At 33.5% G+C, this 144,179-nt stretch overlaps 8 protein-coding genes and 1 non-coding gene across 13 annotated transcripts; 4 read left to right on the top strand and 5 right to left on the bottom strand.

Annotated features, from left to right (window-relative positions):
- The first annotated feature begins 24,505 nt into the window (after positions 1-24,505).
- Positions 24,506-26,991, top strand: LOC145802884 (zinc finger BED domain-containing protein RICESLEEPER 2-like). The gene is made up of 4 exons (XM_082895689.1): positions 24,506-25,106; positions 25,320-26,603; positions 26,699-26,757; positions 26,911-26,991. The coding sequence occupies exons 1-4, from the start codon at positions 24,506-24,508 to the stop codon at positions 26,989-26,991; spliced, it is 2,025 nt and encodes a 674-aa protein (XP_082751815.1).
- Positions 26,992-37,774: 10,783 nt separating this feature from the next.
- LOC114313263 (uncharacterized) lies at positions 37,775-38,146 on the bottom strand. The gene has a single exon (XM_028259638.2). It carries the CDS (start codon positions 38,144-38,146, stop codon positions 37,775-37,777), a length of 372 nt encoding a protein of 123 aa, XP_028115439.2.
- A 22,646-nt stretch (positions 38,147-60,792) lies between these two features.
- LOC114313283 (mitochondrial adenine nucleotide transporter ADNT1) lies at positions 60,793-70,522 on the top strand. The gene is made up of 8 exons (XM_082896176.1): positions 60,793-61,588; positions 62,782-62,830; positions 64,429-64,592; positions 67,296-67,333; positions 68,386-68,498; positions 68,606-68,719; positions 69,154-69,498; positions 70,083-70,522. Exons 1-8 carry the CDS (start codon positions 61,425-61,427, stop codon positions 70,164-70,166), a joined length of 1,071 nt encoding a protein of 356 aa, XP_082752302.1. The 5' UTR covers positions 60,793-61,424; the 3' UTR covers positions 70,167-70,522.
- A 1,074-nt stretch (positions 70,523-71,596) lies between these two features.
- On the bottom strand, positions 71,597-77,695 carry LOC114313320 (uncharacterized). 2 transcript variants are annotated; one of them, XM_082896170.1, is made up of 4 exons: positions 77,507-77,695; positions 77,245-77,358; positions 75,464-75,630; positions 71,597-75,048 (listed from the first exon to the last, which is right to left on the bottom strand). In XM_082896170.1, the coding sequence occupies exons 3-4, from the start codon at positions 75,555-75,557 to the stop codon at positions 71,867-71,869; spliced, it is 3,276 nt and encodes a 1,091-aa protein (XP_082752296.1). In that variant the 5' UTR covers positions 75,558-75,630; positions 77,245-77,358; positions 77,507-77,695; the 3' UTR covers positions 71,597-71,866. The 2 variants fall into 2 exon arrangements, with proteins under 2 accessions (XP_082752296.1, XP_082752297.1); XM_082896171.1 differs by having other exon boundaries at positions 77,466-77,560.
- Positions 77,696-83,854: 6,159 nt separating this feature from the next.
- On the top strand, positions 83,855-88,285 carry LOC114269791 (soluble inorganic pyrophosphatase). 3 transcript variants are annotated; one of them, XM_082896173.1, is made up of 5 exons: positions 83,855-84,040; positions 84,104-84,263; positions 86,207-86,272; positions 86,352-86,459; positions 88,095-88,285. In XM_082896173.1, the coding sequence occupies exons 2-5, from the start codon at positions 84,234-84,236 to the stop codon at positions 88,206-88,208; spliced, it is 318 nt and encodes a 105-aa protein (XP_082752299.1). In that variant the 5' UTR covers positions 83,855-84,040; positions 84,104-84,233; the 3' UTR covers positions 88,209-88,285. The 3 variants fall into 3 exon arrangements, with proteins under 3 accessions (XP_082752299.1, XP_082752300.1, XP_082752301.1); XM_082896174.1 differs by having other exon boundaries at positions 83,859-84,040; positions 84,122-84,263; XM_082896175.1 differs by lacking the exon at positions 88,095-88,285 and adding an exon at positions 86,957-87,161 and having other exon boundaries at positions 83,891-84,040.
- A 1,416-nt stretch (positions 88,286-89,701) lies between these two features.
- LOC114269792 (uncharacterized) lies at positions 89,702-94,470 on the bottom strand. Of its 2 annotated transcripts, none has more exons than XR_014345003.1 (4): positions 94,173-94,470; positions 93,695-93,882; positions 91,307-91,770; positions 89,702-90,403 (listed from the first exon to the last, which is right to left on the bottom strand). It is a non-coding gene; the product is annotated as an uncharacterized LOC114269792 (transcript). The 2 variants fall into 2 exon arrangements; XR_014345002.1 differs by having other exon boundaries at positions 93,742-93,882.
- A 467-nt stretch (positions 94,471-94,937) lies between these two features.
- LOC145803016 (uncharacterized) lies at positions 94,938-98,832 on the bottom strand. Its single transcript, XM_082896172.1, has one exon. It carries the CDS (start codon positions 97,411-97,413, stop codon positions 95,131-95,133), a length of 2,283 nt encoding a protein of 760 aa, XP_082752298.1. The 5' UTR covers positions 97,414-98,832; the 3' UTR covers positions 94,938-95,130.
- A 2,232-nt stretch (positions 98,833-101,064) lies between these two features.
- LOC114313282 (crooked neck protein, putative / cell cycle protein) lies at positions 101,065-107,860 on the bottom strand. The gene is made up of 7 exons (XM_028259657.2): positions 106,358-107,860; positions 106,173-106,238; positions 104,766-104,910; positions 104,421-104,639; positions 101,879-102,098; positions 101,580-101,775; positions 101,065-101,329 (listed from the first exon to the last, which is right to left on the bottom strand). Exons 1-7 carry the CDS (start codon positions 107,512-107,514, stop codon positions 101,215-101,217), a joined length of 2,118 nt encoding a protein of 705 aa, XP_028115458.2. The 5' UTR covers positions 107,515-107,860; the 3' UTR covers positions 101,065-101,214.
- Positions 107,861-126,598: 18,738 nt separating this feature from the next.
- Positions 126,599-139,497, top strand: LOC114309067 (uncharacterized). The gene is made up of 5 exons (XM_082896169.1): positions 126,599-126,641; positions 126,831-126,929; positions 129,222-130,092; positions 136,937-137,639; positions 139,038-139,497. Exons 2-5 carry the CDS (start codon positions 126,888-126,890, stop codon positions 139,222-139,224), a joined length of 1,803 nt encoding a protein of 600 aa, XP_082752295.1. The 5' UTR covers positions 126,599-126,641; positions 126,831-126,887; the 3' UTR covers positions 139,225-139,497.
- The last annotated feature ends 4,682 nt before the right edge of the window (positions 139,498-144,179 follow it).

Genomic DNA, 144,179 nt, shown 5'->3' with positions numbered 1-144,179 from the left:
ATAATAAATAAAATTAATTAAAAATTTAATATTAATGAACAAAAGAAAAACAATATCCTTAAGATTTTCAATAGAATTTTTTTTTTGAACATATTTAAAAAATACACCTTTTAGAAAGGGATTATCGAATAAAGGGTTGTTTGGAAAATGTCATATTAGCTCACTTTTTTATTTTGTTTGAATCACATCACATCTTTACTTTTCTACACAGTTTTTCGTAAAAAGTAAAAGAGTATACTTAGCCTCCGTTTGGGAAGTGGGTTGGCTTTTTGGCTTTTTTGGCTATTTTAGCCTGGGCTAAAAAGCTTGGTTTGGGAAGGGCTTTTTGACTTTTTGGTTTTTTTGACTTTTTTTGTGAAAGAAGAATGTAATGATTATAGATTTGATGTGATGTTTTGTTTGTTATGGCTAAAATAGCCTATTTTGTTTTTTGTGACTAAAATAGCCAAAAAAAAGCCTGAAAAAGCCCTTGCCAAACACAGGCTTAATTATCTTTTTTATGTCACATCACATCTTTACTTTCCTATACATATTTTTGTAAAAAGTAAAAAATATATACTTATTTAGCACTTCCCAAACTACCACTATGTTGATATTAAAAAAATTTACATTTTATAATGTCATAAATAATTTAAATATGATTTTTTAGAAATTCTTTTTAATTTGAAAATTACAATAAAATATTAAATAGAAAAAAAAATTCTTACAAAATAAAAGGGTAAAAAAATTTAATATGGTATTTTCATTTAATCTGAAAATAATTTGAGATGAACAATAAATTATCACCTATAACTTTATTTTTTTTAAATAAAAAAAGTTTAACGAACTATCACTTTTAATTAAAAAAAATTAACGTTACTTTCTAATTTATTTAGAAAAAATAACTTTTTAACAATTTGAGCCAAAAATATCTTATTCGTTATTTTAATTTCTTTAATTGACAATTGAGATTAAAATATATATATATATATATATATATATATATATCCTAACAAAATCCTCCATGTTTGGTAAATACTAAAAAAGTTATGTTTTGTTCTTTTGTCCGAAAAAAATTATATTAAAAAATATTATTGTTCAAGTCCTTATAGTTTAGAAGGATATAATTTTATTTTATTTTATAAAATTTAAAACAAAAAAAAGAAAAAAAAATTAATAGCGATTAATAATTTGAACACATGTATTTAAAACAAATTATATTTAGACCAATAATATTATGAAACATGCGAATATTCATCTCATTCTAATTGTAGTAATATAATTTGAAATTTTATTTTATAATTTAATAAAGGATGCGAAATTTAAGGAATGAATATTGATCTCATTCCAATTATAGTAACATAATTTAAGTAAGAATCAAAATTTGAAATTTTATTTTAAGAATATAAAATTAATTTATAGACCAATCATATTGTGACATGCATCAACAAAAAATTAAACAAAATACAAAAAATGAAAAAAAAAATTACAACTTTCAACCTTAATGAAATGACAATATTTTGCAATTATAATAGTATATAGATAAATCATAGAATAAATCATTATTTAAAACTTATATATTGTGGGATAAATTATTATAATTTTAAATTTAAATTAATGGAATGCTTTCTATATTTAGTGCCCCTCAAATTTGAATTTTGAAATGGACTAGTATACTTTTATTTTTTATTTTCTATATTTGATATACTTTCATTTGAAAGTTATAAATCTAGAGATATTAAATATTTTTAAACAAAATAAAAAAAATGAGAAAAAAAATTACAACTTTCAACCTTAATGAAATGACAATATTTTTGCAATTATAATAGTATATAGATATATAGATAGATCATAGAATAGATCATTATTTAAAACTTATATATTATGGGATAAATCATTATAATTTTAAATTTAAATTAATGGAATGATTTCCATATTTAGTGCCCCTCAAATTTGAATTTTGAAGTGGATTAGTATACTTTCTATTTTTTATTTTATATATTTGATATACTTTCCATTTGAAAGTTATAAATCTAGAGATATTAAATATATATATATATATATATATATATATTTTGCTTGAATGAGAGTTGTAGAGAATTTTTTTAATTATTTAAAATCACAAAAATCAAAAATTTTAATTTGAGATATTGGAGCTCTCACAAGACTTGTGGTTAAAAACCCCTTTTACTTTTATAATATACTAGCATATCACCCGTGCTATGCACGGATTGTGTTTACAATTATCTATATATGTGAATTGTGATTTTTAATTATTTTCATTTCTTTTTTTTTTAAATGTCTTCTTTTTTTCTTTTTTTATATTATATTAAAGTTTAATATTTTAATAATAATCATATGTGTTGAAAAGTCCCAACACATATGATTATTATCCCTCATAATAACACTTTAATGCATTAAGAACAAGCATATGCACGGATTGTGTTTACAATTATCTATATATGTGAATTGTGATTTTTAAATGTTTTCATTTCTTTTTTTTTTAAATGTCTTCTTTTTTTTCCTTTTTTTATATTATATTAAAGTTTAATATTTTGATAATAATCATATGTGTTGGACTTTACAGGAATTAAATGTTTTTTTTTATTATTATATTATATTAAAGTTTAATATTTTGATAATAATCATATGTGTTGAATTTTTCAAGAAATTTTTTTTATGCTTGTTCTTAATGCATTAAAGTGTTATTATGAGGGATAATAATTATATGTGTTGGGACTTTTCAAAGAATTCATACGTGTTGGATTTCAAAGAATTTTTTTTATATTTGTTCTTAATGCATTAAAGTGTTATTATGAGAGTAAGACTTAGGAGTTGGGAGAAAGATTTTTTTTTTTTAAATCAAAAAATCAAGAAATTTAGATTGGGAGAATGGAGCTCCCACAAGGCTTGGGATTAAAAACCCCCTTTTGCTTAATATATAGTATAGATAGATAGACAAATAGATAGATTTAATAAGAATTTATATTTGTTTTAGATATTTTTTTAATATACAAATTATTATTATTATTATTATTTTATAAAAATAATTTAACAATCCCGTTACTAACTATAGTGTATGAAAAAAGTTGAAAGGTGTAACAGTAGGTATGAGAGAAGTTAAAAAGGCTCGTGGGTTGAGAGAAATCAATAAATGCTGAGATATTTTTTTTTAAATCAAAAAATTTTAATATTAGGATATTGGAGATCTCACAAGACTTGTGAGTTAGAAATCTCATTTTTCTTATATAATATATAGATTTATAATTAATTTTAATCTATCTATTATCTATTCTTATTTATATTATTATATAAATAAAAATGTAGTAGGATAATTGAAATTCAAAGTCTTAATCTTTTCTTTTTTTTTCAAAATTTAAAATTATTAAATTGCATTTGTTGCAATATCATTAATTTCTTCCTATTATAAATTTTATTTTAAATCTTATAAGATTTGTTCAATGACTAATATTCAATTTTTGTAAAAATATCCCAATATATTCCTTCCAAAAGTTAATATAGCAAGTCTACAAAATCATATTTTAAAACTCAAAATTATTAATATTTTTATTTTTGTTTTAAATAAGTATGTTAAAGTATAAATAGAATTCCAAATAAAATTGTACTTATTAATAAATATGACTTTAGTTTTAATTGTAATCATATCTTTTTAAAGTTTTTATTCATTTTTTAAATTTTTTTTGATATTTTAAATTACATGTTACGATAATTTTTTTTTACTCATTAATTTTTTAAAATTTCTTTAATTATTTCTCTTTCAAAAACCAATATAATAATTTTTTAAAATTAATATAGTTTTATTCTAAAATAGCGAAGTATTAGAACTATGTCATTTCTTTTTTTATAACAATGTATAATTTTAATTGTTAATTGTCAATACAACAATTTTAATTTATCTATACTATCTATTATAATAAAGGAATATTTAAAACAAAATTCTTAAACTTATATATAAAATTTTATTTACGAGAGATAAAATACAAAAAAATAAAATAATTATCTAAATAAAATATTATTTTTTTCCGTACATAGCACGGGTGACATGCTAGTGTATAATAAAGACAAAGAATAAAGTATATTTGAAATAAAATGGAGTGTGAATATCGATTTATTTATTTTTTAAAGTTTTTTTAATAAATTACAAATACATTCATTAGATTTATTTAAAATAAAGATTGTGTCTTGTCTTATAAAAGTTATATCTCGCCATTTTTAATCACGTAACAAATAACTTCTTTTATTAATAAATTATCAAATTAATTAACAGTTTTTAATGATGTCAGAAATGTATTTTATTTAGCGATTTAAATAATTTTGTTATTATATAAAAATGTAATTAGAAATTTTATTATTTTATTAGTTTTGTTAAATAAAATATTATGATAATAGTTTATTTATAATTTGTAAAATTATAAGAGATAATATTTATATTTTATCTGAGAACCAGAACGAACAATGGCAACATATTTAACACATGCAAATCAAACGGAAAGTAATTTTTCTAGTGACAAATGGACGAAAAACGCGCAAGAATTACTCTTGAAGAAAAACAACAATTCGAAACGACAGAAAAACAACAATTCGAAACGACAGCTATACACAGGACCAATCGGTCCAAACAAATAAACTTGAAATTCACAATTCACAAGTCATCGTAAAAGTAGACAAACAGTAGGAGACTCAAAAATGTAAAGAGGATACCCGCTTAGTAACCTTAATTTTTAAAAATAATTCTATATGTTAGTGTTAGCAAAAATTCAATCCAAATTTAATTGATATAGATTTAAATAAATTTTAAATAAAGATAAAAAGATCAGGTCTTATGATTAAGTTCTATGCCTTAAAAAGATTAAGAACTCTCTTGCAAGTAATTAAATAAAGAAGAAATGAAACTGTTGGTAAAAATCTAATTTAAACCCAATCGACAATGAGTTGATCATCAGACTCAAATAAACTTCAAGTAAACACAAATAAAAATTAGGCTTTGTGGTTGAGTTCTTTGTCTTAAACAGATTAAGGACTTTCCTAGAAGTAATTAAATGAAGAGGAAATGGAAGAACAGAATATATATTAATTTGACTTAATTGGCACTTGTCACTAATTACAAGAACTTAAATAAGAAAAAAAAAATTGAAGAAATACAGCAATCGACAGAAAGAAAAGAAGGGTCGTTGGAAAAAGCTACTGGTTAAATCTACTCCTAAAATGCTAAGTTAAACTACTCCTAAATAAACTCTTTGCGAGTGTGATTGGTGATTGTTGATGTTGTTCTTTGTATTTCTCTTGGCCTATTTATAAGCTCAGCCACATAAGAGAAAGAGATAATCTAAGCTCACAATTTCCTCAACAAGCTCATAATTTCCTCAACATGACACATATCCCATCATTGATATGAACCATTTTGCAGATTTGATACTTAATTTGATCTTGACTCCTTGATCTTAGTAACTAACTTTCAAATTACTCAATTGCTAACTTTCTGGCGCTCCATTTAACATGTCATCTACTCAATGCTACTGGTTTAATCTACTCCTAAAATGCTAAGTTAAACTACTCCTAAATAAACTCTTTGTGAGTGTGATTAGTGGTTGTTGATGTTATTCTTTGTATTTCTCTTGACTTATTTATAGGCTCAGCCTCATAAGAGAAACAGATAATCTAAGGCCACAATTTCCTCATCAAGCTCATGATTTTCTTAATGTACGAGCAAGAAATAATGTTCTCGTATAATCCTGTTGATCAAGTTTGCGCTCTTCCAAACGTTGTCGCTTTACTTCCTGAAAACACAAACGTAAGCTAGCCGGCCGGTGTGTGCCGGATACCTCTCCGATGCCTAACTCAGCAAAATAGACAAATAGACAAAAGCTCTGTGTATTCGAGAATCAAAGTTGTGTTACCTCTACATAGGTGATGTTGTGAGCTTTTACAGGCTCCGCGTAACACAATTCTAGTAGGACTCTTATTCCTCCATGTAGAATCCTTCTAGGAATCACACTCCTGAAGGATAATGCTTATCCTTCAACACCCCCCTCACTGCTTACACCAAGTGAGATGGTTTTACCTCGGTAGTATAACAAAACGACCGAGCTAACATGGCTATGTTAAAGCGGCAGAAACGACCGAGCTCCAACTAGCTCGATTCTTCCCTTCATTGTTTGTACCTCGGTTTGATCCATTGAGACCGAGCTAACGAGAGTAAGGTCCACCACAAGAAGCTCAAATACCTTAGTTCTGAATACCATGACCGGGCTAAATATCACCATACCAACCGTGGTAACCATAACCACAATTGAACCAGGCTAACTGCAAGGTCCTTTCACTGGGCCTTTTTCACCGCGGCCCACAGAACGGCCCATTACCGCGCCTTGGCCTAGCTCGGCCATAGTGCATATAAAAACTTCCCTCTCAATTGCCCCTTAATTCCATCTGCGTAGCATGATTGGGATTACCTATTACCAGCCGAGCTAAAAAAATTTTAGCCTTTCAACCGAGCTAAATTGACACCGGGCTACTCATCTGTCCGGTCAAAACGGCTTTTCAATCTGTGTAACTGAATCGTTTCCTATCCACATGAACACGTGGCTAGCTCCCATTGGTCAGGTACAACTGGCTGCGCCGCCCTCGTACTCTGAAAATTTTGAATAGTCTCGCTTTTACTCATGTCTTTACACAAAACAAGACCCTACTTTTTGAATCAATCCATTTTTACTATTCATCTTCTCTCTCTCCTTGCCTCTGAACCTTCATTCTTGTAAACACAATGCCTGCGAATCTCATGCTTTTGCTGATATTGTTTCCATCTTCAGTCCCTTCATTCTCGACTGGTATGTGGCTCAAATCCGTTTCCTTTCCGTTTATTTCGTACTGTTTTGTGATACATAGCATATTATTCATATGTTTCTCAAAACATACTTTTTTAGCTTCCATTTTTCTGGGAAAAAACTGTGTAATAGAACCACTAGATTCACGAACAATCTGAGAAACGACGCTTTTGATCCAAAATAATACTCCAACCGAACTAGGATCTAGTTTGTATTAGATGCAAGCCTAGCCAGATTGGATAACCCTTTTAACAACCGGACTAAAACTTCAAGCTATACCAGTAGTTTTCAATAGGTCTAAGTACCTTCTGTTTCACTTAGCCGAGCTAGCGAACTGTATTAGGTTTGCGCAATACCGCGCTAGAAAACCTCAACCAATGATCGAGCCATAACTTGGGGCCAAACCAACTCTCTGACTTAGTCAAAACCTGAACTAAGAATGTTGTACCATAAGCTTTAACCGGGCTATGAACTTCTCATTTACCTAGCCGGGCTAAAGTCCTTCGCTCAAACCGAGCTAAGAATGAAAAGTATCCTACGTAGCCGAGCTAGGACAACATTTATTTTAGCTTTGTTACTTTTAGCACGACCCATCGATCTATGCTTAACACTTCTCCTTTTCACTTTGCAGACTGACTTAGGTTGGCCAGGCACACCTTTGCACTCTCAACCGAGATACTGACAGTCATCTCAACACCGGGCTAAATTATACATAATTTAAGTCCACACGGGGAAGTATAGATTTTTAGTAAACTCTCCAAGGGCTATCGCCGAATTCCGCAAGGACTACAGCATCCCCGATGATGTCCACCTTAGTTTAGCCGAACTAGACACCATTCCCTGGGGAAAACCGGGCTTCATCCCTTTTAATGTTATATCCATAGTAGAAGCCGGACTTCGATTCCCCGTCAAACCACTCCTTTGTGAATTCCTTAGGCAAACAAATCTTTGCCCTACTCAGCTTTTCACCAATTCTTACCGAATAATAAATGGCATTGCCGAGCTAAATCGCCAACTTGGCCTCAACCTCGGTTTAGCCGAGCTATTTCACCAGTACTCTCTAGGCCAGAACGAAGATGGCTAGGTATACTATTTAAGAATAAGACGCCGCCGAGAAAAAATAATAAAAAATACCCCAGATAAAGATGTAAATGATGACGACTTTTTCTGGGTCTCTGGTAACTTCGAAGATCATGAAGCCCAAATACCAGGTGACCGGATTAACTAGAACAAAGGAGTAGCCGGTATAATTACCTCGGCTTAACTTTGTGCTTTCTTTACTGTTTATAAGTTTGGCACCGTGCTAACCGTTGCCTTCTTTTTATGCAGATTTGAACCATCTTAATTCGCAGTATATTTATCCCAACCTAGACACACTCCGCGTTGCGCTACGATATCACGAACGAGGTTGGGCCCATCTACTTAATTTTGAACCGACCTACAGATACAACAATAGGAGGAAGACTAGGGTCACAGACTTCCTTTTAGAGCCATTACCGGAACCTGATCCTTCCCTTCCACAAATCAACCTCATTCCATTAACAGCGGAACAAGAGATGGCCAAGAAGAGAGCTGTCAGGGCGCTCATCACCGAAACAAACCAAGCCGAGGTACCACCAACCGGCCAAACACAAAAGGCCGCGGTAGCGCTTCCAACCGCTCAGCTGTCCTCATCTCGGCCAAGCAAGCGTGCTCGGACTTCCACAACCGAGCCACGCCTTGTCGACGAGGATGAAACCGTGCTTCCTTAATCAACCCAGCTGAGCCCAGAACCAGTACGTTCAAATCGGGCTAACCTTTCAGAATGGATGCCCAAAGTCACATACAAGAACCGTGTTATCACTGACTCCGACTCAGTGGTTGTAGAAAAAGACCATTCACTGGCCTTCAATCTTGCCAAGAGCGTCTGTCTTCTAGCCGATATAGAGCACCACGACCACCTTACCGAGCTGAAGGCCATTCGCTCGGCAACAAAATCAATGATGTTGGTAAGTTTCTCCTTTCTCTTGCCCTAATTTCTATGTCTGTTTGCTCGGTTCAGCTCAAAATTGTTTCTCTTTTTGTAGGCCCTACAGAAGAACCACGTCGCTCACAAGCGCGTGTTGGAGCTTCAAAAAACCACAAGGCAGGTCGTGGCAGGGGCCGATGCTAAATCGGCTGAGCTAGAAGAGGCCAAGAAGAAAATGGCCGAGCTACATACCGAGGTGGCCCACCTAACCGGTCTTGTCAGCTCGGCTGAAGCAGACAAGCAAAAGGCTGCAGCCGTGTTGAAAGACAAATATCTGCACGAGCTGGCCAAGCTCGAGGGAAGAAGAATGCTGAGATCGCCTGGTTAGAGAAGAGCGTAGAAGACGCTGAAGACCGGGGTTACAAGGAGGGAAAGGCCACTTACATCCAACAATGCGAAGCTGCGAAAGATATATTCTTCAAATGTGGATGGAAGGCGGCTGTGGCACAGCTCGGTTATAGCCAAGAGACCGAGGTCTTCCTGAACCCTCCTCCACATTTTATACCGAACTACATGGTGGAATACGCGAATGCAGTGCAACAAAAATTTCTTCAAGCTGAGGAAGAAGATGAGTCCCCAGAACCCAATAATGCTCCGGTCATCGACAATGATCCCGTTGTCCAGACAGCTCGGGTGGAGCCGCCGGTGGAAGACTTGGTTGAAACTATGACCGAGCTACCTGCTGAAACCGGGGTTTGGGTTGATCTGGATGCGGATCGCGACGACCTTTTTGCTTGAGCCAGTATTTTCTTCTTTTTACTTCTTTAGAAAGAATGTGTAACCGGGCTGAGGCTCCATTTTTTATACATTTCAATTGAAATTTCAATGAAATCTTTTGTTGTTTGAATTGTTAGTTCGGTTAACTCTATGCTTGCACTTATTTTCTTACCAGAAAATGCATGAAGCATATCATTTTTCTGGCCAAAATAACTATCTCGGTTTGAACTTTGTAAGCTATTTGGTTATACCTGCCAACCTCTTCAGCCTAGGTTTTTACCTCGACTGAAGAGTAGTAGAAGTTGATTATTCCAGCCAACCACTCTTTAGTCTAGTTTCTTATCTCGGCTGAAGAGTACTAAAAGTTGGTTTTTTCAGCCAACCACTCTTTGGCCTAGATCTTTATCTCGGCTGAAGAGTGCTAAAGGTTGGTTTTTTCAGCCAACCACTCTTTGGCCTAGTTCCTTATCTCGGCTGAAGAGTACTAAAAGTTGATTTTTCCAGCCAACCACTCTTTGGCCTAGATCTTTATCTCGACTGAAGAGTGCTAAAGGTTGGTTTTTCCAGCCAACCACTCTTTAGCCTGGATCCCTATTTCGGCTGAAGAGTACTAAGTGTTGGTTTTTCTAGCCAACCACTTCAGCCTTGATCCTTATCTCGGCTCAGGAGAAGTAAGTGTTGGTTTTTCCAGCCAACCTCTTCAGCCTAGAGCCTGATCTTGGCTGAAGAGAGTTTAAAGTTGGTTATTCCTGCCAACCTAGAGCGAAGTGTTTGGTTATTCCTGCCAAACGTCCTGCAGCCTAGATCCTTATCTTGGCTTAGGAGAAGTGTTGGTTTTTCCAGCCAACCTCTTCAGCCTAGATCCTTATCTTGGCTGAAGAGCAATAAGTGTTGGTTTTTCCAACCAACTTCCTGCAACCTAGATCCTTATCTTCGGCTTAGGAAAAATGTTAGTTTTTCCAGCCAACCTCTTCAGCCTAGATCCTGATCTTGGCTGAAGAGAGCTCAAAGTTGGTTATTCCTGCCAACCTAGAGCGAAGTGTTTGGTTGTTCCTACCAAATGTCCTGCAGCCTAGATCCTTATCTTGACTTAGGAGGAGTGTTGGTTTTTCCAGCCAACCTCTTCAGCGTAGATCCTGATCTCGGCTGAAGAGAGCGCAAAGTTGGTTATTCCGACCAACTCTACTTTCAATGCCCCTAGCTTACTAAAACAACTTTTACAGCAGAAAACAATTATACTGAAAAGAAACTACTTGTTTTATTGACAAAGGAAAAATTACAAGTACTTTAAAAAAAAAGCTAAAAATAAAATAGTTTGAGATTGGCGGTATTCCACAGCCTGGGAATGGTCTTGCTATCTCCATCCTCCAAGTGATATGCCCCTTTGCCTGCTAATCTAACCACTTTGTATGGACCTTCCCAATTAGGCCCTAACTTGCCACCTCCGAGTACTTGAGTATTTCCCATTAAGTGCAGTACCCAATCTCCAATCTTGAATTGCCTCGGATGTACCGTCTTGTTATATTTTATGGATAACTCTTGTTGGTAGAAGGCGATGTGAACCAGTGCTCTTTCTCTTCTTTCTTCTGCAAGGTCAAGCTCCAATGCTATGGTTTCTCCATTTAAGTCTGGGTCAAAATTTTCACTTCTAATTGTGGGGGGACAACTTCCAGTGGGATTACTGCTTCCATGCCATAGGCCAAGGAAAAAAGTGTTTCTCCAGTAGACCGCCGAAGTGTGGTACGGTAAGCCCATAAAACATGAGGGAGCTCCTCCGCCCACTTGCCTTTTGCTTTTTCCAGCCTTTTCTTCAATCCATCTAAGACGACTTTGTTTGATGCTTCCGCTTGGCCATTTGCTTGGGGGTATGCCGGTGCAGAGTTGTAGAATTCTATCTTGTATTCTTCACAAAAGCCTCTAAAAATTTTACCATCGAACTGAGTGCCGTTGTCAGATATTAGAGCTTTTGGTATGCCGAACCGGGTGATGATATTCTGTCAGACGAACCTCTTCATATCCTTCTCCTTTATTAATGCGAATGCTTCTGCCTTCACCCACTTTGTGAAGTAGTCTGTTGCTGCTAGAAAGAACTTTCTGTTGTCGGATGCCGTTGGAAGTGGTCCTACTATGTCCAAGCCCCACATTGCGAAGGGCCATGGGCTAGTTAAAGGTAGAAGCTCTCTGGCTGGCTGATGTATTTGGTGTGCGAACTTCTGACATTTCTCGCACTTCTTGACATACTTCTCTGAATCTGCTTGCATGTATAGCCATCAATATCCTTGTGAAATTGCTCTGTAGGCCAATGATCTTCCTCCTTGGTGGCTTCTGCATACGCCTTCGTGTATTCGAACAAGAATGCCTCAACCTTAGGATGGACACATTTCAAGTAGGGTCCTGTGAAGGATTTCTTGTACAAGGCCATTGATGGAGAGAGTCAAAATCACTGTGACTTTGCTCTTATTTTGTTGGCCTTTTTCTTCTCTTTGCGTAAAATGTCGTCCTTTAATAACCCTATAATGGGATCCATCCATGAAGGGCCTAGTTCGGCACAACATACCTCAGCTACTTCGGGTTCTTCAATGCTTGGTCTTGGTAGGAAGTCGATCAGTAATGGATGTGGGATGGATGTATCTGCCATTGAAGTGAAGCCTGCTAGTTTGTCTGCTCTGCTGTTTGCTTCTCGGCCAATCTGCTCTATCCGCACTACTTCAAACTTCATGATCTATTTTCTGACTAACTCTTGGTACTTAGTCATCCTTTCATCCTTTGCCTCGTAGTCGCCTAAAATTTGGTTTACAACTAACTGAGAGTCATTGTAAACCATTAGCTCGGTTGCCTTCATGTAGAGTGCTGATTTCAGGCCTGCTAAATGTGCTTCATATTCCGCCTCGTTGTTTGATGTTGGGAAGCCAAGGTTGACTGCTTGTTCCACTATTAGGCCATTTGGTGAGATGAGGACTATGCCAAGTCCTACACCGTGCCTGTTGGATGCTCCATCCACGAAGAGCTTCCACATCTCTCCTACGAATAGCTTCCAGCAAGTGGAGGGGTCGGATGATGTCTTGGAGTCGTGCGTATTGATGATGTCTTCATCAAATTCCACATCTACTGTTTGCCCCTTACTATCTGATTGTACCAAGTTTTTACTTGTTGATGAGTCTTTGCTTGGTGTAGCATGGTTTGCCTTTTCTTTCATTTCTTCAATCCGGTATGCCTTGGGATGTGGCTGGGTATCTTGTCTTGGGGGTTGCGCAGTTCCTGCGGCACTCTCCATCCCCTTTTCTGTTGTGCCAGTCAAGTCCACTAGGCAAACGTGATGACTTCCTAGTGTGAACTCTGCCACAAAGTCTGCCAAAGCTTGGGCTTTTATTGCGGTTTTGGGTTGAAACTTGATATCGTACTACCCCAATTCCACTGCCTATTTCAAGATTCGCCCAGAAAAGTTCGCTCTCTCAAACAAGGTTTTTAAGGGAAATGCAGTTAGGACGATTATGGTGTGGGCGTGGAAGTAATGCGACAGCTTCTTTGAGGCCATCATCAATGCTGATGCCAGTTTTTCCAATGGTAAGTATCTTGTTTCTGCGCCCAGCAAGGTCTTGCTAACATAAAAGATGGGCAGGTGTTGGATTCCTTCCGCTCTGACCAACACCGCACTGACTGCGTGTTGTGAAACTGCCAGGTACAAAAAGAGCTCTTCTCCAGGTATTAGGGTGACTAGCAGAGGTGGAGAAGACATGTACTCTTTCAGGCTTTCAAGGGCTCAGTCGCATTCTTCGTCCCACTCAAACTTGGCCTTTAATGCTTGGAAGAATGGTCGACATCTGTCTGACGACCGGCTTATAAACCAGTTGAGTGCGAATGCTAGGCCAGTGAGATATTGCACTTCCTTGACTGTGTTGGGCCTCACAAGAACCTGGATTGCTTTCATCTGAGAGGGGTCTGCTTCTATACCTCGGTTGGTCACCAGAAAGCCTAGGAATTTGCCCGATCCTACGCCGAATGCACACTTAGATGCATTTAGGCGCAACTTGTTCTTCTTCAGAATCTGGAACATCTCATCTAGGTCCCTGAGATGGTCCTTCTCATCCTTGCTCTTGACCACCATGTCGTCTATGTAAGCCTCCATTGTTCTGCCTAACAATGGTTCAAACATCTTGGTGACCATCCGTTGAAATGTTGCCCCTACGTTTTTTAGGCCAAAGGGCATGACCTTGTAATAGTATAATCCTCTAGGCATTGTAAAGGATGTGACCTCATGATTTGGTTCATACATAAAGATCTGATGATAACCTCTGTACGCATCAAGAAAGCTAAGTCGATTGTGACCTGCTGTTAGGTCTACCAGTTGGTCTATCCGTGGAAGGGGAAAGTTGTCCTTTGGACATGCCTTGTTGACTGTTTTGTAGTCCACGCAAACACGCCATTTTTCATTCTTCTTTGGCACTACTACCGTATTGGAGATCCACCTAGGATAGTGCACTTATCTGATGGCTTCTGCCTCTAGCAGGTTTCCCACTTCTTCCATCACTATCTCGGTATGGTGGAATGCTGATCTGCGAGTGCGCTGTATAATTGGTCTGGCAGTTGGGTGGACGTTCAGTTGGTGACAGATGAAGTTTGGGTTTATGCCAGGCATGCCATACGGTGTCTAGGCAAACACTTCGATGTTATAGGTTAAGAATTCCATAACCTCTATCTTCTCAGTGCTGGACAAAGACGAGCCAAGCAAAAAGAACTTTTCTGGGTCTTTTTTATCTATCCTTACCTGTACCAAGTCTTCCATCGCCTTCTGTTTAGCTGTCTTGCCAACATCCACAAATAGTTCATTGCTCTCAGGCTCCTCCACCATCTGTACATACCTTTTTGTAGCACGGCTGCCGTTTACTGTGACGAAGCACTGTTTGGACATAATTTGGTCTCCAAAGACCTCTTCAATTACTCCGACTTTGTTAGGGAACCGCAATACTTGATGGTATATTGATGCTACCGATCACATGGCATGCAACCATGTCCTCCCCAAAATTATATTGTAAGTGGAAGGAACTTTCAATACCCAAAATTCCACTTGTTTCGTCATGCTTCCTGCTCTGACTGGGAGGATTATCTTGCCCACTGGCCACTCTGGCATTAAGTTGAATCCGATTAGGGGAGATGTTGCAGGCGCCAAGTCTTTGTCCTTCAATTTCAATTGTTTGAAGGTTTCGTAATACATTATCTCACACGAGCTTCCTTGGTCGATCAAAATCCGTTTAATGTCAAAATTCTTGACGCGGAGAGTGACAACCAGTGCATCATTGTGAGAACAATATACCCTTGCCAAGTCTCTATCTGAAAAAGATATGACGTTCGTGGCCTCTGTTCTCCCATTTTTGATGGTAGGTTGTGCACTTAATACCTCCCTTAAGTGCTCGGCCTTCTTGATCATTTCCCTGAGCTCCCATACCCGCTCAGGTTCAAATACCCCATGTATTACGTTAATCACGCCTTGAGGTGGGGCGTCGATCGGTATTCCGTTTGGGTTGTCGTGGTTCTGGGGGGCTGGTTGTGTCCCTCCTTCTATGTACTGATCCAGGTGCGCAGCTGCCACTAACTCCTCTAAATGATGTCTCAACGGCGTACAATTCTTTGTGTGGTGTCCCTTTTCATTATAAAAGGTGCACCGGGATCCTTCGTCATAGTCTTTTTGTGCTTCTCCCAACTTAGCTGGCCATCGGACGAAAGGTTCATCGCGTATCTCACTGAGAATTTGGTAGATTGGTTTTTTGAACATCGTGGTAATGGTAGTGCGAACTCTTAGCCACCTTTTGTTTGGATCCTCCTTGTTGGTCCGTCTGCCTCGCCCATTCGTGCTTGGTCGTTCTACCGTATAGACTTTTGCTGAAGTCTTTTTATCTGGTACTGTTGTCGTGCCAGATTTCGCTTTAGCACGAGCGCCATCCTCTTCCACACGAATATGTTGGTGCACTCTCTCCATTAAGGCTTCCATCGTGAGGGGTGGCGTCATAGTAATTGAGTCCCTCAACTTGTTGCCGACTGGCAGGCCCCGTTTGTATTGTGCAATGGCGAGGTTTGTAAGGCAATCCCCAATCTGGTTGAATGTTTCCCAATAACGACTATTGTAGGATCTTAACGTCTCCTTGTCGCCCATGTCAATGGAGAGTAGCTGATCGATCTCCACTGGTGTTTTGGTGTTCGTTCTAAACCTTGTCACGAACGCCTCTGCCAATTGTGCCCAGGAGGTTGTCACGACCCCAAACCGCCCTTAGTAGGATGGTGCCGTGATGGCCAGTAATCCGAGATTACCGAAGGCCAACCTTCAGAAATTCACACACAATCAGAGTATTACATATGGGGCTAACATGTGCGGAGGCGATATATATACAAATCCAATTAGTCCATAAGAGCTGTGCGTAAGTCAAATGAAATGGCATACATCTTTACATGGGTTACAACTTGGTTACAAATAAAGTAAAGTACATGTTACATCTTGATCAAAAGGCTTCTCAAGCCGACGTATGCAAAATACAAGTATTACAGGTCGAGAAGCATAATCTTCAAGATTGCCGACATGAATACAAGTCAAGCCGACATAACAAGAATCCAAAACAAGCTTGCGAAACAGATCTAGGCGTCACCGCCTTCTTGTTCATCACCTACATATATATAGAGAGGGTGAGCTTGGGTACTCAGTGAATGATATGAATAATAAAGGGTTTACATGAATAAAAACCAAAGTCTTTTCAAAACGATACATATTAAACTTTACATAACAAGGGATGAACCACGTTCATCTAACAAATCTTCAAGCTTCTAGGGATGCTTACTAGCATCAACGTGAATGATGACATTCCGGACAAACAAACCCACGCGGTAAACCGTCAGTGGCAAAACAAGACAAAACAACAGAGATATCTCAAACGATGGTGCAGTTGCATTATAGTCCCCTGGCACTAAGGACTTTTCCAAGAATGTCATCAAAACAAACGCATTTATTCGATACACAACAAAATAGGGATATTCATTCATGCTTGAACAAATACTTTTATCAAAACAAGGCAAAGCAAAGCTTTATCAAAACTTTATAACATAGCTTTATTAAAAATACCACTCACATAGTTCTTCAAACGTCAGGGTCAAGGCAAAAGTCCAAGTCCTACAAACACATGGCAAAGTCTATTGAACGCATTTTCAAACAAGCTTCACATGCAAATGGATGAACCTCGGCATTCTTCAAAACTAAGTTAAATCAAAGCAAAACACTATTTTTTATCTCGGGAAAACATGCTGGGCACCAACCAGGTCTTGGCCGAGGTCCCACACCTTCTCGCCGAGGTGTGGTCCCGACGGCCACATTCAAAAGCAAAGTCGGGAAAATCTGGGTTTCCCTTTGAGGAACATGAAGAACATGAAGATGGAGAAGATGAAGAATATGCATGCTTAAATCGTAACTTGTTATTACAAAGTCTGAGATTTCGTGCTATGAGTTTGAAAACATGGACCTGGGTACCCATACTTGAAGATCTTGTAAAAACAAACACAAAAACATGGTTCTTGATGCAAATTTTCGGATCAAAACAAGACTTTTCTTCAAGAACACATGAACACTATCTTCTCTTACTAAAACCAACTTTAAATCAATGCAGGGCATGCGGAATAGGTTCGATCATGCAATGCAGCTGGACGATCAATAAGAACAACAAGAGTAGATTATGAATCTAACGTTAAAACGCGGATCTAACGGTTCGATCTCTATGGATCAAGCTTGGAAACCCACTCTCTCACTCAAAAGCTTCTCATTCTTCTTCCTAGAGTCTCTCTCTCTCTAAAAGACAAGATTTGATACAAAATGATATGTTTCTCAACAGCTCACTGACTTAACCCTCTGCTGGGACACATGGCATCGGCTGATTGGTTCTTCTCAAAAAGTGATTGACTGACAAGACAAGACTATGACAAAGTGTGTTCAACAAGCTAGACGGCAAGAGCACTCCGGCGAGTGATGATCTCGGCTAAGGGCAAAGCCTCGGCAAGCAAGGTGACAACGACATCGGCTTGGAAGGAGAATACTTGACTAAGCTGTGCCACACCTTGGCCTAGATGTGCCACACCTCGGTCTAGGTTATACCATCCCAGGAACAAAATCACTAAGTGCAAGGATCAAGGATCTAGAACGCCTAGATGATAACATCTCTGCCTAGATGATGCACATCTCGGCCTAGGTGACGCACACCTCGGCCTAGATGATGACATCTCGGCTAATATGCCTAAGTGATGGTGGAGGTCAACCCAAGTGGTTCCAAGATAGTTCTAAGTGTAAAAAGGTTCAAAGGTGACTAGGCTTAAGGTGACCCGGCAACACACCAGGCAGGAACAAAGCATGCAAGCAACACTCAAGCAAAACAAGACAGGATTCGCAAATGCAACATAACAAAACAAGATCATAAATAAATGTATGCAAGTATGACTAAGTTGAAGTGAGGGTTGTTACAGAGGCGATTCTGCCTTCTAGTAGCCTTTCTAACCAAGTTAGACCTAGGTCGCCTAGGTTGGATGGAAACATGATGCACATTAAAGCCTCGTTTCGCCCGTGTACTGCCATAACCTGGCGAAAGTGGCTCAAGTGCATGCAGGAGTCCGTCTTCCCCTCATAAGTGATGAATTTGGGCTGGTGAAAGCCTGTAGGTAGTGGTGCATTCTCAATTGCCGGAACGAACGGCGAGCTCTGCAACCTTGCTAATGCTTTATCTGTTGGTTCATAAGCAAGGCGAAGCATTGGCATTCCTACCTCAATGCTGCCGTGCGTTCGAGGGGCCAATCGCTGAAGGGCTGAAACTCTGCGGGGGTCGCGTGCCCTGATATCCTCCTTCCATCGTGCCCTTTCTTCAAGCACAGTTCGCAAGTCAGATGATCTGGGCAACTCTGTGTGCCTAGATGACATCTGGTGCGTGTGCGAGGGCCGATAGGTGCTTCCCTCAGTATACGACCTCAGAGTCCTCGTTCTCTCAGACCTGGAGTGACGAGTCCTGGAAGTCCTTGATTGAGTGTCGCCTGTTCTCAGGCTCCTACTTTCTGCTTGCGATGGTGTGGTATGTCTACCACGATCTTCTGAGTGGCAAGAGGGTGTGTTGCTTTTGCGCCTCTCTCCTGTCGCCACCCATTTTCCTTTTATTTGGCGCTTCATTAACTCTATGTCCGCTGCCATCTTTCGTATCAACTTATCATGCTCCTTCACGTAATCTTCCAGAACTTGAGGGTCGATCCTCCGCCTCTGTCTTTCAGGACTTTGGGAGCGACGGGGGCTGTTAGCCCGTCTTCCCCTTGCATCCCTCCGGGGGTTCTGTCGCTGAGGTTCTAAATCCGCCATGGGAGGGATAGAAGGCAAACCTTCGCGCCTCCCACCCCCCTTCGGGGTTTTGTCCGTTGATAGCGGATTGCGGCAAATCTTCATTGTGTGTCATTGCTTTCAATTAGAGAGGAAAAACTCGATCAAGAGGTTTGTTCTTTCTGGAATTCCCACAGACGGCGCCAATTGTACGAGCAAGAAATAATGTTCTCGTATAATCCTGTTGATTAAGTTTGCGCTCCTCCAAACGTTGTCGCTTTACTCCCTGAAAACACAAACGTGAGCTAGCCAGCCGGTGTGTGTCGGATACCTCTCCGATGCCTAAGTCAGCAAAATAGACAAATAGACAAAAGCTCTGTGTATTCGAGAATCAAAGTTGTGTTACCTCTACATAGGTGATGTTGTGAGCTTTTATAGGTTCCGCATAGCACAATCCTAGTAGGACTCTTATTCCTCCATGTAGAATCCTCCTAGGAATCACACTCCTGAAGGATAATGCTTATCCTTCAACACCCCTCTCACTGCTTAAATCAAGTGAGATGGTTTTACCTCGGTAGTATGACAAAACGACCGAGCTAACATGGCCATGCTGAAGCGGCAAAAACGACCGAGCTCCAACTAGCTCGGTTTTTCCCTTCATTGTTTGTACCTCGGTTTGATCCGTTGAGACCGAGCTAACAACAGTAAGCTTTGACCGAGCTAACGAGAGTAAGGTCCACCACAAGAAGCTCAAATACCTCAGTTTTGAATACCATGACCAGGCTAAATATCACCATACCAACCGTGGTAACCATAACCACAATTGGACCGGGCTAACTGCAAAGTCCTTTCACTGGGCCCTTTTCACCGCAGCCCACAGAACGGCCCATTACCGCGCCTTAGCCTAGCTCGGCCCTAGTGCATATAAAAACTTCCCTCTCACTTAACATGATACATATCCCATCTTTGATAGGAACCATTTTACAGATTTGATGCTTAATTTGATCTTGGTTCCTTGATCTCAACAACTAACTTTCAAATTGCTAACTTTCTGGCCCTCCATTTAACATGTCATCATGACACGTCCTTAACACATCTATCATGCCACGTTAGTATGTCTTTTGACAGAAATAAAAATAATAAAAACAAATGTAGCTAAGGCTATTCTTAAAAATAATCTATGGTCTTAATCGGCAGACCATAATCAAATTTGGTCATAATCAACAGACCATAATCGACAAAAAAAAAATGTGGTGCAAACATAAACAAAACAAAATATGTATTTATTCAATTAAATTATCACTTGCTATTAGTTATAAGAACTTGAACAAGAATAAAGAAATGAAAAATAAAGCAATCAACAGAAAAAAGAGAAGTGGGGGTTGGAAAAAAAATTATCACTAATCTACTTCTAGCAAATGCTAAATTAAACAACTCTTAGATAAATATCACGTTTTGTGAATACTACATGAGAGAGAGAGATAACCCAAACCCACAATTTCTTCAACAAGCTCATGATTTTCTCAGCATTATCCATATCCCATGTTTGATAGAAACCATTTTGTAGATTTGGTACTTGATTTGATCTTGGCTCCTTGATCTCAATAACTAACTTTTAAATAACTACAATTGCTAACTTTTTGGCCTTCCATTTAACATACCATTATGTCACGTCTTTAACACATCTGTCATGCCACGTTAGAATGCCTGTCGACATAAATAATAATAATAAAAACAAATGTGGTCAAGATTATTATTTGAAAATATTTTATAATTTCAATTTATGGACCATAATCAAATTTGGTTATAATTAATAGGTTACAATTGACAGAAAAATAAAATACGGTACAAACAGTTAGAAATATTAAAATTAATAATTTATATTTTATACCAATCTTTGAATCCTTTGTTATTGTTGAAACTTGAAAGCATGTGCAACAAATGGTTATGCTTCAACCATTTTGGAAATGAAAATAATAGCATAGCCGTATTTTTGCCATTTTATGTACTTTTTATAAAATAAAAAAAAATAAAAAATTGGCTAGAAGACACCAAATCAAAACAAAAGAGAAGGCTTAAAAGAAGCAGCTGTCATATTCACAATTGGCAATATTCGTATCCAAAAACATTGTCCAAAACTTTATCAAAATTTACAAAATCAGACCCTTGTTTTTTTTCATATTTTATTTTAAATTGTCGACACATACCTAAAAAACAACAATGTTAATAACATAAAATTTTCAGTACATAAAGTGAAGTGTGTATTTTTATTCTTTACAAAATTTAGAAGGACTATTTTTTTTAATCCTAAGATTAGCTTCGAGAAACATTAGTAAACTCCTATAATGGATATTATTGTAAAATTATAGTAAATTCACTCAAATAAACTTTTCTCAAACGTACAAATCTTTGTCAAAAATTAATATTAATTTGACAATATTATTTGTGCACTCTAACTCATAGAAGACACAATTTTGATCCAATGATTTGGATAAGAGACATCCAACAGATAAGGGAAAAAAAATATTTAATGTGTTAAAATGATATTCACATTAATAAAATAACATTATTAAAAAAATTAGTTTTACAATATAACATGGTAAATTATAATTTTGACATGGCCTTGCCAATTGGCAAGGTCCAGTATCCAAACACCTGCATGTTAATATGGGAAGGTTGGCCCATGGGAATTAAATGTGAGGCTTTTTTGACCAACTACAAATTGAGTGTGGCCATTTTAAGAAGTTGGTAAAAAATTAGGCTCCGTTTAGTAAGTCTTTTAAATTATAGTTTTATTTATTGATTTGAGTGTGTTGTTTGTTTTAAACTTTTAAATCATAATTCTACACCTATTTTTTAAAACTCAATTCAAAACATAATCATTACTTTTCAAAACTCATAACCAAACATATAATTTAAAACTCAATTCAAATCAATATTTTAATTTTTTAAATATGTTAAATATTTAAATATTTTAAAAATATTTTAATTTTGTTAAGATTTTAAATATTTTAATATTTAAATATGTTACGATTTTTTTAATTTTTTAATTTTTTGAATAATTTTAAATATTTTAATTTCAAAATATTACGATTTTAATTTTTTAAATTTTAAAATATTTTATAAAAATAAATTCAAACTCTATTTTATAAAAATATTTTTAAATACTTTAATTTTTTGTTATGTATTTGGTTACGATTTGAGTGTAGAGTTGTGAAAGTAGTATGAAGTTTCGGGTTATGTGTTGGTTATGAGTTTTAAAAATAATTTCTTAATTGAGTTTTGTTTTATGTGTTTGGTTACGATTTGAGTGTAGAGTTGTTTTTAAATTTAAAATATTAACATTTTAAATTATTTAAATTTTTTGAATATTTAAATTATTTAAATTTTTTGAATATTTATTTTAATTTTTTACTTATTAAAATTTTTAGATTATTTAAATATTTATGATTTAAATTTTTTGAATATTTATTTTGAAAAAAAATTATTTCCTTTGTAGTATTTTCAATTGAAAAATTGATTAATGTTATTTTCTGTTAATAATAAATTTTTTTAATTGAATTTTAAAAAGAGTTTGGTTATGAGTGTTGATTAGAATTTTCAATAGTGTAAAAGTAGTGTGTTTGGTTATGAGTTATAACAATTTGAATTAAGTTTTGAAAACTCTTTCTAAAACTCTTTCTAAAACTCATAACCAAACAAATTTTTTTACTTCACATGTTAAATCAAACTTTCAAAACTCAATTTCATACTCAATTCAAAACTCAATTCAACACTCTATTCAAAAACCATAACCAAACAAATTTTCTACGCTCAAATCATAATTCCATAACTTACATACTCAAAATACAATTCATACTCTCAAATCATATTTACAAAACTCTACCAAACGCAACCTTAATTTTTTAGTTTTTTGATTTTTTTTATCACATCATCTCTTTACTTTTTAACACAAAAAGAGTCAAAAAAATCACAAAAAAATTAAAAAATCAACTATTTACTAACTTTTCAAACCACCACTATAATTAGGGCTGGGCATAGGGTCATCCGAACCGCCCTACCCGATCCGAACCGCGCATGTATGTGCGGTTTCGCAAACACATTAGGGTAGGGTGCGGTTTGGATTTTATGTAAATTTCGGGTTGTGGGCGGGTTGCGGGTTTGACCCGCACCCGCCCAATCTGCCCGCATAAAACTCTTTTTAAATCTGATCTGACCGTTCAAAATAATCTCTTTTTTGCCCCTTTAAATCTAATCGTCCAAAACAAAGAAAACCCTAACCTAATCAAACTCACTCACTCATCAGAACTGTATCTCCTCTCTTCCTCTCGGTCTCTCTCTCACTCTCACTCGCGATTTTCATCTGTGCACTCAGCGATCGAATCTCTTTCTCACAAGATCGACCGATCGATCGACCTCATCGCACACAGGTAAAGCCCCTCTCTCTGATCTCTGTTTATGTTTCTCTCTCCCCGATCTTTGGTTTTTTTTCGAACATATGAGATCTGTCTCTCTCTGACTCTGATCTGTCTCCCTCACTATCTCATCTCCCTCACTCTCTTATCTCACAGTCTCTTACTCTCTGGTTTTGCATCCACACCGATCGGCTCTCTCTCTCTCTCTCTCTCTCTCGCCCCGATCTCTGACTGTGTTTGTTTGTTTGGAATGTATAATCTTTGATTTAATTTTTGATTTAAGCAACAGATTTTTTGATTTAAATCTGTCTGTGTAATTTTTTATTTAATTTTTTTTTGGAATCTGTATTGAAATTGGATTTGTATTGAATTTGTATAGATCTGTCTGTGTTGGATCTGTATTGAATTTGTATAGAAGCATGGCTTACACTTTTGGAATTCATAGATCTGTTTGCAACTTCATAGATCTGTTTGGAATTCAATCTGTTATTAAAAATAATTCTGTTTTTTGGAATTAATTTTTGATTGAATCTGTTGAATTAATCTGTGATTGTTTTTGTATACTATCACTGATTTTTTGGGTTTATTCTATTTATGAGTTTTATTTGTAACACGAATTTGTGATTTACATGTAGATTGAGTTTTAGGGAATTTTAATCAAAAACTGAATTTTAATAAAAAAACGACTAAAAGTGCATTTTAGCCTATAAATGTCTACCAAGTTGTATTTTAAAGTGCATTTTAGTATTCATAATGTTGATATTGTGGACAAGTTTTCATCCTTAAAGTGCATGTAAATACATGGCCATTTTAAGTTTCTGTGATCACTTTTTTTTTATATGTAATACATAAATTATGATGATGATTCCAACTCCTGTAATGTCTTTCTTCCAGAAGGTGAACTTTTTCCTTTTAATGCATTGCAGAACTGCACAGCCTGTTTGAATTTAATATGATATCCAGATTGCCTAATTATATACCTTCAACTTTTCAAAAGTCTTCTTGATAGTTTGTGTTATGTGCAAGGAAGAAGAGTTAATCCAGTCTTCTTGATAGTCTTCTTGATAGTTTGTGTTTGTGTTTGTGTTAGCCTATAAAAACTGATTTACATGTGATTTACATGTAAAACTGAGTTTTAGGGAATTTTTGATTAAATCTGTTGAATTAATCTGTTTGATTGAATTAAAATTGAATCCTTGACTGTTTTTGTAATCCAGTTTAAATGGAGGATAGTATTCAATCTCCCGCAATCAATCTTGTACCTCCGGAATCCTCTAATTCTCAAATGAATCCCCTCTTAGTCGAACCCGAACATGAACCTGAACCTAAGCCTCCTAGACCCCCAAAGAGAAAGAGTGAGGGTGGAGGGGGGAGAGCACCATCCACAGTTTGGGATCATTTTGACAAGGTTGTAGGGACCGATGGAAAGCGTAGAGCCGTATGCAAATATTGTAAGAAAGAGTATATGGCTGACTCTAGACTTCATGGGACTAGCAATTTGAGGAGTCATACACCCAATTGTAAAGAATATCCAAATAGGGATACAGATGGTCAACAAACATTAAATCTTAAACCGAAACAAAATGAAGAGGGAGTTGAGGTTGTAGCAACAATTTTTAATTTTGATACTTGTAAAAGGGCTCTTGCGGAGATGGTTGTTATTGATCAGTTACCATTTAAATTTGTGGAGGATGTTGGGTTTAGAAGATTTTGTAATGTCATGCAACCCAAATTCACTCCAATTCCCTCTCGTCAAACTATATCTAGAGAAGTGCTCAACATATTCAAGAATGAAAGGGATAAGTTAAAGAAGGCCATGAAGGGTTGTAGAATTTGCTTTACTACGGACACTTGGACATCTATTTAGAATTTGTGTTACATGTGTTTGACTGCTCATTTCATTGATGATAACTGGAAACTTCAAAAATGAATCATAAATTTTCAACAAGTTGAGGATCACAAAGGAGAAACATTGGGTCGAAAAATTGAGTCATGTTTAATTGAGTGGAACATTGATAGCATATTCACCTTAACAGTTGATAATGCTAGTTCAAATAATCTTACCATTCAATATTTGAAAACGATAACCAAAGATTGGAAGGGGACTATTTTGCAACATGAGTTTATTCATATGCGTTGTTGTGCACATATTCTTAATCTCGTTGTGAGTGATGGGTTGAAAGAAATGGATGATTCTATTACCAACATTAGACTTGCGGTGAGATATGTGAGGTCTTCTCCTCATAGGCATGATGTTTTTAAGAAGTGTGCGGCCACACTCAAACTTGATTCAAAAGCTCTTGTATGCCTAAATGTACCAACTAGGTGGAACTCTACCTATTTGATGTTAGAGGCCGCCGAAAAGTATGAGAAGGCTTTTAACCGATTGAAGTTAGTGGATTCCAACTTTGAACCTTATTTTAAGGATGTTGATGGTGGCATAAGAAGAAGTCCGAATGAGTTGGATTGGAAAAAGTGTAGAATTTTTTTGAGGTTTCTAAAATTATTTTATGTTGCAACCAAGAAATTTTCGGGGCCTCTCTTTGTTACTTCCAATGCTTTTTACAAAGAGATGTTTGTTATTGAAAGCAAAATTAACCAATTAATTTTGGGGGAGGATGATACTTTGAGCACAATGGCAAAGACTATGAAGCTAAAGTTTAGCAAGTATTGGGGGGATGGAAGCAAAATCAATTTGTTGTTGTATGTTGCGGTGGTTCTTGATCCTACCAAAAAAATGACATACTTGGAGTTTTGTTTTTCCAATTTATTTCTTGGAGATAATAGGAAGGTGGAAGAGATGGTAGACAAGGTTAAGAGTTGCTTGAGTCGTTTGTATAGCCATTATGTCACACTTTATCCTTCAAATGAGAAATTTTCAAGTGTGAGTGAAGTTGTGAATATGGTGGAAGATGATGATGATGATGATCCCTATTCTTTAGTTGACTCCCAATTTAATTCATATTTGGAGGGGCGATGCACTAGTGGATCTAAGTTGGAATTGGAACAATATTTATCCGAGGTTGAACATTTTGCAAAGAATCAAACATTTGAGATTTTGGATTATTGGAAGTTGAATGCAACCAAATATAGGGTGTTATCACAACTTTCTAGGGATGTGTTGGCCATGCCTATTTCTACCGTTGCATCGGAGTCGGCTTTTAGTACGGGAGGACGTATTCTTGACCCATTTCGTAGTTCACTCTCGCCTTCTATGGTTGAAGCTCTTGTATGTACTCAAAATTGGCTTCGAAGCAACCTTCCAATTTCTCTTCGAAAGGCGATGGATGATGTGGAAGAATTTGAGCAATATGACTCGGGTAAACGAGAATTTATTTATCTTTATTTTAATTTGTATTATTATTCATTTTCTAATGTAAGTTTTATTAATCTTCTCTTCTTGACTTCTAATTAGGTACTTTCGAGTCAAGCTCATCTTCAACTTCAACCTATAATGTTGATGCTATAATTGATGTCTAATATCCATTTACTCATTGGTAATTTTTTCATATCAACACATTTTCTTACTATATTGAGATGCAATATATAGACATTTGTTTATTTTTTCATTTCTTACTATCTATAATTGAAGATTAAAGTTTATATTTTTTCAATTTGTTTGTGTAGTGTTCATCAACCAAATGCATGGAATTAGAATTGGAATTTGCGAAAGTTGAATTGGATGTGATTCATGAAGATGAAGTTTGATATCTTGGAAGTGTTTTAATTTTATTTCAGGGGTTTGTATTGAATGAAGTTTAAGTTTGACAACAATTTTTTTTTTTTTTTAATTGCGTTTTGGTTTTAGATGAATGTAACTTAATGAATTTTTATTTTTTTTTTTGCATTTTGGATGAATGTAAGTTAATGAAGAATTACTCTTTTTTTTTTTTTTTTGAGGTTAGGAATAATGAATGTTGAATTTTTAATGTAAGATTGGAATGATGAATGTTGAATTTTTAATGTAAGATTTTCTTATTTGGATTATGAATGATGAATGTAGGATAGGATGAATGTAAGTTAATGATAGAATATAGATTTTGAATGATTTGTTTAGGTTACGAATTGAATTTGTTGTGTTTTTTTATTTTATAAGTTTTAGTTTATTAATTATTAATGTTGGAGCATTTTAGAAAATATGAGGAAAAAGGTTTAAAATAAAGATTGACAAAATGGGGGGGGAAAAAAGGTTTAAAAATAATTATTTAAAAAAAAAGTTCAATCCGCAAACCGCCCGCAACCGCCCGCACAACCGTGAACCCTATCCGCACAAACCGCAAACCGCATTGCGGGCGGTTACGGATTGATTTTTCCCAAACCGCATAGATGCGGGCGGGTCCAAACCGAACCGCAAACCGTCCTAAACCGAACCGCAGACACCCCTAACTATAATATACCAAAAAATTAATAAAGCAAAAATTCAATAAAAAGTCTTTCATGTTTTGACTCATTCTCCAGCTATATTAATCACCTTAAATACCCTGGCCAAGTATGTCCGAGAACAGTAGCCGTATGATCAACTTGTAATTGAATTGATAATGGACAAAAAATTTGACCAATTGTCATTACAACAAATGGCACCTTGGTGATCATTTTTGCCGGCTAAACAAATTTTGATCGTCGAAAGTATATTTTTTGGTAATTAAAATTTATATTTGTCGGCGTTGGTTCAAGATATCGCTACTAAAATATTTTAGTCAATAAATATTATTTATTGGCAACTAAATTTAAATTTAATCGGTAAAAACTCAAGTTTCAGTGACTAAAAATTTGATTGGTCGCTGTTAGTCCAAATTTTAGGCCCAAAAAAAATAAATTAATCAGTAATATTGATTTTTCCCGACTAAAATTAAAATTAGTCGCCAAATAGTACTTTTGGCGACTAATATTTTCGTTGCTGTTCAGTAACCTTTTGGCTACAAAAAAATTTAGTCGGCAGACCTATCCCTTTGCCGACAAATACAAAAATTAGTCACTAAACGTTCAATTTTCAACCCGCCAATCCTTTATTTCCGCGCACCCCCCTCTCTCTGTTATACAACATCACACTTTGTAACACACACACACACCGTCTTTCACCAAACCTCACAAAAACCATCCCCCTCACTGTAGCCTACCGCTTGTTTGACATTACGACGACTACTGCCCCCTGCACAAATCATCACCGTCACAACTCACCACCGCCGCACATCGCAGGTTCTCTCTCTCTCTCTCTCTCTCTCTCTCTCTCTCGCTTTTGGTCACGGTCTGTCCGTGCGTCTCTCTCTCTATCACTTGAGCTCTCTCACACAATCTCTCTCTGTCACTCTCTCCCTCTGTCTCTCTCTCTCTTCTCTCTCTCTCTTCTTTACTCTAATTCTCCCTCTTCTGACATTGTTGGTTTAGGGTTTATTCAAGTTTGAATATATGTGCCTCTAATTTATTAAAAATTTGAAAGATGATGTTTAATATATGTGTGTATATATAATGCTTTGTACACGTATAGGCGTCTCTCTCTCTCGCTCGAGCTCTCTCACGCACAATCTCTCTCTGTCTGTCTGTCTATCTGTCTGTCTGTCTCTCTCTCTCTCTCTCTCTCTATTCCCTTGCTCTATTTCCCCCTTTTTCTCACATTTTTGCTTTAGGGTTTATTCAAAATTTAGTGTTTAGGGCTGTAATTTATGATAAATGTCAAACACGATGTATAATATATGTAGGTGAATGTGTTTATATATATATATATAATGCTGTGTGGATATGTATGATAATGTTGTGTGTATACATAATGTTGTGTGTGTATATGCAGATGTTTAATATATAATGTATGTGGCCCTAAATTAATGAGCAACATACACAAGGTCTCTGGTAAGAAATGATCCAATCATTTTGTCTGACGGAACAATTTAAGAAAAATATTAAAAAGAACAAGAAAATAAAAGAAAAGAGAGAAAGCATTGTACTTGAGTTCTTATATTAAAATAATGGAACTATTAATAATCTCGGGCTTAAGAAAAACGCGGGTTATATAATGCAGGTGGGTAATATTAATAACAAGAAAAAGGGTGTTTCGGGGGCAAAAATTCGAAACAGCCTCCGAACCACCATGTGACTCTCATGGAAAGCTTCCCCATCACAAATAGGACTTGTGACAACTGACGGAATGTAATTTGAACCTGTAAATAGAGAGTTATAGCCGAATACGCTTTAAACTTACTCAAAAAAGGGCGTTTCGAGGGTGAAAATTCAAAACAGCCCTCAAACCACCGTGTGGCTCTCATGAATAGTTTTTCCATGACAAATAGGACTTGTGACAACTGACAAAATGTAATTCGAATCTGTAGGTAGAGAGTTAGAGTCGAATACGCCCTAAACTTAGTCGAAAAAGACCATTTCAGGGGTGAAAATCAATAAAAGCCCCCGAACCACCGTGTGACTCTCATGGACAGCTTCCCCATGACAAATAGGACTTGTGACAACTGACAGAATGTAATTCGGACCCGTAGGTAGAGAGTTAGAGCTGAATACGCCCTAAACTTAGTTGAAAAAGAGCTTTCCGGGAGCGAAAATTCATAACAGTCCCTGAACCACCATGTGGATCATACGAACAGTTTCCTTATGACATATAGGACTTGTAACAACTGACAGAATGTAATTCGGATCGGCAAGTAGAGAGTTAGAGCCGAATACGTCTTAAACTTACTCGAAAAAAGGCGTTTTGGAGGCAAAAATTCAAAATAGCCCCCGAACCACCGTGTGGCTCACACGAATAGTTTTTCCATGACAAACAGGACTTGTGACAACTGACGGAATGTAACTCGGACCCGTAGGTAGGTAGTTAAAGCTGCATACATCCTAAACTTAGTCGAAAAAGCGCGTTTCGGGAGCAAAAATTCAAAACAACCCTCGAACCATCGTGTGACTCTCATGGACAGCTTCCCCATGAAAAATAAGACTTATGACAACTAGCGGAATGTAATACGGACCCGTAAGTAAGGAGTTAGAGCTGAATACGCCCTAAACTTAGTCGAAAAAGGGCGTTCCGGGGGCAAAAATTTAAAATAGTCCCCCGAACCACTGTATGACTCTTGCGGACAGCTTCTCCATCACAAATAGGACTTGTGACAACTGATGGAATGTAATTCGGACTCGTAAGTAGAGAGTTAGAGCCAAATACGCCCTAAACTTAGTCAAAAATGAGCTTTTCGGAAGCGAAAATTTATAACAGCCCCCAAACCACCGTGTGGCTCACACAAATAGTTTTCCCATGACAAATAGGTCTTGTGGCAACTGACGGAATGCAATTCGGACCTGTAGGTAGAGAGTTAGAGCCGAATACACCTTAAACTTACTCAAAAAAGCTTTTTCTGAGGACGACAATAAATAATAGCCCCAAACCACCATGTGGCTCTCACAAATAGTTTTCCCATGACAAATAGGACTTGTGACAATTGACGGAATATAATTCGGACCCGTAGGTAGAGAGTTAGAGCCGAATACGCTTTAAATTTACTCGAAAAAAGGCGTTCCAAGGGCGAAAATTCAAAACAGCCCCTGAATCACCGTGTGACTCTCACGGACAGCTTCTCCATGACAAATAGGACTTGTGACAATTGACGGAATGTAATTTGGACCCGTAGGTTAGGAGTTAGAGTCGAATATGCAACTTACTCGAAAAATGACGTTCCGGGGGTGAAATTCAAAACAACCCCCCGAACCACCATGTGGCTCGCACAGAAAGATTCCCCATGAAAAATAGAACTTGTGATAACTAGTGGAATGTAATTCGGACTCGTAGGTTGGGAGTTAGAGCCGAATATGCCCTAAACTTAGTCGAAAAAGGGCATTCCGGGGGCGAAAATTCAAAACAGCCCCCGAACTATCATGTGGCTTACATTGACAGTTTCTCCATGACAAATAGGACTTGTGACAATTGACGGAATGTAATTCGGACCCGTAGGTAAGGAGTTGGAGCCGAATACGCCATAAACTTAGTCGAAAAATGGAGTTTCAAGGGCGAAAATTCAAAATAGCCCCCGAACTACCGTGCAACTCTCATGAATAGCTTCCCCATGAAAAATAAGACTTGTGACAACTGATGGAATGTAATTCGGACCCATAGGCAGAGAGTTAGAGCCGAATATGCCTTAAACTTACTCAAAAAATAGCTTTCTGGGGGCGAAAATTCATAACAGCCCCTGAACCACCATGTGGCTCTCACGGACAATTTCCCTATGACAAATAAGACTTGTGACAACTGATGAAATGTAATTCAGACCTGTAGATATGGAGTTAGAGCCGAATACGCCCTACACTTAATTGGAAAAGGGCGTTCCGGGGGCAAAAATTCAGAACAGCCCCCAAACCACCTTGTGACTCTCACGGACAGTTTCCCCATGACAAATAGGACTTATGACAACTGATCAAGTGTAATTTGAACCTGTAGGTTGAGAGTCAGAGCCAAATACGCCCTAAACTTACTCGAAAAATGAGGTTCCGGGGGTGAAAATTCAAAATAGCCCCCCTAACAACTGTGTGGCTCTCATGGGCAGCTTCCCCTTGACAAGACAACTGACGGAACGTAATTCGGACCCATAGGTTGAGAGTTAGTGTAACACCCTCAAAATAAACCCATAATATCATACAGTCAAGTTACAGGAAAGAGATATTATATTACAATCATCAGAGTATCCTTACAAATTGTTTTGCACGTTGACAACAAGAGTAACTGCCCTATAGACTTACAACTTTCTAAGTCAACACTTGGTTACAAAAAGATAATACTAACTCAAATACATATTAAGCCCTTGGCTTGAATTTACATGAAATATATCCAAAGAAAACACAACAACAAAATAGTCTGTCTGCCTCTAACCTCCCAAGCTATGTTCTTAGAGGTGACATACCATCGGTACCTGAAAATGAAGTCCCGTATAGGGTGAGCCACAGTCCAGTAGAAATACACTAAACCAACTATAAATAATGACTAAAACAATAGCATTAGATAGATGGTCCACACTTATGTTCCAACGTATACCATGTTACAGTTTCATGACAATCATGCCTATATTACAATTCATTTTCCATTTCTTATCCAACTTTAAGTTTAAAAACAAGGCTCAGAGTCTGGCCACATAATTTAATGAGATAATAACTCATCACTAAAATACTTTCGAAATTTATAATGGATACACTTTTTGGTGTTGTATCAAAGTCAACAAAAAGATTTCCATACTTCACAAATGATACAGATATACATTTTAGCGCTATATCAAATCAAACAAACACTTCCATGCTTCACAAATGATAATGATATACATTTTAGTGCTATATCAAATCAAACACACACTTCCATGCTTCACAAATGATACACATTTTAGTGCTGTATCAATCTCAAACAAAATCCGGTTTAGAGGTCCATCCCCCATCTTCCAATAAACTGTGGAGTACATCCCCCATCTCCTCCCACACAATACAATGTATATAAGCGATTATCATATACAAATTTAATCAATCAAGACAAATGATACACATTTTAGTGCTATATCAATGTCAATCAAAACAGTTCTATAATTCACAAATGATACACATGGTAGTACTGTATCAATGTCAAACAATATTCGGTTTAGAGGTCCATCCCCCATCTTCCAATAAACCGTGGAGTACATCCCCCATCTCCTCCCACACAATACAATGTATATAAACAATTATCATATACATATTCAATCAATCAATACAAAGTTTTGATGTATTATACCAACCACCATACTTGATAGCATACTCAATTGATTAGTTTTAATTTGCCTAATTATCATGCATTGTCTACAACAATCAAGACTATCCTCCACCGATAGCCCAAAGCAGTTATTTCTAAACAGAAAATAAATGCACCAACTGGATAAAATATCAACATTTTGTCTAGGTGAGCGATAAATTAATCCAACTACACCCTCTAATCTCATACCTTTCCAATTTGAATATTTCCTATTCAATTTCTCATTTCCCTAAATTAATTATACAAATTAATTTATCATAACAATTAGGGCTTTCTCCCATATTTACAATGCCAACCCTAAGGTTCCATTCTTCATCAATAATCCAACACCAAGTCCATTTTCCAATGTAATACATACATAACGGTTTACATGTTTGAAACCCCAACTTTTGAAAATTACATAAAGACCCCAAAACCTTCTCAAAATTTTCCAACAACCCCCAACATATCAAAATGCCAAAATTTAAAGACAAAGCTCATAAGATGGAGTAGGATATCCCTACCTCGAAGTTAGAGCTCAAACGGAGAAGGAGACCAAACTCAAAGTGCTCCAAACTCCAAACTTTTCGGATCAAAACGTAACCCTCGACGATCAACACACTTTTTGTAAAGGCCAAAGGGTAGAAGAACACTCTAACTAGATCAATCCTAAGAGAGAAGGGAGATTCTAGAGAGAGGAGCTCTCAAAAGATATTTTTAGAAAGTAAGAGAGAGAGAGAGAGAGAGTGTAAAAAGTGATTCAAAATATCACAGCTGCCAACTGATAAACGACTCTCCCGCTCGAACGGATGATAGGACGCTCGAGCGTCAAACACAAAAACTGGACCCGTTCAAGCGCAAGAAGGCCAGCTCGAGCGCCAAGACACAAGAATAAAATACATCCGCTCGAGCGCGAAAACCAGTCGCTCGAGCGTGGATTCTCCCCCCTAGTATTTTCTCAGACAGTGAACACCCGCTCGAGCGCCAAAATGGCCCGCTCGAGCGCGACCCGCTCGAGCGTGAAAAACAAGCCTGCAGTACTTTTGCAGAGGCACGAAATGCTGGAAGTATGGAATCTCCGCTCGAGCGCACAAGGACCCGCTCGAGCGAACCACCCAAAAACTAGGCAACAAGAATTTGAACTAAGGCTCAACCCACCTGTTCGAAACACGTTCAACACATCCTAAAGCTCAGATATATGGAATTAAAGGATGACAACAAGACATACAACCACCAACTCCATGGAACCTAAGTCTGGAACACTGTACATAAAGGGGACAAACCCGGGATCGCTATAGTTAGAGCCGAATACGCCCTAAACTTAGTCGGAAAATGGCGTTTCGGGGGCGAAAATTCAAAATAGCCCCCGAACCACTATGTGGCTCACACGGATAGTTTCCCTATGTCAAATAGGACTTGCGAAAATTGATGGAATGTAATCTAGACCCGTAGGTAGAGAGTTAGAGCCGAATACGCCTTTAACTTAGCCGAAAAAGGGCGTTTTGGGGGAAAGAATTCAAAACAGCCCCCGAACCACCGTGTGACTCTTATAGACAACTTCCCCATGACAAATAGGACTTGTGACAACTAGCAGAATGTAATTCGAACCCGTAGGTAGAGAGTTAGAGTCGAATACGCCTTAAACTTATTCGAAAAAGAGCTTTCCGGGGGCGAAAATTCAAAACAGCCCCCGAACCATCGTGTGGCTCTCACGGACTGCTTTCCCATGACAATTACGACCTATGACAAATGACAAATTGTAATTAGGACCCGTAGATTGGGAGTTAAAGCTGAATACGCCTTAAACTTACTTGAAAAACGACATTTCGGGGGCAAAAATTCAAAACAGCCCCCGAACCATCGTGTGGCTCTCACGGACTACTTTCCCATGACTATTACGACCTATGACAATTGAAGGAATGTAATTAGGACCCGTAGGCTTGGAATTTGAGTCGAAAACGCCTTACACGTAGTCGAAAAAACTCGTAACACTTAGTTTAAAGAGTGACAACTTTATGAAAATAACATCTACATATTCTAATAATTGCCTTTATATATTTATAGGATGCACAAATTACATATTAGATCGTTTGTGCAGTTGGTTGGAATAAATATTGCATGATTCATATATATATACTTTCTTTTATTTCCAAGAAGACATTTTTCGATTGTTCTACCTTAAATGCATGTTAGAACATGTTCCCTATGGCTGACTGAATTGATATTTTGTAAGCAATTCTAATGTTTTATTTTTTATTTATTTTTTTTTTTTTTTTGTGGATGACTTTGTTGTGTGGACTTGTGGATAATCCCTATTGGTGTATGGAGAAGAATTTTCAATTTTGTATAGAACTAATATAATACTTTTGTCGTCCTCAGCTTTTGTGTAGTTCACTATTATTGATACAGAAAATTTTTGGAAATTAACAGATAATGACTGTCGTGGTACATAGATCACCTTTTGTCGATGTACATATATGACCTTTTGTTATGGTACATAGATCACATTCTGTCGTGGTACATATATATGACTATTCGTCGGCGTACATATATGACCTTTTGTCATGGTCTATAGAAAAACTTTTGTCGTGGTACAGATGGTAATTTGTACCATGCCAAATGGTAATTTCGCTTGGTAGTAAATGTATTTTTGTATACGGAGGGTTTTGATTTTTGTGTGATATATTTTGTATAGAATTATTATTTTAGTTTGGACAATAGTTGGTTTGTATGAACTTTGACATTTAAAGTTATTTATTTTTTGTATATGGATGCAGATTGTGGAATGATTGATAGTATGTATCATTTTATTTATACACGTATTACATGTTGCATGGAATATAGACAGGTTGTGGAGAAATTATAATTTTGCGGTAAAACATAATATCATGTTTTTGGGGACTAAATAATTAGTAGCTAAAAAGAAATTAGGAAAATACTTTGGGCGGCTAAAAGTTTTGTAGCAAAAATAAAAATAAAAATAGATATTTGACGACTAAAAGTTTTGTGATCAAAAGAAAATCAAACATTTGGCGATTAAAATATTTCGTAGCTAAAAGCAAAAGCTAAAGAATAAAAATACTTTTGTCGACTAAAAAATTAGTAGCAAAAAATGTGGGACTTTAGGCGATCAAATATTTAGTAGCCAAAACAAGAATTCTTTGCCGACTAAAATTATAGTAGCAAAAAATGTAGGACTTTAGGCAACCAATTTTTTAGTAGCCAAAACAAGAACTCTTTGCCGACTAAAATTTTAGTAGCAAAAAATGTGAGACTTTAGGCGACCAATTTTTTAGTAGTCAAAACAAGAACTCTTTGCCAACTAAAATTTAGTAGTTAAAAATGTGGGACTTTAGGCGACTAAAAGTTTGATCGCCGAAAATGTACTAATTTAATTTAATGTCCAACCTTTTGGCGACTAAAAATTTAGTCGGAAATTGAACACATTTGACGACTAAAATAATTTTAGTCGCTAATGACCTTTACCGACAATTCTTTGACGACTACTTCTGCGACCAAATAATTTAGTGGCTGAAAACCTTTGGTGACTAAAAATTAATTTTTTGCGACTAAAAATTTAATCGCCAAAAGTAAAAATTCTTGTAATGTGTCAATGAGCAAAAAAGTCCTTTCTCATAATTTTTGTCATGATATTGTTATTATTTTTCTCACCCCTTACAGAAAAATGAAAATATTTATAAAAAAAATTAAAAACCTTAAAATGATATTGTTTACTTCAATTTAAACCTCAACCCTTGAATTACTATAACAAAGCCGTGACAATCATGATAGAAAATCATGATTCATTGACAATAAATTGTAATGAAAATAGGTCAAGTAAAGAGAGTGATGAGTTGTTCCATTTAGTTTATTTATTTTTCGAATTGATCCCCAAATGAGTTTCATTTAAACATGTCATGAATTTTAATAGTTTAATTTTTTAATACAGTCTTAGAATACATATAAATCTATTGACCCGAGTTCAATTTAAACTTAAAAAAGTTTACAAGCTTTGAAAGAATCAAGTTTGAATTATTTACAAAAACTATCTGATCTCAAATTTGTTGAAATATAAACAAATAAGTATAAACACATGTTAAAACTTATGAACATATCAAACTAAATTTAAAAAAACTTGCTACATGACCTCAATGGGCTCATTTATGGCCCTATCTATAATATTTTATGAATTATTTTAAACTTAAGACCCACCTAGCAAAGATGGGTTACGACTTAGGCCAAATAGATCCAACTCAACAACGCATCATCTCTAAACTGATCAAAGTTATACCATTTTCAGCAATAATCAACCATAATTCAGCAGCCTCCATCTATCAAATATATGAAAACCTAAAGCACATGTCACATGCCATCAATATCATTCTTATAATAAACCATATCAAGTCTTAAATTTGAAAAAAACAAAAAACAAAAATGCACTCTGTTCAACTTTAAATTCTAATGCTGTGTTTGATTGGGAGATTTGGTGAGGGATTTAGAAAGGGAAAGGAAAAAGATGTGTGAAACTATGTGAAATATAGGCATGATTTATTCACATTTCACCTACCTTTTTCATTTTCCTTTCCAAATCCCTCCTCAAATCTCCAAACCAAACACAGCATAAGTGCACATAATCTAATCATCCAATCAAATACAATTTGTGAATCTCACTCCATCTAAAAACGATTCTATCCGATTCTATGATCAGATTATATGTAAGTTGTAGAACTGTATTGCAAAACTCATTTACTCTCTTTTTCGTCATTCAAATATCTGTTGCTTCTCCATGAAACAAAGCCCACTACAAATTCTATAAAACCCACTCTTGAGCTTGTTTTGTTTCTCTTTCCTTCCTCTTGTGATCATCATCTTTCTCTTCCACATTTTTCCTTCTGCATATTTGGTCAACATACCCACTTCACGGAAATTCATCATCTTCATGGTGGTGATGGTGGTGATGGTGCCGCTGTCCAGTCTTGACTGGACATCATACCGAATTGATCCACCGGGAGACGGCAGCGCCATCATATGCCGATCAATGAGGTGAGAAAGTGAAGCCAATTCATAGGAATCATACAAGGGACTCCCACAGTCCCATATGACGAGAGCACCTTCTTCCTTCTCTTCTTTCATATGATCATATGTATTTTTCTAGATGGACATTTACCAAATGGCCTTATTATATAGAAGTTGTGCAAGCCTATTTCAATTTTGTATTTGTTGTGAAGTTGACATGTTTCTTATTAAATTTTGCCACTCATAGATACAGAATATAAATTATAGTAAGTTTAAGTGCATAGATGATTTTCACAAAATGAGAAACAGATGTGAGATAAAGGATAAATTCAACACAACTGTATAAGTTGATTGTCGGATGTGCATTTGCTAAGCATGTAACAACTTATATATATATATATATATGAACGCTTGGAGTGATATAATTGGGCTCCTCTTCAATTTGTTGCAGGTAGCTAGGGTTGTTACCTTACCTTTTTTTCTTCTCATAGAATAAGATGAGAAAGGACCTTCACATCTTATAAATATAATACAAAATGTGTATTGTTAATACATCGCCAAAAAATAGTAGTGTACGATTAAAAGTAGGGCAAAGTTGATTTTATCTATTTATTAGTATTATTTCTGGGGCAGGCAGTGGCATTTGGTGTTTTGATGTTGTAGCATTGAGTTAAAGTTTATTATTATATGAATATAAAATTTTCCTATGACTTGTTCTTTTGTCAAAAAATAAAAATAATCGTAATGACCATTTAAACTTGTATAGACAATTCTTTAATGTTGTGTTTGGTTGGGAGATTTGAGGAGAGATTTGGAAAGAGAAAGGAAAAAGGTGTGTGAAATTAAATGAAATATAGACATGTTTTATTCACATTTCACCTACCTTTTCCATTTTTCTTTCCAAATCCCTCTTCAAATCCCCCAACCAAATACAGCATAAGAGTTTTTTTTTTTTTTTTAATAGTTTGAAGGTTCGTGTTAGGTTGCAGTCACAATCTCTGCTTATTTTCTTTAAATGGGATGTGAACTAAATAGTCCCCGCAATATGATTTTAATTAAAAAATGGATTGACCTTAATGTGAAATGAGAAAGCTTTCGTGTTGTGGGCATTTGATATAGTTGAAAGAAGCCCAATTTATTTTGGTATACAGTTGTCGCAAGCCCAAAACTCTGCCAATTTCATCCATTGTTTGTTGGCTACTTTGAAGCCCAGCCGATCATTTGAAGCATCTATGTTGTTTTATGGGCAAAGGAAAGGATGATGAAGGATCATTTTTAGTCCCAAATCACCCGAAACAACCCTTCGCTTGGATATCCTGTAATTTGTGTTCAAACCTTGTGTCACGATTAGGATCATTTCAAGTCTCAATTCACCGGGAACAACCCTTCACTTAGATCTCTTGTAATTTGTGTTTAAACCCCATGTCATGATTGGGATCATTCAAGTCCCAAAACAACCCTTCACTTAATTTGTGTTCAAACCTCATGTCACTATCAGGATCATTAAGTCTAAATTCATATAGCAATATTAGGCTATGTTTATTTGAGCGGATTGGATTAGGTTGAATTAGCATTCTCTGTTGAAAATGGTTATAAAATTCTAGATAAAATCAGAATTTTTTCTTAAGTTTGGTTTATTTTTTAGGTGGGCCCCGTGCGTCGATTTTCATGGGTCAAAATGGTAACGCGTTCTATGCTGCGTTGTGATTCGCGTGGTATATTTGGTTGCTCAAAACCATTACCGAGTGAATGGGAAATTGAAGCCAAAGTGTGTTATGGAAATGGAGTTTTGGTGGAAATTCCTTAAGGTTGTAAAATGGCTTGTCCCACATTGATTTGGTAGGAAATTTTGAATGGGTTTATAAGGCTTGGGTTTGGTACTTGGGGTGTGCCCCAAGGGGTACCCAAGTGTTTTAGTGGGAGAGATTATGGGCAAAATAAGCTAGACCCATTGGACCCAAAAATCACCACACATGCGCGCAGCGCCGCCGTCCGGCCAGGCCAAGCCTGGGTTGGGCTTGTTCGGCCCAATATTAATCTTTTTGGGCCAAAAATATTTGAATTTAATTTTATTTTGTTAAAATAAAATCCAGAATTCAAATTAAACCGGAATAAACTGATTTGATTTTACGGTACATCCAAACAGGGCCTTTCCCGAAATAAACTAGTTTGGTTTTTAACGTACATCCATACAGGGCCCTTCCTATTTTTATTATCTGTTTGAATTGTAATCCAACATATTCAAATCTGTTTGAATTCAAAACCAACAGGTTTCATACCTATTCAATTCAAAACCTACAGCCACCATTACATCTATAAATAGGACAGCCCTCATTTGGATTTTGTAACTCTAATTTTCGTCCTTCATAATTCTGCAAACATCCTCTTCATTTTGCTGCATTATTTTCTTGTCAGAGAGAGTATAAACACTTAGTGTATTCGTTAGGCAAACAATTTGTAGTGCTGCTATTGTTTGTAGTAGATCATTTTATCCTGAGAGATAGACGTCCAAATTCTGAAAGCACCGTGGAGAGGACGAATCTGTCTTAAGGACACAGTGTTAAGCACTGGACTTGATCTAATAATTATTTAAAGAAATTAATCAAGTAAGTTGTTTAATTTATTATTCTGTTTTATTTATTTAAATCAGATTTTAATTTTGTTTTTGTAACAAAATAAAATTGGTTTTTATTTATTTATTTTATTTCAAGTTTGATTTTTGTAATCAAACAAATTCTCTCATTTTCTTTATTTCTTAATATTCTAGTTGTTGTTTTGTACACAATAGAATTTAATCATTTTAAATACAGTGAAGATTGTCCAACAATCTTAAGACAGACTATTTTTGGTATCTTCATTGTATTTAATTTTCTGTGTTTTCAAAATAATATTTTGGTTGGAAAAACAAATAGTCATTTATGCTATTTGACAGATAGTAGTAATATACTGTCTCTTTTCTTTGACAACTAGTAGCAATATACTGGTGTCATTAACAATTGCAGAATATTATTTGGTGTTACAGAAAATTATCTTGGAATTTTATTTTTCTAGTTTTAGTAACAGGGAAAATAAAATTATTTTGTTGTTATCATTTATTTTTTGGTTTTAGTAACTAGAATTTATTTGCTGGTTATAGTAACTAAAAAATTATTTTGTCTTTTTTCTGATTTTTGTAATCAGATATTATTTCGGTATTTTATTTTTTTAGTTTTAGTAACAAGAAAAATAAAATTATTTTATTTTCTAGTTTTAGTAACAAGAAAAATAAAATTATTTTGTGTTATAATTTATTTTCTGGTTTTAGTAACTAGAAAATTAATTTGTGGTATTTTATTTTCTAGTTTTAGTAACATAGAAAATAAAATTATTTTGTATTATAATTTATTTTCTGATTTTAGTAACTAGAAAATTAATTTGTGGTATTTTATTTTCTAGTTTTAGTGACATAGAAAATAAAATTATTTTGTATTATAATTTATTTTCTGATTTTAGTAATTAGAAAATTAATTTTGTTAATCAATCATGTAACTTTGTGTATCGGTCACAATCTGTAAATTTTGTACGTGACTTACGATTTCGTTCGTAAGATCACTTAATTTTGAATCCTTTGTGAAAATGTGTTAATTCTTTTGACTTTATCATAGTTCATTATGAGTATACATGGTAGAATTTGTTTCTAGAATAAAATATTAGTTTTACAAACTAATTTCATTTTTATTACGAAGAAACCTTTATGGCAAGATTATTTTCTTTATTGGTTTTCTGAATCATTCTTTATTTTCTGTGTGTGGATCCGTAGTCGTGAATAATTTCTGCATATGCGTTGGAAAATATATATATTCACAAGAACATTTGAATGGATATTTAATTAGTTTATTTATGTACAAATCAAACTTATTAAATGAAGGTATGTTTTGTCATTTTTGAGTTTAAAATTCAAAACGCATTGAATTTTATTTATGAGTTGAGAATCTTTTTATTTCATGGTGCAAATTTTGGGATCATGCATGATTAATTTATTTTGTTAATTCATTATTTTTAGTTGATGCGTTTGATATGCATGTATGATGTCAACTCAAGTTATTTCTTAACAAAAATTTCATGTGATTTGGAATGTTAAATTGATATGTTGATTAATTTGAGTTTTTTCAATCAATTTTGAATGGGTGTTTAAACACCAGAGAAATTTAAACATGAAGATGTATGCAGTTATATCGTTTCATTTAATTGGAAAGTAAATTTAAGAAATCTTTTATGTTGATTTTTAGTTTATTTTGAATTATGTGACATGAGATGTCATTAATAATTATTTTACTTGCGTAGTAGAATTTGTTAAATCATGAACCATTTTATTAATATGGGGGTATATCTCTTGCATTAGTTGAGATAATTTAATTTTCTTCTGTCACCAATATTTTTATGACAGTGACATTTATTCGTAAATGAGTTGCAAGAATGTATACAATCAAATTGGGTTTTTTGAATTGTTTGATTCTTAAGCAAAATTTTTATGAGGATATGATTTTGTCAAAACTTTAATTCTGATTTGTGTAGTCATAATTATTTTGGATTTTTCATTTGAAATTTATGAATCATGATTTGAAATTTCTGAATCCAGCACATCATAGACAACAAATGATGAATGTCATATTACTAAGTTCAGGCTTACCACAGAACTCGTGGGGGGAAACAATATTGTCTGTTAATTATGTTCTTAACAGAATACCCCACAAGAAAACAAACAGCACTCCTTATGAATTGTGGAAAGGTCGACCGCCTTCCTACAAATACTTAAAAGTGTGGGGGTGTTTGGCAAAAGTTGAAGTTCTTGTTCCTAAAAAACTAAGATTGGACCAAAAACAGTAGATTGCGTGTTTATTGGTTATGCTCAGAATAGTAGTGCATATCGATTTCTGACTTATAAATCAGAAATACCTGATATAAATATGAACACTATTATAGAGTTAAGGAATCTTGTGTTTTTTGAATATGTCTTTCCTTACAAGAAATGACAGGAATTAAGTTCACAGAAAATAACTTATAATTGTACACAAAGTCAAGAGACTAATGACAATCAAACACAAGAGACTAGTAATAGTCTCAACCAACAGTATTTAACTGATGATGAACCAAGACGAAGTAGAGAGCGAAAACATCAAAATCCTTTGGTCCAGATTTTCTGACATACCTGTTAGAAAATGAACCTCAAAGCTTTAAGGCAGCAATGACAGATCCTGAAGCACCTTTGTGGAAAGAGGCTGCTAATAATGAAATTGAATCTATTATGCAAAATCATACTTGGGAATTGGTGGATCTTCCACCAGATTCTAAACCTCTTGGATATAAATAGATATTCAAGAGAAAAATGAAAGTAGATGGTTCAATTGACAAGTATAAAGCAAGACTTGTAGTTAAAGGTTACAGACAAAAGGAAGGTCTGGACTATTTTGACACATATTCCCCTGTGACAAGAATAACATTCATTCGCATGCTTATTTCTATAGCAGCGTTGTTTAATTTAGAAATACATCAAATGGATCTTAAGACAGCTTTCTTAAACGGTGATCTAAATGAAGAGATCTATATAGAGCAACCCGAAGGGTTTGTAGTATCAGGGCAAGAAAAGAAAGTTTGTCGACTGGTAAAATCCCTTTATGGATTAAAACAAGCACATAAGCAATGACATGAAAAATTTGATCATGCAATGCTTACTAATGGGTTTAAGATAAACGAATGTGACAAAAAAACACTGATCAAGGATATGTCATAGTTTGTCTTTATGTGGATAACATGCTTATCATTAGAAGCAGTCAAAACATGATCAAATCAACTAAGCAGATGCTTAAAAGATTTGATATGAAAGATATGGGGGTTGCAGATGTTATATTAGGAATAAAAATTACTAAAACATCTGACGGATATGCATTATCTCAATCTCAGTATATTGAGAAAATTTTTGATAAATTTATCAAGGATGATTTGAATTTAGCTAGAACACCTGTAGACATCAATATTTATTTATCAAAAAATAAAGGTGATGCAGTGTCTCAGTTAAAATACTCCCAAATCATTGGAAGCCTAATGTACCTAATGAATTGTACTCATCCTAATATAGCTTATGCTATCAGTAAATTGAGTAGGTACACTAGTAACCCCGGAGAAGACCAATGGAAAGCGATCATTCGGGTTCTTGGATATCTATGATTCACCCATGATCATGGTTTGAATTTTACTCGATATCCAGCAATACTTGAAGGTTATTATGATGCCAATTGGATATCGGATACTAAAGATTCAAAATCCACTAGTGGATATGTCTTTACTCTAGGAGGCGCTGCTGTTTTTTGGAAATCCACGAAACAAACATGCATCGCACGATCCACAACGGAATCCGAGTTCATTGCTTTGGACAAAGTAGGAGAAGAAGCAGAATGGCTTCGTCACTTCTTAGAAGACATTCCAATGTGGCCAAAACTTGTGCTAGCTATTTGCATTCATTGTAATAGTCAATCTGCAATAGGCAGGGCACAGAATCATATGTATAACGGTAAGTCACGACATATTCGTCGTCAACATAATACCGTAAGGCAATTGTTGTCAAACGGAATAATCTCAATAGATTATATAAAATCTAAAGAGAATATTGCAGATCCGTTAACAAAAGGTTTGACAAAAGAGCTAGTGTATAGTTCAATGAAGGAGATGGGATTAAAGCCTATTACATAAGAGTCGTCATAATGGTAACCCTACTTATATGACTGGAGATCCCAAGAACTAAGTTCAAAGGGACAACTAAGTTCAAAGGGACAACTAAGTTATGTATGGCTCGCCAGAAATCACCAAGGGATTAAAAATTCCCTAGCCATTCCTATGGTGAGAGTGATATCTGCAACATATGTTGTATGCAGGGGTATAAGGATAAGCTTTGCTTTTAATGATTACTTATATCTTGATTGAGACATAAATCAAGACGAGTATAAGGAGATACTCACAATAAGAATCACCTATATGAGTGTTGAACTGGGGTCGGTTCTATGAAAATGAAGAGGCTAAATTCTCTAGAAACACTTATGAAAACCAGGCGCGTTCAAGTCCAAAATGAACACAACAGTGAGAACCACGATGTGTTAGAAGATATTTTGTGTGAAATCTATTCTCTTGGCTTACACAAACGGCTGAACAATTCAAGGCATCGCGTCCATTGGTTAGCTAGTAAGTCCGATAGGTTATCACTAGGGAAGGTTCAAGGCCGAAAACTACCTATCCTGATGCAAGATATTTTCGACTTATACTCTTTCGATAAATCTACATATTGTTGCATTTCCGTTGTCATCAAATTCCATTCATGTAGGGGATTGTTGGAAATGGTTATAAAATTCTGGGTAAAACCAGAATTTTTTCCTAAGTTTGGTCTATTTTTTAGGTGGGCCCCGTGCGTCAATTTTCACGGGTCAAAATGGTAACGCGTTTTATGCCGCGTTGTGATTCACGTGATATATTTGGTTGCTCAAAACCATTACCGAGTGAATGAGAAATTGAAGCCAAAGTGTGCTCCATGGAAATGGAGTTTTGGTGGAAATTCCTTAAGGTTGTAAAATGGCTTGTCCCATATTGATTTGGTGGGAAGTTTTGAATGGGTTTATAAGGCTTAGGTTCGGTACTTGGGGTGTGCCCCAAGGGGTACCCAAATGTTTTAGAGGGAGAGGTTATGAGCAAAATGGGCTAGACCCATTGGACCCAAAAATGACCACACGCGCGCGCACACCGCCGCCGCCGTCGGTCCGGGCGGGCTGGGCCTGGGCTTGGGCGTAGGTGCGTAGTGTGTAGTTGGGTTGGGCTTGTTCGGCCCAATATTAATCTTTTTGGCCCAAAAACATTTGAATATAATTTTATTTTGTTAAAATAAAATCCAGAATTCAAATTAAACCGAAATAAATTGATTTGGTTTTACTGTACATCCAAATAGGGCCCTTCCCGAAATAAATTAATTTGGTTTTTAACGTATATCCAAACAGGGCCCTTCTCATTTTTGTTATCTGTTTGAATTGTAATCTAACATATTCAAATCTGTTTGAATTCAAAACCAACAGGTTTCATACCTATTCAATTCAAAACCTACAGCCACCATTACATCTATAAATAGGACAACCCTCATTTGGATTTTGTAATTCAAATTTTCGTCCTTCATAATTCTGCAAACATCCTCTTCATTTTGCTGCATTATTTTCTTGTCAGAGAGAGTATAAACACTTAGTGTATTCGTTAGGCAAACAATTTGTAGTGCTGCTATTGTTTGTAGTAGATCATTTTATCCTCGGAGAAAGACGTCCAAATTCTGAAAGCACCGTGGAGAGGACGAATCTGTCTTAAGGACACAGTGTCAAACACTGGACTTGATCTGATAATTATTTAAAAAAATTAATCAAGTAAGTTGTTTAATTTATTATTCTGTTTTATTTATTTAAATCAGATTTTAATTTTGTTTTTGTAACAAAATAAAATCTGTTTTTATTTATTTTTTTATTTCAAGTTTGATTTTTGTAATCAAACAAATTCTCTCATTTTCTTCATTTCTTAATATTCTAGTTGTTGTTTTGTACACAATAGAATTTAATCATTTTAAATACAGTGAAAATTGTCCAACATTCCCATGATTAATAGTCCTAGATTATGAATCTTTTTGGATTGTGTATCATATCCTATATTTGGATTGAGTTAGGATTATAAGGAGGGACTAATAGTTTAGACTTTGGCTTAATCTTTCAATTAATATCACACCCCCCTCTGTGGGATTGAATAGTCCATCATATTTGGAATACCATATCCGAATAGATTATTAGTCCATACTTCAATTGTTTAACCAAACATCAAATTAATAATTTTATTGGATTATTAGTTAAATCCCAAGTTCATGTCTACCCAAACAAACACGGTCTTAGTAAAACAGAGGAGGCTTTGTTAGATTACAAAAGAATGAACAATTTCACCGATAAGAATAATCCTATTTGTAATCTGGCAAAACTATTCATTTGCAATCTAGCAAAGCCTCCTCTATTTCACTAATAAGAGCAAACCTTCCATGGATTTCTTGTAATTTGTGTTCAAACCCGGTGTCATGAGCAAGATCATTCAAGTTCTAAATCAGCTATAACAACCCTTCACTTGGTTCTCTTGTAATTTGTTTTCACACCTAGGATTCATATTGGCAATTAAAAAGTAGCAGCACCATTCAAAAATCTGTGGATATTTTGGTGTTGCATTTTAATCCACTTGAAGTCCTCAGTTGACCTTGTGCGAGAAAGAAAAAGAAAGTCCTTAAATAAATACACAAAATTTAAGTTTGAACATTTATACCTTATGCAATATTGAGTAAGGAAAGCAACACCACTAAGAAAAAATGAATTTAAATTTTTTTTTTCTTTTTTCTTTCCTTAACAAATTCAAAATTCAAATACAATACAAATGAAATTACAAGTAATGCATCTGTCTTATTCAATCATTCAATTTCTTTTCCATTGAGGCATACTCGCAATTTCAATTCAGATTCGTATTCAGATTATTATTATTTTTAATTTTATTCTATACAACTAGGAATACAAGAGCTTTTAACATTCTTATTCTGAAATTACAATGGAAAAGATAGGATTCCATATTCCTTACTCTCAATACCCTAATGTTAGATATAAGCAGAAATTTCATTTATATTTTTATATTTTTACATTGATTTACAATTCTCCCAAAAATTTTGAACACGACAAAAATTTATCCATTCAATTTTATTCTTATACAAATTTTCAAGCTAAGACAAATGATAGATCCTTTTTTTTTTTTTTCTTTTTTTTTCAATGGGTTTAAGTGGACACAATTTATCTATCATGACTTATGGATAGATTTGAACTATTGACAAGGTTTCATCAACCATTCCTTACTTTAGGAAATCTGTACACGTGTTCGAGACATAGACAAATCAAAGTTGTTTGTGGATCTAATGAAAGCATCAAATACCCACAACTTCTAGCTTCTAGTAAGATGTTGACACTATTTAGATAACTCCGGGAGAGTGAAAGCAGTTTTTGACCGTTTATCAGGTCACCAACAATTTTCAGACCATGTTTACACAAGAAATAATTTGGTGAAAGTATGAAGTTGATAGCTATTTCATTATTTTGTGGTGAATTTAGGATAATAATAATCCTGATATGCGGTACATAAAAGAGATGACAAGAATAATGAAAGCATGCTTGTTCATAACTTCTTGGTATAATATGTTCAAAATATGAAAATAATATTTTTTAAAATCATAATAGGATTGCGTATACTTTATTATTTTGAAACTTTACTTTAATAGGAATCTTATGCAACAATGGATTGAATTATTCTTTTTTATATAAGAGAGAAAAAGAGAAAAGGGGAAGAAAGGAGAATAATTTTTTAAGGTAATTGTTCGAATTTGAACTAAACCTTATACATTCAGTTACTTTATTTTTTAATTTTATATTTTTTGTGATAAAAAGAAGAGAGTAAAGAGAACCAATGATTGATTTGATTGTTGAGGCATTAAATTCATTTCTTTTACTAAGTTTGATGTCTAAATTCATATCTTATTATTGCAAATGTAGTTGCTCCTTTCTTCTTTCCTTCATTCTCTTCACACACACACACACACACACACACACACACACACACACAAAGGGTTGAAAAATTCAATTGCAACTGATTTTTGGTATGGGTGTTTGGACTTTGAAGTAATGGGCAGGGCATTTTTTTATTGAATAATGTTTGGGATTCCTTTTTGGGGGTCACCCCCTCACCCCCTTTGCTACGTGGTGGGTGGTGATTGGAGGAGCAGAAAAAAAAGAAAAAAAAAAGAAAATGTAACCAATGAGAGAGAGAGGGGGTCAAAGGGGGTGGGAGGAAAAGGGGGAATGAATCATTATTGTTTTTTATTAGCAATCAAATGAGACCTAGAAACAAAAAAAAGTTCATAACTCCCTTTTTTTGTATACTTTTTAGGCCCATTTGATTCTAAATTAAGCAACTCCATTGAAACCCAACCAAAATTAAGCCTAACCTAACAACTATCTAGTTATAGCAAGTTCTAATGATTGGTTTAAGTTTGATTTTAAAAGAATATCTCAACCTAAATTAAGGTATGATCATCAATTCATCCAAAGAGATGATGAATTTTAGCCCTGGTTTGGCTATCATTTTGGGACTAAAAAAATACAAAATGACAAAATAAGTTTAATAAACTAATAAGACAAAATATCACATCTAACCCATAATCATTATATTTTTTCTTTTATCAAAGTTAAAAAAGTCAAAAAATCCAAACCAAATGAAACTAAAAAAGTCAGGCTAAAAAGTTTCAATACAAAAATATTGACTATATTAACCAATGTCAAACGAAACTTTAATTCTGAGTAGTTAGAGAAATATAATTTTATTATTCATATTCTTAACATTTCCATTTTATATGTAGTTAGAGAATAATAATTTTATTATTTAAATTCCTAACACATTTGTGTTACCTTAATGAAATTATAATAAAATACTTTTAGACCACATTATTGTTATTATATTTTGTATAAATTAACATTTTTATTAATAACTCTTAGGGTGTGTTTGTTTGGACGGACTGGATAAGGGGGGATTGTAATCCATCGGACTGTTAGTCTCGGGATACATTGTCCCGGGACTATTTGGTTGGATTGGATTTGTATCCTATGTTTGTTTAGTCATGGGATTAGATGTCTGGATTGGACTATTTTTAATAAATCCAATGTTTGGTTAGACGGACTGGATAAGGATAAATGTTCAAAAGACTATTTTACCCTTATGATCTATAATTTATAATTTAACAACACTAAAAAATTTAATTTATAAGGCCACAATTTTTAATTTATTATTTTCAATTAAATTAAATTTATATTTTATATTTTATATTTTTATTTAATATATAATTTTAAATAACGACAATAAAAAAATAATTTTATTTAATATATAAATTAAATTTTCAACAACACTAAAAAAATTTAATTTATAAGGCCATAATTTATAATTTATTATTTATTATTTTTAAATAAATTTAATTTATAATTTATATTTTTTATTTAATATATAATTTTAAATTAACAATACTAAAAAAAAATTATTTAATATGTAAATTTAATTTTTTAACAACACTAAAAAAATTTAATTTATAAGGCCATAATTTATAATTTATTATTTTTAATTAAATTTAATTTATAATTTGTTATCCCAGATAGGCAACCCAAGAGGGGGGGTGAATTGGGTTATTAAAAATTTTACAATATTAAAAATAACACAATATTCAGAATTTTAATAAATAAAAAAAACAGAATAATAATTATCAATATAAAAGTAGAAGAGATAGAGAGAGAAAATCAAACACTGCGATTTATAGTGGTTCGGCACGCCAGGCCTACGTCCACTCCCCAAGGAACCTCCTTGAGAATTTCTTTACTATCAATTGAATAAATACACCACCAAGCTTGTGGATTTGGCACAGGACTTACTCTTATCTATTGAGCCTCACTCAACAATAAATGCCTTACCCTTACAAAATCTCTCACAAAAATAAGGAATAAGAATAAGTGGTAATTGAACCCACTTTTACAATAATTCTCTCACAAAGAGTAGATATGAAAGTGTAAGAACAAAAACTAGACTTAGATCTGAAAGTGAAAGAGCAGAATACTCAGAATTTTGGAGCTCACAGAAATATTTTCTCTTCAAGTTCTTGATTTTTTCTCCACATCCAACACCTCTATTTATACACAAAAATATACCCGTTGGACGCTCCTTGCTGACGTCATGGCTTACATAAGCACGCTCCTGACGTTATCGCTTACATAAGCACGCTCCTGATGTCATCACTTACATAAGCAGGCTCTTGATGTCATTGCTTACATAAGCACACTCCTTAAATTTAAATAGTCAGCAAATGATAATAATTAAAAAGATAAAAATAAGATTGATTTTTTTCTTCTTGTTTTTTTCAAACATGGAGCCACCGTTTTTGTAGACAATTTAATACAAAGTTCACAACTTTCAAACAAACAAATAATTTTCTCCATCTAGTTTATAATATATATATATATATATATAACTCCATCTTTTTCTTCTTGTTTGATTATAATATAATATAATCAATGTAGTGTAAAAGATTTAATAGCGCACGTGATGTATTCTGCATATAATGTTATATAAGTTCTAATCAAAATTTTGCATACAGAAAAATCTCTATAAATAATATTTATGATGGATCTGAAAATATATGTCATCTTTAAAATATTGTATATGTTGTAAAGATTTTAAACTAAATGTATTTTACCACTCCATATTAATTTTGTCAAAATAAGACAACCCATAAATATCAAATTTGTCAAAATATTACAACCAATCAATCATTTTTTTCAAAATAATATAATTAATCAATTTGTCAAAAGATGAATAGTAATTAACCCTATTTTTCAAAAAGTGAATAGTAAAGTTTTTGAAAATATTTAAAATAATGATTTTTGTCAAAATAATATAATTAATCGATTTGTCAAAAGATGAATAGTAATTAACCATATTTTTCAAAAAGTGAATAGTAAAGTTTTTGAAAATATTTAAAATAATATTTAACATATATATTTTAAAAAGATAATATTATTTTATTTAAATAATATTTAACAAATATATAGATTTTAAAAAGATAATAATTTGTGTCAAATAATATGTATATTAACTAATATATTTTAGACATCATCAAAATTAAATAATATGATTAACAATCTCCCCCTTTTTGATGATGGCAATATTTGTATGGATTTGACACAAAATAAATTTGACAAAATATTTGACAACCCTGCGACATATAATTTTCAAAATCATATTTTTTCTCCCCCTTTGACATCATCAAAATAAAGATGAAGATAAGAAACAAACACAGTGGATACAATAATCTGGGGGGCCAAAAATAAAATAAGGGGCCGACTGTCTTGTCGGAATCATTGTGGGGATTTTGTAGCATCTCGAGCGCAGGAAGTATGGACAAACAAAAGATTTGAGCAGAGATAGCAGATATGCATCGAGGAATGGAGCAATGGAGTGTATAAAAAGTGACACAAATCAGAGGCAAAGATACAAAATCATCAAGTGTTTTGAGAGAAAAATTTGTTTTAGCTTCTTTTGTAATCATGTCATTCCTTACCTTGGCTATCAATGAGTCGGACCTGCATGAGGTGCCTGTAATGCAGGCAAATGAGAGAGTACCAGTGACGCAGGCACATGCTATGCCTGTAAATGAGGGTTCTAGTGGTATTGGCAATCGAAATGATTTCGATGCTATTAATCACACTATGGCTCTTAGTACACAGGCCATGACTGCAATTTCCAATATGGCGCGACGATTACAAGCAAGAGTACAAGAAAATCAGCAATGGAGAGATGAGGTGTGCTTGTTAAAACAACAAGTAGTGAATATGTGTAAGGAGAAGAAAGAGCTAAAAAGAAAAAATGCACAGTTGGAGAATGCAGTGCAGTATTATGCAACGGTGATAATGCCAAGACTCACAGAAATCGAAAATAGAGAGAGGCATGTAACAGAGGCTCATGAAAAATTGTTGAGAGAAGTGAAAAAGAAAAAATCTGTGAAACCTTCTGAAAATTTACCTGTAATCGAGTAATATTTTCTTTTTCTGAAATAAAATTGTGAGCATTTCTTCCTTTATTTATTTATTATTATTATTATTATTATTATTTTTTTAATTTTGACTTTGCACAAAAAAATTATTTGTTAGTGCAGATAAGGAGTATGGCAGATAAGAAAAAAAAATGTATATATATACTCCCCCTAAAATTATGCACAGAATATACACATGCCCTTTTTTTTTATATATATATATATTTTTATAATGATTGTTAATCTCAAAATATGAGTCTCCCCCTGAGTTAATGCACTAGAAATTTCATAAAATTGAAGAAATAAATTACCAATCTATGACACCAAAGGCCCTTAAGATCTGGCCATAAACAACTACACCAAGTGCACTAGCAAAAAAGGAGAAAATAAAAATAAAAACAAATACTTCAATCAAGGTAGAAGCAACCAATATTAAATCCAAGAAAATTTGGAGCACATATAACAAGTAAAAAAATACAACACAGTGCAACAAAAATTTTAACATGTTGATCGGTGATAACCTTGATGAACGGAAGAAATTGAGACGATTGGGTAGATCGGTGACGAATTTTTGTAGATCGGCAATGGATCTTGATGGATCAGTCACGGATCTTGATGGATCGGTGATGGAACTTGATGAATCGGTGAAGATGGTGATGCAGATTTCGGGTGGAGAAGTGATGGAGTTTGGAAGATTAGTGAGGGATTTGGATGGATGGTGATAGTGATGAAAGTGATCGATGATTTTGTGGATGGTGGAGTTGGTTGTAGGCTATGGTGAGGGTGGAGATGGAGTCGGCTAAGGGTAGAGGAAGAAGGGGAGAGCGAGACAACAAGAGAAGGAGAAAAAGAGAGAGTAAGGGAGAGAGTGGGTGAGAGATAGAGACGGAACGGAAGAGAGAGAGAGAAAAATTATATATATAAATATATGTATATTATTATTATGGTTATTATTTTTTATAATAATAATTATTATTACAATATTTATTTTATTTAATTATTAAAAAATTATTTTTAATATAAACATTATATTGGAGTATTCATCATACCAAGTTCTGTTCTAATATAACAAAATTGTTCTTCATTTAGAGGCTTGGTAAATATGTCAGCTAATTGACAATTTGTAGGCACAAATTCGAGTTCAATGTCACCTTTGAGTACATGATCTCTCAGAAAATGATGCCTTATTTCAATGTGTTTAGTGCGTGAGTGCTGAATAGGATTTTTTGAAAGGTTAATGGCACTTGTGTTGTCACATTTTATAGGAATATGATCATAGTGAAGTCCAAAATCTTGAAGTTGTTGTTTCATCCAAAGCAATTGTGCACAACACCCAGCGGCGGCAATGTATTCTGCTTCAGCAGTTGACAAAGCCACTGAGTTTTGTTTTTTGCAAAACCAAGAGGTGAGTGAGTGTCCAAGAAAATGACAAGTGCCACTAGTGCTTTTTCGGTCAAGTCTACATCCCGCAAAGTCGGCATCTGAGTAACCAAAAAGTTCAAAGGTGGTTCCCTTAGGATACCATAATCCCAAATTTTGAGTGCCGACAAGATATCTAAAAATGCGTTTGACTGCGATGATGTGTGACTCTTTCGGTGCGGATTGAAAACGTGCACACATACAAACACTAAACATTATGTCGAGCTTACTTGCAGTAAGATAAAGTAAAGAACCAATCATACCTCGATATTTCTTCTCATCTACGGGTTTACCTTGCTCATCTTTGTCGATTTTTATCGATGTGCTCATTGGAGTTGCTGCAGGCTTTGATGATTCCATTTCAAACATTTTGAGTAGATCTTTGATATATTTCGTTTGATTTAAATGGATTCCATCATTAGTTTGTTTAATTTGTAGACCAAGAAAGTAATTTAATTCCCCCATCATACTCATTTCAAACTCACCCTGCATGTCTTTAGCAAACTCTTTGCACAAATTTTCATTAGTAGCACCAAAAATGATATCATCAACATAAATTTGAACGATTAGCATATCTTCCTTTTTGATTTTTATAAAAAGTGTTGTATCAATTTTTCCTCTACAAAAACCTTTGTCAAGTAGAAAATTACTCAATCTTTCATACCATACTCTAGGAGCTTGTTTCAAGCCATATAAGGCTTTTGAAAGTTTGAAAACATAATCCGGGTATTTATGATTTTCAAAACCGGGAGGTTGTTCAACATAGACTTCCTCCGAAATGTACCCATTTAAAAAAGCACTTTTAACATCCATTTGATATAATTTAAAATCTTTAAAACACGCAAAAGCAAGTAACATTCTAATAGCTTCAAGTCTAGCAACTGGTGCAAAAGTTTCATCAAAATCAATTCCCTCTTCTTGATTATAGCCTTGAGCTACTAATCTAGCTTTATTTCTAGTAACAACTCCAGATTCGTCCATTTTATTTCGAAAAACCCATTTTGTACCAATAACGGGATGATCCTTAGGTCGATGGGTCAAAAACCAAACTTCATTTCTTTCAAATTGATTTAATTCTTCTTGCATTGCTAAAATCCAGTTTTCATCATTTTTAGCTTCTAAAAATGATTTTGGTTCAATTTGTGAAACAAATGCCAAGTTACCACAAATATTTCTAACAGAGGAACGAGTTTTTATACCTTCCGCCGCATCACCTATGATGAGGTCTTTGGGGTGGCCATGAGCATACTTCCATTCTTTTGGTAGATTTGAGTCATTTTCTGGAAGAGCATATATTTCTTGAAGATTCTCCATTGTCATTTCTTCGTCATGTTTGCGTAATGGATTTTCTTCATTTTCCTTTTTATAAATACTCTCCATGCTTGGTTGATTTTCTACAATATCATTACTTAAAAGATTCTTGGAAATAATATCGTTAGATTCATCAAAAACAACATGCACAGATTCTTCAACAAGTAGAGTTCTTTTATTAAATACTCTATAAGCTTTACTAGACATAGAATAACCAAGAAATATAGCTTCATCCGATTTAGCATCAAATTTTCCTAAATTATCTTTATTGTTATTTAATACAAAGCATTTACAACCAAAAGCACGCAAGTGACTAATATTAGGTTTTCTACCTTTCCAAAGTTCGTAAGGAGTTTTCTTAAGAATAGGTCTAATCATGGCACGGTTTATAACATAGCATGCAGTGTTTACAGCTTCCGCCCAAAAATATTTAGGCAAATTATTTTCACAAAGCATAGTACGAGCCATTTCTTCAAGAGTTCTATTTTTTCTTTTAACCACACCGTTTTGTTGAGGAGTCCTAGGGGCTGAGAAATTATGATCTATTCCTAAGTCATCACAAAACTTAATAAAATCATCATTTTCAAATTCTCTACCATGGTCACTTCTAATACTACAAATATTAAGATTTTTCTCATTTTGAATTCTTTTACAAAGTTTTGAGAAATTATAAAAAGTTTCATTTTTGTGTGTTAAAAATAATACCCATGTATATCTAGTGTAATCATCAACACAAACAAGGGCATAAGATTTTCCTCCTAAACTTAATGTTCTAGATGGTCCGAATAGATCAATATGCAAGAGTTGAAGCGGTCTAGTAGTTGAAACGATATTTTTGGATTTAAAAGAAATTCTAGTTTGTTTTCCAAATTGACATGCATCACAAAGTTTATCTTTTTCAAAAACAATTTTTGGTAAACCTATGACTAACTCATTTTTTGAAAGCTTGGAAATTAAATCAAAATGAGCATGTCCTAATCTTCTATGCCAAAGCCAACCATTATCATTTATAGCAGATAAACATTTAATGTTAAAATGAGAAGATAAATCATGTAAATCAAACACATATACATTCTCATGTCTATAACCTACAAATAAAGTTTTGTTTTCTAAGGTATTTTCAATAGTGTAATGAGTTTTCTCAAAAATAACTCTATAACCTTTATCACATAATTGACTAATACTAAGCAAGTTATGTTTTAAACCTTCAACAAATAAAACATTTTCAATAATAGGAAAGGGATTTTTACCAATACTTCCTACACCAATGATTTTACCCTTGCTATTGTCGCCAAAAGTCACATATCCGCCATCCTTTGGTTGGAGTGTGGCGAACATAGCTTTATTTCCAGTCATGTGCCTCGAACATGCACTGTCGAGATACCATCTATCGTTACTGGATTTTGTCTTGAAACATACCTACAAAAATTTGATTTCTCTATTGGTAACCATTTTTTCTTGGGTCCATAAAAGTTAGAATTTGATACCCTTGAGATATCCTTAGGAACCCACATCTTTTTTATTTCAGCAAAAGGATTTCTTTTAATAGGACATGAAGGTGAAATATGACCTTTTGTTCCACAAAAATGACATGTGAGATGAGAGTGATTAGAAGATGCATATACAAAACCATTTTTTGCAGTTTTTACTTTTGAAAAAGGTTTATATCCAATTCCGGCTCTACCAAAAGTACGGTTTTGATTTTTAAGAATTTTATCTAAAGTCTCTCTACCTTGAGTGAACTTTGAAAGAGTAGTTTTCAAGTCTTCAATATTTTCTTTTAAAATAATTTGCTCATTTTTTAAAGACTCGTTTTCTTTTTGCAATACAACTAAATGTTTTTCAGAAATTGAAGACTCTTTTTGAGTTAAAATCTCATTTTCCTTTTTCATTTTTATGGCTTCATTTTCTAAAGCATTTATCTTGGAAGTCAATGATTCATTTTCTTTTGATAAACTTGAAATTACTTTCTTTTGACAATTATTTTTCAAACTAAGTTTCTTAAATTCTGCATGTAATTCATCAAAAGCTAATTGTAATTCATCAAATGTAAAGGATTCGTCATTTACCTCATTTTCATTTCCAAGTGCCATTAAACATAGGTTAGCAACCTCGTTTTTGCAAATTTCGGTTTCTGTGTCGTTTTCATCACTATCTTCTCCCCATACTGCAATCATAGCTTTCTTTTTGTCCTTCTTGAATTTTTTCTTAAGTTCTGGACATTCTGATTTGTAGTGTCCAGGTTTGTTGCATTCATAGCAGGTTACTTCTGATTTTTTGTGATTTTCTCCTCTTTGAAAATCCTTGTTGTTGAAGTCTTTTCTGAAAAAATTTCGTACACCTTGTTTCTTTCTCACAAACCTTTGGAACTTTCTAGTGATGAATGCCATTTCCTCATCCTCATCTGAATCATCTTCCTTATCCTCTTGATGTTTCGAGGTGGATTTGAAAGCTATTCCTTTCTTCTTGTTGTTGTCCTCCTCTTCCTTTCCTTCTTGCATTATGAGCTCATGAGTTAAGAGAGATCCCATTAACTCATCTAGACTTAGCTTTGATAAATCCTTGGCTTCGGTAATGGCAATGACTTTTGTCTCCCAACTTTTTGGCAATGACCTAAGCACTTTTCTTACAATTTCAGCATTAGTATATATTTTGCCAAGAGAAGTTAAACCATTAATAATATCAGTAAAACGAGTAAACATTTGAGGAATAGTTTCATCAGGCTTCATTTTAAAAAGTTCATAATTATGGACTAGCAAACTGACTCTAGATTCTTTAACTTGTTCGGTTCCCTCATGAGTCACTATAAGCTTGTCCCAAATTTCTTTAGCGGTTTTACATGTGGAAATTCTATTGAACTCATTGGCATCTAAAGCACAGTACAACATGTTTGTAGCTTTGACATTAATTTGGGCCATTCTAGTATCTGATTCATCCCACTCATCTTCAGGTTTTGGTACCCTAAGTCCATCTATAGTTTTGGTAGGAATTTTTGAACCATTACAAATAATTTTCCAACATTCATAATCATTAGATTGAATATGTATGGTCATCCTAGTTTTCCAATAACTAAAATTTGTGCCACTAAATAGAGGTGGCCTATTAGATGCTTGTCCCTCGGGTAAGGAATAACTAGGGGTTGCCATGATCTACTCTGAGACGGTTAAGTCACAAAAACTAGAGTCTAGGCTCTGATACCAATTGTTATCCCAGATAGGCAACCCAAGAGGGGGGGTGAATTGGGTTATTAAAAATTTTACAATATTAAAAATAACACAATATTCAGAATTTTAATAAATAAAAAAAACAGAATAATAATTATCAATATAAAAGTAGAAGAGATAGAGAGAGAAAATCAAACACTGCGATTTATAGTGGTTCGGCACGCCAGGCCTACGTCCACTCCCCAAGGAACCTCCTTGAGAATTTCTTTACTATCAATTGAATAAATACACCACCAAGCTTGTGGATTTGGCACAGGACTTACTCTTATCTATTGAGCCTCACTCAACAATAAATGCCTTACCCTTACAAAATCTCTCACAAAAATAAGGAATAAGAATAAGTGGTAATTGAACCTACTTTTACAATAATTCTCTCACAAAGAGTAGATATGAAAGTGTAAGAACAAAAACTAGACTTAGATCTGAAAGTGAAAGAGCAGAATACTCAGAATTTTGGAGCTCACAGAAATATTTTCTCTTCAAGTTCTTGATTTTTTCTCCACATCCAACACCTCTATTTATACACAAAAATATACCCGTTGGACGCTCCTTGCTGACGTCATGGCTTACATAAGCACGCTCCTGACGTTATCGCTTACATAAGCACGCTCCTGATGTCATCGCTTACATAAGCAGGCTCTTGATGTCATTGCTTACATAAGCACACTCCTTAAATTTAAATAGTCAGCAAATGATAAGAATTAAAAAGATAAAAATAAGATTGATTTTTTTCTTCTTGTTTTTTTCAAACATGGAGCCACCGTTTTTGTAGACAATTTAATACAAAGTTCACAACTTTCAAACAAACAAATAATTTTCTCCATCTAGTTTATAATATATATATATATATATAACTCCATCTTTTTCTTCTTGTTTGATTATAATATAATATAATCAATGTAGTGTAAAAGATTTAATAGCGCACGTGATGTATTCTGCATATAATGTTATATAAGTTCTAATCAAAATTTTGCATACAGAAAAATCTCTATAAATAATATTTATGATGGATCTGAAAATATATGTCATCTTTAAAATATTGTATATGTTGTAAAGATTTTAAACTAAATGTATTTTACCACTCCATATTAATTTTGTCAAAATAAGACAACCCATAAATATCAAATTTGTCAAAATAATACAACCAATCAATCATTTTTTTCAAAATAATATAATTAATCAATTTGTCAAAAGATGAATAGTAATTAACCCTATTTTTCAAAAAGTGAATAGTAAAGTTTTTGAAAATATTTAAAATAATGATTTTTGTCAAAATAATATAATTAATCGATTTGTCAAAAGATGAATAGTAATTAACCATATTTTTCAAAAAGTGAATAGTAAAGTTTTTGAAAATATTTAAAATAATATTTAACATATATATTTTAAAAAGATAATATTATTTTATTTAAATAATATTTAACAAATATATAGATTTTAAAAAGATAATAATTTGTGTCAAATAATATGTATATTAACTAATATATTTTAGACATCATCAAAATTAAATAATATGATTAACATAATTTATAATTTAAATTTTTTATTTAATATATACTTTTAAATTAACAACACCAAAAAAATAATTTATAAATGTTCAAAAGACTATTTTACCCTTTTCTAATTTTTCACTAAGTAATAGCATGGAGGGTAAAATGGACATTTCACAAAATAATCCCATCCCACACCCCCATGGGATAGGATAGTCCCATGTTTGTGGGACTAATAATTCGGGGAGACTATTAGTTCGGAGCAAAATTTTTCAAACAAACAATGGACTATTAGTTCGATGAGATTAATAGTCTAATCCCACCCTCTTATCCCTCAAAACAAACATGCTCTAGTGGTCATATTACCTAGATGATAATACCTTTTTAAGTTTTACTAACTCAAAATGGGTTGAAAGTTCTAAACCAAAGTTGATGGGACGATGAGATTGGGGTTAAATTAGTTTAAATTTGATCCAACCCAACAAATGTTGCAACCCTAGCTACTAGCTAGTGTCAACCTTGGAGTCACTCTCAATTGCAGTTTCAAATCCAATCATAATAAAATATGAGCATACCCTAAATAGCCCCCTAAAAAGTTGATTTTTTTTTTTTCCTGCATTTTTATGTCTCTAGTTAAATTACTTTAATTTTTTTATTTTTTATTTTTTATTTTTGCATCCTTCTACACTACACGAACCTACAAAAACAAAACAAACTAATTCTTTTTACTAAAGACAAATATTTAGAAAATATATATATATATATATAGTTGCCTAAATATGCTTGGAATCTCTAATTAGAGGTGTCATTAGTGATGTGAGAGTAGGTCTTATCCATTATCAATGTCAATACTGTGTCTGTTTGTTTGTTTTTTTTTTTTTTTGTCTTTTCCATCTCATTAAAGATGTGTTTAGAACTTCTAAATTAGAAGTTTCTAGCATCACTGTATAGTTGTCAAAGATAACATTAGATTCATAAGGTCTTATTTGGAAAAGTAAATTTTTAGTCAAAAAAAATTAATATAAAGTTATCAAATATTCTGTTTATTTTTTGTACTTTTTTTTTAATAATACAAAATTTAAAAATTACAAGCAAAAAAAAAAATTATAATCCAAACAAATTCTTAAAAAATCTTATAATTTCGATTTTTAAAAAACAACTAAACCATTTCTCACGAAACCACGTCTCCTTCGCTTTGGATCGCCGGAGGTCGTGACGGCGGCGAGTTTTTCCTAGGGTTCCGGCGAGTTAGGGTTTGAATGGCCTCTGAAGATGTGGTAGCGAAGACAAGCGAGACTGCGGTGTCGACGATCGTCAATCTGGCTGAGGAAGCGAAGATTGCTAGAGAAGGAGTCAAGGCTCCGAGTCACGCGCTCTTAAGCATCTGCAAGTCTCTCGTCGCCGGCGGTGTCGCCGGAGGAGTGTCAGTTCTTACTCTACTATTTCCGAATTTTTGTCGTTTTCAATTTCACCGTAATGTAGTCGAACATGTATTTCGATCGCTACTAGTTCTGCTTATTGAATCGTTCGTTTTTATCAATTTGAATAGTTTGCTATCTTTTCGATGTTGTTATTGTTGATTTGAGACTTGTTTGAATGATAGATGGTCTGTGTTATTTACTGAATAGGCTTAAAATTGTGCATATACACAATACATATACGTTGTATTGATAGTTATGTGTTGGGAAAGTGTAATCTTCACTTATAAACTGTTATATATATATATATATATATATATATATTATTCATGTATATTTAGTCTGAGGAACCTGTTAATTTAAGCGTTACACTCTCATAGTATTTACTTATTTATAATCATGTATATCTTCAGTTTGTGTTTGTTACTTTGTTTCCCTCATTATTGTCTCGGCTGTTGCAAGCACTGTAGCAAAAATTTCGAAGGTGCTAGCTACTTTTTTTTTTGATATTCGAGTAGATTTTAGCCTTTGTTGGAACACCAGGTTCATAGCCACATGTTTTACTTTATTTATTAAAGACTTGCAGGGATGAGTTTGTGTAATGCAGGCATGAAATTAGGTACTTAATAGATTCGGTTATTTGTTGCATTTTTCTGGATTAAAAGTACGACTGAGATGAACTCCATCTTTGGCTTCTATCAATCTTAGCAAAAATGCAGAATAGGAGGCCATATATGATTGGTCTATTATATGCAAAATTTTAGGCCGTGGTAGCAGCATTTGTATTTGTTTATTGGGGTTGGATGTCCAAACTCTGACCACTTCTCTATGTTTTAGTGATACCGCAGTCAAGTCAATAACAGTATCAAATAGAAAACTACCTTTTTTTACATTTATATGATCATTGCTAATTCTACAATTTATACCCTTTCATGAATTTGTGCTGCGTAACGCGGGGGGGTAGCTTTCAAAATAGGCCAGCTTGTTACCTATGGTAATATTATATTCACTTCACATCTTCAACTTGATGGCAGAATTATCACACAGTACTTCCTCTATATCGTTATCAAGTTATAACGATTGCTACTGCCTAAAGGGTAGATACATAATTTTTGTTGATAAAATTGCGTAAGTTGGTAAATTTTCATTTCACCTAGTAGTTCTTTACTAAGTCTATCCTATATACTTCATGTTGCAGGTCACGTAGTGCTGTTGCTCCATTAGAACGGTTAAAGATTTTGCTCCAGGTAGAAATTTTGTGTCCAGCTGATTTCATATAGCATGGGTAGAATTTGTGTAGAACCTTTGCATTCACAGCATCATAGATATGCATTATTCCCATTGTTGAGATGCTTTGTTGTATAAAATGTTTTGCTAATGATTTCTATCTGATGGAGTTTGTCAATGCATGCTTTCCTAGCGGTGGTATCAAGGAGAATGTACGAGGAGTTTGAAGTGCACTACCTTTTCTTTTCTTTTTTTGTGTGTGTGTTTTGTTTCTAATTTAAAAGTTTGAAGGAATTTTCTTTTTCCTTAATTCTGCTTCTGGTTGCCCAAAGCTGTAGAAAGGAAAGGAAAGGAAAGGAAAATTTGCAATCTTCGCCGGAACCCCAATTCTTTTGGAGCATTATGTCACCTTCCAAATGCTGTGAAAAAAGAGGTTTTGGAGGTTTTGAAGTACTTGGTTATGAAACAATTCTAGTTTAATTAATTAAAAATTAAAACAAAACATTCCTACACCCCACAACCACGTCACCATCCTCGTTACCATTATAATGACTGCAACCATTATTTGAAACCTTGAGTGTAACTTTAGCAAAACTATAAGTATGAAGAGAGAGTAATACTTGAGGAGTACAAGAAAGGTCCTTTTCGATATCTTGGATCAATAATTCATATAAATGGAGAGATTGAAGATTACACGACCCATAGAACTAGTTGGGATGGATGAGATGGAAGAGTGCATCAAGAGTGTTGTGTGATTGTAACATTTCTATTAAGTTAAACAAACTGCTATGGTTATGGTACAGAATTTACTTATAAAAAATGGTGTATGGTATTGAATGTTGGGTGGTTAAGGAAAAATATGTTCAAAAAAGAGTAGTTGAAATGAAAATGTTGAGATGGATGAGCGATGTTACAAAAAAGCTAAAATAAGAAATAAGCCCATTGGCACCAGTCAAAGACAAGACAAAGAAAAAATTATCCAGACCTAACATGTGTGTAAGGTGATAAGTAAGGACTTGACTATCTTAAACTTAACTAAGGATATTACTGCAAATAGAACCAATTGGAGAAAATAGATCCATGCAGCCAATCCCTACTAATTGGGGAAAAAAGGCTTGTTAAGTTGACCATGAAAGTTTCACACTAATAGGAACCAATTTGCATTTTATTTTTATTTTTTTTTGTCTTGGTAAAACTTTTGCCAAAGATGATTTTGCCTAACAAAAAATTTTATGATATGTAATCAAAATCAAAATCCCAAGTTCTAAGTTTGGGAATTTAGTTGGACATGAGATTCAGCTATAATAATGTCGGAATTCCCTTTTGTCGCTTTATGTCTAGCACCTTCTTAAGGATTGAATCATTGAACCAGTGACATTGAAGCAAATTCATTGGGGTAATTGCTTGTACCATCACATACTTGAGGCACTAGCAGTCATCAATTTTTTATCATGTTAAAAACAGAATTTCCATAGCATTTGCTAAGAATGCTTCTTGCAAACTCAGAAAGATTCTAGTTTGGATAGTTTATTCTCTGTCATTTGTTGTTGCCTTATTTTATTATTGTACCGTGCATGGAAAAAAAATGTTACGCATTTATTTGGTCCTAAAAATGCAGGTTCAAAATCCTCATAGTATAAAATACAATGGAACAGTTCAGGGCTTGAAATATATATGGAGAACTGAGGGTTTTCGAGGATTATTTAAAGGCAATGGCACTAATTGTGCTCGCATTGTTCCAAACTCGGCCGTCAAGTTCTTTAGCTATGAGGAAGCGTCCAAGTATGCTACATTGCTCCCTTTTGTTCTATTTTTGCTGTTTTATTTGTCTCTGTTGTTCCTAATATTTAGAGCTTGATGGCTTGTTTTTATGATTTGGTTTGATTATTGCTATAAGATATAGGCTTTGTATTGTTGCATCTTGCAGACATTTGGATTATTTCTGTTTTTACTGTGCTCCCTCCTTGCAATTTTGGTGGAGACCTCCGTGCTGTGGTGCTATTATTCCATTTTGTATATTTGTCTTTTCTCTTTTTTTGAACATTTATGTTTGTCTTTTCTTATTCACTGGTTACTTATTACTTCTCTCCAAAAAATAAATAAATAAACAATTGGGCCTTGTTTGGTTTGTGTTTCTCAAAAAATTTTGAGAAAAATTCTCTACAAATAAGTTTTCAAAAGTAATCAAACTAAACAAATTTTTCCAAATTTTTTTTTCAAAACTTGTTTGGTTTACAAATTTTCCAAACAAATCTCTCTCTCATACACATCAAATCAATCTCTTTTTCCAAAACTCTCTCTCAAAATAATTTTTCAAAACATCTTTTGAAAAAAATCAAACCAAACAAATTTTCGTACTTTTTCTCTCAAAACATGTTTCTCAAATACAAACCAAACAAGGCCTTGGATTTCTGTTAACCAACTAGGCCTAGCCTAGTTGGTCACCATGTCTTCCTTAAGGCTTAGTCCCAAGAAGGTTATAGGTTCAATTCCTCTTAGGGAAGTTGAATTAAAGGTGTGCAAGTACTTAGTGCTTTGCCAAGGGTAGGGAGATTTTTTCCCATAGGTGCTAATCTAACAACTAACATTTGCCGATAAAAAAAAAAAAAAAATTGGAGTTGAAGACATGAAACAGTTATTTCAGAACTTTTTCATATTTCAATCAATTGCATAATGTTCTTGCTTCGACAAACTTAAAGATGGAGAAGGTTTTTTTACTTGTGAAGCACGAGTACGGGTATAAGGACTGGTACTGGTACAATACGGGTATGTCGATATAGTAAAATCTAAAAAAAAGTAGGGTACAGCTTGGGGTTGGTACGCTTATGAAAAAATATTTATTTTTAATTTAGAGTAATATAAAAATTAATTAAATGGTTTAATTTATTAAGATCCAACCTATAATTAACATAAAATGCCAAAAGTAAAGGTATGAATCAAAGGACAAATTACACTAACAGTCCCTATTGTTTGGGACTTATGTCACTTTAGTCTCTGACTTTTCAATTGCGACACATTTGACCCTGAATTTTGTATCTTGTTCCAAATAAGAACAATTGAAGATAACATTATTTAATTTCAAGGGTAAAATCGTCAATTTAATAAAATATAAACTAATTTGACAAAAATAAATGTCAAAAAAATATTTTTAATTTTTTAAAAATTATTTCTATCTACTAAAGATAAAATTATGTAAAATTGATCAAAATCAATAAAAATTACATGATTAATTTTACATTATCATCATCCAAATACATAATAAAAATTAATTTGGTAAAAAAAATAAATAAATTTCTAAAAAATTTATCAATTTTACATAATTTTATCTTTAGTGGGTAGAAATAATTTTTAAAAATTCAAAAATATTTTTTTGACATTTATTTTTGTCAAATTAGTTTATATTTTATCAAATTGACGATTTTACCTTTGAAAAATCTAATGATATCTTCAATTGTCCTTAATTGAAACAAGATTCAAAATTCATGGTCAAATGTGTTACAATTGAAAAATCAAGGACTAAAGTGACACAAGCCCCAAACTATAGGGACTATTAGTGTAATTCACCATAAATCAAAATTAAATGTCAATATATTAAATAACTTACAAACCATAGTTTAATTTTAAAATCATGTTGAGTATAAAATTAAAAATTAAAAAGAAATTTAATTAAAGGAGTTTCATCTCTGTAGTATAACAAAAATATTGTTTCAATTGAGGTACGGTACGGCTTGGATATATACTAGGTACGCCAAAAATTAAGAAGAAAATAATTTGAGTACGTGTTTCATGTACTTGGTACGTATACAGAAGTACATACACCCCGTAAGTATCCGATACGGGTACGGCATATTTTTCAAAGTACCCACGTTTCATAGGTTTTTACTAATGAATCAAAATTCAAAATCATTCCGTTTTGCCTTTCTTTATCAAATTGTTGAATTTCTAAATTATCATAGGGCCCTTATTGACATAATCTGAAGCACCCTTTGCTTTGAAGTGATTCAGCTTTCCACCGTAAGGCAAAAAGGGGATTGATCAGATTCTCTTGCCTCTGACTCATGGTGATCATTTATCTAAGAATGAATACACTTACTAAAGATCTTTACAAACTTTGCATACAAAGTGATGTGGCACCTGACTTGCACTTGCCACATCACCATGTGATTTAAGAGGAAACACATCAGCTTGTAAATTAATTTGTAAATTTTTTAGTTTCTATAGCACTACTCATCGAAGAATGACTCTGGTTAGTAAATCAGATTCCCTTTTGTAATTTTATATATATATATATATATATATATATATTTGTGTATTGAGCTTCAATATAAAACTAACAGTGGCATGCCTTATGTCATCCACATGTAGCACAAATATCTATCTATTCACCTTTGACCTGCATTACCTTTTGAAGTCTTATTGCACATAATATCTGAATTTGATTATCAAAATATTTTTTTCTTTGTGCTCATGTTTGACATCAAACAGGGGAATTCTATGGTTTTATCGGCAGCAAACTGGAAAGGGTATGACCTGCTCCTATTTTCTGTTCTCAGATTACTCTATTACTCTTTTAACCTTTAACAAAGCTATGATCCCTTTGATATGTTTCCTCATTCTCACATGTACTAAGTACAGATCCGCCACTGGTTTATTGGTTAAGGTCTGGTCAAGGTAGAAAGTGTGATGGATTGTGGTGTGTCTATGGCAGTCATAAGTTCACGAGTGCATGTGTTGATTGTTGGACTAGCTGGTTGATCCAAAGCAATCCAATTTAAATTGTACTAAAGTTGGAAGAAAATTGCTTGTTGCATTTTTTTTTTCTTTTCGTGTGTACGTGTGTGCAGCGGCCATGTTTTCTAAGAAGTCCACAGCCTATTTTTTTATTTGAAATTGAGTTTTAGTTTATTTCTGAATATGTTTCTACTGTTTGGGATAGTGTTCCATATAATAAATGGACTTCACACTTTGTTCGAAAAGGGCATTTGCCATTTTATGATCTCTAATAATTCATGCAGCTCAAATCCAGTTTCTTGAATGGAGTACTTAGGATAAATGGAGCTCTCACCAAAGTTAATTTCAGGGAACCTCAAAAAATTCAAAATTAGGAAAAACAGATAGGTCCTGTTAAATGACACCAAAAAATGTGCTCATTTTAAATGCTATCTGAAACACAATGAGTTGATTCATTTCAATCTCCTTGGGATGTAGGCTCTTTAACTATCAAAATTTTGAAGATTGTTATGAAGAACAATGCTACTAAAACAAGATATGATCTCTTGAAGTGGCATATAAAATGGGACGGGACAATTAGTCTGTGGAATGTGGACTATTTTTGTCTCTGATAAGATGTAATGGTTGTAATTTAGTAGTTAATGGATAAGAAATAGAAGACCAAGTGCTGAGCATATGAACACATTCAACTTTTGCAATTAACTACTAACAATGTTTAAATGAGGTTCACACATCAGCTCCTATTCGAGTCACTGAATTTGTTTTCTGTTAAATGTTAGGTTTGAATTTAAGCAATGTTGGCATGTAGAATAGGGTTGTTATTTCTCATTGTCATGTCATGCAGAGGATGCTGAACTCACCCCTCCGTTACGCCTTGGAGCTGGAGCATGTGCTGGTATTATTGCCATGTCGGCAACTTACCCAATGGACATGGTACGAGGTCGGCTCACTGTCCAGGTATTGTTTGGAGATATCTTTTGTATATTCAATTTATGCAGTTTTGTCTGCTGTCCTAATTTTGGAATTGATGATTTCACTTTTCATCCCTTTTTCAATTTTTGCAGACAGAGATGTCTCCTCGCCAATATAGAGGAATCTTCCATGCTCTTTCAACAGTTTTTCGTGAAGAAGGCCCTCGCGCTTTATACAGAGGATGGCTTCCTTCTGTAATAGGAGTTGTAAGTTACCCTGTATTGGTTCATTGATTGCTTGTTTATGTTGAAGTCTACAAGCTTATACATATAGAGTCCTTTTTCTGGGATTCTGGATGTACGTATAGCCAATCAAGAGAGGGGGGGAAAAGGGTATTAAAAAAACTGTACATGACCATCTCTTTTCTCTCTCTCACTCTCTCTAAAATTTTAGTTAGTGCCTTAGTTCTCTAGCTTAGTGCTGATGATGAACATAGATGGATTGAGTGTTACGTAATGAAGGCTGAATGTTGCATAATAGGCTGCACTCTAATTATCCTTTAAAGATGATGAATAAGAATTGGTTTTTCACATATTTTTTATCAAGGTTATCGGCTTTTTCTGTTTGTTTTATATCAAAGATGAATCATTTTCTTATTTCTATGCCAAGAGGCCTAATATATATAATATGATGCCTGTAGATACCATATGTGGGTCTGAACTTTGCTGTGTATGAATCTTTAAAAGACTGGTTGATCAAATCTAGACCATTTGGACTAGTTGAAAACACAGAGTTGAGTGTGACAACAAAGCTCGCATGTGGGGCTGCTGCTGGAACTGTTGGCCAGACTGTTGCTTATCCTCTTGATGTTATCCGGCGAAGGATGCAGATGGTGGGCTGGAAAGATGCTGCTTCAGTTGTTACTGGTGATGGGAAGAGCAAGGCACCACTCGAGTATTCGGGTATGGTTGACGCATTCAGAAAAACAGTTCGGCATGAGGGTTTTGGAGCCTTGTACAAGGGTTTGGTCCCCAATTCAGTGAAGGTTATTACTTTCCATTATAATGATCTCCGGATACATCTTCACCTATTGTTTTTGTTCGATTAGGGCTGCCAACAAGTTGAGCCGAGCCAAGTTTTGCAGAGCTCAAGCTCATCTCCTTTGTCTATCGAGCTCAAAAATGAATCAAACTCAAGCTTGGCTCGGTTCGGCTCATTAATGCTAATCATGCTTGAGCTTGTCTTGAAGCTCAATACTGAAGAAAAGGTTTGGCTCGACAATCAAGCCCGGTCGGCTTTTTTTTGTTGTTTTTTTTTATCAGTAGCATGTTAAATATGCATATATAACAAATTTTATATTATTTAATATATGAACAATATATTTATCCTTTAATTTAAAAAATAAACAAGGAGAGCTTATTCTAGCTCGTTTATATACATAATGAACCTAGCTAAGCCAAGCGCCGGAGCAACGTGATTCATATGCAACCCTAAGTTTGATCAAAGGAGGGTTACATAGGTTCGTTAGTTCTTAAGGCATTCTATAACTGCTAGCCAGGTTGATATCGTCTTTCCTTTATGAATGAAATTGTTAGATTAATATTTTAATGCGATTGCCTCACTCTTTAGGTGGTACCATCGATAGCAATTGCATTTGTAACATACGAGGTGGTAAAGGACATTCTTGGAGTTGAGATGAGGATATCTGACTGAAATCACAGGGAAGTTCGGGTATTTGTTGGACTTCCATGCAAATTTTTGCAAGACAAAGGAACAGAGAAGATAATCAATGGGCTCCTTTTTCTTTTCTTTCTTTTTTTTCTTTTTTTTTCTTTTTTTTTTTTCTGATGATTGTGAGGAAGTTTAGAAACCAATTTCTAGCCCAATGTTGAAATTGTCCAGTCCATATTTCTCCATCTCCTTTTGTTTTTAGGTTTTTCCTGATTCATATATGCACTACCAATAATAAGTTGTCAAGAAGGATAACACTAGACATCCTCTAGTAGTAACTTTCCAGAAATTTTAGCATTATCCTTTGTTAAATAATATTTCTGTATCTGGTTTTTAAATTGAGATTGGTAATTTGGTGTTGTATTTTCTTTATGCTTTTTGTGTGTAAGCTGCCTAGCATAACATGTCTAGCATTGTTTCTATTTCTTTCTAGAAAATTAGTAATGAATATTAGATTAGTTAATAAGTTTGTATAAATATATTAAAATTGTGTTTGGATCATAAATTTAAGTAGGGATTTAGAAAGTGTACTAGATAAGGTGTGAAATATAGTTATATTTTACTCATATATTGTTTTTCCTTTTTAAATCTCTATCCAAATTTATGATTCAAACACAGTCTAAGAAGATGATTTAATTTGGACCTTGTACTCATCCGAGCTAATATGGAATGGAGTTGCTTTCGAGCAATTCCAAGTTTTTACTACTGAACTCACCACATATGCTATTTTTGAAGATGACATGTAAGCTTTAAAATGAATTAAACTCGTCCTAGGCTGGTGAAAAGTTTGTTTGTAATTAGCTCATTATGTTTGAACGTTTTTTTTTATGATTGTTAATTTTTTGAGTTCGACTCAAACTCAACTTAATAAATTTATATGTATCATAAAACTCTTTTTTTTTTTTTTTAAATAAAACTATTTTAGCTCAATTTGTGATTATCCTAGTTAAAATTCATCTGAGATTGACTTGAATGTTAAACAAACCAAACTTTTTTTTAAGCTCATTTAGTTTTAATTGTTTGAAAAATTTTAAATAAATTACATTTTATTTCAAATTTTTTTGTTTTTAGTGATTTTTTTTTTTAAAATTATGTCATTTTTTTTAATTTTTCTAGTCTACCTTGTCTAGATGAATCTAAAGGTGAAATTATTTTTTACAAAAATCAAAATAAGGAAACAAATTCACAATTTTTTTCTCTCTTTTGTGGATTTTTTTTTTTTTTTAAAAAAAAAATAGTTCATCAAGTAGAATTTGGAAATTTAAATTTTTTAAAAAAAGGTTTTATGGGTAATTAAATTTATTTATTTTTTAAAAAAAAAGGGTTCATTAGACACAAAAAAAGAAAAAGGAATAAAAAAGTCAAAAAAATAAACTCCAAACCCCACTAAACTGAAATGGTCAACGATAAAGAGAGAGGGAAAGGGACATGAATGATTTACATAATTTAAAAAAAATTTAAGAACAGTGATGAATAGAGTCTAAACTTTTAGACATAATTGATGACGAAAACAGTACACAAAAACAGAACTAATTTCCTATACAAAATCTAAACTTGTAAAAGTTCTACCAACAAATGATATTGTCAAAATAAACCAATCAAATATCACAATCAACTACAAAAATCATAATAATAGACATAAATGCAAAAATAAAAAATAAAAATAAAAAATTAGAACACTCTCAAGTTGCCATTGGCCTTCTACCAGATAATACCTTTGAGAGCATTTCCTTGAGATCTTCGCATCGACTCCGGTGATAATCGATCCATATACACAGTTGTCTTATCGCCTCCCTCTTCTCTTCCCCGAGCCCCAATATCCCCTCATCCTTTTCACTCATCGTCTTCTCCAATTCCCCAATTTTCTCTTCAAGCATTTTAAAATTTTTGATCAAATTCTGCTTCTCATCCTCAGTGTTGTGCAACTTTGCTTCCAATTCTCTGATCCTTTCTCTCAAGACCAATTCCTTTTCTTTCTTATCTTGCAGTTGCTCGATCAGGACGCTGAGCTCATCCTTTAGTTGTTGTTTCTCGGTATTTGTCTCATTGACCCAATTCTTTGCAACTTGAAGCTCGTTTAGGATTTCATAAACACGGCTCTCAAAGTGCCCGTAGTCTTCCTCAAACTTGAGCATTACTGTGTCCAGTCCGGTCATGGTGTTGTTGACTTTCTCTGAGATGACTTTAATAATCTTGACTTGAGCTTCCTTGTAAGTTGCAATTGCTCCAGACAACCTATTAATCCTTTCTTCGAGCAACCTTTGCTCTTGCTGGAACTTCTCTTCTTTCTTCCTGTGGCTCTCTTCGTTCTCCGTCAGTAACTGTTCGGTTACTCGAAGTTTTTGGTTCGATAACCGGAGCTTAACTTCAATCGTGCTGACATTCTCGATCAGCGTGCTCACTTCATCTCCTTTCATTTCCAGATCTCTTTTCAAGTCTTCGATTGTTTCTTCCAATTCATCGACTTTCCTATCTTTCGAGTCAATACTCTTTTGCAACTCTTCTTCCATTTCTTCAATCTTCCTTTCAGCAACTTCGAGGTTTGCCTTGCATTCTTGAAACAAAACTTCGAGTCGTTTGTGCTCTTCTCTCAATTCATTGAAAGCATCCTCCTGTTCTTTTAGCATTCTTTGCTGATCCGCAACCTTGTTTGCTAGCTCGGAATTCTGATTCTCTACTTGAGTCAAGCTTTCTGAAGATTCTTGTTTACATCTCTCAATCTGCAACACCAATTGGCTTTTCGCAGAGTGAATGGAATCCAACTCCTGTTGCAGATTGTTAACCTGCGTTGTTAAGGCCATAATCTGAGCAGACGCTTCATTCCCGACATCCTCAACTTGCTTCTGGAGAGTAAATGACGACTCTTCTTGCTCAACTAATGTCTTCTCCAACTCGGAAATTCTCTCCTGCAGACCCTCCTTTTCTTGTCTCAAGTGATCAATGTCTTGGTTTTTATTTTCCATCTGCTCTTCTAGATCCTTCACCTGCATTGTTAGACTTTGTCTCTCTTCCATCATTCTCTGTCCATCCATGGCCTTGCTTGCTAATTCCTCTTTCAGATTTTCTATCTGAACAAGGAACTGTGTTATTTCTTGAGCCTTGTTCTCAATATGTGACTCTGATTCGGCTTTCTGTGCATGCAAAGAGTCCACCTCCATCTTCAGATCATTGACTTGTGCTGTTAAAGTTGTAATTTGAGCCGATGCTTCATCCTCTCCATCTTTGGATTTTTTTTGTAGAGCAGAGAGTTCGTTCTCCAATTCAGAAATTCGATCTTGCAGCCTCTCCTTTTCTGCTAGCATCTGATCAGTCTCTTGGTTTTTACTTCTTAGTTGCTCTTCCAAATCACTATTCTGGTTCTGTAGAGAGTCCAGCTCCCGTTCCAGGTCTTTCACCTGTACCATAAGACCCTCTTTCTCTTCGATCATCTTCCGTTGATCTGCAATATTTTTTTCTGACTCCTCTTCCAGAGTTCCTATCCGAACAATGTATTCTGACATTTCTAGAATTTTCATCTCCAGTTGAGATTCAAATTCAATTTTCTGGCTATTTAGGGTCTCTAGTTCCTGTTGCTTTTCATTGACCTTGTCCAGTAGGCCCTTGACTTGACCCGATGCTTCATTGCTATCACGTACCAATTGTTCTTCCAATTTGCTTTTTTGGGTCTGTAAGGTTTCCACCTCCAGTACCAGTTGCAGATTGTTAATCCATGTCGTCATATCCTCAATTTGAGACAACGAATCTTTCTCCTTCTCCTCAAGTTTCTTCAGAAGACTGGAAAGCTCATCAGCTTTCTGTTTTTCAATCTCTCCTTTCTGGGTATGCAGAGAATCCAGCTCAAGTTCTAAACCCCTCATTCGAGCTGATGTTTCACTCTTATGGGTCTCATGCATCTTGGTGTGACTCGCAAGTTCCTTTTCTCTCTCACCCAATTTCTCCCTCAGCTGGCTAGATTTGGTGACAAGTTCTTGTATTTTGTCTTGTGCCCCATTAATCTCAGTTGAGAGCTCTAAAATTTTAGAGGATAGAGAGCTATTTTGTTCTTCGGTAGCTTTCTGTGCCTGGATTAAATTTGCTACTTCCTGTTCTGAACACGCCAGCTGATCCTTTGTTGTACAGAGTATGCCTTTAAGATCTTCAAGTTCTAGCTGCAGTGTTTTTTTCTCATCATTTGACTGATTTGTCACGACTTTCAATTCTTCAGTAATTTTCTCTCCCTCTTTAATCCTGTGCAATGCGGTCTCTTTTTCTACCAATAGATCAGTTCTCTCTCTTGTTATGTCCTCCAATTTCTGATGCAATTCAGCTTCTAGCGTACTAGCACCGTCCAGTCTTTGATTCAGGTCCCTAATCTCAAGTAAAAGCTTTGAATTCTCACCATTCAACATTTCAGCTTCCATCTTTAAATCACTGATCATCTTCTCCGCTTCTTGGATTTTGTTCAAAGCCGTCTGATATTCCAAATGTAAAGCTTCCTTCTCTTTTGTAGTTTCTGTCAACTTCCTCTTCAAGTCAGCCACTTCTAGATGTGCACTTTGTAGTTCTTGCTTAATGTCATCTGTCACCTTCTGAAACTCATTTTGTAATTTTCCATTTTTACTGCCCTTTTCCTTAGAAGAATAATCTGAATCAGAGTCTGAGCCGGAGGAAGAAAAAGTATCCTTTTCTTGTTTTCCATGAACTTTTTCCCTTAGCTCTCCTGTTAGATGATCATATCGAGCATAGAGTGATTGGTAATGTTTGTGGAAATCCTCAATTAATTCAACAAGTGGCTCTTTCTTCGATTTTCCCACTGTATTCCCATCTTTTTCATCATCTTCTTCTTTGATAAGGTTCAAGATCTTCTGAACTTTGTCCTCAATCTCTGCAATGAGCAGGAAATTTCTGTTTAATACCGGGCTTCTGCTTTGAGATCCATTGTTTACAGAAAAAAATTGCTGAACATAAAGATGAAGCTATTTCAAAAGGAAATAAATGTCTATATTTGTTCATTCAGATTGAGGATTTTTCTTTTCTGCTTTTTGAGTATCCAAGAAACAATTCGGAGTAACTTAACTCAAGTTACAGATCTTATTTAACAAAACAATAAAAGACTATACAGCTACAAATCTTGAAAAATGCCATACATACTTCATCAATTTATTGCAGGTTCACATTAAAATGAAGGATTCAATATTTTTATTTTTTTGGTATGTGTGATGCTAAATCAGTAAATCGCAATCATTGTATAATGTTCAGGGTTTGTGTTTCCTTTTCTATTTCCTGAGAGAAGGATATACCTGTTTTAGTTCCTTTCAGCTCTTCATCTTTTTCAGGATCAACGTGACTTCCAAAAAAGGACTTAATCGATTCCCTCAGCTGATGCTTCCTCATCTTTACGTTGGTTTTGTCAGCAAAATACTCCTTAATTCAGCGTCAGGATGAGGCAATGTCATGGACTCCAATCCTAAGAGCAATTGAGAATACTAAACACAGTAAAGCATAGCCCACACATAAACAGACCAGTTCGAAATTTCAAATTCACAGGATGAACCAAAATCTAGAATGGCAGAAGAGCTTAAAACTTGCATTGACTTGTAATGTTTAGCTCAGACACTGAGGCATACAGTCAATGTTTTAGTTGACCATGTCTTTAACCTTGGTTTTTCCAACCATTGATGTCCGTCACTTCAGTGCACCCAATATTGATGAACTTAGGGCATTTCAATGATAATACATAATATTTTCTGGTACAAACTTCTAAAACTGTATTTCCCAATTTAAAAAAGATTGTAATAGTTACCTCACTTGCTAACTCATTTAAAGGCTTTTAGGAAGAAATTAGAAAGAACTTAACTCTCAAGTTCAAATAGGCAGGATATTAGAAGCAAAACCAATTTCTTATTATTACCAAAAAAAAAAAATGAGTAAATAATAAATTTTACTCAAAGCCATGTGATTTTGCGATATTAGATCAAGCATGAGATTTTGAAATTAAAACTTTTCATCATACTAAAATCAGAGCCCCCACCCACCCAAGTGAGTCGAAAGAAACATGTGATTTTGCTATCTTAGATCCTCAATTATATTGGTCTGGCCCGCGAAAATTATGGTCACCAATGAACTGAAGCCACGCTAAATGGAGTCATATCACACATTATTAAAATGTGCAAGCAAAATAGAAATTTTGATTGTTTCAAAACAACGTGATTCACAATTTTGAATCAATCAAGCTTGTGTTTTAGTGTGTGAACAAATTTAAATTCGGTGATCGGCATGAGATTTCGAATTTAAAACTGCTTTATCAGCATTTTCAACAACATTCTTATCTGGCACTTTCCAAAAAAATAGAACAGAAAATTCTTATCTGGCACACTCTAATCAGTTCTAGACTGGCCAAATTTGAATGCGAAAAAGACAGAAGATAACTCTGAAAGTGATCTGTTCTTTTCGTTAGGTTTATCATAAAAAAACGTAAGTCATCATTTCAAAATTCAAAAGAAGTTTTCAATTTTGCTAATTTTTACTGTTGGGAGATTTAACATTCAAGACTTTCAAGCACATTATTCAGGACAAAATTCACAGATTAATTATTTTTCTCAATTTTGAAACAAAGGTAAATCTGAATTGCACAAAAAACAAACAAACAAACAAAAGTCCGAGTACCAGATGATTAATCTGATCGAATAAAGCTTATATCTGGAAAATTCAAATTAAAAAATTGCTGTGATTTTAAGATTTAAATCAAAGAATAATCTCCGGCTGAGAAATCAACTTCATCAGAAGTCAGTCAAGAAATGAATCTCCGCTAATCCACAAAACAAATCCATTTTCCTCTACAAGAGTTTGATCTGATCCGTTCAAACTCGATGATATTCCTAGATTCAATCTACGAACCAAATCCGAACTTCAAAGAAGCACGAATTGAAGCTTAAATCCGAACTTCAAACCTAACTTCATCGACCACAACTAGACCAAATTAGATCATGAAATCAGAACTGAATTCGAAGTATACATAAAAGTTGAATCAACTAATCCAGATAATCAAAATCAATTGTAGGTGTATAAATCAACGACGTACCTGAGAATCACAGCTTCAAAGCTTCGTCATCGTGACGAAGAACCATGAGAAAACAGGAGTCTCTGAAATTGAGATTCAGAGAGAGAGTTTTAACAGACTGAGAGTGATCGTCTCCTGAATTTAATTTTAAAATATTAATAATTAATAATAAAATAAAAGGATAAAATATTTGAATTTGTGAATGAATTTGATTTGAGATTTGAGAGAATAATGAAACAAACACGAAAAGTGGTTTTTTTTTGTCTTGCACAGCGACTCATACCGCGTGTGTAGCTTCCAACCCAATCTGTGATGATGAGAGAGAAAAGGGAGAAACAGGGGATGGAATCTTTGGAGTTTTTTTTAAATATAAAGCCCTTTGGTTTCGAGATTATTACGGAAATGACACGGATCGTTCGATTTTCCGACCGTAATTTCCATGGATTTCTTCTCAAGCTTTTGTGGAATTATTATTATTATTATGCAATTATTTGATTTTAAAGTCATTTGCCACTGGACGGCTAATTATTGTTCTTCTATTTATTTATTTTTTAATTTATATGTTTTTTATAAATTTAAGATTCGAACACATATAGTATTCATATTTGTTGACGTGTGTCAGGAAAATTTTAAAATTAAAATTTGAGTGAATTACATTAATAATCTCTATAATTTGGAATTTATGTTACTTTAGTTCTTGACTTTTTAATTATGACACATTTGATCCTGAATTTTGAATCTTTTTTCAAATAAGGACAATTGAAGATACCATTAGATTTTTCAAGGATAAAATCGTCAATTTGATAAAATATAAACTAATTTGATAAAAATAAATGTCAAAAAAATATTTTTAAATTTTTAAAAATTATTTCTATCCACTAAAGATAAAATTATATAAAATTGATAAATATTTTACACATTTTTTTTTATCAAGTTAATTTTTATTATGTGCTTGGATGATAATCATGTAAAATTAATTTTTAAAAATTAATCATGTAATTTTTATTAATTTTGCTCAATTTTACATAATTTTTATCTTTAGTGAATAAAAATAATTTTTAAAAAATTAAAAATATTTTTTTGATATTTATTTTTGTCAAATTAGTTTATATTTTATTAAATTGACGATTTTGTCCTTAAAATTAAACAATGGTATCTTCAATTGTCCTTATTCAGAACAAGATTCAAAATTCAGGGTCAAATGTGTCACAATTGAAAAATCAAGAATTAAAGTGACACAAGTCCCAAACTATAGGGACGGTTAGCATAATTTACCCTTAAAATTATAAATGATAGAAAATTAATAGATAGACATTTAAAGTAGTAATAATTATGAGTATTTAACTCAAATCTGGACAAATTAGTTAAATCGGACGGTTTTTAATACTTCAGCTCATATGAGCATTTAACTCAAACCTAAACAAACTAGTTAAATTGGACGGTCTTTGATGCTCCAGCTCATATCGTTGTTAGTTGAATTCTCAATATGGCTTAGGCTAAGGTCATAATTTTCAATATGAAAATAAAATGAAATAAACTAAACTAATTAATTAGGTGTTATGAAAATAAAAAATAAATTAATTAGATGTTGTTAAACTACATGTGTATTGACATGTCTCGAACAATGATACCGGTATGAAGTTTTCTTAAGTTGTTAGGCTAAGAGTAGTGCTCACTCTCTTGTACTTGTACTTATACTTATATTTGGAGGATTGAATCCAAATTGTAGGTGTTTTTTTAAAATGAAAAATGACAAGTACATAATTTATTGCTATCCTAGGGGGAGGGCTAGGGAACGGGAATTGGGGTGGTCCAATCATTTTTGTATTTAGGATCTCAGGTGAAGATAAAATTTTAAGCATTCTATCTATTGTGTTGAACATAAATTTAAAATGTTTGTACGTTTAATTTATTTATTTAATATATTAACAATAAATTGAATACAAATTGAATTCAAGTAATCTGATTTATTTTACTAGAATGGCGATCGTCAGAAAATAAAATAACGGCATGAATAGGTGATAGTTGCAGCAAATGGTAGTCATTGTGGGGTGGGATAAAACTGAGGCAAACTTTGTTGAATTTATTACATAAATTATTAAGATATTTGATGCCATTGCAAAGAGGACGGCCATTTATTTTGGATTCCACTTTAATTTGAGTTCACTGCCACATTGTGCTCTTTTTTGTCTCTTTCCTTTGTTTTTTTATGCTGCTTTTATGCTTTGGGTCGTATAGGACGTGAGTTATAATCCACCTTTTAAATTACAATTCACTTTTTTTTCTCATAAAAAATTGATTATAACTATCTTTTTAAAATAGCCTTTTATTTTTTTCATTTGTGTGTTTCATTATTATCCCTCTTTTTAGTTTAAAGTTAATTTTTATATTTTTGTTTTTAACTTTTATGTACAACCTTATACTAATCCAACATTTGAGTGATCAAAGTGCTAAAAGAGGATTTCTTTTCTGCCTCGAATAGGTTTTTTTTTGTAGGTATGCTAAAAGTCTTTTTTTTTTTCAAAAAAATGCTCTGTTCTTTTGATTCTATTTCCAAGTATGTAATCAAACTGTTTTGACCAAATTCAACCTTGGTTTAATGCATTCATATATATAAATTTAAATCCAATCTAGACATTAAAATTTTAGCTATTAAATCTCAACTAGTATGAACCCATGAAAAATTTAAAAACACATAAAAACTAGCCACAAAATCGAATACAAAACGTATTTGAATAGATACTTTTTTTTCAAAAGTGATCTCTCCAATAAATTTGTAAAGTTTTATCCATTCATACGTATTATGTATTTCATTCTCTATTTGATTATAACTATTGTTAAATTAAAGAGAACAAGAAAGTATGAGAAAAGGTTGGGACCATCACTGGGGGAGACCCCAACACCCTCACTGGCTGGGTGCTGATTGGCCAGAAATTTTTTTTTTTTTTTTTCCTTCAATCACCAACCCCATGTGTGTGTGTGTGGAGGGGGGAGGGGGGTGGTGGGGGTGGAGGAGGAGTGGGGTCTCTATCAAAGTTGAGAAAGTATTTAGATTGTATTTTTCTTTTTCAATCGACAAGACTAATTACAAATGTTATAAAAAGTGGATCAAATTAGACATTCAACTATATAGTCAAGCATACAACAAGCTTAATAATCTCAAATTCATCTACACCCTTGTGGTACTCAAACTTAAGATCTCAACCACCGAGGTAGTAATACAACTACCCAAATATTGTCATCCAAACCACGTTGGTATTGCGGGAAAGCCTATAGTACATTTTGTTTAAAAAATGTATGGTACATAGAAAATTAATGGTTCAGATTGAGCCACATCATTAAAAGTGACCTAGTAAGCAGGTCACTTTTTATAGTTATGAGCCAAAATCATATTTGTTCATAATTAGAATCAAATTAATCATAACTTAGTTATGAGCTCTCATCACATATCTCATAACCACATTTCATAACCAGCACCATTTTGTTGATAACCAATATCACATATTTCATAACTACAATCACATATCTCATAGCTACATCTCATAACCAATATCCTTTAGCTCATAATCACACAACTTTTATCATAACCAATATCACATATCTCATAACATTAATCACATATCTCATAACTACTACTCTTATAGCTCATAACCACATCTTATAACCAATCCCCCTTTGACTCATAACCAACATTACATATCTCATAATCAACACCCTTTTGCGCATAACCACAGCACTTTGATCATAATCAATATCACATATCTTATAACTAATAATCACATATCTCATAACCAAACACTCTTTTGACTCATAACTACACCACTTTGCTCATAACCAAAATCACATATCTCATAAACAACAATCATATATCTCATAACCATTACATTACCCACATATCTCATAACCAACACTCTTTGGCTCATAACTAGCATCACATATATCATAACCACTGATCACATATCTCATAACACCCTTTGGCTCATAGTCACACCACTTTGATCATAATTAACATCACATATCTCATAACCATTAGTCATATAATCACATATCTCATAACCAAACACTCTTTTGACTCATAACTACACCACTTTGCTCATAACCAAAATCACATATCTCATAAACAACAATCATATATCTCATAACCATTACCCACATATCTCATAACCAATACCTTTTGGCTCATAACTAACATCACATATATCATAACCACTGATCACATATCTCATAACACCCTTTGGCTCATAGTCACACCACTTTGATCATAATTAACATCACATATCTCGTAACCATTAGTCATATATCTCATAATCAATACTCTTTGGCTCATAACCATACCACTTTACTTATAACCACTAATCACATATCTCATAACCAACATTCTTTGGCTCATAACCACACCACTTTACTCATAACCACTAATCACATATCTCATAACCAACATTCTTTGGCTCATAACCACACCACTTTACTCATAACCACTAATCACATATCTCATAACACATCTCATAACCAATACCTTTTGGCTCGTAACCATACCATTTTGATCATAACTACCATCACATATCTCATAGCCACATCTTATAACTAACATCATTTTCACCCATAACCCCTAACTTTGATCATAACTAACTCAAAACCACTAACCACATATCTCATAACCAACTTTGATCACATATCTCTATTTTAGATTTATTTTAGTCATAGTATCTACTAAATACAATAAAAAGAGTAATATACAAACAATATACATTTTAAAATATCTATATACACATAGACATACATATAAATAATTTGACGAAATTTTAACAAAAAATGTGTTGAAAAATTTTATCTACAATTTGATTTTATTTATTTCTTAAATTTACTCTTTCAACCTCAATGATTTTACTAAATCATTGTGCTCTTAAATTTTTTTCCAAACTTTTCCTCTTTTATTTCCCCGTTCAATTTTCTTTCCCTCGATTTGTCTTAGTTGTGCCTCAACTCTCTCTGTCTCTTACTCAATCGCTCAAATTATCAAATGACCAACATTGATAGTTCTTTCTCGCTGGATTTTTACTCTTTCAACCTCAATTGTCTCTCTCTACTCCTGTGTCTCTGTACAAGATCCTTGAGCTCGTCATTGCTCTCTCTATCCACTTCAACTATATTGATGGTGATATTTTTATATTTACTAAATGCATCTATCTTGAAACTCTAGTTCCTTCACATTAATGTCATGCATACACAAACCTTTGGCCTAAGTATTGATTCAAAAGGTTTTGTTGTTTTCAATTTGTACACACATATGTGTTCTATAATTGTTGGAAAATGATTTTGGGCATATACAACTAGTGGTGTGTGGTCGCTCAATGGGTGTGTAATAAAAATAAAATTTTTGATTGGAATATAATTTTAATTACTTGCAGGACACATGTTAGTTACAAGTGATAATTATGCGAGGTTATTTTGGATAAATAAAAAAATTGTGACATTACACTAGGGGTGGCCATCGGCTCAATGGCCCGCTCAACCCAGGCCAATATTTTTAGGATTTGAAAAAATTATTTTGCCTATAGTACTGGGCTGAGCTGAAATTTTGCACCCATTTAATGTTCGAGTAAAGCTGCAGATAGAGTTACAACCAAGTTCATTTATTTATATAAATAGTAATTATAATTTTATAACATTTTAATTATAAGACAAAGTAAAAATATATATAAGACAAAAAAAAACATATATATACTTCTTTGTATGAATTAAATTAAAACACTTGTTAAAAATCATTTTCATTTTACCATTTAATTGTATTAACATTCTGAATTCAATGATATATAAAAAGATTTAAATAATTTAATATACATTCAAGAAAATAATAGTTTATATTTATTGGATTAAGTGACCGGACTTGGAATTTGAACTTTTTTAGGATCGGGTTTGAGATGGTTAGATTAGTCTCGATGTCAGATTGAGTTTGGGATGACACATATCCTAACTATTCCTCTTTTCCTTTTCTTGTTCTATTTTATTTCCCTTGATTTGTCTTAGTTGTGCCTCAGCTTTCTCTATTTCTCACTCAGACTCCTCTATTTTGCTCAGATTATCGAATGATCAACACTGGTAGTTTTTTCTCGCTGGATTCTTGCTCTTTCAACCTCGATCACCTCTCTCTACTCCTGTGTCTCTACACTAGGATCCTTGAGCTTGTCATTACTCTCTCTGTCTGTTTCAACATTATTGTGGTTGATGTTACAAAAGTTTGTGACTTAATTACAATATTTGTGATTTTTAATAATTTTGAACAATCTTGTTACGCCAATTAGTGATATCATTACGTATTTTGTGTTTTATGTTACGAAATTTTGTGACTTGATTACGATATTTTTGGTTTCTAAAAATTTTAAATATTTTTGTTACACTAATTAGTGATGTGGTTATACATTTTGTGGTTGATGACTATAATACACAAAAATAGACAATGATTTATATTAAAAACAAATAAAAAAATTAAGATTTAAATTGATAAATAAAAAATTAATAATTTATTTTACTATAATACTCAAATCATGATTTTTTTTTTTTTATTTTTTGTAATTGTTAATAGTAAAAAACTTTATCAAATTTATCATAATTTTCCCTCTAAATAATTTTTGTCAAAAAAATTGGAACAAACCCTCGAAATTTTGTCCAAACCAAAATTCCCTCCTATTTTTTTTTTTTGACAAACCCCTGGACCTTTTCTTCAGCCCTAACATTTGGAGAAATTACGCTCTCTCTCTCTCTCTCTCTCTCTCCAATCGTCGCCGCTGTCCATTGCCACAACCATCACCACATCCAGGTAAGTCCCACACCTTTCTATCCTATTCTGTTTTATTTCGGACAACTGATTTTAACCCTCTAGGTGTCACTCTCTGTCAAGGGATCCTACACTTCCTGCCATCGTCTCCACCACCTTCGTCTCCACCGTCATCTCCAAATTAAACAACCTATTGGATAACGCCCAACCCCCTGCAGCGACGACGAAACCCTAGATGTATTCGAGCTCGATTACAAACTGGTTTGTACGTAGTTCATAATTGCCCAAAGCCCTTACTTTTACTGTATTATCTTAGATTTGTCTGTACTAAGAGGAAATTTTCAAATTTAGGATTTTCAAGTAGAGGATATGGAATTTTTTGTATGATTAAGTAAAAAAAATCGAAAACCCATCTTTATTCAGTCCCATTTCCTTTGAAGAAGACTTGATTTTGTTTTTCCAGGTGTAATTTATGAGCTTAGGTTGATTGTTTGTGTTATTTAATGTTTTTGTTTCTCTCCCTTTCTCTATCTCCATTCTATGAAACCCTAGACTGAAATCCCCTTCTTCGAAACTGCCCCTTTCACCTTTGTGAACTCGCTGGGTTGGTTTATAAAATTAGGAAAATATGATTTGAATAGGTTTAGGTTTTTTGATGTTTGTTAGTTGTGTTGTTTCCATATGATGCATTCAACAATCCAATTACGTTGGTTTTTTGTGAATGTGAGTCAACTATATAGGACTAATCAAAGGGCATTCGTTACTCTCAACTTGTATGCTAGATCTGTGTGATATTGAATAGGCGTTGCTAAAGAGTGGTTAAATGCTTTTAATAATTTAAATTTAAATATGGATTGTTTACTTACTTGGTTTACTATGCATGAAACCAGAATTTTGTTTACCTGTCATTGAAAGTTTTCACCTGACGTGAATTTCACATGGCCTGCAATTTGAATCTTTTAATTTCTGAGAAACATACCCTAGTTGAGTTTCATTTTAAAGTTTTGGGACCTGGATGTTGTTAAAGTACATCATTTTATTATATTGCTCAGTAATTGCCAACAATTTGTTACTAGTTTCGATTGGGACAAACAAAGACAGGCTTACATTGAATTTATTATATTAACCTGCTAAGATTTATATAGCTGTAGGTCTATTTAAGGAATATCAAGAATGTAGTTGAAGTTGATCACATAGTTAACCTACAGTAATTATTAAAAGTTGGAGGAAAACCGTAGCTTAACCAAATCAAAATATGTGTTTTATATTATAATGCCAGGTAATAAACCTTATAACCGTGTACATGGAATAGATGGAATACTGATACATGCATAATTACCAATTACCATCATATGGTCCCTTTGTACAACTGTTATGCGGGTGTACTGTTTGATGGTCACACCTTTGTTTTCAATTAAAATTTCACTCCTAACCAAGTTCACGTGTGATATTAAGGTATCTCACTGACCTATAAGTTGCTTTAAGGTCCTACTTTCTCAATACCTGATGTGAATATGTAGAAAGCAACTTACAACTATAATTAATTGTTCTGTAGCATCCCCATTCCCCACGAATGACTGTAAAAGTTGTTCTGGTCTATTTTTGCTGAAGTACTAATTCTGTACCATGCATGCAAAGGTGTTCACAGGCAGTGATCCTACATTTTATCAGATAATTGATTGAACGATGGTTAAGGACCTAATATGATAAGAAAATTTTATGACCATTACCCTCAATTTGATAATACAATTTATTGTATACTTGATTGCCCTATGGTTCTGGCATGATATTCTTTGAAATTTTTGTTTTCTTATTAGTAGAGACAGTGACCAACTTTTGCTCTCTTTTATGAGCAACCAGAGGGAATATATTTCTACTACAAAAAGCAGAATTGGGTTTTAAAATCCTCAGAAAAAAACGCCTACCTGTGTTGTTTGTAATAAACATGGAGTTTGAATAAGTCCTCAGTTGTCTGTTAGAAAAACTCTTAAACTGTCGATTTGAATTTATTTTATTTTATTTTATTTTATAAATATACAGCTTTGTTTTGACTTTCATTCTACAGGTTCTTTTCTTGAATAAACTGTCTAGTTTTAATCTCTTTCAGATGAATTTTATTGTTCCAATGATCTATAGCAATGTCGAAAATCATAAAGTATAAAATTTTCAATTCACAAAGACTAGTATAAATATAATTAATTATTGCAGGTGGTTGAAATCAGTAAGGGGAGTAAAGTGAAGTATGAACTTGACAAAAAAAGGGGAACGATCAAGGTAATCATGCATAGTCAGTCATTAATCTCAGTATCTGTTTTTGATCGTTAATGGTTGCTAAAGCCGATACATGTTGCAGGTTGACTGTGTGCTTTACTCATCAGTTGTTTACCCCCATAATTATGGCTTCATCCCTCGTACTCTCTGTGAGGACAAGGACCCCATGGATGTCTTAGTTATCATGCAGGTGTGCTGTTTGATATGCATTTTTTCACATTTGCAAACATTTGCAGACATTTGCAGATTATGCATGCAATATTGGTTTTCATTTTACGGATGTACCGAAAATTTTGAGGCTTGATAAAGCTTAAATGTAGCAAGTAATGTTTTACATGAAATAATTCAGAACCCAGTGATCCTGTGAGAGAATGAGCACTCTTTGGGAAATATTTTCTATTGAGAATAGTAGAAATAAAAAGGTAGTCAATGAGGTGTTCAGGCAGGGTATTTTAAAAAATAAAAAAGCCCCAGAAAAATTAAGTCTATTTACCTTGGAATGAACCTTAGTCATGTTAGATTTTCAACTACATTGTTGTATAATTAAGGGGAAAAAGGTTCATGTCTTGCTTGGTGGATTTGTCAGCATTTTGTTTCATTTAAATCAGACCCTGAAAAATTATATATTTTCGGGTGTCCTATGTAATGAAATTTAGCAGAACCTATAGTTTTATCTGTCATGAACAGATTGTAGGACAGCTGTGCCAAGTCATGTAAAGATAGTGATCACAGTAATCAGGCCACAACTTACCTCTTACATGAACCACATTATTTGCTTTCAAGCTTTCTTGACCACCCAAGGACAATAGTATTGCAGCCTTGCACTTGCACCTCATTTGGGTGGACAGCCCACATCGATTGGCTGAGATCAGCCGCTTCTTTGAGGACTGTATCCTTCTAAAAGTTTTAGTTCATATTGTGCAATTGACTCTGCGTTGTGTAACAATTTTTTCTAGTCTATACAATTCTTTTCTTTAAGGAAAATGGGTACAAAAGGAATGTATCGAAAGAATGTTATTCTCTTAACGAGTAATTAGACAAGAAAATGAGAACAAGGAAGTTGCAGTTAACGATTTTATGCCTGCCTCAGATGCTTATGATGCGATCCAGTATTCCATTTTTACGCCCTTTCAGTGTTCTTTTCCCATCTTCCTTAATTTGCACAGTATTAGATTTAGATGGACTAACCAATACAGCAATGGATGACACATTATTAATGAAGTTTTGGTTGAACTGAATTTGGTAGAAGCCACTCGTGGTGCAACCCTAACCAAAAGGGCTTACCTTCAGTGTGTAGCTATTTTAATAGTTTAAATACAAAATTAATTTATAATTTATTTATTTGGTAGGATAACCCTTGGCATCTCTCTTTTAAACAAAACTTTATTTTTAGTTACATATCTTGAGATTTAAGAGAGAAAGCCATTGGGTTCATCATATAAATATCATAACTATTCAATTGTCTGGTATATATTGTATATGTTAGCTTATGTGATGTTGTTTCCAATATCAGGGTGTGTGACCCAATGCTGTCTTTGGAAATCATCCATTCATGCCCAAAACAATAGTAGCTTATCAGATACATTGCATAAAAATGTTTATACTATTTTTATTCGAATTTGGGACAATTAATATAGTTGTTCCTGACATCTCCACATTGAGTATATTACTGTGGAATCGATAGATCACATCTATTTTATATTTTTAATATTTGGAGTTTCCTGTTGGATTTTGGGAATTTCAGCAAATTTGTTGTTGTGCTTGTCATCAATCTCATCTGGCATGGATTATGGTCTTAATCTCATTGTGCATTTTGCTTCTATAGGAATCTCTATACGGACTACATCGTGGAGAGCCTGAGGTGGTAGTTTGTTTGCCACACATGTTGGGTGGTGGTGATATGCTGTTAGTATTATGTGGGCTTTGTTTGTTATATTGAAGAACTCTCTTTTATGTTTTGAATGATGTCAACTTGAGAATTGAATTCATTTTATAACCCACAGATTTCTTCTCTCAGTGCTCTAATTCATTTGAATTCTTTTTTCTTTTTTTATCCATTGATTAAAATTTCTTTACAAAGTTGCTCATTTTATTTTCCCAAAACGAAAACCACATGTGATTTAAGGCAATTATTGACAAGATATTCCAGTGTTTCATCCCTATAATATGTGGAAGCTTTGGAAATCAGAGAATTTCTCTGGACCAAACCAGAGAATTTCTCTGGACCAATTCGATTTTCTCTGAAGCAGAGCACTAGTTCAACTCAGAGAATTTCTCTGGACCAACCCAATTTTCTTTGAAGCAGAGCACTGGTTCAACCCAGAGAAAATTGAGTCCAAACTAAAGAATTTCTCTGGATCAACCCAATTTTTTCTGAAGTAGAGCACTAGTACTCATTGTTGTCTAAAGAAATTTGAAATTTTCTCTGTGATGTGTCCAGAGAAATTTAGAATTTTCTCTGGATTGATGTTGAGGGACCTTAGACATTATGAAAATATTGAGTGTCCTTTATGCTGTAAAATCTTAATACCAGGGATCTTAAAAAAAATTTTCCAAAAGAAATTTAATGCAAAGAGAAAAAAATATGATTTTTTTAAACAATTGCCGAACATACATAAATTTTATTAAAAAAAATTATCTTTTCACAAACCAAAAGTAAAGGTAAACACATGTTTACACTGGCTAAGTTTTCAAACTAAATTTAAATAATTTACTTTTTGAATCAATAAGCTTACATTAGTTTTAAAATTATAATTTGAGTGTGAAGTTATATTTTGAATTTTTAAATTATAATTTGAAAAGAGAAAATTTGTTTGATTATAAGTTTTAAAAATAATTTTGAAATGATTTGTAATTTTTTTTTTGTTTTAGATTGATTGATGTATAAAATGTGAAAGAATGTGAGAAGAGAGATGAGAGAGAAAAAAATAATTAATTGATTGAATAATAATAATAATAAAATAAAGAGAAGATAGGAGTTTTAAAAATAATTTTGAATTGTATTTTAAAAATATGTTTAGTAAACATTTTTCATCCCAATTATAATTTAAAAACATAATTGAGTATCCAAAAGCAAACCAAACCTTATCTAAGTTATTCGAGCTCAACTCATTAATTTGTTAAAATCTTATTCAACTCATATCAATTTGTTAAAATCTTGTTTAATATTGACTCGTTATGTAAATAAATCAAACTTAAACATAATTTAACAATCGTTAAGTTATCAAATCAAACTTGAAAAACTTAACACACAACTTGCCTTTCAGTCCTAATTATATAACCCAATATAGTTCCAGCTTTCCCAATAGAGAACTTTTCCCACTGGCCGAACAGGGGCAGGAAAATGGTTTATAATAAACTGTGGTCAAAATTCCAACACCAACCACACACGAAATAACATAAACCAGGAACACCCACCGACTAGAATCGATGAAGAACAAGAGCACGACAATTTCCTTTAAACCAGGAAAAAAGAAAGGGCAGCTTAGATTGTAAAAACTCATCTATGGACAAAACCTGAAGTTTGTGAGGATGTTAATGCAAATTTACCAATAGCAGCACTGCAGAAGAAAATTGTCAAAAGTTTCCGAAGTACTATAACTACAGTTAACAAGACCCTAAAACAGTACTTTATTTATTAACACCATGAATGAGAAGAAAGGCCTACTCGGTGGTGATTGAAGATAAGGCTCATGTAGCCTCTGCAATGGAGAAATGCAACTCTCTGGCAGATTTCTTAAGGAAACTGCTCCCACAATATGAGTTTGGGCTACCAACACCAAAACCCCCCGATTCACCGCAAGGCTCATTATAGTCGACCATTCTGTCATCATTGTCTAACGTTTGGTAATACTTGTTAAAACTCCCACCGTGTTTTCAAACGTGTTTCTTGTCCTTACTGCTGCTCCCTTTAGAAGGTTTGCCCTTCTGCTTGTTCTTTCCGTTCTTATAATCATAATACCTCTTACTTTCACTCTTGGGCCGTGGTTTCTTGATCTTCCCAGATGTGGATGTAGATATTGATGGAGGAGGATCATACACATCAGGCACCCATCTGACGGTCAGTTTCTCTGGAGGTGTCATCCCCTGTTTCTCACGGCTACCCTTCATGGCAAATACTAGCTTTGAAGGAGTCTGCAAGAAAGCAAAACATGAAGAGAAAAGAATACACAGAATTGTCCAAAAAAAAATGTGGCTCGAGGAAGATACTAGTTCTCATCATGTACATTCAATCAGCTACTGGTCCATGATTGTACAGCCATTACATAAAATTCCAAATATGATTATATCTTTGGTTATCACCAGCTTCCACACAACAATCTAATATAGAAGCCAAGGGTAAAAGAAATTTCAGCCAACCTGAAATGATGTCCAATGTCTCCAAAATTTAAAATTTTTGCTTAGATTTTCTTTTTTCTTTTCAAAAGAAAAAAGTTGATAAAAGAGAAAACTAGAAAGAATTGGTACCATATAAGTAACCATTTCAGTCAACTAGTGGCAACTTGCAACATAAATCACACGCTTAACATACAATGCAACTTCCAATCAATTACGGGTTACTTGGACAAAAACGAATTCATTATAGTATCGTCTACCTAAGATATATTAGAATTGTAAAAAGTATCTTAACTAATCTGGCTCGGGTAGAACGAATGGGAAGGTGGAACACACTTAAGAGGCACCTAATACACACATAAATGCTTCCCTCAAAATGTAACAGGATTCAACCCCAACTGCCTCTGGCATGCATACCCTACACTTGTAAGAAACTGAAAAACACGCATTGAAAATAATGATCAAAATCCATTAACTACTTCCAAATAGCATCTGTAGTAACATCCTAACTACAATTAAAGCATCCACCTAACTACTGCCCAAGTACTTGCAAATGACACGAGCAACTTTTAAGACAATTGATTATGTCTTGAATTGCTCCAGCATCAAACTCACATGATAGGAATCCAAGCATCATGACTTGGTAATAATATGAAGAAAAAAAAAAAACATAAAATGAAAACAAATATAGTGCAAACTTACAGGCAAGGATATGGATTAAGGGCATGTAGGATTAACAGATTCATGGCCATTTTTCTCCAATACTGCAGCATTTATGTCATCTTCCACATTTGCAGACACAGCAAGGGATGCTTTCTTACCAGAGCATGCAAATGTTGCACATTTGGGAAAAAATTTCTCAGAAGTTACAGTGGTTGGTTCAGTTTGATCTAGATCTTTGCATTTATCTTCCTTCTCCACATTGAAGTTATCAGTCTTGTCGGCAGGTTGAACTAAATTGGAGCTTGATGCCAATTTTTTATCATCTTGAATATGTAGAAATTCAGTCTGACCGTTCCCAAGCTCACTGAGAGAAACATCTTCCAGGACATAACACGTACATTGTGATGGCTCTGGATAAAGCTGCTTCAAGTCATCAGACCTGTTAACATCTTGAGAAACTAACGCACCCACAGGAGAACCAGTGTCCTTATGAAAATCATGAGCTGTCAGGAAAAACTTCTTAGTCAAAGGACAAAATGCTTATAAACAAAATCAAATGAATAGATTTCTCCTGTGAAAAGATCGCCAAGCTTTTATTATTATTTGAAAAAGAAAAAAAGAAAAAAGAGGCTATTTAAAGAAACATGTCACAAAGAGTGTGCTCGTATATGAAGCGAGCTGGCTCCAGAAATGATGGAAAATCATCTGAAGTTTGTGGGTAGGGAGGATGCATCAACAGCTTAAACTAGAAAAATTCAGCCTTCCCATTGGAAAGATATTCTGTCCACATAAAAACCACACGCCACAGATACAAATTATAATAGGAAAAATTCCTACATTTATGCTAATTATAACCATTCTTGTAAGTACTATCAATATAAACGTGACAAAGCTGCTTCTGAAATGGGTATTGAGTCCCGTATAGATTATCAATTTCTTGAACATCATTACATCTCAAGTTCTAAGCAGTGGAAATAAGTTGGAGAGGAAGCGACAGAGAGATTGATGATGTTAATGATCAAAGGCTATGGTATATAAAGATTCAAGATAAACACTTGTCACATCTTTATGTAGACAGCTGGAAAAAAAAAATGGCAATTTTAATGTAAGAAGTAAACAAAATAGGCCTACCAAGTACACGGCAACAATGTTTTATCGATCATGAAGTATTTGAAAATGCCAACAATAACTTGAGGCTTCTGATCTCATTTACAACAATTGAAAAAATAAGACTGTCAACAAAGCAGCCGACTTCCATTGGTTCTCTCATACAACCACATCAAACAAGACTCTTCGTAACCAATAAAATAAACCATAGTGCAAATTAAGTATGATTAATATTGCAATAAAATTAGTATAAAAGCTGACAACATTTGAACTTACTCATATCCAGGATAAGATAAATGCAATATTCAGAGGGTGAAATTGTATAGAAAAATATCTGTAAAGACACAAGATTAAATAGTAGTTGAACAACCAAACATTGCAGGCTCGTGAAATTCAAACATGTGAATTTTAAAAACAAAAGTTCAACAAAAGTAATTTTCTCAGGGGAAAAAATTAACACAAAATCAACCATAAAAATACTAATTTTAAGTAACAGAATCAGTGTTAAGCTTTAAGAGAATCAAAACGTGCTACAATTTAAAGAGCACATAGATGCGGACAGGCCTCTAAGGACCATGATCAAGATAAAGACAAGACAACTAAGCCAACTTGATATTTTGGCATTATCGCCACAAAGAAAAGCTTTCGAATTTTTCAGTTGCAACTAGTATTTGGGACACTACTTGATTCAAATGGTTCTCACGAAGACCGGATATATCTAATTAAATTTCAAATTTGACAGACCATCTTTCAAAATTAAGGAAACTTAATTTTTGCAACAATCAAACTTATTTAAACTCTATCTATCATGTTAATAAGAAGGGGAAAAAAGAAGGATAATTTCACTTTCGTCCCTAAACTATCACCATTTTTTCTATTTCATTCCTAAGCTATCACTTTCGTCTATTTAGTCGCTAAAGTTTCTAATTTATCTTCATGTGGTCCAATTGGAGAATGATTATAGAACTTAATAACAGTTGAAAACTAATTTGACCCAAAGAACGTATTTTATAAATTTGAATATCTTAAACTAATTTGAATAAACTACACCCCACAACTTATTTAATGGGTTTTTGTCATATGATTTAAGTTGTTTCAATTTTAAAATTACCCTTTTCTAATCAAATTTGGTTACAATCGTCGACAATTGAACCACATAAGTAAAAATTGTCTCTAGTAGGACTATATGAAATCATAGGGGGAAAAATTGTGGTAATTAAGGGGATAAAAGTGAAATTAAACCCCCTAAAATAAATAAATAAATAAATAAATAAAAAGAAGAGCATTTTATGAAAATTCAATAGCAATTAAAGAAAATACCTTTCTGCAACAAGAAGGAAAAGCAGGTGAAACCCACCAGGCAATACCTTGTTAGCAAGCGAATAACACACTTTGCGATGGCTCAAACCCAAAATCTCCGATTCGTAGATGACTAATTGGTGAACCCAAAATCACAGTTTAAGCTGTCCACAATTTATCCCGACTCCAAACACCAAATTATCAGCAACCTGATAATCCAAAAAGATGTGATATCCAACTTGTAGCAAACAAACCACGACAGAGATTTGAAAAATTTTCACTAAACTTTAGAGATGCAACTTGATACCTAGACTCAATGAGATGCGACACATACTTGCCCATATAGATTTTCATACTTACTTTGAGGAAGAAATGGTGATACAAACTCCCATCAAAATTAATTTCTTACTATTAATTTCCAAGAGATATTTCCAAGAAATGGTTAGGGTTTTCAAATCAAAAGCCCTAATGTAAATGAAGTTTAGAGTTAGAAACAAACCTGAGCTACAGAAAATATCTCTTGGAAATATTCGATTAGAATGGAAGAAACTCTAGTTCTTGACGTCAAGACAGTGAGAGGTTATGAAGAAAGATGTCTACACCGAGAGAATAGTGGCCCCGACGCCGACGGGGCTGGTGGTCTTCGGCAATGGCTGAAGCTTCGGCTATGGTGGAAGAGAGGAGGGAGGAGAAGAGAAGAGCAACAGCACGAGCCAGAGAGGGAGGCCAACTGACTTCGACTGTTGGACTACTCTGATCTTTTGCTCTGTTTGGTAACCGGTTACACAGGTTGCCTAATTTGAGAGTTAAATTATTTAAATATCTTAGTTATGACCTAGTTATGAAGTAATATGGTATAAGTAAATAATTGAATATAACTAAGTTATGACTTATTATGATAGTAGTTACGACTAATATAGTATTGGTTATGATATAAAACTATATAAGTTCATAACTAAATGTATGGTACATCTAAATGCACCATAACATCACCCTAGTATTGAAAAAGAAATACATTGCACAAGAAATGGCCAGACAACTGAAAGTACTACAAAACTCAACAATGTTAGGTGGCCCGAAAAAACATAACTCGAATGACTCGAAACAACCAAAACAACGTCGTTTTGACACATTCAAGTCACAAAAATTCGGGTCACCAAACATTTTCTGGTTAATCCTGGTCAGTTTGTGTGAATATTGAATAAAGTGTCCTCTGTTTCCATTTCCATACATACACTATAATGACTACTAGTCAACTACAAACTTTGAAGTGGAGACCACTTGTTGAAACCAAAGTTTTCCATCAAACAGTCACAATAGCAAGGGTCATTTGGGTACAATAAAAACAGATTTACATTGACATGATCAACACCTTCACCAAACAAAACAAAATAGTTGTGGAAAAAATTGTTAATGAAAATTGTCAAAAATGGAATGAAAAAGAACAAAGAATTGTTCTAAGGTGTCCTCTGGCTTCTAAAATCAGTCATCTCAGATAGAGTTTTCTTTAAATAATCGCCACGACTTCGGTGATAATCAATCCAAACACATAGCTGCCTTATAGCCTCCCTTTTCTCTTCTCCCAAACCCAACATTCCTTCTTCTTTCTCTTTCACCATCTTCTCGAGCTCTCTCACTTTATGCTCCAATTTCCAAACCTTTTCTCTGAATCCCAGTATCTCCACTTCCTTTGTATCCAATTGCACGAGCAGGCAATCCAAGTCTTCTTGGACGTGCTTTATCGCGTTGTTTTTCCTCCTCACCCAATCCTTTGCAAACAATACCTCACACGAGGACTTTGAAATCCGATTCAAAAAGTTCCCACTACACTCCTCGAATTTCAGCGCTGCTGTGTCCAATCCAGTCAACATGTCGTTAGCTGTCAGCGAAATATCCTTCATCCTCTTCATTGCAATTTCAGTAGATGCCACCCTTTCTTTTAGGTCCATGTGTTCTTGCTCGTACTTCTCTTTTGTTTTTCCATAAACATCTTTGTTCTCAACATGTAATTGTTCTGCAACGCGGATCCTCCTGCTCAAGATACGTAGACTATCTTCGAATTTCTTTTTGAACTCTTCCGCAGTTTCTTCAATTTTTTTCTCTGCTATTTGGAAATTCAACTTTGATTCCAAATACTCAGCTTTAACTTGTTTATGCTCGTCGTTTAACTTCTTGATAACATCGTCTTGGCCTTTTATAGTTGTCTGATATTCTGCAATCTTTCTTGTCAATTCAATGTTTTGTTCTTCAATCCAAGTCAACCGCTCCAATGACTCTTGTTTCTCTCTCTCAATCCGTGATCCCAATTGGATTTTCTCAGTGTGCAATGAACGCAACTCATTCTGCAGATTGTTTACCTCTGCTCCTGAGGCCTTAATCTGAGTAGATGAATCATTATCTAAAGCTTCAAACTTCGTTTTGAGAGTGGAGAGCTCAGTATCCCTTCCCATCAATGATTTCTCCAACTGAGAGATTTTAACATTCAACTCTTCTTTCTCTTCTCTCATCTGATCAGCCTCATGATTTTTACTTTGCATTTGCTCTTCCAAATCAGTTTTCTGGAGGCAAAGAGAACCCACTTGAAGTTCCAGGTCCTTCAGCTGCATTTCTAAACCCTCTTTCTCTTCTATCATTTTTTCTAAATCTATGGTATTGATTTCTAGTTTCTCTTTCAAATTTTCTATCTGGGTGAGAAAATCCGATATCTCTTTAGTTACTTTCTTGAGACACGTTTCTGATTCACTTTTCTGACTGCTTAGAGAATGCAGCTCCTGTTGCAAAACATTCACTTGATCCATTACGCCTTTAACTTGCGAGGTTGCTTCATTACTCTTGAACACCACTTGTTCTTCCAAATCACATTTCTGAGTCCGCAAAGTATTTATCTCCAATTGCAAATTGTTCGCATTTGCCATCAGTTCCTCAGTTTTAGACATTGACTTGCTCTCATTTTCTTCAAGTTTCCTCGAAAGAGAAGAAAGTTCATCTTCTCTCTCTAGGGACTTCCTTTCAAGTTGTAATATGCGTGCTCGCAATCCTAAATTTTCCTCTATTAAGTGCTTGGAATTTGTTTCTCGACCTCCAATTTGCTGTTCAAGTACTGTTTTTTGGGTTCCCAACTTTTTGAGCTCAAGTTTCAAGCTGGAAACCTCGCGCTCTAATACCTTTATTTGAGTTGGTACTGTGCACTCATGAAGTCTGCTGAGAGAAAACAATTCCTTCTCTTTTTCATCCAATTTCTCCTTTAATTGGGTACATTCGTTTAGGAGTTTCTGTTTTGTGCGCTCTGTCCGTTCAGTTTCAGTCCTCAAACCCTCAATGATTTTCTTTGATTCATGTATTTTGCTTAGAGTTGCCATATGCTCTGAATGTAAATCTTCCTTTTCTTTGATCATAGCAGTCAATTTATTCCTCAGATCAGTAATTTCTGAACTTGAAGTTTCCAGTTTGAGCTTAAAGTCATCTCTCGCCCTTTGAGAAAGATCGGTTCTTGGCCTGCTTCTACTGCTTGCTTCATCCAAGGAATGGTATGATTCTGTGTCTGAGCTAGAGGTAGAAGAAGACCCCTCCTTGTGCTCTTTGCTTTGAACTTTTTCTCTTACATCATCTCTGAGATTACCATAAAGTGCATATAGTTCTTGGTACTGTTTGTGGAAATCCTCAATGAGCTCAACAAGCTCCGAGTTTTTTGCAGGGTTCCCGTCTTTTTTGCCTTGATTCTTGTTCTTTATAAGCTTCATAATCCTTGCTACTTTATTGTCAATTTCTGCAATAACAAGTAAACTTCCGAAATTGGTACTGAATTTGCTAAAACTTTATTATTATATCCGAAAGCAAGTAAAACAGCAATAACTAAGGGAGTTTCAAAAGTAATCCATACATGTAAAGAAAAGTACATGAATGGATTACTTCTACCAAATCATGAGATTGATATTCACCTGGGAAAAAAAAATTGGGTGTCTACGTTTTGTCTAGTTTTTGAAGGATGTTAAGAGCAAAAACAAAAATGAATACATTAAACTTTTTATTTCAGAGAATGAAAGTAAATATATATTTCAAAAAATTATGTAGGCAATCTATAAACTGTAGTCATGGCCTTGCAGTTGATTTATGCCAAGCATGCTTTGGAATTGGATAGAAAATTGTAGCTTCTTTTCTGATGGAGTTGAACCTGTGATTCTCAAGTCTGAACACAAGGTTTCAAACTACATTTTCAACTAGCCAATCATCTTCTAAGTCCAAAAATTAGGAAATTTTAGATAAGGTTTTCAAGTGATGTCCAAAAAAAAAAACAGACAGGTTGAAAGTCATATAGGGCTACACCCACCGTACCACGTTCTTGGATGAGCAACATACTGTCAACCCTTTCTGGTTGTGCGTACCACATAAATCCACGTTTTGGGTTGGATTTGGCTGGTAGTAGAGCTTTATATTGCATTCTTTTGGACTCTACAGAGCTATTCCACAGCCTCCAATAATATTGTAACGACTGAGGTTGTTTCGGAGAGAAATATATACCTATTTTAGTCTTCCTCAGTTGTTCTTCTTTCTCAGGATCAATATGACTTCCCAAGGACTTTATTGACTCCCTCCAGCGACTCCTCGTCATCTTTATGCTGGCTCTGTAGAAAACTTCACTCAAAAAGGGGGGATCAAGGCAATGCTCTCACCATCTGAAACACAATAAAAACCAAGATGTAATAATTGTAATTTAAGAATTTAGATTGACATTTTGAAATTAACTAGTTGAAAATTAACAGTTAAATTAACAAAACTGTAGCTACTAGCCTAAAATGCTTTATTCCATGAATATTTGGACAGAGATGGTTGTCTAAGATTTATCAGAATCCCATATATAGACAGAAACTGCGAGGAGACAAATAAAAGAATGCATTTACAGCAAAAATGTTATGTCAACTAAAACACAAATCCTGGGTTCAAATCTTGTTGCCCCCATTATCTCTGTCATTGTACACCCTGTTCTGTCTGTCTTCATGAACCTTGTTTCTCAGTTGTCTCTCTCCATGAATGAGACATGGTCGTAGGTGGTTGTCTAAGATTTATCAGTATCGCATATATGGACAAAAAATGTTGGAAGGCATAATACAAGAATGCAAATTATGCAATTACAGCAAAAATATTATGTCAAACTTAAACACGTTGTCTGTCTTTGTGCACCTTGTTTCTCAGTTAGTCTGTCTCTACACGTACGAGTTTGTGAGGGGGAGTGTTGATGGATATTGTTATGTCCATTTCCTAATAGCTTAAGTTTTGGAATAATTGGCGACTTAAAATTTTCAGCTCGCCAGCTAAAAAAGATAAAAGCTACTACATCATTGCAGATTTGCAATGAGGAACACTAGTAATAGTTATCTAACAGATCAAATAACCTTTTGAATTTGTATAACAATATTCCCAATTACAGATATGACATAAACATTTCAAAGTTCAATTGACTAGGATGGATGATCTGTATGAATATTCAGTTTCCTTCGATATTTGGTTCACAAATATGTTTCAATTAGCAAACAACAAAGAGGTGAAAATTCGGATCTCTATTGAAACACCTAACAATTATTTCATCGGTACCACCAAAAAATGAATCAAGCATTCGAGATACGAACATATCAGAGCTAATTCATGATTTAATCAATTTGAAACTCTCTCGAACCAAATATTACAGCAACATTGATTAAGAATTCAAACAAATCTACCACGACCCAACAATGATCTGTTTGTTTCCGGAGAAAATGAAGGAAAAAGGAAGTGATATACATGTCAGGATTTTCTCATTTTCATTACTTGCACAACACGAGGAAACAAGAAACCTGATTTTAGAAGAAAATAAAAGAAAACAACCATTCGGATTAATTGGATTATATTATATTTACAAACAAAACAATACAACGTGAAAGTAATTATATAAGACTCGAAATGTCGTGTTTTACTTTCTTTTCCTGATGTTTTTCTCAGCAAACAAAGTAAACAATGCCGAATGTCAAGGAATCAAAAATTACCTGTAAATTGGAAGTAGTGAAGGTTCATATTTATGGCCGATCTGAACACAAAAATGACAAATCAACAAGACAGAGAGAGAGAGAAGAAGAGATATTATAATAATATTATTATTATTGGTAATTTTATTTTTAGTGAATTTTAATTTTATATTGGTTAGCACGTGTGTGTGCGCGCCCGAATATAACTAACTTAACGTGACATGGATGTGCACATTGATGAAGTATTAGTAAAGTCTTGCCCTTTGATCGTCTAATTATTACGTCTATGCCACCAAACGTTTGAATCGCCACGCGGGTAGAATCCTAAAATAAAGGAGAAATTAGGTATAGAGAAAAAAAAAAAAAAAACATTACCGTGAGGTGCTAGTTAGTCTGGGGTGTTTTGGGAATGGTTTTTTTTTGTTTTTGCTTTTATTTGGTTTATTTTTGTCTTTAATAAAAAAATTTTAAAAAAAATTATATGCAGCTTAATAAGATAAACTGAAAAATTATAATTTTTTTGAAAAAAATCTAGAAAAGATAAAATAAGTAATTTTTTTTTACTTATTTTTATCTTTAGTAATTTTTTAAAAAAATTTCTAAAAAAAATGTACTATTTAGATTCTCAACGACACGGACTGAAAAAATAAAAAAATTTGACATAATTTTGAAAAAAATCACTAAAGATAAAAAAAAAAATTTAAATGTGGCTTTTTTTAAAATAAAAAAAAAAAAAAAAAAAAGACCTCTATAATGGGGAGCAAGCGAAAAGTTGTGAGATGCAAATGTCACTTGCAACTTGCACCCCTCCATGTTTGCATAAAAAAAAAAAAAAAATTGTCCCACTAAATATAATTCCCCCTAAAATAAACAAAGCTACCTAAGCGAGGCTAGTTAAATTTTTGTTAGATATTGATTCATCACGTAAAATAAGTAACCCATTTTAAAATTAATTAAATTTGTAAATTGATCTCAACTCAATCAATACTTGTTTGATATCCACTTGAATGGAACATGAGTCAATATTAAATATACCTTAAAACTCATTAAATTTTTAAATCAAACTACCAACATTGTACTCAACAGGAATCAGCTCACTATCCAAACTTTTTGTTTAATCACTCAAACATCAATTTCCCCCTCTTTTGATCAACAATCCAACAGGGATCTCAGGTTTCACAGATCAGTGCTTAAAGCTTAAACTATGAATTGCACGGAGAAGAATAATAAAAACCTTTATGCCCTTGCAAATCTGCTTAATGCTCCCACTCTTTTGATCTATCACGTATTCATGTATTGCAGACTTAGAGCCTGTTTGATTTTAACTTCAAACAAAAATTTAATTGGAAAAAAAAAAAAAAATGCATGTTATAATCAGCAATTCTAGCAAAGAGATGAATCATAAGACTCGGAATATATTTTGCATATCATCCCAAAACGAAAATTCATTCAGAAAGGCTAGTCATTCCGAACAAATATTTGAACACCAAAAAGGCACACACAGTATCTACAATTATAACACACAACAATAGAAACACGAGTGTGCTAATCCTCGTCAGAACCAACTTTTTGTTTCTTCCACTTGTACGCAGCTTCCAAAATCTTGAGATTCGTGGTCTGCGTTTCCTCGGGGAATAGATAGTCTATATATTCTTCATACCTGTCAATTGTAAAGTTAACAGCATTAGCAACAGGGAAAAGGAAAGAAAGCATCACGCATTAGATATTTAAGAGCGCGTAAAATGAACAGTTAAAAATGCGGCTAACATATTGGAAACGGTCAACTTGACAGTCTTAAATGAAGATAGAAATGAGAAGTCAAGATGGGAAATTTCCAATCTGTTACAAGCTAAGACAACAAAACGACCACCCAAGAAATAGAGAATAATATCATAAGTTGATGAACATACCCGGCTGGGCCATCCTCGGTTTCTATTTGCCGCCTCCTCTTGAGTTTCTTTGGCAACTTAACGCGGACTAAACTAACATCACCTAACTCATCAAAACTACTCTCCATGTTCAACCATTCATCCAAGAGCATTGCTCTTTCTTCTTTCAATTCGGGAGCAGAAGTTCTAAAGTAGTTAACTGCTCTCTCGAACACCCCTGAACACATGAAATGAGACTAGCTTTAGTCTTCCATATAAAACAAAAAAATCAAAAATAAAATAACAATGGCAGCAACATTAAAGACTTTTTGATTGCTTACTTCTTGCTCGCTGAAGGCATAGCTTCTTCTGATCGAGAAGACATTCCTGGACATCATCTTCCGGCAAGTCTGAGCCTCTTTCATCATCTTCCATTGCAGATGCCTCAAACTTTGCAAAACTAATCCACACCTTCAAGTGCTTCGTCCGGTCTAAAAGCCTCTCATAAAGCTCTCTAGTTCTTTGAAATTCATTTTCTGACATCTCAAAATCGATATATGCCTGTCATAAATTAGACCGTCAATACCCATTGCAATTTTATGTATTTTTTTTATCAGCAATTTGATGTGTGACCTTGCAATCTTTACACCAATTTCATGAACAAACAAGATTTTAACAGAAAACTAAAAAATAATGTCCCCATTATTTCTTAAGAGGTCAGCAAGTATGCTCATCTTCTATCACTGCAACCTATAAGAAGCACATTGACAAATGCCACGCGAAATCACTTGCAGGGAAAAGACAAAAATAAAAAATAAAAATTAGAATAAGTTTCCCAACATAAAACCGCCCATTGATGGTGAAAAAAACATATAAATAAAATCTCACAGGTCACATCGGAATATTTCATCATCTAAAAGCCATTAATAAAATCAAGGCCTTGTGTAGTCCACAGTGCCTAAGTTTAGCAGACAAAGATGGAGCACTCAGCGTGCAAAGGTGCACACATAATAGATACCATAATTCCATTGTAAACTTTTAAAAAAGCAAGCTTAAAGGACAAAAGGCAAGACAAAGCAAAAGCAGAAGACACAAGATAAGAAAAAGAAACATCACATACAAGACAGCCCATAAAATTAGGAGATACATTGCACGAAACCAGAACACGACTTTTAGCATGTGTACTAGGCAAAATAAAATTGCACAAGGATATAAATTTTCAAACTTGATTGCCAGCTGAAATAAAATATTAAGTAGTAAATGTTAAGTCATTCAAATCCTGTCATATGGCAGACAAAATTCAATTGTAATGGCATGTGCAGGCAATTGAAATAGATGAAGGCAGTGCTCCAAAAGTGTAAGATCTTTCTTGTGACAACCCATCCAAACCAAACTAGTAGAAAACCATATGTCATTTCATTTGAAGCAGGACCATGCTGGAGTGATGAGAAAGAGTCAGAAAGTGGCTTTATTAAAAATTCAGACAGTATGGATCCATAAAAAGCACCCGAAAAATAGCTGTTAAGAGAATAATTTTAACGAGTAATGTAACAGAGAAGGCAAGTTACATTCACAACTGGACATGGAAAGTGGAAACAAAGCGAGATTGATGCAAGCCAACCCCCATCAAAGCCCATCTTTACTAGGATCAGGCCAAACTATAGTTTGCCTACCAGCCCACGGACGATACATTGTTATGAGACCCCACCCAAGCTCAGTCATGTGTACCAAGTCTATTCAAAGTTCCAACCAGCAGTTGGGGAGTGATAAATGAGAAGATAGGAACTCTCTCCCAAAAATCCAGGAGAGCACAAAAACAGAAAAGGCGGTTTCATGATACACAACTTAATTAAGCACTTTAATGACATGGAGTGCCTTGCGTATTCAATATTCAATTATATTTCTCCCACAAACGCACTAGATTAGTTATCGATGAAGGCATCAATGTTATCAAGTAGTGTCTGTGAAAGATGATGAATGTTGTCAAGTGTCTGAAAGATATTTTGTCCATGAATGCACTAGATTAGTCAGCCTCCAAGAGTTTTTCTCAAAAACTATAACTGTCCCAAGTTTTCTTGTGTTTCTTTTTTTTTTTTTTTTTTTTTTTTTTGGGGGGGGGGGGGGGGGGAGAGGAACTCACTGTGCAACAACGTACCAAGTTAAAGCATATAATTGCAGGCACAGGTTAGTTGAGTTATAAGTTATAACATACGCAACCCAAAATCAAAGTCACACTTTCTTTTGTAAAAATTTCCCACATGGATATTAAAAAAACTAAAGAAATTTGTAGTCTATCCACTCAAGCATATGAAGGATTATAGAAAGTACAGTCTTTATAAGTTCTCTAAGGTACAATAATTAGAACAATTTAGCCAATTTCAATTTTCCCCTATGACATACATAACCTTTACAAGTTCTCTAAGGTACAGTAATCAGACCTATTAGTCAATTGACTCAATTTCAATTCCCCCTACAAAATTTATACAAATTATTCTAGTCATGGAACATTATTTGTGATTTGACTTAAAAAATTTGGTTCAGAGGAATAAAGGAGCCCAATCACACTACTACTTCAACTCCAATAACCTACTTAATAATCTGCACAAAGTAATTTTCGTATTTCAAGAAACACTTTGATCATATCGAATTGGATAATTAATGCGTTTCCACTTGCTTTTGTATGTAAGTAGTTATTCATTCAGGAATATGTGTTCAGATTTTTTTTTATTTTTTTGGTTGTTGACATTGTGTTCAGATCATGTTTGAAAGTAGGGGGATTTCAACAGTGACCACAAACACCAGGACTGTATTCAACATTACAAATCTACTATAGGAAAAATAAATTTCAGCTTCAATCATATCAAAGTACAGATATATGTGTACCTTCCATAACAACTCTGGCATATCCAGTGCAGGTTGTGCAATGGCAAGCTCAAAAATGGATCTGGCCCTCTCAGTTTCACTAAGCGATCTCTCTAACTCAGCATACTTGCTCCACGCATAGCAGTTCTCTGGGGCCCACTCCAAATATTTCTCATAAAGCTTTCGGCAACGATCTATGTTACCAAGTTGCAGCTCTATCTCAATGTACTTCTTGAATATCTGTTTGTGAAAATGAGGGGTCAACAACATGATGTTACAAAATTCATCAAAACTTGCATAAGGTCATGAAATTCATCAGCACTGGTGTTGGCCAAAATGTCATACAAAAGCATTAATCTATATCACCTTATCTTTTGGAGCCTTCCCAACGGCATTGCCGAGGATGAGCCGTGCACCCTTCAGATTCAACTGTCGTATTTCAAACTGGGCAGCCAATAACCAAATCTTTGCAAATGAGAACTTCTCATGAGGAATCAACTTAAGGCATTCCCTGGTCAATTTCAGAGTCAATCAGAGAGTATTAACATTTGCAAAGCCAATCCATATATGAGAGAGAGAGAGAGAGAGAGAGAGAGAGAGAAAGAGAGAGAGAGAGAGAGAGAGTCAGCCCTCCAACAACATTACTCAGTAGCTTATACAAATTATTCAATATGAATCGCTGACAAGGAACTTCTACAAATACAATCTCTGAAGCACTGAGAAACCATCATTCCGTCACATCACTAATCTTCTACTTATTGTGCCTAAATGGAATGTCTGGCTAAAATTATCAATGAATACAAATGACATGGGAACACATTTGAGTGCAAATTTGTTCACCCAATGTGAACGTTACACACTCTACCATTGGTTGTTGAATGAGGTGCCACTTTTAACATCAATGTGAAGTATAATGTTCATACACTTAATATGTGAACAAATTTGCACTTGGACACATTTGGGCTGCATTTTATTCAGAGAATATGACAATTTATCTATGAGTACTAGCTTTTCCTTAAAACATACTTTTATATAATTATGGTTTTATGTTATACATTTTAATAGTTTGTTATTACAATGATCAGTTATCCACTAGTGGTTCAGATTGCTAGCAAAAAAGAAAACGAAATCATATATTCTAGTTACTAGGAAATGTGATTGCTAACCTAGCTACTAGGGAATCATTTGCTGTAAATATGATATCATAAGAAGGGCTACTTCAGTTAATTCACAATGTTCATAAATAGGCATGATATAACCATAGGCTGTTCATGGGAGAACAAAACAAATAGTATTTATAAAGAGGGAATAAGTAAAGGTAGAATAATACATATAAAGGTTCAGTGTACTACAAAAGGTCTCTTACTTGAGTTAGGAGCGGATTCAACCAATGCATAAATTTTAAGAAAGAAAAGGGTTTTTATGCGGAAAGGCAGAAAAAGTTGCTGGAATGGTTCAACTTATGAATCAGACAATGACTCATGATCAAATTCTATAAGAGAACAATGGTTAATAAAATAAAAACCATAAATTAGAATGTTTAAATTAGTACTCCACTCTAATGTAAAATCAAATCATAAAGCCGTAATCCTACTCAAGTAACTTTCTTAATAGTACTTCTAAATTATCTCCAAGAGTCATGGTCACCAAATAACCCAAGCATTACTAAGTGAACACGATTTGTGTCAAATACAATACATATGAAGGGGAAAAAAACCAAAATATACAAGTTTTTCACAAATTAGTTTCCTAACAAGGTCAAAGACTTGTTACCTATACACTTCTCTGGTACGCTCCATGTCTTGTGCATCAAGCTCTTCATATAAAGCATAATTAATCCTGAAGAACATACAAAGCAAATAATTCAGCAACAGCTAAACAAGCAGCTAAATCTTCATTTGAACAAGATTGAGAGACTAAATTACCAACCAACATTCTTATGCCAACAATAAACTTACCACAGGTAAATGTACCGCTGCCAATACCGCTTCTCTTCAGCCGGAGGAACATTGGCAATAGCCCTCTCATAAACCTCCCGAACCCGGTTTTTATTCCCCACACTCTCTTCCAACCGAATGTAATCAAACCACGAGTCGTAATTAAGTGGGTTCTTCTTAACCTCATCCTCATATTGAAACCTCCTCTTCCCAACAATGGCATCCTCTATCCCTTCCTTATCCCCATACTGTTTCTCAAAAGCTACAAACTTTCTATACAAATCCTCAGCCCTCCCTTTCGGAATATGATCGAGCGCAAACTTATATATACACCTCGCCCTCTCGGGCTCCTTACACCGCTCTTCAAACTCCGCAAACGCCACAAACAACTGCTCCGCCTCTTCATCATCAGCCAACTTATCAACTGCCCTCTCATAACAATTCCTTGCTCTACCAATCTCTCCATTCTTCATCTCAAACTTGGCAAATCGAATCCAAGCAGTGACTTTGGGGTGACAAAGCACAAACCTTTCGAAAATGGCTCTAGCTCGCTCAATTTCATTGTACCTAAGTTCAAATTTGATGTAGGAAAGCCAACCCTGCTGATCAGGCTGCCAAGTCATCCACCTCTCGAAGATTTGCCTGGCTCCAGCAACATTCCCCAAAATCTCCTCCATGTGAATGTACTTGTACCACAACTGATCAACCCTAGGCAACAGAGTAACCGCTCGATCCCAAACGTTTCGAGCATGATTGATGAACTTGTTCTTCATCTCAACCTCTGCGTATTTCAACCACAAGGTGTGGTTCCGATAATCGACCTCTAGGGCTCGTTCCCAGACCGATCGGGCTCGATTGAAGTCCTTTTGGGACTCTTCCCACTGAGCGTACTTGATCCAAACACTGGTGTTCCATCGAACTCGGCGAATTAGGTCTTCGAATTCTTTGCGCTTGCGGAGACGATAGTCGTTGAGTTCTGTGACGTCGGTGATTTTCTGCTTGGGAGGTCGAATCTCGGCCTCTTGGCGCTCGCGAGCCTCGCGGAGGATTTGCTCGGCGGTGATTTGGATAGGGGCTGGGGTTTTGTTCTTCACTCTGGTGGGTCGAGGGAGTTTCACCTCTGTTTCCTTCCGAGTTAGGTACCCTAGCGATGGATCTGAATCTTTTGTTGCCCCCATGCTTGAATGTTGGAAAGACAAACAAAGAGATACACAACAATATCTACGTATGTATATATATAGAGAGAGAGAGAGAGAAAGAGAGAGAGAGAGACTCCTGCGGCGTCTCTGTGGAGAAGGAGACTCAGGAATTGTGTTCTAGAACTGGATGTAATAATTTGGGCTATTTATAGCAGATTGGGATGTGATTGTGGTTTTAAAGGAATTGAGATTGGTATTCTGGGCCTAGTCTGTAGGCTCGGACTGGGCTCTATTAATATTGGATCAATTACAGCTCAGTCCTATGTGTACAAAAAAAAAAATAATAATAATAATAATAAGTGGAATCGATAAATTGATGTAATCTATCTAAACTCTTGGTTTGATTTGGTTTTATTAGATTCGTTTATGGTTATGCTTGTGGTTATGGTTATGGTTATGATTATGATTATGATTATGTATATGAATCAGACCGTGATATATTTAGACCATCTCCAATCTTCAATTAAAAACCTGACATTAAATTTTAAATTTGGTGAAAAAAATACTTTTTCATGTTCCAACGATTTTACCAAATTGATATCAAATCGAGATTTTACCAAAATGAGGACAGGCTCCACATTTCACCAAAACACTGTTCATGGCCGTTGGGTAGACCAACCGGTCGACCACCAAATGGTTCAAACAATTCCAAAAAAAAGGTTCAAACAGTTAAAATATATATATATATATATATATATTTCGCCTTATCGGTCGACCACTAAACGGTTCAAACAATTCAAAAAAATTAGTTCAAATAGTTAAGGAAAAAAAAAAATTTCCTCTTACCGGTCGACCAACCGATTGTCCCCGGAGCAGATTTGATAAAAAGTGAAGCGTTGTAGCCAGTGGTATCAAATTGAGGAAAGCATCCTTTTTTTCATCAAATTTGATAAAAAAAGAAATTCAGAGTTGGAGATGTTCTTATGTATTATTTTTTTTATATTTTTATATGTAAAAGTTAGAAATTAGTAATAAACTCTAACTAACTTAATCAAATTAATTATCATTAATTTGTTTACAAACATAATATATATATATATATCTCATATTTATTGTTATATAAAAATTTTAGAATCATAAAATTGAACTGAACCAAATCAATTTTTATGGTTCGGTTTCACAATTTAACGATTTGGTTATGATTTTATTTTTTTCGAAACCGATTCCTACGATTCGGTTCTCGATTTACTATAAAACTAGACTAATTTCATCTATGTACACCCCTATCATGTGATGAACTTAAATGTCTATAAGTAAGGGTATTCAGAAATATCAGTGGAAATGGTAACTGATCCAATCTAGTCTAAAATGTTGTATTGATCTGATTGTTTTAGTTACAGTTCTGGTTCTAAAAATGGTGGAACCGTTTAAATCAGTTCGGTTCCCAATTCTAACGCTTTAGTTATAGTTTCGAACCGAATCAGACCATGACATATTTATTTTTTATTTTTATATAACAAAATTAAAATATAAAATGTTTCTAACAAGATTTGAACACTAGCCATCATCAATGTGAAATTGATAAACTCTAACCAATTTAATCAAATTAATTATTATTAATTTGTATACTAACATAAAATATATATTATATTTATTATTATATAAAAATCTTGGAATTGTAAATCGAACCGAACTAAATTGGTTTTCATAGTTTGGTTCTAATCCAATTTTTGGGATTGGATTTGAGATTTAGAGTCATAAATTGATAATAAGGGGTTGTTTGAGATGTTCAAAATAAGTGTATTTTTTTACTTTTTATGAAATATGAGTTGAGCTTGAAATGATGTGGTAGAAAAGTTATGTGACTTAAATAAAATGATGTGATTTAAATAGGATGGTGACTTTTTATCGTTTTGATTTTTTTAAGAGATGCAAAATCTAGCCTAAATTCTTTATTTTATATTTTATATTCATCAATTTTGTAAACATATTATAAAACATAGAAACCCTTTAGGATTAAGTATTAATACCAAGGTTTCGAATCACACACCGATTAAAGTATGGTTTTGTCCATTGGTACGGTTTGTATTTGGAAAGTTGGTTAAATACTTATTTTTTAGTTTTTTATTTTTTATTTTTTGTGAGTAAAAAATAAAAAGATAATGTAATCAAAAATAGATTATAAATTAAAAATTAACTTTTTGCTAGCTTTTCAAAATATCCGATAACATAATTTTAAACAAAAAATAGACATGTTGAAAAAAAAACACGAAGAAGGGATTTTCAAATATATCTCATTATTTGAGGATTTACAAATTTATAATTAAAAAAATATTAATTATGGCACCAACCCACCAACTTATCTAAGGTTCGTCTGAAATGTGAACTAACTTTTTGACTATTTGTGGTTAAAAAGTTTCTTTATGATAAGTTTTTTAATTTTTTTAATTTTTTTGAAAAAAAAATAAAATAATTATGGATTAAATGTATTGAATTAAAAAGTCTATTTTATCTTTTTGTAATTATTTCAGCAAAAACAAGCTCCTAGTCAAAGCAGTGGCCTCTTCGATACAACGTCTTGCTTTTAGATTATGAAGGTTTCATGTTGTTTTTTTTTTTAAACTCATGAAGGTTTCATGTTTAGACACTGACGCAATGATGGCAAGATATTGTTCGGACAATGAGAAGCAAAATCTACTATAATATTTTATCTCTCTTTTTATCGTTCTTCATGACCTTTGCAATGGCCAATTTATCACCATTGAGTATACACAAGTTTTCATTCTCATCCCCTTCCGAAGCTTTATTCTCTAATGCTCGTGCTTTTTGCCTTGCATTGCCACAGAATCCTAAAACTCCATCTCAACTCTGACATGTCCAACAATCGTAACTTACCTTTTACAAGTTTTCAAGCTCTTTATCGTTGATTTAGTATTCTTATTTGTATTATCGTGATCGACGCGATTATATCGAGTTGGGTGTTTAACTTCACCTCTAGAACTGAGATAAATTTTCGTTTTCGGTGATGGAGAAGGAAAAATTGCTGATAGAGAAAACCAGAATATGAGGGATATGGGGTGTGGGCAGTGTAATTTGGGCGATTGAGAATAAAATTATAAACTGAACGGGGACTGGCAGATTGGCAGATTAGCAAATCGCAGTTTGGGCGAATTGATGAATTGAATAATATTTTAACCTATAATAAAACATTTGCATAATATATAACACAAACTAATTTTACATCATCTTTTCATATATATAATTACTAGTCCCTTCGTCCCAAAATATTAGTCATTTATTTCATTTTTTCATTGTCTCAAAATATTAGTCAATTTTCAAAAATCAAGAACTAAAAGTACTTATAAATTTCCTATTTTATCCTTATTTTAAATTCATTGATATTAATATATAGAAAAAATATAATTATGACAATTGCACTACCAAAAAAAAGTTTGATTCCCTAAAAGGGTAGTTTTGAAAAATTAATATTTTTGAAGTGTAATAATTTTATTACAAAACAAAATTTAATTCCCCAAAAGGGACTAATATTTTGAGACGGTGGGAGTAATTTGTAACAAATTTCACGTCTTAAATATCTTTTACACTCATTTTAATTTTGATATATATATATGTATTAACTATAGCGGAGTGGAACAGTTTCGAAAACAGATTATAAATTTTAATTTTAATCACAGTTAACGAATTGAACACTATAAATTGGTGCGATTTTAACAAATTTAACAGTATTGTGCATAATCCTAGATAATGAGCCTGGTCCATTTGTCTAATACCTCCATCTTTATAGAAAGAGCGGATGGAGATGTTGTCAATGATGATGATATTGTAGTGTTCAACTAGATGTGGAGATCCACAAACAAAGGCTATGGTAGTAGAGATAAGTATGGTGAGGCATACATGTTCCGATGGTCGAAAAAAAGAGAAAAACAAATATGAAGATTTGCATTTTGTGTTTTTAAGGGAGATATATAATGATTGTGAGACTTTGATGAGAGAAACAAGAGAGAGATCGGAGAGCAAAAATGTGAGATTTTAGTAATTATCATCACGACTGCATCATAAATTTGGTATAGTCATTAAGTTACAAAAGGCATGGTAGTGATTTGTTGGAGGTGGAGATCAACAAACAAAAGATATGGTAGTTAAGATAAAGATGGTAAGACAATGGCCGAAAAGGGGAGAAAAATGTAGATGAAAATTTGCATTTTGTGTTTTTTAAGTCAAATTTTTTTTTAAAAAAATAGCGAGAATAAAATATAATGATTGTGAGCCCTAGTTAACAAAATAAAACAAAAGAGAGATATCAAGCATAAATGTGAGATTATAGTAATTATCATCATGACTCCATCATAAATTTGCTAGGGTCATTAAGACCTATTTTGAAAAATAGATTAAAAGTTAATTTTTTAGATTTTTTTTTTTTTAAACATGCAAAAAAAAGCAAAGAGGTAAGTTACAAGGGTACCATTCACACTAGACACATAGGCCTTTTTTGAGAAGTATAAAAAAAAATCTATTTATTCATTTTTTAGTTTATTTAAGTCACGTCTCATCTTTATTTTTTGTACTTTTTTTTTTTGTAATAAGTAAAAAAATCAATTTTTTTAACACTTCCCAAAATAACCCATAGTTCAAACTATGCCTCCGTTTGGGAAGTGGGTTGGCTTTTTGGCTTTTTGGCTATTTTAGCCTGGGCTATTTTAGCCTGGTTTGGGAAGGGCTTTTTGGCTTTTTGGCTTTTTTGGCTTTTTTTGTGAGAGAGGATTGTAATGATTATGGGTTGGATTTGATGTTTTGTTTTTTGTGGCTAAAATAGCCTATTTTGTTTTTTGTGACTATTTTAGCCCCAAACCAAGTTCCCAAACAAAGGCATATCATGTGTCCAAAATTCACGACGAATACTGAAAAAATTTCACTCAAATCAACAAATTTAAAAATTATGCACAATAGTATGTCACTTTTTCAAAATAATTAATCTACTCTCAAAATAAGATGACATGCATTCGAGAATTCTTATAAGAATTTATTTAAGATGACATGCATTTGAGAATTCTTATAAGAATTTATTTACTTTTAATAATGAAGATAAAAAAGTGATTTTCAAAAGTGACAATGTCATAAATAGTAACTAGCATATTACCCGTGCTATGCACGGATTGTATTTATAATTATCTATATATGTGAATTGTGTTTTTTAAATATTTTTTTTTAAATGTCTTATTTTTTTCCTTCCCTTTTTTTATATTATATTAAAGTGTAATATTTTGATAATAATCATATGTGTTAGACTTTTAAAAAAATTAACTATCTTTTTTTTATTATATTATATTAAAATTTAATATTTTGATAATAATCATACTAGCCTATCACCCGTGCTATGCACGGGATAATTATAAATATTTATTATTTTTTTAGATTTTTTTTAATATATAAATTATGTTTTTTTAAGATTTTTTATAAAAATAATTTAACAATCTTATCACTAATCATAGTGTATGAGAGAAGTTGAAAACGGTGTTGTAGTAATCTTATCACTAATATAAGATTTTTTTTATCCGTGCTATGCACGGATTGTATTTATAATTATCTATATATGTGAATTGTGTTTTTTAAATATTTTTTTTAAATGTCTTATTTTTTTTCTTCCCTTTTTTTATATTATATTAAAGTGTAATATTTTGATAATAATCATATGTGTTAGACTTTTAAAAAAATTAACTATCTTTTTTTTATTATATTATATTATATTAAAATTTAATATTTTGATAATAATCATACTAGCCTATCACCCGTGCTATGCACGGGATAATTATAAATATTTATTATTTTTTTAGATTTTTTTTAATATATAAATTATGTTTTTTTAAGATTTTTTATAAAAATAATTTAACAATCTTATCACTAATCATAGTGTATGAGAGAAGTTGAAAACGGTGTTGTAGTAACTATACACAGATTGTATGTATAATTATTTGTATAAGGAGATTTTAAATGCTGATCAAGGAATTTTGACCAAATCAATAAATGCAGGCATGTGGAAAGACATGTGGATTGAAAAAAGTTAATAAATGTTGATCAGGACATTTTGACCAAATCAATAAATGCTGATTTTTTTTTAATAAAAAATTTAGAAATTCAAATTGAGATTATTTAGAGCCATTGAACAAACTACAATCACTTACAATTTTTTTTCAAAAAGCACAGTGAGTTAAAAAAATCAATTACAATTTTTTTTTTCAAAATACAATCTAATCATTATAAATAATTGGTACTTTAAAAACCAAATCAGAAAAAAAAATCAAATCAAATCAAATCACAAATATTTTTATGCTATCTAACTACAATCATATTTTTTTCATAAATAATTGTAAAGAAAAACCATTAAAACAGTAAACAAAAGATTAAATCACATTAAAAAAAAAGAACCATTGAACAAACTACAATCGCATCATATTTTTCTCATAATAAAATAAATAAATAAATAAATAAAAGAACCATTGACTAACTGCAATCACATTAAAAAAAAAAACATTGAATTAACTACAATCACATTTTTTTTTCTTTGTGAGTGTTTATGTTTATCTAACTTCAATCATATTAAAAATAAAATTAAAATAGTAAATAAAAAGATTAAATAACATTAAAAAAAATCATTGAACTAACTACAACAATCACATTAAAAAAAAGAGCCATTGAAACAAATTACAATCACATCACATTACAATCACATTTTTTTTCTTTGTGAGTGTTTATGTTTATTTAATTTCAATCATATTAAAAATAAAATAAAAAGATTAAATAACATTAAAAAAAGAATCATTGAACTAACAACAACAATCATATTAAAAAAAAGAGTCATTGAACAAACTACAATCACATCACATTTTTCCCATAATAAAATAAATAAATGAAAAAAAAAGAATTATTAAACTAACTACAATCACATTAAAAAAAAAAAAAAGAATCATTCAACTAATTATAATCACATTTTTCTCTTTGTGAAGATTTATATTTATCTAACTTTAATCATATTAAAAAATCAAATTATAATTTTTTATTCGCTAGACAAATCACAAATATTTTTATGCGCTATCTAACTATAATATTAAAACAGTAAACAAAATGAAAAGTCAAGAAAGAAAAAACAAAAGAAGACTTACTGTTTGCATACGTGGTTACTGAAGTTGAAAGTGTAGAAGTGAGAAGTCAATAAGGAAAAAACAAAAAGGAGACTCACTATTTGCAATAGGTCTGTGAAAAGTTAAAAAGAGTGTGTGTATTGGAAAAATTAAAAAGACTTGGAAGAATTTAATAAATCCTAAGTTTTTTTAAAAAAAAAAAATCAAAAAAATTAAGAGATTAAGGTTTAGATATCGAAACTCCTACAAAACTTATGGGTTAGAGATAGATATAAATAAATAGATAGATATAAATAGAGATATTTATATTTGTTTTAAATTTTTTTTAATATACAAATTATTTGTTTTGGAAAAAGTACTGCAATAATTATGAGAGAAGTCAAAAAATCTTGTGGGTTGGGAGAAATTAATAAATGCTGAGGTTATTTTAAAAAAAAAAAACAAAAAATTAGAAAATTGTGATTGTCATATTGGAGCTCCCACAAGCTTTGGGGGTTAAAAACTCTCTTTTGCTTAATATATAGTATAGATATAGATAAATAGATAGATATATCTTTTTATTTTTATTTTTATTTTTGTGTGGTTTCTATTCGGGTATTTTTTTTTCAATTTATTTAAGATGGAGTTGTGGGTATCTTTTTTTTTAATTTAATTTATCTGTGGTTTCCATTTGTTTTTAATTATTATTATTTAGGTAAGTTATGATGTGAGTTAGATATGTGATAGGCATGCGAGTTTTATTGATTTAAAATTTATTCAGATAAGATTTAAAGTTTATTTAGATAAACTTTAAAGATTTTTTTTTTTTGTTGTGTTATAATATAATATGTAAAATATAGGTAGATATCTATAATTTTAATAAAAAAATATTATCTAATTTTTTGGGGAAGAGAAAATGAATGCAAGTTTTAATATTTTTTTTTTGAAAATTTGTGAGAGAGATTAGGAGGGAGAGATTATGAAATATTTTGGTTATTAAATAAATAAATCAGTCAATAGTTTTTTTAATTTATTTTGTAAATTAAAAATAAATAAATCAGTCAATAGTTTTTTTAATCTATTTTGTAAATTAAAAATCAATAATTTTGAAAAATTAATTAATTTGTCCCATTAAGTGGTTTAAAATTTTGATAAATATACATAAAAAAATACATAATTATATTATTAAATCATAATTTAAATTTAAATGTTATATCTTTTTGAGATCTATAGCTAAATTCTTATTTTTCTAAAAAAATTTTGTGTGTAACTATAGTGTATGGGAGAAATTGAAAAGGGTGTTGCAATAATTATGAGAGAAGTCAAAAGGGATTGTGGGTTTGGAGAAGTCAATAATTGCTGAGGTTGGGTTGGGAGAAGTCAATAAATACTGAGTATTTTTTTTTTTTTAAATCAAAAAATTAAAAAATTAGGATTAGGAGATTAGAGCTCCCACAGGTCTTGGGGTTAAAAATTCCCTTTTGCTTAATATATAGTATAGAAGTATAGATGTGTTGAATTTTTCAAGAATTTTTTTTTTATGCTTATTCTTAATGCATTAAAGTGTTATTATGAGGGATAATAATCATATGTGTTTGGAATTTTAAAGGAATTCATATCTGTTGGATTTTAAAGAATTTTTTTTATGCTTGTTTTTAATGCATTAAAGTGTTATTATGAGGGTAAGACTTGGAGGCTGGGAGAAGTTAATAAATGTTAAGTTTTTTTTTTAAATCAAAAAAATTAAAAAATTTAGATTGGGAGATTGAAACTCCCACAGGGTTAAAAATCCTTTCTTACTTAATATATAGTATAGATCCCAATGAAAAGGTATTATTTTATAAATTTAACGAAAATACGTTAAAATCCCACTTAACGTACATGGATTTCAAAATTCAAAAGTTAGTTAAGTAATAAATATAAGGAAGAAGTTAATGAAGGAAGATCCATCGAAAAAACAAACCCTAACTATAAGCTTAATTTATATATATGTCAAATATAAAATAACGAAACTCTAAGATTATTTTAAAAGCAAGTTTTTTTTAAAAAAAAAATAATTTTTTGTTGTAATCATAAACAAAGATTAAAGCAAATGACATTATATATTTTAAAACACAGATTTAAAAATTAATTTAAATTAAAGGATAATACTTGGTAGCTCGAAAACAATTGGTCTGAATTGGCTCAAAACCCAAAATGACGTTGTTTTGGGTTTCCTTCTTTTTTTCTTTTTTTTTCTTTTCTTGCTTTTGAATACAGACAGAGAGAAGAGAAGAGGTGAGAGAGAAAGAGGAGAGAAGAGGAAGAGGGAAAAAAGACAAAACATAAGGAGGAGGAGGAGGAAGAGAATGAAGATCGACAGTGATGGCGGTGATCTCCGGTGAGTATCGCCGATCGCCACTTTCAGATTCTATTTTCTCTACTTTTTCTTTTTCTTTTTCTTTTCTTTTTTTCCCCCCTAGTGGATCTGATCTGAAATAAAAGGGGAAAAAAGAAATTTGTTGGCTGATGATGATGATGATGATGATGATGATGATGTTGATGAAGATGTTGTTGATTTTTATTTATTTTTCCTAGCGGATCTGGATTTGAAGATGAAGGGGGAAAAAAATTGTTGGCTGTTGGTGATGATGTTGATGAAGATGTTGTTGTTGATGATGATTATGTGTTGATGAATGTGTTCACGAACTGCTATCTCTTCTCTTTTCTTCTTCTTCTGCTTCTTATTCATCTTTATCTTCAAAAAAATGAAAAAGAAAGAAAGGAAAAAATAAAAATAAAAATCCCAAAACGATATCGTTTTAGATTCAGGCCAATTTTGGACTTGAAAATTTCAAGCTACGTAACGGAATTGTAAATTAAAAAATAAATTCAAACTAAAACAAAAAATAAAAAACAAAAAGCGAGAGTAGAAGATAATGATTGTGAGCCTTAGCTAAGAAAGTCAAACAAGAAGGAGATATGAAGCATAAATGTGAGATTATAGTAATCGTCATCACGACTCCATCATAAATTTTGCTAGATTTTAAAAAGTAGATTAAAAGTAGATTTTATTTATTTATATTTTTAAAGATATATATAAAAAATGAGTGACGTAAGTTACAAGGGAACAATTCACACTAAACACATAGCCATTTTTTAAGAAGTATACAAAAAAATATTTTATTATTTTTTTGATTTATTTGAATCATATTTCATCTTTATTTTTTTGTAATAAGTAAAAAAAGAGAAAATTTGTGGAAAATCCACTCTTAATTGTCTAAAGCATTAGGTCTAGTGATTTTTTTATTTTTTTTGGTTAGTGGGAGATCCACACTTTGTGAAATAGTTTGGTGAGAAATCTTACAGGATATTTTGTTTCTAATTTTACCCTTTGACTTTTTTTATTTGTTCGACTTTTTGTTGACTATTTGTCCAAATTTAATCTATATGTTCAAATTATTGTCTACTTGTTCAATTTTTTTTGTCTATCTGTTCAAATTTTTTCATGTAAATTTTCTATATGTCCAAATTTTATCTATGCAAAATTTCCATCTCCTCCTAATCATCATCTGATCGATAGAATAACAAATTTTACATGTGTTTTTTTCTTTATTTGTACAAATATCTATTCAAATTTTATAGTATGTTAGATTTAATATTTTATCGGTTGAAATATCTATCCAAATTTTATATATGTTCAATTTTATCAAATTTTATCTGTTGAATTCAAATTTGTTTATATGTTTAAACTCTATCTGTTTATGTTTTTTTTAATCTGTTGAATTCAAAAGATATGTATGTTAATTTTTGAATAGATTATGGCATTTTATCTGTTAAAAAACTATGTAGAAATATCAGAGCCATTTTGAATAGATCAGAGCCGAATGAGGTCCTTCATCTGTTTAAAACTAACTGTATAAATCGTCTATCTGTTACAATTTGTTTCACCAAAAATAACAACAACAAAAAAATAAAATAAAATAGATATTGCAGCCGTAAATGAACGGAACTCTAATCTCACTGCTGTAAAGCCAGAAATGGAACCGAAGTTGTGAGAAAGGTCTAGATCCACCACAGATCTAGAGAGAGAAGAGAAGAGAAGTTGAACTGTTAGAAGAGGCCGTCAGATGAGAGAAGATAAGTCTAGATCTGGTTTCATTTAGGGCTGTGCAAAATACCGTCCGATCCGCTAAAACCGCACCGATCTGCATCTATCCGCACCGCTCTAACCGCTAACCGCGGTTTAAACTTTAAAATTTATAATCCGCCAACTGAACCGCTCCGCTTCGCTATAGTTAATACATATATGTTTTTTAACCTCCAATGAAATATCAATGTAAAAATGAATGTAAGAGGGATTGAAGATATAAAATTTATTATAAATTAGTGGTTATATATATGAAAATATAATTTAAAATTACATCGTGTTACATATCTAAATTTTTTTATACAAATTAGTATTATATATTATGCAAATGTGTGATAATTAGTTAAAATATTCTTCAATCTGCCCAAATCGCAAATTGCTAATCCGCTAATCCGCCAACCTGCCATTCGGTTTGTAATTTTACTCTCAAATCGCCCGAACCGCACCGTGCACAACCCTAGTTTCAGTGGTGCTTTGATCGACGACGGGTGGTCAGTTGGCGGTAAGGCAATGGCGAAGGTGAGGAGGTGGAGAGAAGAGAGAGACACAAAGAGAGGGAGGGGGGTTTATTCTGGCGAGGACTGCGAGGACGACAACAACACGGTGGTAGAGGATGGCGATCACAAGTTGTCGGCGGCGTAGAGGATGGTGACGACAACACAGCAGTGGTGGAATCAGAGATGTGAAGAGAGAGAGAGAGGGTTTGTTTTGGTTTGTCTACCGTATAATATATATATATATATATATATATATATATGGGTGGTTTAATCTTTTTTATGAGTTTGTCCTTATGGACAAAGAAAATAAGCGCCTAGAACTTTAAACTTAGAAAATTCAATTTTAGAATTTTTACCCGACTGTCCGTAAAAAAATCAAAATTTTTAATATTTTCCAAAATAACCCATAGTTTAAACTATCATGGGTCCAAAATTCATGATGGATACTGAAAAAATTTCGCTCAAATCGACAAATTAGAAAATTACGCATAAAAGTACATCACTTTCTCAAATTGATTAATCTACTCTCAGAATATGACATGCATTCGAGAATTATTATAAGAATTTATTTACCATTTATTATAAAGAAAAAAAAAAGTGATTTTCAAAAGTGACAACTTCAATCTCAACAAAAAGGTATTGTTTTATTGCCGGAAAAACTAACGAAAATATATTAAGGGGTTGTTTGAGATATTCTAAATAAGTGTACTTTTTGATTTTTTATGAAATATGAATTGGATTTGAAGTGATGTGATAGAAATGTGATGTAACTTAAATAAGATTATGTGAAAGCCCACTTAATGCATGTGGATTTTAAAATCCAAAAGTCAGTTAAGTAATAAGTGCACGGGAAAAAATTATTGAGCAAAGATGAACCGAAAAATAAACCCTAACTGTAACCTTAATTTATATGTCAATTATAAAATAATGTAACTCTAAGATTATTTTAAAAGCAAGTTTTAAAAAATTTATTTAAATATTTTAAAACAGGGATTTAAAAATTAACTTAAATTAAAAATTAAATTCAATTGAAAAAAAGAAAAAGAAAAGCGAGAGTAGAAGATAATGCTTGTGAGCCATAGTTAATATGAAACATAAATGCGAGATTATAGTAATTGTCATCATGACTCTATCATAAATTTGGTAGGGTCATTAAGGCATATTTTGGGGTAGATTAAAAGTTGATTTTTTTGAATTTTTTTTTTAGTGTTTTTTTTTTTGAAAAAATGTGTAAAAAAAGTAGAGAAATATGTTACAAGGGTACCATTCACACTAGACACATAGGCCTTTTTTGAGAAGTATAAATCTATCTATCTATAGGCCTCGTTTGGGAACCCTTTATTTTAGTTAAAAAGTCAAAAAGTTACCAAATTAGCCAAAAAATCAATAACTCATACCAAAAAATCAAAGATTCTTTTTTCTCTCTACTTTTTGAACATCTTTTCGTAAAAAGTCAAAAAGTCATCCCAAACATACTAGTTTTTTTAAGCTCATATTTTAGCCAAATAGCAAAAAAATTACTAAATTAGCCTGTTCCCATATAATCAAATGTAGTTGTATTAGCAAGAGTCTCCAAATATTCATTATTAAATTCTCATAATTTTAAAATTCTCTCTTTCCTACGTGACAACCCTCTTTGATTGTCTTTCATGTTTTGTATTTTTTTCATTTTCTATTTGTTTGATTAATTAAAATAAAAATTAATTTCATGGGTTTATGGATAAAGATTTGAATTTTAAAATTCCTCCATATAGACAAACATATAAAAACTGATAAATAATTTATGAAAATTAATTTCATGGTCTACAGATAAAGATAAAAATTAAATAACTAATTTAAAAAAATTAATTTCATAGCTTATAGATAGTTTAAAATTTCTTCCCATAAATGAACTTATAAAAATTGATAAATAACTTATAAAAAATTAATTTCATGACCCACAGATAAAGGTTAAAAAGTTGATTAAAAAAAATGAAATTACTCCTTTTTTTTTTTTTGCCCTTCATTTTGTACTTTGATTAATTTCATTATAGATAAACATATAAAAATTCATAAATAATTTATGAAAAATTATTTCATGACCTAGAGATAAAAAAAAAAATTAAAACAATTATTTAAAAAAATAATTTCATGACTTATAGATAAATAAACATATAAAAATTGATAAATAATTCATAAAAATTAATTTCGTGGTCTATAGATAAAGATAAAGATTAAATAATTGATTTACAAAAAATTAAAATAATAAAATTTAAATAAAAATATGATTTGTTAATTTGTATCTGTCAAAAACATATCTATCTAAATCTTTGTTTTGATTTACTTATATTTTTTTCTCCTGCTATCATATATTTATCTTTTTGTATTTTGAAACTATACTAAATGTAGTGGAGTATGAAAATTTTCTAAAATTTTAATACTAAAAGTCTTATGAATTCTCTATCCTACGTGCCACTTCTCAAGTCTCCTCTCATACTTTTCCTAATGTTTAATCATTTGTCAATTATTTAAATCTCAAAAGTCAAAAGGATTATATATATTTAAATAAAATGAAAAATATTTAGATATGAACAACAAAGAGGTAGAGATAAAAAAATAAAAAATAAAAAATAAAAAAAATAAAAAGACAACTATTCAAATTTCAACCACAAAATAATATAAAGAGTCAAATAAAAGATAAATAAATAAATAATATTACGAGTCAATTAAAAATAAAAAGTTAACTATTTATATATGAACAATTAAAAAATATTTAAATAAAAAAATATTACGAGTCAAATAATTTTTAAAATAAGAAAGTAATTATTTATATATGAATAACAAAAAAATAGAGACGAAGAAATATACAAAAATAAAAATATAACTATTTAAATTTGAGCTGCAAAATTCAAATTCAAATAAAATATAACAAAATGTTTAAATAAAAAAGATATTAAGATTGGGATATAAATATTCTAAAAAGAAGATAATTTTTTTAACGATCTATATTTATCTTTTGTTAGTTTGTTACAGAATTTTCATATATTTCAATTTAATATTTTTAAAGTTTATTTTCAAGTTGAACTTAATATTTATCTTTTAAAATCATTGATTAATTATCCATACAAATTTTAAATATGATAAAATTCCATATATATCTTTGTTTAAGCATAATCTTTTCAATATAGAAATAAGTTTCTGCAAAAGAAACCATGAACAAAAGATTGGGAGGAAAACAATCAACATTGAGCCATTCTAATCCCTTTCGGTGCCTAAAAATTTTAAATATTTGCTTTACATTTGAATTGTGTACTTGCATGAGTTTTTGCATTTGTGAGAAAGTGAGTTTATATAAATGGATATTATTATTTTATTTTTAAATTTATTTTTTACAATCTGTATTTTTCCTTATTTCTATCTTTTTGTTAATAATGTGTCATTCAATTGAGATTTTTTTTTTAAAATATATTTATAAAAGCGCTACTACTATCAATTTGTAACTCTCTCACTTATTGATTATTTGTGTTTAATTTTTTTTTGTGCAGATGTTAGATTGAAAATAAAGAACACATCAAAATTTATTGAATATGGGTTTATACTTTAAATGTATTCATCAGTTAATTTTTTATTATTGATTATCTTGTTGAAATAACTCATGATTAAATTTATTTTTAGGAACTCATTTTCTTTGAGAACAAACCACAAATTTCTTCTTTTTTTAATTTTTTTTTATTTAGATTCAGAGTTTGAGCAAATGGAAAATATCTCATATTTAAAATGTTAATTTTTTTTGAATAATTTAAATATTTATATTCTTTATGTTTGTCAATTCAAGTTTAACACATTTCCAAACTTTTTTTTTTTTAATCATTCCAAACCTATTTGTGTTTAATGAATCAATATAACCAAAAAACAAATAGCATGTAAAAAATTTTTAACCACTAACCGCATGTAATGGGAATTAAAATTAATTTTATTATATTATATGGGATGGTTAACGTAATACCTACTATTGATTAAACAAAATTAGTGTTACTTTTATTTAATATATTAGTTATTTTGATTAATTATAATATGCCTTTGTTATTCTATTTCTGGTTGTCTAAAGTAATTCTTAGATAAATTAGCATGGCTTCGTTTGGGAAGCCCAACTTGGGGCTTTTTTTGACTATTTTAGTTACAAAAAATAAAATAGATTTTTTAGTCCAATAAGACAAAAAGTCAACCCACTTCCTAAACGAACCCATATATATGTTATGATTTACTTAATGTATGATAGTTTTCAAATTTTTTAATAATGTGAAATATTTAATATTTTTAATGATGTGATATAGGATTTATATACACAAACTAAATAAAAATATTAAGAAATACAATCAAATAACAAATTTTTTTTTAGTAATTATTGACTTTCTAAAATCTCGTGCATCGCACAGGTGACCTCTAGTATATATATATATATATATATATGTGTGTATTAATTTGTTGATTTATTTGAATCACATATCATCTTTATTTTTTGCATGTTGTTGTTGTTGTTTTTTTTTTTTGGTGGCAATAAATAAAAAAAAAATCAATTTTTTTAACTCTTCCCAAAACAACCCATAGCTCAAACCATCATGTGTGCAAAATTCATGATGGATACTGAAAAAATTTATCTCATTTTGACAAATTAGAAAATTATGCATAACAGTACGTCACTTTTTCAAAATAATTAATCTCCTCTCAAAATAAGATGACATGTATTCGGGAATTCTTATAAGAATTTATTTATTTTTAATTATGAGGATAAAAAAGTGATTTTCAAAAGTGACAACTTCATAAATAGTAATCTCAATGAAAAGGTATTTGTTTTTGTTTTTTTTTTTGTTTTTTTTTTGAGAACAAAACAAAGCAACACAAATATATTAAGCTAAAAATATTGTTGCAAGATGGTGAGCATCTTAAACCACATCTCTCTCTACCTTCTCTAATACAACATGATGAAAAAGTTTACAATAATACAATATATCAGTCAAAATGGATTGAAGACTTCAATCATGGTCTTGACAGCCGCTTCGGTTTGTTTGGGGAGAGAGCATTGGTGGCCCTAAAATAGCTTCCTCATAGACCCGTTGATTATCTAATGAAAAGGTATTGTTTTGTTGCCGAAAAATCTAATGAAAATATTTTAAAATCCCACTTAACGTATGCGGATTTTAAAATAATCTCAATGAAAAGGTATTGTTTTGTTGCCGAAAAATCTAATGAAAATATTTTAAAATCCCACTTAAGGATTTTAAAATCCAAAAGTTACTTAAGTAATAAATGTACAGAAGAAATTATTGAGCGAAGATCAACTGAAAAGCAAACCTCCACTGTAATATGTCAATCATAAAAAGACGAAACTCTAAGATTATTTTAAAAGCAAGTTTTTTTAAAAAATTATTTAATTATTTGTTGTAAACATAAACAGAGATTAAAACAAACATCATCTATTTTAAAACACAGATTTAAAAATTAACTTAAATTAAAAAATAAATTCAAATTTAAAAAAATGTCACCAAATAAGTTTTTGAAATTAAAAAAGAATACGTATCTGAGCCCAAAATTTATCCGGAATAATGAAATGAAGTTGAGTTTGAATTTAAGTAGCGTACAGTCTTATATGTAGAATAGATTTAAACTAATTTTAAATAATTTTTATGTAATTTGTAATAATTATTGTCTAAGTACGAAAAATATGAAAAAAAAAAACCACTCCCTCCTACTACTATTATCTATTACCACCGGCCACTTCGGATACTGTGGATGGAAAAGTATTAGGTAGCTCTAGAGCATCATGCATTCTCATTTTCAACCAATGATCAATTGCCATGTCTTTTTATTGTCAGTGGGTCCCATTTTTTAACCAATCAGATTTGATTTAAAATACGACGTGACCTTGTCCCTGAAGCGCAAAAAAAAAAAAAAACTTCTCGAATGCGACCACAGAAGCAGCAATACCACAAATATCTAAAAATAAATAAATAAATAAATTACAAACACATTTCTTACCGTTTGTTTAAAGCGTACATTGTTTCTGTTATTTAGGTCAAGTTTAGTTATCCTAAATAAGTATATATTTTTTATTTTTTTATTTTTTTTTATCACATCATCTCTCTATTTTTCTGTACATATTTTTATAAAAAGATAAAAAGTACAATTATTTAGGTCATTCCAAACAACCCCTTAAAAAATTATAAATATTTTTTTGTTAGAATATTTTATTTAATAGAATTAGTTTTCTTATATAATAATAAAATTACTTAAATTATTAATTAAAACATATTTCTAATATCATTAATAACTATTAATTGATTTCATATTTATTAATAAAATAGACGATTTGTTATAAAATTAGAAACCTAAGAAGTGCGATGTAATTTCCAAAACCATATGAGACAATTCGTATTTTAATTAAATCTAAAGAAGTATATTTATAATTTATCAAAAAAGATTATCCAAAAATAATATTCAAATTCATATCACGAATTTCACATCTCATCAATTTAATTTTCACATCTATCCATTTTGGATAAATTTAAACCCTAATTCTAGAATTTCAGACTTTTTCTCACAAATTTTTTTAAAAAACAATAATGCTTGAGGCCTCGAATTCGAGGCCTCAAATTTGTCTCCAATTCCACTTTTTAGTTTGTTTTTTTTTTAAATTTTATTTTATTTGTTAGACTGTGTTGATTTGATTTTTTTTTAAAGGTGGTTATGTGTAGGGGTGTGTCAAAAAATTAGACATCTCGCAACAACTTATTGTACACAATTATATTGAATTAACAAATTTTAACTAGCAGCCTAATTGATCAGTCAATTAGATTGGACTGGTTAAGTGATAAAATTGACACATCAATTAAACTGTTAGTTAAATTTTGTTAATTTGATATAATTTTGTACAATGAATTGGCACAAGATGTCTAATTTTTTGGCACAATACATAACCACCCTTAAAAAAAAAAAAAAATTAACACGGCCTAAAAAAAAAAAAGGAATTCGAGCTAAATTCGAGGTGCACTGTCGTTTAAAATATTCTAAAAGTCTCCCAAGAAAGCATATTTTAAGAAGTTAGTTAAAAATTAATTTTTAATTTTTTTTAAAAAAAATGTAAAACAATAAAGTGGTGATATAATTTTAAAAAATTTAAAAAACTAATAACATAGCTTTTAATCGAAAATTATTAAATTTTGTATCAAACATTTGTTTGGGAAAGAATTTAATAATTACATTTAATAGTAACTTTATTGAGGGCTTGTTCAAAAACTTTTTGGTAGGACCCACAAGGATTCGGGACATGATCCCGTCATATTCTTCGCTATATAAGTCCTTCTGGAAACCCTTCACATACTCACACTCAAACCCAGACAGACATCTCTGTTTCTGATTCTTCTTCTGGTAAACCCTCTCCCTCTCTCTCTCTCTCTCTCTCACATCACAGCTTCGACGACGGCTTCAACTAGGTTTGATCGTTCTCTTTCTTTCTCTGTGTTATTTTGATATCATATCAAACGTGTTTTCAAATTTCAATAGAGCTTTCTTTTCTACATCACCATTTTTTTTTGTTGATATCAAATCTCTTTGCAGGTACCAAGAGTAGGAGATTCGTTGCTGCAGCACCAGCGAAGCCCGATCAACATCGAAATGGCGGTTTTTGACCCGACTGAGTCATTTCTACGATCTTCGGTACGGTTTTGTGCTCTCTCTGTGTCTTTGTGGTGAATTTTAGGGCTTTCAAAGAATGTGTTTGTAATGGTTTTGGTGGTTGTTTTTGATACAAGGCCTTCTTCACTCTTCAACTGAGATTTTTAATTTGTTTTTTGTTTAAAAGCCAAACTACTTTGCAGACCATTTAGATCGGTTGATTTTGGAAAACAAAAATATGCATTTTTTTTTAGTTTATAACAGTGGTGAAATGAGAAGGCATGGATATGTAATTCTCATGTTGAATCTTTTCAGAAATTATATAAATTGAGGGAGCTTAGTGGTTGTTTTTTATACAAGGCCTTTAAATTTTATTTATTTATTTTTGTTTTTTGTGGTTTAAAAGCCAAATTACTTTACAGCCCATATAGATCGGTTGATTTTGGAAAAAAAATAAAAATAAATAAATTGCATTTTTTTTAGTTTATGACAGCAGTGAAATGAGAAGAAATGGAGATGTAATTCTCATGTTGAATTTTTGAAAAAATATACAAATTGGGAGAAAGTTTGGCGGTTGTTTTGTTTTTATTTATTTATACAAGTTCTTTTTCACTCTTCAACTGAGATTTTTAATTTGTTTTCTGGTTTAAAAGCCAAATTACTTTACAGCCCATTTAGATCGGGTGATTTTGGAGAAAAAAAATTGCATTTTTTTAGTTATATTATACCAGTGGTGAAATGAGAATATGGAGATATAATTCTCATTTTGAATCTTTCTAAGAAATGTATAAATTGGGAGAGAAAAAAATTTAATTATTATTTTTATAATAATCAAATTATCGATTCAGATTTAGATATAGAAGAAATAAGCATCTGACACTTATAGAAGGTTATATTATTATTATATATGTTCGTAATATAATATAAAATAATTTATTTTTATATAATTTAATCAAGATAGAAGAAAAATTCTTATTTTATATATATATATATATTTATTTATTCAGCCCCGCTACGTAGTAGCCCGAATGTACTGGGGCTCGACTGTCCCGAATTTCAAAACGACGTTGTTCAAATTTTTTTAATTTTTTTTTTCCTTTTCTTCTTCCTCCCCTCCCTTCTTCCTTCCCCCTCTCTCCTCTACTCTTCAAAAAAATGAAAATAAAAATCTAAATCTAAATCAACAAAAACGAAAAGGTGTTTGGCACCAACAAATGATGTTTTCAGTTACCAACTGTATTCAAAATCAAAGAGACAAGACAACCCACAGCAAATCCAAAAAAAATCAGTTACCAACAGAAATGATAGTTTGTAAATTCAATTCAAACCCACAGCAAACTCAACAACTCAAAATCTCACATGAAAATCAAAACTAAACAGACAAACTCAAAAAAAAAAAAAAATCAAAAATCAAACCCACAGCTACAGACAAACCCACATGAAAATCAAAATCAAAATCAAAATAAAAAACTCAAAAAAACTCACAAATCACCAAATCTACACAAATAAAAAAAATCAAAATCAAAATAAAAAAAAGACGAGGAAAAGAGAGAAGAACAGAGGAAGGAGGAGAGGAGGAAGAAGCTGCCGTCGCCATCACTGTTGCTCTTTGTCGCTGTCACGCCGTTGCTCTCCTATCTCTTCTCTCTTCCTCCCTCTTCTCTCTCTCTCCTCTCTTTTCTCTTTTCTTGTTTAAAGAGAGGGGAAAAAAAAAAATTCAAAACGATGGCGTTTTGAATTTCGGGCCAATCGAGCCTTTAACTTTTCGAGCTCTCAAGCTTTATTATTATTTATTTATTCAAACAAGAAAGAAATCACAATGCCTCCGTTTGGGAAGTGGGTTGGCCTTTTGGCGTTTTTAGCCTGGATTAAAAATTTTGGTTTGGGAAGGACTTTTTAACTTTTTTGATTTCTTTTGTAAGAGAAGAGTGTAATGATTATGGGTTGAAAGTGATATTTTGTTTTTTGTGGTTAAAATAGCCTATTTTGCCTTTTGTAGCTAAAATAGCTAAAACAGTCCCGTTTAGCTCTTCCCAAACGGAGCTAATGACTCTGTTTGGTTTGGTTTAGAATTTTTTTTCTAGAAGGTAAAAATTAATTTGGGGAAAAAAATACATATCATTTTTATATAGTTTATCTTTGGAGGGTAGAGCAAATTTTTAAAAATTAAAAAATATCATTTTATGTTTATTTTTGACAAATTAATTTCTATTTTAAAAAAATTAAAATTAATTTTAGAAAATCAAACCAAACATATTTTCCTCTTTTTTTCTTTTCTGTTCTCTCTTTTCTAATTATTTTTTTCTTTCTTTTCTCTCTTTAAGTTACAATCAGAGTGTTAAAAAAAAAAAGTGCTTTAAAATCTTGGCCGCCGAAGTCTGTACACCAAAGATGAGTTCGGGGTCAAGACCAGTTACTGATTTAGGCAAGGAGAGTGTTGAAAATGGGACTGTTCCCAATTTTATTTCGCATCTGAGATCGTCATTTAAGCCGGGTGAGTTCGACAAAGTGCAACAGATTTTAATGGCTCGAGAAGAGAACATGAAGAGTGAAATTGCTCTTTGGAAGAAAGAGTATGAATATATGGAAAAGAAGAACTTGGAAATGGCAGCAACAAATTTTAAGATCCAGGAGGAGCGAAACAAGTACAAGGTAGAGCGGAATGAGCTCAGAGAGAAAAACAAACGTCTTAAGGTAGAAGATAATATTCATCGTGAGATAGAGGAAGGTCACTGTAAAAGATTGATGAAGGCTGAAGAGAAATATGAAAAGCTATTGGAAAGGCATAGACAGGTTCAGAGTGAGAACGTAAAACTTGTTTTGATGCTTACAGCGATGAATTCTGCGAAGAATAAATCTCTGTATGAGCTTGAGATTAATAAGAAGAGGTTTGAGGAATTGATTTTGCGAGTTTTGCGTGTGGAGGATGAAGCTTCAATGTTGATGGTTGAGGGTCATGCGTGTGAGAAAAAGAAAGAGGACATGGGAGCTGAGAGGCCAGTTTCTGATAAATTGATGGCGGAGAAAACTTCTGACAACGGAAAATCACAACATGAAATGGCTGTTGGAACTGTGGATGAAAGCTTGGCCAATCTACAAAGCAATGGGAGTTCATCAAATTGTGTTGAAGAAATCAATTCTATGGCGGATTCTGATTCTGTTGCTGTTTCTCTGGGAGTCGGAAGCAATCGTTTGCAGGAGGCTGGTATAATATTAAAATTTTTATAATTTTTTTCAGTCTGGACTTTTCTTAGCTACCTTATTACACCATATTGATTTTGGTTAATAAATTAATTTGCATTTTCTTTTTCTTTTTCTTTTTCAAGCTTATGGCATCTGAGTCGATTTAATAAGCCTGATTCTTTATCTGTTTAGTTCCAGGATGGGCCTGCTTAAGGAGACCACATTAATGTAGAATGTTTTTAATTACACTATAATTTCGCGACGTGCATGGTGCATGGAAGTTGAATAAGTGGAGAGGAATAGAAATAAAATAAAGTTGAAGTACATTCTTTCTACCAAGAGTCAAATCAATGGTTGGATGGGTTTTAATACTCCTATATGCCCCATTTTAGCGGCGCCATTAACCAGAAATGGCAAGGATATTAATATGGTTAAGGGAACAATGACAAGGATGCCAACATGGCCCTTTATTGCGTTGATGTAGTTTGAGGTATTATTATATGACTAAAATACTCGTATAAGGTTGTTTTGGTCATTTCCTATATTTAAAGTGGTGGCTATGGTTGATCTTTTGGCAACTAGGTTACATAAATAGAATGTAGATGTGAAGGGAGGACATGATCTTGACGACTAGAAAAATACATTTTACATGCTAAGGGTTGTTTCTTGAAATCATGAGTGCACTTGCTTGGATATTGGGATGATTGAGTGGGTCAATGTTTTATTTGACGGGATCCTTTTTAAGTATTGGCTGAACATGTACATGTGCCATTGCAAACGTATGCTTTGGCATACAACAGATTGTTTCATGGTCTTGTACCCAAATTTAGTAAATATTGTATATCTACACAAAGTTTCATGTCCTTCATGTGCCGCCTTCAATGTACTTCAACTAATAAATGAGTACCCTTTTTATCCAACATTATATATTATTACCGTCTTCAGGAAAAATGAAAGGAAGAAATAGATAAGTGTTATGTTTAATGAAATAAAAAATAGTTATCAAGAAATTTTCTCTTTTCATGTTGGATTAAAACTAATTATGTGAATGAATATTTTACTTTATTTTTTTTATATGAGAGAGGAAGAACATGTTAGTTTCAACCATGGTGTTTATGAACAAGTTTAGCATTACTTCAAACATTAAATGTCAATATTTGATATCTGACTGGTATGTGGTATTATATGGACATGTTTGGCACTCGTTATTAAAAAAGGGTACTAAGTGACCAATTTGATGTGGCATGCAATCAACAGTTTTTTTGTTTGGCCAGATATGTTGGAAACGTTGCCTGTTTCATTACTTCAGTGTGTTATGTTTATTATTTATACATAATTTTGTCTTTATCCTTTTTTTTTTGGCTGTGGGTATTTGTTGACTACTTTTTTTGATAACAGAGAATGAACGAAATGCGAATTGGAAAAACGAAATGAAAAGGAAGCGACAGTGTGGCATTTAGTTAAAAAATGCTATGGGAAATGGGAAGCAAAAAGAAATAGAGAATCTAATGAGGAGTTTATATGAAGGAGCTAGTAGTAGGATTGTTAATAAGATTACTCTGGAATAGTTGAAGAGTTTTATCATGAGCCAAAGTGAATAATTAGAGATTTTTTGTGTACTGAATATTGCGTGTCATAATTAGAAAAAAAACACCCAAGGGCCTAGAAAAAAATTATGGGAAGTGTTTTCTCATAAGTTTTCCTGGCATTTCCTGTGTGTGTGCTTTTATGAAAAGTTTCCTTTATGTTTTTGCTTAAAGTTTCATAATGTTTTGGATATGTCTTCTTGTGGGTTCTCCTAAAATTTTCAGGAAGATTTGTCCTAGCTCCTGGAACAAATTTTTCTCTCCAAAACCCAATATCCCAACCATGGTGGGTTGGCTTACTGATATCAGGTTTCAGTATTGTCAGGAGTGTTTCTTTACTTCTTCTTCTTCTTTTTTTTTAAAAGAGTATTTGCCACTTGCCTGTTACCAGGTCAACTCGTTGCCAATATTGTTACAATTGCCAATACTTAGAAACCATTAGGTTGAGGTTTTCATAAAGGAAGAATCTACCAAACTGTAGCATTGCTAACAGCATAAAGCCTTTGAGGAAGGTTATGTGACAAGGAGAGGAGATCCATGAAACTTTTAGGTTTGTTAGATATTTTCATGATCAACATTTCTTAAATTGCAAAATAAGCTGAGTAGCTAAAATTTTTTGGAGGTAATGGGAGATGAAAATGTTCGTTGTAGTCATTCTATTGTGTTATTGTGTTGAAAATAAATTAAAATAAAATTGTTGATTTGCATTGATAGTGGAGTCAGATAAGGTAGGATTTGTTGAACTTAATTTAGACCGTTCATCTTTTATTGCTTGCCTAGTAGATCATCCATGTAAGAAATTAGGATCCGATATTAGTAGCCATATGATTGGATCATATTTGTCTTAAATAAAATAAACGGTCTATTCTTGAAATCATACTTGTTGTCCATTTTTTTCAAGACAAATGTGATCCATAGTATATAGCTGTAGATGTTATTAATTGTCTAATGTTCAAAAGCGGGACTGAGAAATATTTATGTATAAATGACAAAAATCTAAATAACAAAAAAGAAAGAATCAGAATTCGTTAATAGTCTTCCACCTCTCCCTTCATTGTGACATGGCTTGGCTTATATGGGGATCTTCATTGTGCGGTTTTTGCTTTTGTGATTCATGCTTATATGGGCTAATGTTCTTGTGTTTTTTTTTTTTTTGTTTTTGTTTTGGGTGAATAATGTTCTTGTGTTATGCTTGCTGATTTCTGTAATATTGAAAGGGAGCATTGTTGAAATTAGCCAAAGTCTTTTGCTGAATCATTTTGTTTTCAAGGAGAGGCTTGTAGTTGAATTACTAGATTTAGTGGTTGCATACTAACTTGTGACTCGTGAACTCATGTTTCTTTTTGTAAGTGTAATAATTTGGTGGTGTGGCTTAAGGTGATCTACTTGTGCACTTATCTCCTATTAGGTTCTGAAAGATTTAATCTATAACATGTATAGATAAAAGGAAAGAATGTGTATTGATAGATATATTAAATGTTGTGTTGAGCTCTCTCCTTTATAGAGGAGAGGGAGAACAATTACAAACCTAAAGTAGAAGCACAAACCAAACAACATTATTAAAGGTACATTATTAAAGCATACTAATTATTATACTAACCTAATTATTAAAGCAACACTTTACATATTATATTCTAACAGCCCCCCTCAAACTCAAGGAGGATAGGAACTAACCAACTTGAGTTTGGAGAGAGTAACAAAACAAGAAAATAGACTAATACATAAAATAAAAGAGGATAGGAGACACTGTATGGTCGTGTCAAACCGTTGGTGAAGACACTGTATGGTCGTGTCGGACCGTTGTAGCAGGACAGTTTACGAGGTCATGCCGGACCCGATGTAGCAGACAATGTTCTGACAGTTGTTGAGACAGTTTACGGAGTCTTGCTGGACCCTTGTAGAAACTAACCGAAATCAATGTCGGGACAGTTTACAGAGTCTTGTCGGACCCATGAAGGAGCTAACCGGAATCAATGTCGGGACAGTTTACAGAGTCTTGTCGGACCCTTGTAGAAACTAACCGGAATCTATGTCGGGACAGTTTACAGGGTCTTGTCGGACCCTTGTAGAAACTAACCGGAATCTATGTCGGGACAGTTTACAGAGTCTTGTCGGACCCTTAAAAAGTCGCACCCTCAAAAGGTGTGCCCAATTTATCAAAAGGCGTGCCATCAAAAGGCGTGCCCAATCCATAAAAAGTTGTGCCGGACATGATGGCGAGGCACGTGGGCGCCTTGGCTTGCGTGCCCGTTTGTCGGCTGGTGGTAAGAGGCGCGCGAGGCGCGTGGCTGCCTCGGCTATAAGACAGAGGCTGAGGCTGAGGCTGAGGCAAAAAACCTGCGAGAGATATTCTGAGAGAGATTTCTGAGAGAGATTCTGTAACACTCTGTTTTCTGAGAGAGAATTCTGAGAGAGATACTGTGTAACACTCTGGTGCCTAGAAAATGGCTTCATAGTCTTCCCGCGGGCTGCTCACCCTCTTTCCCGACCTCAACGAGTCAACGAGAGAGAGAACTGGTTCGGTGGCACTGGAAACTCAACCAAGCGCCCCGGAGTTTGCTCCGTTGAACTTTCCGATGCGGTCGGTGGAGCAAAGAATGGCAGTGCAGTCAGATGTGGAGGCCAATCAGTATACTTTGAAGGCATGTGTGGAAAGCATGACGGCGGTCACAAATTTGTCGAACCGGCTGCAGAGTAGGACAAATGAGGTGCAGCAATTAAACTCCCAGCTGGCTCTGCTCCAACGCATGTATAAGGATGCCCGAGCAGAGATAAGCGTGCTAAGGGCTGAAAACAAGGAGCTGAAGCGGAAGGCCACCGTGATGTTCCGATTTGGAGGTCCGCCATATGCAGCAGTGGAGGAGCAGGGAGTAGTGATCGTGCCCAGTGGAGTGGGAAACACGGAGGCAGCACCGTCAAGGGCTGCCCAGGACGGAGGCAAGAAGAAGAGACCTGCAGCAGAGTAGAGAAGAAAAATCCCACTGTGGGTGTGGGTGTGTGTGTTTGTATTTTTTTTTTTTTTTTTTTTTTTTTTTTTTTTTTGTATGTAAAAGTGTGATCGGGGTTGATCCCCTGATATGAATAAACTGACAAGGGTGTGGAATGTGGTCGGTGTGATTTTGTGGGTTTTTTTTTTTTTTTTTTTTTTTTTGAAGAGAAGATAATAAAAAAGATATATATATATATATATATATATATATATAAAAGTGAGGAGAGAGAGTGAGTGGGCGGTGGATGGGTGGAGTGCATGTACACCTTGGAAATGGTAAGTGTAGGGCTCAGAGTCAGAGAGAGAGAGAGAGAGAGAGCAGAAGAGAGCGTGCTTAGAAAAAAAAGAAAGTGATAATAAAAAAAAAGGAAAAGAAAGTGGAAAGATAAGAGAGGTTGGTTCCCACTGTATCAATGATGTGGGTGTGTATGTGCTAGTCAAGAGAAAGAGAAAGGTGGGTTCCCCTTTACAGAGAGAGCGAGAGAGGGGGAGTAGGGCCAAGAGAGCGTCCCTGTCCGCCATCAGAAAGAGATGTATGTATGTGCTACCTTAGCCGCTGTACTTGCAGCTGGGTTTATGACTGATGCCATTGGAATTCATGCTATGTTTGGTGCTTTTGTGATTGGAGTTCTTCAATTGGAGCCCCAAAATTTTCCTGAAATTCTCAGGGAGTACCGGTTTGTGCTCCTCTTCCATGTACTTGGCGATCGCGTACGGGCTCGAACCGCTCTTCTCGTTGAGAGCCAACAGAGCCTCCTTGATCATCTGAAAGTATGGAGGATGAGAGGTGATCTTGGGAGCTCTGGGTTTCTCCTCCTTCGGAACCCTAGGTTTCTTCTCCTTAACAGGTTTCTCCGCCGGCTGTGACTGCTCCGCCACTACGACCTCCTCCATCTGCACCTCAACAGTAGGATTCTCACCTTCAACAGTGGTCGACATCACAAATCACTTGATCGAATCACACACAGTAAGAAGATCGAGTCGCGAAAGTAATGCTCTCTGATGTTAGGCGTCGCTTGTGGCGCCATCACTGCCGGAACTGCCGGAACTCGTTACCTGATCTGGTCTCTGTTCGCCGATCCCAACAGCTTCGAATTCCGTGATTCAGAGGATGATTTTGATGGTGCTGATGATGTGAACCCGAAGAAGATGGGCTATATCGCTGTTCCTGCTGCCGATACTCCGGCGGCGGTGAAGGAAGTGGTTTGAGCGTGGTTTGGATTTGTGTGACTTTAACTCTAGTAAGTAAGCATGGGTTTTCTCATCGTGAGTTGGAAAGCATGGGTTGGTTAAGCCTAATCCAACAGTGAGAAGTCTTGCAACGCCATTGAGAATGTTTGATGGAATGGATGAGGAAGAAGTTCCAAAGAAGAAGCCAGAGGTGATAGATGGTCCTGTGCTGAAGACATGTTTCACTGGCAGGCAACAATTATGGGTTTGACATGAGGAGACCATAGTGGCACCGATTGTGGCCGTTGTTGGCCATTGTTGGAAGGTGCAACTGAGCTGTCCATACTCACCGGCGGCGGAAGCGGCCGCGGAGGACCGAAACTGGGAGGTGTGACAGACATGTTATGTGCTTAGTTTTCTCATCGTCCGGCGGGCGGCCAAGGCGAGACTGCCGCCCGCCGGTGAAGCGAAATTACTAGGTGGTTAACTTAGCTCTGATACCATGAAAGATTTAATCTATAACATGTATTGAAAGATTTAATCTATAACATGTATAGATAAAAGGAAAGAATGTGTATTGATAGATATATTAAATGTTGTGTTGAGCTCTCTCCTTTATAGAGGAGAGGGAGAACAATTACAAACCTAAAGTAGAAGCACAAACCAAACAACATTATTAAAGGTACATTATTAAAGCATACTAATTATTATACTAACCTAATTATTAAAGCAACACTTTACATATTATATTCTAACAGGTTCCACTTATGCCAATGATTTGACTGTTCCTTTATGATTTTTTTATTTTTATTTTAAATGTGTTAGAAATTATCTCTCTTTTTTTTTGAATTATTTTTGAGATACTGGTGAGCAACCAGAGTTGGCCTTGTATTACAGTTGGGATCTGGCACTAATTAAATTACTTGAAAAGGCCAAAAAAATAACATTGGAGGTGTGGTTCAAAGAACCATCTATTTAGTGACTCAGTTTTGGAGCACATTAGCCATATTTCAGTATATTTCCTATGAATCAATTTTTTTTTTTATTTTATTTTATTTTTTTAAGTCAATAGTGCCAACCGGAAACTGTTTTTGATAAAGATCTGTCCGTGTCTGTTGCAGGTGCACATTCTGTCATCATGGCTTGCAACAACCCCATCCAAGATCAGTTGGTGCTTGAAAGAGGGAGCTCCAACAAAGTGAAGAATACTTCTGTGGGACGTGGCAGGAGAACTGGATATGGTGTTATCATTGACTTGGATGATAGTGATGATGAGATGCCCACAAAGGATGGAACAACTAGCGTGCCCAATGTTGTTGCTTCACGATTTATTCTGAGTGATAAAGAAATAGGTAGTGCACATTTTCATCAGACTGGTGATGAAAATGGGACTGGTGATGAAAATGGGAGAAGTTGCACAGAGAATCGCCTCCTGTATTCAAGTACCAAAAGAAAAAGAGGTCCATGCACTAACATTGATGTGAGTAAGAATGATGATGACGATGATGTTGATGATGACATGACTCCAATTAATAAACTTAAAACAAAGGCAACTCAAGAGTTGATTATAGATGGGGGTGATGGTTCTGACAGTGCAGATAGTTCTTCTGACATTGAAAGTACGATTAAAAAGCTCCGAAGTAGGAATGATGATAATAAAACATGGTTATTTGAAATTGACATGATTTCAGCATTTCAGAACGATCCCAAACTATGCATGAATGCTGTTTGTGCTCTTTATAGGCAGCAATTGCGTAAGTGGCAATCCGTTAATGGCTCCTCTTTGACCAAGAATCAAGGATTTACTGCGTTTGATTTAATGAGGTATGACTAAAAAGAGGCAAGCGGTTTGTTGATTCCGTTCATTGATTACCTTCGGTAATAATTGCGATAACTATTTCACCTAGCTACTAAAATTAATACATTGCATCACAACACATAGTGCACCATTTTGCTTATGAAGGATAGCTGCAACTGATATACTACTAGGTCAGGCCTCCATTCTTACGTTTATAAGATAAATATATATATTCTGTTATGTTACTTTTTACAAATTACAGTTTGCAGTATGTTATATCTTTTTTCTTTTCTTTTTCGCTTTTTCGTTCAACTTATATCTTATGGTGATTTCTTGTTAAATTTGCACAATTTGGTAATTTTTTATGATTGCTATTTGCATTGTAAAAGGTTTTGAGAATTTGCCTATGTTGGAAGGTTATTTATGTTTATAACCAACACATGGAAAATATAAAAACATAAAAAGGAAAAAGCAATTGAAAAGAAAAGAAGAATAGCAATAGGTGGTGATTTTGGTTTCATATGTACTCACATAAGCATATAGATATTTTTTTCCCTGAACAAGTGGATGCGACATGTTACCTTTTGTGATTTATGGTTTCTTTGATATGATTCTGGGATCCTGATTCGATGCACACACTCTATAATCAACTGCTTTCTCTCTCTTAAGACACAGTTACCGAGAGATAATTAGAGACATTGAACAGGTGGATACTCAACTATCAATTTTTAGAAAATATACGTGTATGTGGAAGAAAAAATATTAAATATTTTTTAATTTCAAAAGAAATCTACAAAATTGTTTTGGCAACACAACCATGTTTCTGTAGTAATGAACTACCAGGTTGTCCAGTTTCTTTTCTTAGAAAATTAATATACGATATGGTGCATCCATGTTTATGCCGGCATGCATTTTATGTATTTCTTGGAACGTCATGTATATGTCATGTGAACTTGCGGATCTAGGCTCACGAGTCACATACCTATTCTTCACTTAGAATTTTGTATTGTCCTATTGGTATTGAATAATTACTGGTCTGTTTATGAAGAGAAGTTACTATGTATTGAATAATTATTTGTATTGTCCATATTTTTATTGACTTGTTACCTGCCAAGGTTTGTCCAGTGTAAAGGGCAGCATATGATAGATAATTGATCTAGTCACGGGACAAAAATATCTAAATGATCAGTTTATGACTAGATGTTACTATGTTTTCTGTAGGCAAATAGAATAGGTTTCATGTCTACTAATAGATGTTACTCTGCCACAGCTGCAGTACAAGTAGGGAAGGTTAATGATATTGTTTCGGATATTCCTTCGTTTTGTCCCCTTAGAATAGTATCATTATGTCACGTTTTACTAGCAGGACCATGCATATACATTGCTGCTCTTTGTATTAATTTGTGTGTACAAATTTTGTACAGGGGAACTGCTTTTGGCGAATATCTTACCGCTGGGGATCCTCAACGTAAACTGAATAAATCTGTTGCAGAGTTGCAGCAATATGATCCACTGGGTCTTGATTACTGTAGAAAGTTGGCCATGCGTTATTCGCACCAGTTATTTGAGATTCACCAAAAAGAGGAAGATCCTTTTTTCCTTCCTACCTAAGATAATTTGTCACTTGTGCAAATCATAGTGGAGTCAACCATTGCGAGAAGCAGATCCAAATTCGATGGGATTGTTGGGGTTTAATGTTTTCTCAGGATTATAGTTTTTCGTATGGTTGTTTATGTGAATTTATGACATTATATGTTTCGTGTGTGTTTTTTTTGGCTGTAACTTGATGAATTCTTGATCTCCCTTAAATTCTGCACATCATATAAATCTTGTTTAGTTGAATACAATCAAGCATAGCATCAATACGGTTACTCTTTTTGTGAAGTAGAGCATTGTAGTTGTTGTGAGCTTTGTTATTAGAATCTTATGATTCACGATTCGATTTATCATTTTTGTAAAATCAATATGAATTTATGGGTGAATTTATTTTGGAAGTGAGTCTAGTGTATTGCATGATTCACGATTCGATTTACTTTTTGCGATTCATGCAATTTTTTAAATTATTGTATTTGACATATTTTTAACTCTCCTTTTGTTTAGTAAAAATATCATAATATAACTTGCAATAGTATTTAATATCAAAATAACCAATATGTATATATATATATATATGATTTTTTTTTTATTTTAATGATCACGAAGTTTTTAATAGGATTTAATGAGATTTAGCCAAATCTAATATGTTTTTAATTTTTTTTTATGTTTTTTTCTCTTTAAAAAATTATAATATATCATCTGTTTTTGATTGGCCACTGCCCCCACTCTTGATGTTACCGACTAGGGGTGGACATCAATTGGGCCGGGCCAGGCTGGGTTGGGCTGGGCAGGATTTGTATATAAGAATTTGATGGGCCACTGCCCCAGCCTTGTAGTTACCAAGTGTAGACATCAACAGGGGTGGGCTGATTTGCATAAAAAAAATGTGAAATGTCGAGTTCAACTTGCAGTTACCGATTATATGTGGACATCAATATGGCCGATTCGGGCGGGCTAGATGTGTATGAGAAAAATGTGTGATGTCAAGTTTGACTTGATTTTAAGACTTTTTGAATTAAATCAAGTGAGAATTTGTGGAAGAAATAACAGAAGGAAAAAATTTAAAAAAAAAAAAAAGTTTCTGTTTCATTCACTTTTCCTTTAATTTTAATTTTTAATTTTTAATTTTTTACAATTTTCTACTCAAATTCTTAAATACAAATTGTTTAAACCTCAATTTAGCCAATTTAATAATTATTTGAATTTGAGCCATTAATAAAATCTAAAAGTAAATGAAATTGAACCTTTTAATTTAATAAATATTTGAATTTAAGAACAAAAAAGAAACAGCGTATATTTGATGCTGTTTTGCGGGGACATTTTGATTTTTCAAGTGAACTGAGAGGGTAATTTATATGAAAATTGGGCTGAGCTGGGTAATAGGCCGTTATGGGCCACAGTGCGAAGGGCTGAGTAAAAAGGTCATGAAGTTACTCCGGCCCAAGAGAGGTGTAAAGTTACTCCGGTCTGCGAGAGACCTGAAGATTACTCCGGTCCCAAAGAGCTTACGGTAAGTTCGGTCGGCACTCACTAAGTTATCCCGGTTTGGACCGGAGTATTGGTTATTCCGGTCTAGACATACCGTGGTTAGCATTAAGAAGAGCCAAGGTAAGAGCAGTGAATGGAAGAGCCGAGCTAATGTTATCTCGGTCTAGTCTGCGGCTCAGCATAGCCATGCTTATCTCGGTCATGTTGAAGTCTGACCATGGTAGAACCACCTTACTTGGTTTATGCAGTGAGGGGGGTGTTGAAGGATAAGCATTATTTTTCAGGAGTATGAATCTTAGGAGGACTCTACATGAAGGAGTAAAAGTCCTACTAGGATTGTGCCACGCGGAACCTATAAAAGCATTACAACATCACCTATGGAAAGGTAACACAACTTTGATTCCTGAATACACAAAGCTTTTTGTCTACTTGTCTATTTTGCTGACTTAGGCATCGGAGAGGTTTCTGGCACACACCCGCCGGCTAGCTCACGTTTGTGTTTTCAGGGAGTAAAGCGACGACGTTTGGAGGAGCACAAACTTGATCAAAAGGATTATACGAGAAGGTTTATTTCTTTCCCGTATAATTGGCGCCGTCTGTGGGAACTTCAGACTAGAACAAAACTTTTTGATCAAGCTTTTCCTCTTTAGAAGCAATGGCGCACAACGAAGATTTGCCGCAGTTCGCCATTGACGGACAAACACCGAAGGGGGGTGCAAGGCGCGAAGGCCTATCTTCTATCCCTCCCATGGCGGACTTGGAGCCACAACGACAAAATCCCAGGAGGGATGCAAGAGGGTGGAGGCGAACTAACAGCCCCCGTCACTCTCGTTCACGAAGTCCTGACAGACAAAGGCGGAGGATTGATCCTCAAGTTCTGGAGGACCGCGTAAAGGAGCAAGATGAACTAATAAGGAAGATGGCGGCGGACATGGAGGCCATGAAGCGCCAGATGAAGGGAAAAGGAGTGGCGATAGGAGAGGGGCGCAAAAGCAAGACGCCCCCTCGCCGCTCAGAAGACCGTGGAAGGCATTCTACACCATCACAAGCAGAGAGTAGAAGCCTCAGGACAGACGATACTCAATCCAGAACCTTCAGAACTCGTTACTCCAAGTCTGAGAGAACAAGATCATTGAGGTCTTACACTGAGGGAAGTACCTATCGACCCTCGCGCTCACACCAAACATCATCCAAGCAGACGGAGTTGCCAAGATCATCCGATTTGCGGATCATGCTGGAAGAAAAGGCACGATGAAAGGAGGATACTAGGGCGCGCAACCCTCACAGGGTATCTGCCCTTCAGCGGTTGGCTCCTCGGACGCATGGAAGCGTCGAGGTCGGAATGCCGTTACCACGCCCTGCCTACGAACCAACGGACAAAGCATTGGCAAGGCTGCAGACCTCGCCGTTCGTTCCGGCAATTAAAAATGCGCCCCTACCTTCAACCTTCCTTCAGCCCAAATTCACCACGTACGAGGGGAAGATGGACCCCTACATACACCTAAGCCACTTCCGCCAGGTTATGGCGGTATATTGACGAAACGAGGCTTTTATGTGCATCCTCTTCCCATCAAGCCTTGGTGACCTAGGCTTGACTTGGTTCGAAAAACTTCCAGGAGGCAGCATAGCCTCCTGGGCACAATTGGCGGAGGCGTTCGTCACAAGGTTCAGAACGAACACCAAAACCCGGTGGAGATTGACCAGTTACTCTCCATCGACATGGGCGAAAAGGAGACACTAAGATCCTACAATAGTCGCTACTGGGAGACATTCAACCAGATTGGGGACTGCCCCACCAATCTCGCCATTGCACAGTATAAAAGAGGCCTTCCAATCGGGAACAGACTAAGGGACTCAATCACCATGACACCGCCCCTCACCATGGAGGCCTTGATGGAAAGAGTGCATCAGCACATCAGGGTGGAAGAGGATGGCGCCCGTGCCAAAACAAAATCTGGCACAACCGCAGTACCAGAGAAAAAGGCCTCAGCAAAGGTCAATGCGGTAGACTAGGGGTGGGCGCGGGTCGGTTGCGGCCACGGAACCTCCAATCCGCCATCCGTCCGCCAGATTGGCGGATTGAAGAAAATCAATCCGCATCCGTCCGCCAATCCGGCGGATGTGGATTGAGCGGATTGGCGGTTTGGCGGATGGATGCGAATCGGTTTGGCGGTTTAAAATTTTATAAATTTTCAACATAATTCAACTTGTGCACTTCCTCAAATAAAAAAAAAAGAAAAAAAAGAAAAAGAAAGTATTACAGTCAATGACTTAAAAAAGTATTACAATCATTGTATGCCTTATCCAAAGAAAAAAAGTTTGAAACTTTAGAATATCACGATCACTGCATGCCTCATCCACATATTACAATCACAACATGATTCATCTCCATAAAATATTACAATCTGTGATTCTTAAAATATAATAACAATTCATTCCACCAAAACCATGAACAGAGCAGTAGTAGAGATTGAATGTCTCTGTATTGTTACATCTACATATGTTTTTAAAAACAAAAACCAACCAGCATATATCATATTTTCTATTTATTATTTTTAGAGTTACATTTAAAAACTAAAAAATATATATGAATAATACGTTTATTTTTTTCAATTCAAAAAATATATTCTAGTTGAAAACTTTTTTTCAACTAAATATTTAAACTCTTTTTCAATTGAAAACACAAACATAATATTTAAACAAATTGAAAATACAAAGTCTTATAAATTACTAGGGGTGCTCGTGATTTGGCGGTTTGGCGGTTCGGTTGCGGCCAAAAAATCTCAAATCCGCCATCCGTCCGCCAAATTGGCGGATTTGAGAAAATCAATCCGCAACTGTCCGCTCGTCATCACGCATCCGTCCAAAATGTGGCGGATCGGTTCGGTTCGGTCGGTTTTGGCGGATCGGTATATCCGCTGCTCACCCCTACGGTAGACCGTCCGAGCAAAAAAGGACGAGGCATGCGAGACAACGAAGAGGACCAAGATAAAAGATGGTTGAGAGTCCGCACTGCCATAACCATGGTATTCAAGAAACCGATCTATCGGATTCTAAGCGAAATACGCAATGAGCCTTTCGTCAAAGGGCCAACTAAGCTTGGAGAAGCGCAGAAAGACTATGACGAAAGATCGCGGTGCACCTTCCACAAAGAAAAGGGGCACCGCACTGAAAATTGCACGCCTTTGAGACAACATCTAAAGGAGTTGGTGGTAACCGGTCACCTGGATAAATATATTGAAGGAGGGACGGAACCAGCCCCCCAGGACCACAATAACCCCAATGGGATGCCAATTAAAGCCCTACCTCAAGGCTTAATTAATGTGATACACGGAGTATTCGAACCTGAGCGTGTATGCGAGCTTAGAGGGTCGATCAAGAAGGCTGAGCACTTAAGAGAAGTTCTAAGTGCACAACCCACAATCAAAAAAGGAAGAACAAAGGCTACGAACGTCATGTCTTTTTCAGACAAGGACTTGGAA

This window comes from Camellia sinensis, chromosome 11 (genome assembly GCF_055761805.1).
Source record: "Camellia sinensis isolate YWXY chromosome 11, ASM5576180v1, whole genome shotgun sequence".
NCBI lineage: Eukaryota > Viridiplantae > Streptophyta > Magnoliopsida > Ericales > Theaceae > Camellia > Camellia sinensis.
The sequence above is the reverse complement of the archived record's forward strand: the minus strand, read 5'-3'. Positions and strand labels throughout refer to the sequence as shown.

What these genes read in the sequence shown, in the direction of transcription:
- LOC114313282 (XM_028259657.2), bottom strand. Translation starts at nt 107,514, where the DNA reads ATGGGGGCAACAAAAGATTCAGATCCATCGCTAGGGTACCTAACTCGG. An exon ending in CAGCGGTACATTTACCTGTG is followed by an intron (nt 106,239 to 106,357) that starts GTAAGTTTATTG and finishes TATGTTCTTCAG; the next exon opens with GATTAATTATGCTTTATATG. An exon ending in CGTACCAGAGAAGTGTATAG is followed by an intron (nt 104,911 to 106,172) that starts GTAACAAGTCTT and finishes GAAATTGACCAG; the next exon opens with GGAATGCCTTAAGTTGATTC.
- LOC114313263 (XM_028259638.2), bottom strand. Translation starts at nt 38,146, where the DNA reads ATGAAAGAAGAGAAGGAAGAAGGTGCTCTCGTCATATGGGACTGTGGG.
- LOC114269791 (XM_082896173.1), top strand. Translation starts at nt 84,234, where the DNA reads ATGTATTCGAGCTCGATTACAAACTGGTTT. An exon ending in GCTCGATTACAAACTGGTTT is followed by an intron (nt 84,264 to 86,206) that starts GTACGTAGTTCA and finishes TAATTATTGCAG; the next exon opens with GTGGTTGAAATCAGTAAGGG. An exon ending in AAAAAAGGGGAACGATCAAG is followed by an intron (nt 86,273 to 86,351) that starts GTAATCATGCAT and finishes TACATGTTGCAG; the next exon opens with GTTGACTGTGTGCTTTACTC.
- LOC114309067 (XM_082896169.1), top strand. Translation starts at nt 126,888, where the DNA reads ATGGCGGTTTTTGACCCGACTGAGTCATTTCTACGATCTTCG. An exon ending in AGTCATTTCTACGATCTTCG is followed by an intron (nt 126,930 to 129,221) that starts GTACGGTTTTGT and finishes AGTTACAATCAG; the next exon opens with AGTGTTAAAAAAAAAAAGTG. An exon ending in CAATCGTTTGCAGGAGGCTG is followed by an intron (nt 130,093 to 136,936) that starts GTATAATATTAA and finishes TGTCTGTTGCAG; the next exon opens with GTGCACATTCTGTCATCATG.
- LOC145803016 (XM_082896172.1), bottom strand. Translation starts at nt 97,413, where the DNA reads ATGAAGCTTATAAAGAACAAGAATCAAGGCAAAAAAGACGGGAACCCT.
- LOC114313320 (XM_082896170.1), bottom strand. Translation starts at nt 75,557, where the DNA reads ATGAGGAAGCATCAGCTGAGGGAATCGATTAAGTCCTTTTTTGGAAGT. An exon ending in GCTGAAAGGAACTAAAACAG is followed by an intron (nt 75,049 to 75,463) that starts GTATATCCTTCT and finishes TGCTCATTGCAG; the next exon opens with AGATTGAGGACAAAGTTCAG.
- LOC145802884 (XM_082895689.1), top strand. Translation starts at nt 24,506, where the DNA reads ATGGAGGATAGTATTCAATCTCCCGCAATCAATCTTGTACCTCCGGAA. An exon ending in ATTTGAGCAATATGACTCGG is followed by an intron (nt 26,604 to 26,698) that starts GTAAACGAGAAT and finishes ACTTCTAATTAG; the next exon opens with GTACTTTCGAGTCAAGCTCA. An exon ending in ATGTTGATGCTATAATTGAT is followed by an intron (nt 26,758 to 26,910) that starts GTCTAATATCCA and finishes TTGTTTGTGTAG; the next exon opens with TGTTCATCAACCAAATGCAT.
- LOC114313283 (XM_082896176.1), top strand. Translation starts at nt 61,425, where the DNA reads ATGGCCTCTGAAGATGTGGTAGCGAAGACAAGCGAGACTGCGGTGTCG. An exon ending in GGCGGTGTCGCCGGAGGAGT is followed by an intron (nt 61,589 to 62,781) that starts GTCAGTTCTTAC and finishes TTCATGTTGCAG; the next exon opens with GTCACGTAGTGCTGTTGCTC. An exon ending in GGTTAAAGATTTTGCTCCAG is followed by an intron (nt 62,831 to 64,428) that starts GTAGAAATTTTG and finishes CTAAAAATGCAG; the next exon opens with GTTCAAAATCCTCATAGTAT.